This window comes from Pleurodeles waltl, chromosome 7, assembly GCF_031143425.1.
Source record: "Pleurodeles waltl isolate 20211129_DDA chromosome 7, aPleWal1.hap1.20221129, whole genome shotgun sequence".
Taxonomy (NCBI): domain Eukaryota; kingdom Metazoa; phylum Chordata; class Amphibia; order Caudata; family Salamandridae; genus Pleurodeles; species Pleurodeles waltl.
The window spans coordinates 1346192593-1346336771 of record NC_090446.1 but is presented as its reverse complement, the minus strand read 5'-3'; the positions used below and the strand labels follow the sequence as shown (position 1 = coordinate 1346336771).

Sequence of the window (144179 nt, the reverse complement as noted above, 5' to 3'; positions counted from 1 at the left end):
ATTAGAGGTATATAATGAAGCATTCCAGCAGGGTATGCTTCCATTGACTCTGTGGGAGTCTATAATAATCACGCTCCTCAAACCGGACAAAACCCTCAATAAAAGAAACTCATTCCAGCCCCTGTCTCTGATAAATGAGGACAGTAACATTTTGAATAAGTTGCTGGCTAACCACCTATTGCCATTAATGCCTGCCTTGACCTGCCTAGATCATTCAGGTTTTATTCCGGGCAGTTCTACAGCAGATAACCTTTGCTCCCTTTTTGCCATCACACATCAGTTGGACCCCAAATTACCAGTGGTAGTGACTTTTCTGGTCTCCGCTAAAGCATTCAACACTGTCGAATGGCCGTTTCTCACTGCAGTGTTAACCAGAATGGGTCTGGGCAGATCATTCGTGAAGTGGGTTCAACTTGTTTATACAGCTCCATTGGGCAAGGTGCGCTTGAGTCTTATTGCGACTGCATGAGGAACGCTTCTTTTGCCCTCCCTATCAAGCCTATGGCTTGTGCATTGTGGGAATTTCATCACAAGAGGGATAAACATGGGCTTCCATCATACCTTACTCTCCATTTATGCAGATGATGCAATGCTGGTGATTAAAGATCCAGAGACTAATTTAAGCCCCATTATCCAGGAGATAATAGATTATGGACACTGGTCTGCCTATGAATTAATTGGTCTAAATCAATAATGCTTTCTTTAACACCTGCTGCCACTAAACCCAATACTACATATCATCTGTAATGGCGAACCGAGCCGGTTAGGTACCTAGGCATTTTCTACCACACAGATATCCCCACTATCAAAAAGGCAAACTGTGGGACGTATATGTATGTTCTGCATACATGCGTTGACAAGAGGATAACCCTCCCACTGTCGTTAGTGGGTTGAGTAGCCATAATAAAAATGGTAATTCTTCTTAAGCTATTTTACCTTTTCCACAGTATCCCAGTGCCCCTCAATAAAGCCTTTTTTGCCCGGCTTAGCCCTCTCATGATCAGGTTGGTGTGGTCGGGCAGACAACCTTGCATCAGTTGGAATACTCTACAATTACCATATAACAAAGGTGGGATAGCAGCCCCCAATTTTGAAATGTACTATTTAGTGGCACAAATACAATATATTCATCATTGGTTCCATAATAGCAAACATGTGCCCCACGTGGTCATAGAAAAGGGTTTGATGAACCCCACCCCTTTGCCAGTGGTCCCATTTACCCAGCTTTCTAGACCTACTCAAGAAATTCACACGGTATACTGCACCATCTGGACATGGCATAGACTTGCAACTTTATGCAATACCCCCTTAATCTACTCCAAACATGTGCCAATTGGGCATTATCATGAGTTGCTTTAGACACAGCTCCTGAGGTTTTACCATTATTGCAGAAAAAACACATCCTTACACTGGGTGGCTTATCAGGACTATGTGGGTGACTGTCCAGCCAATATTAGTGACATGCTTACTGACGGTATATCGGTGGATGAAGCCAGATGCTTGTTTACTACATTTCCAGAGAAACCTCAGGAATGGTCGACTTTGTCCATACTCTTAACTAATCCACAGCCTTCCAACCTTATATCCTGGTTATACACAGCAGCACTAGACTGCTGGTTCCCTGGCCTCAGCAGCATACACCAGGCAAGGGAGGGCGACTTAGGGCAGAACATCACAGATGGGCAGTGGGGATTCTGCTGTAAACAAACAGAAGAGGTATCCTCCAATGGCAGGTACAAACTGATACATTACAAATATTTGCACAAAGCATACATCACCCCAATGAACCTTGCCCTAGTGTGATGTTGTTACCGGATGCTCACACTGCAGTGCATCTGAGGTGACTTTCCTTCACTTGACATGGGCATGCACTGCAATAGCCGCATTCTGGTCTAAAGTCGAGCCTGCATTGTCAGACATGATTGATCACGCCTATCACCTCACCCCCATGGTAATGTTGCTGGGCTATGTCAAGGAGGTCCTGAGAACGTACCGCAAACTTATTACCTTAGCTTGATTGCTGGGGAAACAACGGGTGGCGATGATGTGGGGTGGCGGTCCAACGCCAAGGTTTGAGGATTGGCTTTGCGACATGACATTATGTGAGGATTGGTCAGGGATATATGCAGAAACGATGCAGTTAACAGCCTGCCCACAAGATTTTTGGGAACCGTTATCATTGTACTTGTTACAACTGCATGCTGATTGAAAGGTAATGTGTAAAGACAAGATAATGAAAAAGGGAAACAATGTGTTTTGTGTTTTTTGGACAATTAAATATTGTATTGTATTGTATTGTATTGTAAGTGTATTTATATAGTGTGTACTACGCTACAGATTCCCTATAGTGAGGGAGGCTCAATATACCACACTGGGGTTGTTGGATGGAGGTGGGTGACCAAGACCTGTTTATCCTAGGGTTGAGACATGCCTCATATTATAAGGTAACATGCTACATTGACAGAAGGGAGATCATAGTGCAACCTTTGAAATTATAACAGTGCATTCAATGGCTGTGTTATGTGACATGCATATTGCAATGTTTTCTCGGCCCAGATATTGTAATGCTACAGTACTGTCTGGTACAACACTGGGTTATATTGATTTGCCCACTTTTCTGTTAAAGTTTGTAAAAGGATAAAAATGAATAAATAAAAAGAAGTTAAAAATATATATACTTGAAGATGAGAGCTTCACACTCAGGGAAAAAGGAAGATAACCCAAAATCAGAGGAGTCAATCCTAACCAAGTCTGAATGTTTGTAAGAGGGGCATAAATAGATCTCATATCCTGGACCTCCCGGTATATGAGACAGGGGACTGCCCTCAAAAGCATGACAAGATCTGCAGATACTGGGTTGAGTATTATACAAATGAAAGCTATGGCTGATTAAATCCTGCACTGCTCCTTAATATCATGATAATTGAGTATACTGAATTGGTCGATGTGGTTGACGGGGTTAAGAATATGCTTTAATGTTTCCCCGTGCCTTTGAATTTTCAGTTTTATTGTCAAGTATACTGTACGGTGATCGTCTGCTGATGAGATTAGGCATCTGGTTGTGGTGTATATGTTTGCTTTCTTAATAAAAAGTTCAGCAAATAAATTTATAAAAAAATAGTTTGCAACCTAATTACTGAACTACAAATTAGCTATAATGGTTTTGTGTCTGTTCCTCTAATATAAGAATTTCCACATGAATTGTATTGCATCAGTAAATAATGTGGCCTTCATTCTCAAAGTATCACTTTATTTTACATAGACACAACCCTCAAAAACATGAATTAATGAATCTGATTCAATGTGCAGTATTTATCTGTATCTAAGCACACACTTACGTCTATTTATGAAAGTAGATGGTAGAGCTGTAGTATCGCATTAAATGACACGATTATTCCTCATGTAGCACTTCTTTGCCAAGAAGTATAAGGACATTAAGTATGACAAGTTTTTTGCAACAGGATATTCTGACTCAGACTTACTGTAATAAGGTGGAGCAATCATCACACCATTGTTCTCTCCACACATGTACGATCACATATAACATGTGTGGCAGAGGGATGTGGGGTATCCCAGAGATGTTACTGTGAGATAACTCAAGGTATGGGTACTCTTTCATGTTTTCAAATTTTCCAAGACTTCACCTTCAGATTCCTTTATAAACCTTCTTGTTTTTTCACCAAATTCTTTATAAAAATTATCTTTAAAATGCACTGTTTGTCCCTCTTTTTTCAAACATTTCTTGGGGAGACCCCCCCTTATTTCTGTTGTTCCCACTCACTTAATCAAACTTGCTCCCAAAGTTTATGTTGCACAAATCTGAAATGTAACAAGCCGCCACTGACAAAGCTCTTACTCATACATTGAGTTTATCACTGTCATTTTCCTACACTGTTTTAAAAAGGCCCATTTCTGGTTCATATTCAAAAATCCACCAAAGAGAACTTCTAACCCTCTGAAAAAATCTCTTTAAATACTCTCAATGTTTGACCAGTGACCCTTCATCAACAGTCTTTAAAATTAAACACTTGGGCAGAGGCCGCCGCCTGCCAAACTCTTTGGGTCGGAAAACCGCCACTCCAGTTTTCCACCGCAAGCCCTATTATGAGTTTTCCGCTGGGCCAGTGGGTGGAAATAGTATTTACACCCGTTGGCCCAGCGGAAAACTCACCACAACATTGACGCCGGATCGTAATTGAGCTGGTGGCAATGTTGTGGTGCGATGGGTGCGACAGCACCCGTTGCGCTTTTCACTGCCAGTAATTCGGGCAGTGAAAAGCTGACGGGCTGTCCATGTGGGCCCCTGCACTGCCTATGCCAAGTGCAGGGACAGTGCAGGGGCCCACATGGAGCCCCCGAATCCCATCTCCGCCAGCATTTGCATGGTGGTGGGATCGTCATGCAAAAGCCGGCAGAGAGGGGACTTGTAATCCCCAGGGCAGCGCTGCCTGCAGCGCTGCCCTAGTAGATTAAGACCGCCTGCACCACCAGGCTGTCGAATGGGTGCAACCTGTCGGTGCAGGCAGTCGGACCGTGGCGGCTCTGTCAGGGTCGTAATGTGGAGGCCGGACTGCTGCTTTAGCAGCGGTCTGACCTCCACCGCAAGTCTCGTAATGAGGGGGCTTGGTTTGAATACTGAAAAAAGTTTAGCCGGAAACAAGAATGGGATCCTGCCGGTAGTGTTTCACCAGGGCCCCACAAAAACCTTCTGGCAACCTGTTGTGGGTATAGATGTGAGTTAAATGTGGATATAAGTTGATGTTATCACATCTCTAAACTATCAACAACTGAACAGCAGAATGTCCTAAGACACTCCCATTCACAACAAAAGATATAGAATGCAATCTCCCATTAGAAGATAGGTAAGAGTCAAAGACAGTAAAATGGGAAGTGGATGTGTGTCATATTAATGTAGAGTTACACGTGCACATGCTACACGCGCCTTGTATGCACTCTGTATTCTACATTCTGTTCTAGAGCTGTAGATGTTTGTATGTTGGGCAGTTGAAACCACTTACTGTTAATGAGTGGACGCTGCCATCAGCTCTACTGTAATAAAGATAATACTTAACTTGAAGACTCGTGTCATTGATGAAGACCTGCTACAATTTGGCGACAGGGGTTCTTACCTTTAGCAGCGGTATTTCCACCTTAGAGAAGGTTTCAGCAGCAGCTGCTTGCAGATATCCGCATTATTGAACCTGTTGGTTCAGTTATATTCGGTTGCGGATACTTGATCAACAATGTTTAGGAGAGCAGGCGGCATGGGATTCCTATGGTAACTTTATTTAACTCACTATTATGCAAGCGAGAGAAGCCCTCGAGCCTTCGCTCGAGTCGTTCTGCACAGAGCATCATGGTATTTGAGCTTCACGCTCGAGAGCACATCTACGTCATATTGGAGACATTGTTTTCACCGCTGACAGCTGTAGCCATATTGGGAAGGCTCCTTATCTTTTTTTTCACTACGCTGCATACGCACATCATTAGCAACAGTGATGCGTACACCTGGCAATTCAAATTCAGTGCTCCTGACACTGTTGGCACACATTCTCAGCAACGGTAATGCGCACACCAGGCGTTTATAATTCAGTGCTGTTTTGGCATACAGTTATGCGTACATGACCTACTCTACTGTGGTGTGCACACCTTACACTTAAAACCCTCTGCCAATTAAAGGACTTGTATTCTTCCATTATTAACAGGTTAACGGTAATGCGCACACCTCAGTACATTGCATGTGTGCACATCAGTTTCACACACCTCTCATCTTTATTAAAAAATTAATGGTGACGAGCACACCTTTCAACATTACAGTGGTGCACATCCAGCTGCAAGGTCTGAGGGCAAATAACTACTGTGAAAGTGTTATATCTATTTTATCTTTTCAATAACTGTGCATCATTTTGGAAACAGTATAGTCATCTTTCTTTACACTTTTCAGTGAAGTGCATTCTTTGATTGACTTTAATACTTAGCACATGTGGCTGTCATGAGTGCACATATTTCTTTTTTTTCACCACACTCACAGGCATGTTGGCCTGCTGGTGGAGAACCATGCATGAAAAGGCAGGATTGGAAATCATATTTTCTAAACTTCTTACGCACTATTGGTGTAGAACGAAAAATGGCTCAAGAAAAAAAAGATGCATTTTGATTCATTCGGTGGGACCTATGGGTTTTATGGTTTTTGAACAATTACCGCAAACTCCAGGTGGTGTTGATGTCAATATATTTGAAAAAGCTATTGAATCTTTTGAAGTATTTCACACCCAATCTTTGTATTGGTATAGTCAGATATAAGTTTAACCAAAGGAAACAAGAGGCAAATGAGAGTGTGGACGAGTATGTAGCTGTATTACGTAAACTGTCTTTGGACTGTAGATTTGAAGTATCACGAGAGCAATTCATTTGTGATCAAGTTGTCATGCATACTAAGGATCCTTCAATACATGAAAGACAGTGGGTTAATGGCGATGCTGATTTGCTAGGCTGTTTGGCACTGGTGAGAAAAGGAGAAATGTCTAACCGTAGTGTGAAAGCTGCGAAAGGGTAAGCTAGTAATGCACATGATGAAGTGATAAGTAAAGTTACAAATAAAGCCAAAGGCAATGTATTTGATAGAAACAAGTTTACTCAGAAGAAGAAAAAAAGGCATCTAGAGAAACTTTAAAATGTTACTGTTGTGACAGTGAGTTACACCTAGTGTGCAGCAAGTCTTGCCCAGCTATTAAGGGTGAGCGTACCTTGTGTGGTAAGATGGGCCATTTTGCCAAAGTTTGCAAAACAAAAAAGAAGTTAAAAGTAAAGTGTCTTGAAGATTAAGGGAATTCTGATGAGAAGGAGCAAGCTAATAGAATATTTAACACAAATGATATAAATAATAGCACTGACAAATAGAGAAAGAACCCACATGTGTTTAATGAAGACTGGGGGAGTGAAAGTCCAAATGTATGCAGACTCAGAGTGTAAGGAAGGAAAGGTTTATAGAACACATTGGGGAGAAGTGTTTTTCTATTGATATTAGACCAGAATGGTTCTCTGGTGAGAGTATTGATGTGCTGGGTTACAGATCTTTACTATTTAGGTTTAAATATAGGTAATGTTAAGGAAAATTGTACATTGCAAGAAGAGGAGCATCTGTATTGGGGTGGCATGACCAAGATAATCCTAACATGATAGTGAATACTAATAGTATTGAATCAGTGATGATTGTGGATGTTGGTGAGACCATTGGAAATAAGAGTTTTAGAGAAATTTCCCAATGTATTTTTAGGCCCAATTACACGTTTTGAACATTATATTATACTCAAGGATTATGCTCAACTAAAAGTTCATAAGGTCAAAACTATTCCAATTTTGTTAAGGGGCGAGGTGCAAAACAAACTACATGCACTCCTAAAAGCTGATATTATTGAAGAAGTGAAAGCGTCAGAGTGGATTTCAACTGTGATAATTGCCAGGAGCAACAAAGGAAAGATTAGATTATGCATAGAATTGCATTACCTTAACAACAATATTATTGTAGACAAATTTCCTTTGCCTAATATCTCTGAGGTGATAGCTTTAATTGATGTGGCTAAATGGTTTACATCACTTGATGTATCTGCTGCATACCATCAGATATCATTACATGAAAAAAGTAAAAAATTGATTGTTTTCATAACCCCTATGGGATGCTAGCAATATAAAAGAATGCCTTTTGGGCTAGCGACCACCGCTGTTGTTTTTCAGAGATTAATTACTCAATTGTTTGGCACAATGAAAAATGTAAGATGCTTTCAAGAAGATATTCTGATTTACGGTAAAGCTAAACAGCAGCACAATATCATTAAATCAAATGTCCTAGAAATCTTAAATGAAAGAAACTTGACAATGGAAGGGAAGTTTCTAAATGCAAATTCACTATGCATTCTGTAACATAGTTGGGACTTGTGTCAAGAGAGGAGGGTATTTCTCCTAAACCTGACTTAGTGGAAGGCATTAGCAATGCCTACAGCCAGTACCTACAAACAAGGAAGATTTAAGATCACTCTTTAGTCTTGTAGGATATTACTCAGTTTATTGAGAATTTCTGTAGTAGGATTTACAATTCGAGGCAACTATTTCTGATACTTTTCAAACACTCACCCCCAGTCACAGATCTGGGTTAGATCCATTGTTCTTTTGCTCACCATGCCACCCCAGTTTGGACCCAGCCATATGCAAATCAGTCTTTACCCTGCTCCCCATGAGAACAGTCCAGACTGAACTGCCAGGCCAGCTCCTCCCTGGACCGGAAACAATCATCCTAGGACCAGTTTAGGGGTGGTGATCAAACTAACAATGGTTAAACCCAGATCTGTGACTGGGGGTGAATGTTTGCATTGTTCAGCATTCCGTCCATTATCTGTTCTTTTCACTTATTCCATGTCCACATGTTAATTCCACCTAATGTCTAACAAAGAATTTGAAGTCTGGCTGAAATCTGACATCTACTTTTGCTTCATAGGAAGATCAAGGTCATACCAAGGAGGTCTGCTTTCCTCCCTGGAAAACATGTTTAACTTAACACACAGATCTCTTTGAATATACAGATTACTATTTCCCTGATCCCATGATTTGGTTACTGCCCATTTTTAGGTCTTGCCTACTAGGCAATGCATGTGCTGTCTGTTGCAAAACATATTGATGGCTCACAGTGGCCTCAGAGCCCGCCCTTTGCTTACCATTGGCTGGTTTCATTGTCACTTCCATTTGCTTGTTTCTTATTCATTAGTGTGTAGGCTTTCCTTCCTCTTCTTGTGTTTGTTACTCCCCTGGTAAATGGATGCATTACTGTGTCCTTTCACTGCTCCCTTTTACAGATACTACTTTTTACTTTTTGTTTAAGTACTCTACAAGAGTGCATGTGTTCTCCAGCTGTGTGTTTTGTGTACTTCTCCTCTCCATTGTGATCGCTTGTGTTGCTCTTTCACTGTCCATATGCTTCTCCACCACCCTCCTCTGTGATTGCCTCTGGTGCTTATCCCCTACATTGCTTTTTCACCTGTCTGCTTCTCCCCCAGCTCCATGTTGCTCTTTCTCCTCTGTTTGCTCCCTACTATGTCTGTCTCTCTCCATTTGCTACCCCTCACCCACACACTCCATGTTCCTTCCCTCCACCATACATGTTGCTTCTCCCCAACCTGCAACCCTGTCCTGTTTTCCATGCCCTCCTCTTGCTGCCCCAGGCTCCAGTGATCCTACCCACTCCTACCTCCCTTCGGTGTTTCCTCCACCCAACTGCGCTACTTTTATTTCTTTTTATTTACCAACCCAACTCGGTTCGTCAAACAGAAAGGAAAAAAAAGCATTTGCGTCATTTTGTAGGTGCTTGCATGCTTGGTGCACGTGTCTATATTTAATTCAACCTGTGTCATACCAGGCTTTTTTTCTTTTTTAAAAGCCATACTGCACTGCATCTGGATGTTGTACAGCATGCCTACAACTACTGGCAAAGCTAGTAGGTCTCAAAGGCCGAACCTATTAGATTTGCCTATGGTGATCTGTATGTCTACCCTATCCAGTGATTTATCTCTTTATGCGTTCCTAGGATCCTCCATTCGATGTGTACTGCTTGACTGAAGCACTTAACTTAACTATGAAATAAAGGTTGTTATTCTTGTGAGGCCCACATTTTTGTTCCGAGAAATACTATGTCTTAATCTGGAAATTTGAATCTGTTTTTATTTATTGCCACCATATTTTTTATGATTATCTTTAATTTCCAATAAATATTCCTTCACATCATAGCTGAATTTGTGTAATCATAATCACACACCTTTTGTTCCCAGACTGTAGTGTAAAAAGATGGCTGACAGAAGTTGCTCTGTTAATATGAAGCGAAACTGAACTCTCACTCCCCAAAAGACCATCCAACAAAAGTAAAACAAACCCTGGCAATGTCAAAAGGTTTGTCTTTAATGTGCTTCACCCTGCACTCACAAAAGCATGCAGGGTACTCTGCACTCATGTAAATACATCTCTCACCTTGCTCCTATACAGACACACAGCTCACCCTCTAATCACACTGGCACACTCCTCACCCTGTACTCACAGACCACGTACCCTGCACTCTTAGACCATACACACAAATCATTTGGTCATTGTTTACCTTGTGCTCACCTTAGAGCCATCTAGCTCCTTATATAGCTCTCACCCTGCACCCACACATCACTCACACACCACTGTACTCACACCCCCTTCACACACACACCACTAACACACCAGTGGCGTAACGAAACTTGAGGAGGTTTTCTGAAAGTACCAGGAGGGGGGTCCCTCCTCCCCTGGACCCAGTCAGGGGCCTGCCGCCCATGCAGTGTACTGTGGTGAGGAGGCCCCCTGAAGCTCAGCTGTACCCCTGTACCACGGGGACCTTTGTTACACCAGTGTAACACTCCACTCCTCCTGACTCACACACAACTCACCCTGCACATTCACACATTGGTCACTCTGAACTCAGACACCTATCACCCTGAACTCAGACATCTCTCACCTTGCACCACTCACCCTGCATTGACATTGCTCACCCAAAACCTATGCATTGCACTGTGCACACAGAAACCACTCACACTGCAGTCAAGACACCACTCACCCGCACCTAGCACACTGCTTATCGTGCATTCAAGACACCACACACCTTTCACCCTACACCCACACACCTTGCAATCTGCACACACACACACACCTCTCACCATGCACTCACATGGCTCACTCAGCACGTACACTACTCATACCATGCTGACCGTTGATCCTGCATTTGCACATCTCTCACCCTGCACACTCACACACAGCTCAATTTACATACTCACCACTTACTCTGCACAAACACCATTAACCCCACTCATCCTGCGCTCACACACCAGGGATATACCTCTTAAGCAGCACTCACTCAAGCTCACTCTGCAATCACCCACCGTTTGCTCTGCTCTCAACCACTGCTCACACTCTACTCAACTACTGCTCATCCTGCACTTACAAACCACTCACTATGCACTCACATCCCTCTCACCAGCAGCCAAGGTGCATTAAAAAAGTATGGGAACTGTGATGCTGTATGCAATGGGTCAGGGGCAATGAGTGTGGGGGCAGGGTCAAAGGTGTGGCTATCAAAACACAATCCTCAGGTAGCTACATATCTAAGAATTCATGGATTAAATGAATAAAAAAGTTTTTAATCAGTGGTAAGCATACTATTGTGTATTATGAAAGCTCTATTAGTTAATGCACTGAGAGGTTTGTGTGTAACTAGAGAGCCACAGAATTAAATCTTGGTAGGTGCACTGAAGAATTGTGGTCTTTGTGTTGTTAGTGCTACAAGGGCCCAGCCTGTGTCAGGAGGCACTAGGAACATGTAAGTCAATATGTTAATCTTGCATTACACACAGTACAGGACAGACTGCTACCAAATGTTCAAAAAGGTTTCAGATAAAACAGTGCTTCCAAAATATAGGTTTTAGTAATACCGAAACTGTAGGAAATGACCTATTTTTATTTAACTGCCCTGAAAAGCACACATTGCACAGCTCAGCTAGTAACTCCCTTGCACTACCAGTCGAAAAGAATAAACCTTTGTCATCACAAAGCTTCATGTGATTCGATCAATTAAACCAGTACCTGTTCCCAAGCCACCTTTATGTTTGCAGAGTAACCAGTTGGGGGCATTTGCATTTCTTTCAGCAAGGAGGTACCCTGGCAAGAAGGCCTGTTTATTGTTAAGTTGCATGCCCTTCCCTCGGTCTCACAGCACAGAAGACTCCCTGAATGAAACTTAGGCTGAAGCATTTGCATGATCAGAGTTTGCCACCCGGGCGGTTGCCTTTTAATAAGAAGTAGGGGGACGGTTTTTCATAAATTAAAAAAGTAGGAGCACATCATGCCCCTCCGATCCTGCACACTTCGACCACTGCCTCTCACCCTCCTTTCAGGCAGCCAACATTACAGATACCACTCTTCTTCCAGACACATACCACTCATTCATGCATGCACACCATTCAGCCTGCAAACACACACACATCTCGCCCCACACACTCATGCACTACACACCCGGCACATTCACACAATGCTGATCCTGCATACCAATCACCCTGTGCTCTGACACTACTCACCCTGTATGTGCATGCATTGCTGACTCTTCACAATCGCTCTGCACCAACATTGCACAGCCTTCACACTCAGGCACTGCTCACTCTGCACACTGACACCACTCGTACTGCACTCACAAACCTATCACCCTGCTCTGACACTGCTCAACATGCGCTGACACTGCTGATGCTGCACTCACACATCTGTCACTGTCATACGCTGACCGCTCACCCTGCACTTACATGCCTCTCACCCAGCAAACGCATGCACCATTCACCCTGCATATTCACCCTGAATCCTCACTCACCGCTCATCATGCACACTCACACACTCTTCACCATACACGCACCGCTCATCCTGCATTCAGGGATCTCTCATTCTACACAACCACCTTACACTGACATTGCTCACCCAGCACTTATGTACTGCTCCTTCTGCAAAGACAGTGCCCACACTGTACTCACATCGCTTACTCTGCACTCACACACCTCTCACCACATACTCATGCACCTCACACATTGCTCTCTTCCACTGCTCACTATCCGTTCAAAGACCAATCACTCTACTCTCATAGACCACTCACTCTGAACTCATACACCATTCATGCACCTGTCACCCAGCACTCACTTACTTCTCACCCTGCAATCATCCATCATTCACCCTACACTCACAAATCACTGACCATGCACGTACACAGCTCTCATCCTTCTCTCACTCTAAACTAACTCCCCACAAGCTACACTCAAACACCACATCTTGCACTCACACACGCCACTCTCCCTGCACACAGAAACACACTCACCGTGTGCATTCACACTGCTCACCATACACAGACACAGATCAACCTGCAAACACACGGTCACAGCTGATCCTGCACGCTCATACACAGCTCACTGTCTAACACACTGCTCACCCTACACACTGCTCATCTTTCCAAACTCACACACAGCTCACTCTCGAACACACAGCTCACCCTACACACTGCTCATCCCTCCACACTCACACACTACTCATCGATCGCCAGGAAGTGAAACAGCTCTCACTCATCACACTCACCCTGTACTGCCATCACTCATCCTTCACTCAGAAACAGCTAATTCAGTGCATAGAAACCGCTTATGGTGCACTCACACACTTCTCACCTTGCAGTCACACTGCTGACACTGCACTCAATGTGGTCACATACTGCTCACCCTGCACTTGCACAGCACTAAACATCACTTTGTACACTCTCAAACCTCTCACCCTGCTTACAGATGCACCACTCACCCTGCATATTCACACATCATACACCACTCACCTTGCACACTCACATAGCACTCACCTTGCATATTCACCACTCAATCTGCACACTCACATGTCACTCACCTTGCAGGAAGAAACATTTACAATGCAAACACCGGATATCCTGCACACTCACACTGCACTCAGACATTGCTCACCTCTCACCTTGCACAGACTGTGCTCACACTCTCATGCACTGCTCACGCACCCTCATCTTGAAGTCACACCTCTTACTCTGAATTCACACACGTGCCCCCTTGTCCACTGCTCACCCTGCACCCATCCACAGGTCACCCTGCACTCGTCCACAGGCCACACTGCACTCATCCACAGCTCACCCGGCACTCATACATCACTCACACGGCTCTCAGACATCACTCACACGGCTCTCAGACATCACTCACACGAAACTCACGAGTGCGAAAGTATTTTGTTTTTAATAATTATCACAGCATGTTACACTTCAAGCAAAGTAGTATATCACACGTAAAGCCAGCATCCAAACAAATGCAATTTTTATGGGAATAAGAAAGAAAAGACACCATTCTCTCAAGGACCGCCATGTCAAGGTTTGTAAAAATGTATATAGAATAGTGTAGCCCCGGGCATTCCATACACACAACTGCACAATTATGTTGTTGATGGAAAGGAAAATGGGGAAGGGTTGGGACTGTAAGACAAAAACACACTGATCGTGGCTGTGCTTCTCCCACCTGTGCTGCGGCCAGAGGAGAACAAGCGCCATAATTATCATATAGTCCAGGGTGCACTGTTCAATGGCATGGCAGTGGAATGTGTGCGAGCTACAGGGCAAGCTCCACCCTGTGCCTGTTAGCGAGGCCTTCTCCGGCGGCTCCTGCAGCTTGATGAAACAAAGTTCTCAGGTGCTTGGAGGGTTAGCAGTCCCTCCGTGGAAGGTCACAGCTTCTGCCAAATCAAAAGCTGTACTCAAGTGAAGCCACATTCCCTCTATATACTGCACATGTAACCTCATTTTTCATAACATCAGGTCCACAGCTGAGCTATGCAGCAAGACCTAAAAGGTTTCACTAGGAGTACATGGCACCCCATGAGGTGCGGGACCCCAACAACGAAGTAGCACCCCGAGGAAATACTGTTATATGTAACAGCACAAGTAAACACTAGGTGCAGTTAGAGAATGCAATTTAAATTTCCTTACCTTAGTTATGTTAATGAGAAAGAGGTAATAAGTAAAACAATATACAAGTAAAGGACATTGTTCAAGAGGTTCTAATGTTATGGTGAAAAACACAGTAATCGCCATAAGTAAAACTGGGGCAAAAAATAGCAATGCTGGTTAATGTAGAAAGCATTAGTTGAAAAGTTCGTATATGCAAATCTTGGGGGTAGAGGCCTAAGGCAGGCTGGTTACTGAGGGCCTGCCTTCAGCTTGGTGGAAGGATTAGGGCTGGTGAATGAAGACCCTTCTGATGTATGAGACTGAAACATTTCCAGTGGGTCATGTAAGGTGAATGCGCCCATGCAGTGAATGCTAGAGGGATTCACGTGGCTTGATGTTTGATTGAGACAAAACCACAGGTACGTTAGTTAAAGCCATGAAGGTCGAAATGAATGTATTGGTCTTGGGTATGACTTTAGCCAACATTTCGTTAACCCTTTCTGGCTTAGGGCATCAAGCAGAAATAGTTCAGATGGCTGCAGGCTGAGCAAGTCCAACCCCAATGCAATGCCAGATGAGGTGAGGTTGCACTCAAGTGCATCAAGACTGAAGTACAAGGAACCAGGCTTTGCTGTAACAGGAGTGCCCACTAGGCGCTGGGGTCTCCACCGGGAGTAGATCGAGAATTTCATGACGGTCTCAGGTTCAATGTGGAAGCTTTTGCAGGCTCAAAGATTTTAAAAAGTGTAAATCCAGTTTTAAAACAAGTAATTTACCTTGTAGTTTTTCCGTGCTGGTTCCACTGAACCTACTCTGATTCGAAGAGATTCATGTTTGGGTGCAGGGGGTCTGCTCCTCCAATAAGGAATTCTTCCTGTAGAACAGACAAGGAGATTTGCACCTTCTTCCGTTTCAGTTTGGTTCTCAAGTTTTAGCGAGTCAAGCGTGGGTTTTTAAGAAGGGATCTAGAGTGTTATTAGTAGGCAATTGTAAGACAGGTTCTAGAAACTGCTCCCACTATGCAGTTTCTTTTCTGGGAGAGCAGCTTCTGGCACGAGATTCTTCCTAGAACCTGAGCAAGAGTAAAACCAACATGGCTGTGGACAGCCTAGTGGAGCTCTACTCTGCTCTTCAACTCCACCTGTCACTAAACGATTCGCCCAGTTTAATATGCGTAGTAGGAAACTAGGTCAATGGTTGTAATGAAAGCATTAGTTCAAGAAGGACTGATTCCTAAGTCATTGGTATCAATCATAGTAGGTAAATTATACAATAATGTAATTAATGCCAAGGTTCTCAACTAGCCAAATAATATTTGTTTTAATTAACAACAATGTCAAATGAACGAGGCATAAGCTGCTCATTGCCACAGTGATCACACAGTGCATTTATTTCAAGTGAATATTAGTATGTTTATGCACAAAGCAAACAACTTTGGTTAAAATAGAAAGTCTGGATGCACAAATATGAAAACTATGAAACACTGTGTTGTCCCTCCTATATTGGGACAAAAATCCAGTCTGCTTGCCGTGGAGTCAATGCACTATTTAGTCTCATGAGATCCAAAATTACCCAGAAGTCATGGAAGACCATAAAATAGAAAATAGACACTGCAAGACTTTACCTCCGAAACCAGTCCTGGTCAACCTTTTAATGAGTATTGCGTTGAACATGGTGTCGAAGGCGGCACAAATACCAAGTAGGCTCAACGATCCATCAGCATTTGCAACTCGTTGTGCACTGTGGCAGGTACAAATTCAGTTCCATGTGCTGCTCCAAATCCTGCCTGGGTCGAATCTAGTAAATCTGTGGACCTAATGAAAGAAATGATTTGATAATTTAGTATTCGCTCAGCAAAGGTTGACACAAAGGGTAGTAACGAAAGTGGTCAATATTGGCAGAGACAGCGTAGTCAGCCAAAGGCTCTTTGAGCAGTGCTGGCCCAATGGTTTGTCTACAAGCAGAAGGTGCTACAGCTTCTGAGGAGAATTGGTTAATGATGCTGACGATAGCACGAGTAATGGTGTTTACGGCAAAGTGAAAGCATCTGGCCAGGAAGGGATCAGTAACGGAGTCTGACTAAATCAAGAAAGCCAGCTTTACAACAAACTTTGAAGTAAATGGAGTAAATTCCATCAAGTAGCAGTCATATTAATTTGAAGAAGAAGGAACCTGAGCAGTAGACTCACTTTTAAGATCTAGGTAACATGAGTTTTGGATAGTAGCACTTTTTTCCCTGTGACGAAGGAGGCTAAATTACAACATAATGCAAGTGAAGAAACAACAGCAAGGCTACAACTTACAGGCATCGAAAATTCGTTGACAATTATGAAAATGTCAAATATATAACAACAATATCAAAATACTAAGCCTGATAGTGGGACTTACTAAGCTACTCAAAAAACATTAGATCAGTTTCAGAGCTAGGTAAACCACAATATTCATAAAGATTTAACAACTGATCTAAAAGTTCAGAAAATACTGAAAAACACTCCAGGAATTCACCCAAAATAAACTATGAAAACAGGAGTCTAATTATAATTACAAATCTTCAAGAAACACGGTGCACCACTCAGAGTACCCTAAATATAGCTTGATGTCTTTGGTTCTGAACTATTTGTAGTACATAGAAGCGTTGCACTTTGTTCACAACCACATACATGTCTGTGATATACCAAATGTGCCTGCTGCCGTTGGCTACACAGCACATTTACTATATGTGTGGGGTACACACATTGTGTACATCGTGCATCAATGCACTGCATGTGCCACTCACTAAATCCAAAAACAGCCCTCGCCGATCAGCTGAGGTGCATGAGCATGCCAGACACAACCTGTTGCTGTGTACCCTATGTACTACTCTGAAAGAACAAACACGGCATGTAGCCTTAAGTCTTGACTGAGTTTGCTCTATGAGTATGGACTGTGTGTAATATTTAAAAACTCCAAATGTATCCACCAGTGTGCATCTGTGTTCGAAATTTGCGAGAAACACAGACTACATGGCATGTAACAACAAAAATGAGGACTCTACATTTTAGACTTTGGAACCTTTTTGTGCACGTGTCTGGTACATTAAGGGATAGCATGTGGCTTTGCTGAGGTACTCAGAGGTTGATGGTTGCCTTGCATGCTAGGGATGCCCCCAAACACGTACATATTATGGGTATGTTCTAAGATGAAATCTCGACCACAGAAATATCGTGGTACAAAAATATCACTGACACATTATTAACTACCAAAATATCGACTTTACATACATACTAAACGAAGTACAAGAATACTGACTACAAAAATAACAATAACACTACATTGCTAAGTAAATGTAATAAACATTATTGTATTTTTTCTAAAAATATATATTTTTAAAAAGTAATACATTTAAAACAATAAACACATAAACATATGAAACACAATTTAATTTTCATCAAAACTGCTTCAAAATACATGTAACTTTTAAATCCATTTTTAATTAACATAAAAATATAAACATATTCAAATATCAATTAAATCAAATGTATTATACAAATGAAGATAATTGTAAATTACATCACAATAATATGATTAAACCATATACCACAGTACACTTTTCAAAACACTTGAAAACATATTTCATATTTATTAAATGATTACAATTATTTTTTAAATATGAAACAAAACGTTATCTTTTAACTACTAAACCACATACTTAAAATGAGGAAATAATTTAAAAAAAAATACAAAAATAGAATAAACAAACTAATTTAAACATTTTTACTTATAAAAGAAATACTGTCAAACTATATTGAAGATGAGTGGAGATGGCTGAAAGGATGCTGGACTTCGTGAGGTGGGGCCAACGATACCTGATATGTTTAAACATCCATCTCAGGTGAAATGTCCAGGTCCACCATCATCTGGAAAGGAGGTGGCCCTAGAGACCCCAGAGGCTCCAACTCCGGTGTATAGCATGGCTAGGAGTGATGATGACATGGAGCAGATGGTCGGAGCCAGTCAGCCCCGGATTCGGTGGGACCCACGGTCAGAGACGGTGATTCCCCTGAGGTCAGTTTCGTGGCTCATGACATACACAGCGGAGTGGACGGCCTTGGGGGATAGCTGTGGTTTGATTCTTCCTACTACTAGGGGTATATTGCAGGAAGACAAACAGGGGGAAAGTACTGCATCTGTGGTTGCTAACGATCCTACACCTACAGCTAACCGGGAAGATGATGGTGTTGAACAGTCGACCACTTTGTGGGAAGTAAGGTTGAGACCTCTGACTAAAAAGGGGATTAAAAGTGGAGAAGCAGGGCAAGTGGAGACGGTGTTTTTTTCTTTTTTTTTTTCTTTATCCGATCAGTCAAGAGACACAGATGACTATACATCATTGTCAGAAACAGACTCTGACGGGAGCTATGCTGTTTCCACAGTTGGCTCAAACTTGTCAACTTGTAAAAAAAGCATTCAAAGGAGGCTAGCTCTAGGAAAGCAGGTAAGAGGGGAGGTAAAAAATGGAGCAGAGGCATAGGGGGAATGTTATGGGATTATACAGCAACCCAACAGATATATCCAAACATCGACAATCTCCCAGCAAGCCCTGCGGTTGGCGCGTTCCAGCAAACGCAGAGCCCCCTTCACTAGATTTAATTTATTGTACAATGATAAAACACCATGAACAGTCGCAAAGTGACAGCAGGAAAGCTAGGATCGCTAACGAGCAACTTCAAGCTTCTGTTAGGAGGGTGGCAAAGACCTGTTTGGAAATCGGGGAGTGTATAACCACAATTGAGATTCACACCAATGCTCTTGAAGTAGAAGTTGCCGCAGTGGTAAAACGGAAAGACATGCGGGAGTCACAGATTTCTGATATTCAGTGGAAATCGTCAACGTCATAATAATCTGCGGATTTGGGGCATTAAAGGAGTGGAAGGTCAGGACACAAGGACATATATGGTGAAATTATTCGAGAGCGCCTTTCCTGAGTTAGAGGGGTGGAACTGTGACAAAGAGATACAGAGAGCACATCGGGTTCCACTCTATAGAAAGAAACAAGAGTAAGGAAATATTGACAGCCAGAGGTATACCAGGGCTATAATTGTATATTTCAGCAATTATTTATCAGGGACGGTATCAGGGGAAAAAACCTAACGTTTTTTGGGCTTTGCAGACTCTAGTAATGAACCATGGACTAGTGGATGCTTGGCAGCAATGTAAGGCCTCAGATCCAGGATTTACTTTTTTTTTCCTTCCACCACAAGAAGTTAGCGAGACTAAACTACTTTTTTGTGTCTAGGTTTTTGCGGGAGGGTTTATCGATTGAGAAGTACCCAAGAATTATGTCGGACCACAGCCCTTTGGTCATGGGAATTCGACTGGGGCAGGTGGCACGACAAGCCAGGACTTGGCCATTTGACAGGGGCTTAATAGTAGATCAACTATATATTCAATACATGAGGGGGTGGATTCCAGAGTTTTTGGGGGATAATCATGGGACTGCCCCCAGACATATAGTGTGGGATGCTTTCAAAGCAGGCGTCAGAGGACAGACCCTCAGTTTTTTGTGAGGAAGGAGAGAAAACGCTCTCAATGGTTGGAGATAGCACAAGCAGAGTTGATTTCACCTGAGCAACAGATAGTGGAGGAGGTTAGAAACAATCTATAGGTGACAGGATTTTATTAAACAAAACCGCGGTGGTAAAGGCCAGAATTGCCAAATTGTATGTGGAAACGGTAGCAGCTAAATTGTAGGTACACCAGCAGGAATGTTATGAGTACAGCGAAAGAGTTGGTAAATTATTGGCCCTGAAGGTAAGGCAAAAGACAACTTATGGTTCCATTAGTGCACTCAAGGATACAGAGGGACACCTAGTAAGTGGCAATATAGAAGTTTTAAGGTTGTTTAGAGAGTTCTGTCAGAACTTAAATCCACAGGAGAACAATCCCCTAGAAGACAAGATAGATCAATATTTGGCCAATGCCTCGGTGGGGCTGCTGAATGAAGATGATAAACATAACCTAGAGACCCCACTGACTCTTGAGGAAGTAACAGCAGTGGTTAGCTCTTTGTCAAGCGGTAAGGCCGCAGGTCCAGATAAGATTCCCTTAGAATATTTTAAGGTATTCTTTTGCAAATTGAGGGAGGAGCTCCTTACTTTATTTACAAACGTGCAAACAGGACTTCAAACACCACCATAAAGGTTGACTGCGAACATGGTAGTCTTTCTTAAGAAAGAAAAAGATCTGTGGTTACCTAGCTCATATCACCCCATTTATCTTGTTAATAGCGATGCAAAACTATATGCTAAAGTGTTTGCCACTAGACTGAGCTCAGTGATTGACAAAGTAGTTTCTCCATGGCAACACTGCTTTATTCCGGGTAGCTGCACAGATGAGCATATTATGGCATTCCTATGGCATTGATTTTGTTGGATGCGGAGAAGGCCTTTGACCGGGTGAACTGGATGTATCTGTGGGCTACGCTCCATAGAGCTAATATAGGCCCAGGCTTTATTAGGGCTATTAAGAGTCTTTATCGGAACCCCATAGCGAAATTGCAAATAGCAGGATTGGAGTTTGAGCCAGGGGTGTCCCTGCTTACCGTTGCTTTTTGCATTGTACATTGACCCGCGTATTAGAATGCTGTTAAACACCAGGGCAATCAAACCACTGGAAATGGTAGGAGGTTACACCAAGATATTTGCTTATGCCGATGACATTGCGGTCACAACATCTGACCCAGCGACTGCAATAACAAAGATAGAACAAGAAACAACAAGATTTGGGAAGGTCTCTGGTTATTTACTGAATAATTCTAAATGCCACATAATGACTAATGAATGGATAAACATTGATGATGAGCGTAAGATGGCACAAGTTAAGTATTTGGGAGTCAGACTGTCAGCCAATTTGGACACTATAGTAGAGAATAACCTTGCTCCAGTATTAGCCTACACTAAAAAAGAACTGTGGTGGATGAACACCTTACATCTTTCAATAGTAGGGCGGCGTAATGTGATTAAAATGATTTTCTTACCTAAGGTACTGTACTTTTATAGGACTATTCCACTGGAATTTGTCGAAAACTGGTTTAAGCAGATAGAAAAGCTGACTAGTAGCTTTATATGGTCCATTTCTAAAACACGCCGAGCTTTTAGGTACCTAGTATTACTGAGAGAAAGGGGGGATTGGGCATTCCCCAGCTTCAGGCTATATTATTTGGCTGCAGTCTTGCAATATAGTCAGATATTATGTATACCTGACTATCCTGGTGAATTGGTGAAGGATGCCCTTCCATCTATCTATACAATAATATGGGGCAATATGGCAGGTGCTGCCTTTTTAAGAATAGTTGAGCATAGCTATTTTAAAAGGGTAAAATTCAAGCCTATCAAGGCTGCATTCAAAGCCTGGTTGCAAGTTAAGCGCAGGGCCGGTATTGGAATGGTTAGTTATTATACAACACTTTGGAATACCCTGATCCTCCGTGGGATTTTTAAGGATAATTATTGTTTAAAATGGATTCATTGTGGAGTTCGCAAGCTGGGGGATCTCTTTAGTGGGGGTGGCCAAATAAATTTTTTCAATGAATTGAAAGAGGAATTTTCCTTGGATAGCAAGGATTTTTTAAAGATTTTTGCAGATTAGAGATTTTTTGCTATCTGTTTCCAAGGATATTTCTTGTGGTGAGAAGATTAGATTAATGGAATTACTGGGGATTGGGGACAGCTGCACGATTAGGAATCTCTATCCACAACTGCTACATTTTATGCAAGATGATCTGGCGAATCAAGCCGGAAACTGGGAACAGCAGATAGGGGCCAGTGAAGCTACTTTTCTAGCTTCTCTGGACATGGCTCAGGGTGTGTTATTGTCAGCTGGACCACAAACGCAGCATTATAAGATACTATTTAATTTATACGATATGCCCGCCAAGTAAGCTAGCTGGGGAAGGACAGAAGGCATCACCTGTCCACGTTGTAATAGTCTAAATGCCGATTTATGTCACATGTTTCATAGTTGTAAAAAGTTGTCAACATTCATCAAGGTCATTATGAAATTCTTGGAAAATGTATTGCGTCAGGAAGTAGGTTTAGCACCTCAAATGGTAATGCTCTGGATTGATGAAGGGGTTTGTAATGGCCAATGGCAGCAGTTTTTCTTTTTGGCTATGTTGGCTCTGCATGGTTGTATTGCATCAGACTGGTTGAGACCTGACCCCTCATCCTATAATCAATGGCTGGCTCGGTTTCTTTCCATATATCACTTAGAAATGTTTTGAATGCTGTTAAAGGCAGAGCTAGTAGGGAAAGGGGAGTGAGAATATGGGCTCCGTTTTTATCATGGCTCCAGAATATTTAAAGGATAGTTTGCAATATGTGATCAATTTGATTTATGTTATTTGCATGATGGTATTTTTTCTGTAAAATCATGTAGCTTCAGCACATTGTAGATATGTATGACTTTGTTTAGGTCACCACTGTGCGCCAATAAAATGAAAAATATATTTAAAAAAAAGATAGAATTAGTACAAATATTGTAACCTAACTCTAATTTAAAACCGTAACAATTAATTGAATAAAAACAGGTCAAATGCACAGCTCTAACTCCACTCTAACAAGCTTTAGGCAAATTGCAAACATTGAGAGGATGGATTAGATTTATGACTGTATGTTGAGGAAGCGCTACGTGAGGGGGCAGGTGACTTTTCTACCTCCAGGCTAAGAAACATTGGGTAGTGCGTAGATTAGGGGTGCAGATTTACTATTCTGAATCCAGTCGAACAAACTCTGGGGGAAGTGCATATATGTTGAGAGGAATAGGGTTAAATTACTAACTCTAAATAATGTCTATTAAACACTGGGGAAAATGTATTTGTTGAGGGTGAGCGGGTCCGAGTTACTATCCTAATTCCATTCCAACAAATGTAACAAACATTGGAGAAAGTACATACATTGAGGCATCCAAGTTACTATACTGCAGTGTAACAAACAATGGGAAAAGTATATATATTTTGGTGGGGAGATTTACAACACGCATATAATATAGGTACTGAATAAAACATATTTAATGTACATATAAAATGTTTGGAAACCCTACACATCATTACAATAACTTAACATTGGAAAAAATAAAAATGTAACAAAATTGTTAAAGAGATTAAAATTATAACATGTTTAAGTAAAAATGTTCCCTTAAACTCCCACGTAAAACACACAAACTAAAAATAAAAACCTTAATTTTAAAAATGAGACATTTTACAATGTGGTACTAATATATTATTGTTTTTACAGAAACTACCCACCTATTCCCCCATTATACTCACAACACATTAAAAATAATGGCTAAAATGTGTTTTCAAAATTAGGACAATATATTTTTTAATGTTATTATTAATCATAACAATTAATAATCTACAGCTAAGATTGCATAACTAATACATATATTGATGTATATATATGGAATATATATAAATAATTTAAAAAGTATCCACCAAATCCCCAAGCAGATACTGCAACCCGTGAAATTAAATACATAATACATAGTTTAAAAAAATGTAAACAAATAAAAACAATACACACCCAATCCCCCAACAAATCACACAACACAGTGGATTATGACCCACTAATACAAAAACTTGAGGAAGCCAGAATAGAGGGCACAGCTTTCGCTTGGATCACATGGTACCTACACAATAGAACAAATGTTATGCATACTCCTCATTTCTCTTCTAAACCATACAGCATTCAAGCAGGAGTCCCTCAAGGCTAAATCATCTCACCCACACTTTTCAACCTCTATGTGAAATCATTAACACATCTGATCAACAGCTTTAACTTCACCTGCAATAACTACGCAGATGACATGCAGATTCTTTTGAAATGGGAAAACCCAAAGGACATTGGGACATCAAAAATGTTAAATTGCCTCTGGGCCGTTGACTAATGGTTGACATGCAGCTATCTCAAATTGAGTGCCTCCAAAACAAATACCTGCAGTGACTGGAAAACCTATTACCTTCTGTGCGCCTGGCATACTGATCTAGAAACACTATCAAAAATATCTAAGGAGGTAAGCAACCTCAGAATTACCATGGACGCCACGCTGTCAATGAAAGCACATGCAGACAACATAGCTAAATCAAGCTTTTTCACAATGAAAACACTGAAACACATCTTCCAGCACCTAGGATTTCCTCCCAAGGTTCAAACTACCATCTCTCTTGTCCTATCAAAACTGGATTACACTAATGGTCTGTATCACTGCTCACCTTTGTCAAATATGAAAAGATTACAGAGGATTCACAATGCTGCCCCTAGATTACATGCAATGCCACAAGTACACATCTCCAATGCCTTGAAGGTCCTACACTGGTTCCCAGGTGCCAGACTTTCAACGCCACGTAAAATTTTCAACTCAGTTACTTTTTTGATAAATTACATTTATATTTTTATGAAAAGTGGAGACTTGACAAAAACATAAAACCACTGAGATAGGTATCCAAATAACAGCAAGACAAGATCAGGTAACAGCCTTGTATCCAAGCTAACCCCACCCTAGCCTTTCTTCAAAGCCATGAGTATGTTAGTTCTTTAGCAGCCATTGAAGACTGGCTGGTTCAATTCACCACTTTTACCAATAGGTGTGGCTTTCCATCACAGATCACTGGATTATGGATGTAATTCAAGAAGGATATCACAGAGACTTGTTCCGTGCCTTCTCCTTCATGGCCCATCATTCTTCAGCTTCCATAGTGTCAGCCAAGCTGCAATCTCTCATCACCAACATGTCTACTCTACAAAGGCACACCATCATGTAGCACATTACTCTTTTAATTTGGTTATTTTTAAAATGAAAAATAGTGTTTTTATGAAAATGAAAGACTTCCCGAGAACATAAATCCTGCAAGATAACAGCACGAACCAAAGACACAAAATGCCTGGCGTATATGTTCCAATTTTATGGTTATTACATGCACGACTATGTGGACTCCAAGTACACAATCCGCATGTCAGATCCTCACACTGTATACATCATTCTGTGTCACAGGCAGCTACTATAGCTCAATCAGAGTGTAGCATCATCAAAGCATGAGACAAGGTTTCTGCCATAGCATTCCACTTGATCCTGGACTTCCTTTGGCATTTTATTTTAGCTCAATCATAGACCACTGTTCTGTTAAGAACTGTTTGTTCAAGTATGATAATCAGCGTGCAACATTCATGGTTATTTTGCTCCACCAACACTTCCAAATCAAGTAACGTCTTAACTTTTTACCTTGAAGCAAGCCAAGTGAACATATTTGGAAAACAAAAATAAATATAGACAACCAATGCTACCTTATTTCTTTTCGGGGACTTCAAGGATTTCTCCTACCTCCGCTAATGTTCACCGGGCACATGAAAGCTTTTAGAGATCTACTGAGCATTCTTGATATTGACTATCATTAGTACAGCAATGACATGCTTTTTTACCTCAGAATAAATTCGCACAAAAATATATTTTCTTGCAAATTACCTTGACAAAATAAAATAACACAACACAGGCATAGTCAAAAGCAGTACAAACCTGAATTTATGCTGCTCTCGCCATCAGGTGAGAAATTTTCATTATATGGCTGGCTCACATGTCACAGGCCTCTACGAATCTTAACTAGTGTGGTCAAAAAACACAACTCTTTAGCCTCTATGCTTAATAGTGGCCTACACCTAGATGGCCATATCAAAAACATTGTAAAAATGAGCTCAATATCAATTAAGGATGATAAAGAAAATGAAACATTTTATACGCAAAAATGACTTAAAGCTAGACATCCAGGCACTGGTTCTAAACAGAATTACTTATGGAAATACACTCCTACTTGTATTTTATTGCACCCTTTCTACACCAACTTTTCTTCCACTAGCTGTGGTCTTCAAGGTCCTTATAGCCTGTAGGAAATTGGTTTAGGTATGGTTCTGCTTGGCTGCAGGAACAGTGTTGATAGTAGTGTCATGTAAATAGTGCTGTGTATTCGCGTCATGTGTGATGCTGAGGGAGGGTGTGTTTAGGTATGGTTCTGCTTGGTTGCAGGAACAGTGTTGATAGTAGTGTTATCTAAACATTGTTGAGTATTCGTGTCATGTGTGATGCTCAGAGAGGGTGCTCCAGTGTGTTGCAACATCCTGTGATCAGTATGCAACTGAGGCTGAACGCAAAACAGCATAAGGATAGATGTGCTAGTGACATATAAACTCCTGGTTTAGCATGTCTCCTTATGTCCATGGCATCAGATGCAAAAATCCATGTCTCCCCTACTCCAGATTAGCAACACTCAAAAATGTTGCCTGCCACTACACCATAAGTGACTGGAACCAGCTGAAGGAGGCATAGCATGTCAGTGCTAAAGAAACTCCAGTGGCTTCCTCTACTAGTTTGACCTACAAGGCTGTCCATTTCACACTTCCAAATATCTCACAAAAAAATACAGCTCTCTAGTAGCACATGCACTTCCGGAAGCAAAAATGGACCCAAAAAACAAACCAATAGGACCCTCATGAAAAGGTTTGGCTGAACCTTTGTGTTCAGATTTGAAAGAAATCTTGGGTTGGTCATATTTGGTTGCATCTTTGGGGCTTGATGCATGCTAGCATTATGGCGTCTCCACTAAGATTGCATTCATGTTTGGTATCTGACCATCATTTTGCATTCAATATGGGTTCCATCTACATTCGTGTTTCCAGTGCCCCACCTTGTTACAATAATGGCACGGAACAGTCCTTTTCAACGTGGCTAGGTCCATCACTAAATTTGGATCAACAGGCATTCCTTGTATTCTACCCTGTGTGACAACATTCCCATTCTGCATAATGTGACCACTGCCTTAATACCCAGCTCCATGCATCCATGCACCAATAACAGACCCTGAATTTAAGACACAAGGGCCATTTCGAAATCCTTTACCCAGCCATCCTAAATTGTAGTGACATGAATTCATCCTCAATTTTCTGCTACCTCACCTCTAAATCATCACTGCAGTACTTTGCACATTGCAGGATCTGCTTGAGGTGCATTGACTGCAAACAGATTAAATTCTGCTGATTATGAGAGCTAATCCCCAGGCACAAACCAAGACCAAACTGAGACACAAAATTACTAAGATTTTCTCTTCCTGAATAAAACTTGCATGAGCCACTAGTAATAGGCATGTACAGACTCTTTAAATTCTTGAGTAACCCTAGATATTTTCAAACAGTTGGTGTCTTTCTTAGGAACCTTAGTTTTCAAAAAGGCAACCACCTGGATATACTTTTCCATGACAAGAAGAGAAGACACATGATTGTGAGCATTTCTCTGCGGCTCATCATTCAGCCACTGTACTGCTACCCTGCACTCTGCCAACAGGTTACAGAGGGCAACAATATCAAATAAAGCATTCAAATCGTTCCAAACTGCCTTGATATCTTCACAAACCTCTCAACTTGGGTGTACCATAAGTCAGGATTTTCTCTCGGTTGTGGACAATGATTTGTAAATGTGAAAAGATTACCATAGTTCCAAGGTACATGCACATATATACCTCCATGCGCCCCTCTCAATGGGTAAGCTTTGACTCCCATATCACTTTTACTATTTTTTCCATCTAGCTCTCTTGTATAGTCTTTCTTTTTCCTATCCTTTCAAGATCACTGGTCCTTGCTCCTTTAAATGTCACTCCACTTCTAAATGCTACCAACGAACTCCTTTACATGTAATTTTTTACCCGGTTCCACTTATTCTTGAAATTCTTCTTCCCGTTCTGACACTTAGACATATGAACCCCAAACTCTGTAGCTAACCCCTCCAATTTCTTATGTGTTTCACAAGCACAACAAGCATCTTCCTTACTCAAGAACAATAGTTTCTCCTCGTTGTGCCCATCTATGAATCCCAACTCAAAATTTCCTTTGATAAGTTCCATGAATTCTACCTTTAATTTAAAATCATCCAGTCCCCAGGAAGGAGCCCCCTTCTCCAGGGATTGTGACTGAATTTTCTTCAACCTCTATTACAGGTACACTCACAATGGGAGTTCCTCCTGTTCAGGGTTGTGCTTCCAAATCTAGATACCTAGCATTCCAGAGGCCGTTGTGACTTCAGACAAATCTGGGGCAATAACTATAACAGTACTACTTGAGGTTACAAATAACAGATCTGGAGCGAGAAGAGGTAAGCCTCACACAGGGCGACTCTGATCAATGATCAATGGGTGCACTCGCAACCCTGTGCATGGGCTGTGGATTTCCTCCAGCCTAGGAAACAGTATTATACGGAGGTGGTTGGGAAGTCAACGAATCATCCAAACAGTCATCACATGAGTGACATTCACTAGCCTCACCTCCCTTTTTTAATTTCTTTCTTTCTGCTTTTCCCCTTATTATTGCAGGGTACATACCTATGTCCCCAATCATGCTTTCCCTCCATTCCATCTGTTTTGCATCCCACTTCATCTCCGTCCAACTAAGGACTATATTATTTGCTCGGGTCTGATACTTCCCTTTTTCCTTCGCACCTGCACCATGCTCCCATTCAATCAAAGCCTCATATTGAGCAGGTCTTGACGGCGGCTTTATTTCATGCAACACTCGCCTCAAGTACTCAATTACTCTCAAATTAAAGGTGCCATGAGTGGAAAACTGCCAGGACCCTTCATTCGCTGTGATCTTGTTTCATTGGCTGACCCAGATACATGTGTGTAACCTAACCTTGGTTGTCCTGTAATATGAGGGTGTGCCCTTTGAAGGGTCCTTCTCACCCTCATGAACAGTTATTCTTACATCATCTTCAAACAAAGCTCTTAATTTCTTAAAAACTATAATCTTTACTCTGCATGCAGTGCAACACAAAATCAGTAAACTTCAATTGAAATAACCAGCAACCCTCAGCAAATCACAATATATAAATATTCCACAACACCAACATCCAATCCTAGCATGCCACCACTGAACCAACCACTCACAGTGCGGCATCCAGTGATGTAACAACCAATCACAGCGCTCACAATTATCAACTGTCCAATGTAGTGTGGCACCATATGACAACTCACAGCACCTCACAGTAGCTCTCACTCCATAGCAATCAGCTTCGCGTGAAAAGCTTTTAAAAATCAAAAACAAAGCAATAACTCTTGTCTGTTACGCTAAAGAAAAATCCAAAGTAAAAAATAACCCAGCTCCAGGCACTATCACACTCACAAAGATGATTCTCGACCAGCAGAAAATCACCCTTGCTAGTGTAGTCTTTTACCATTCACAAAGGATCAACCGAACAACAATCTGAATTAGTACTCTCTCACAATATAAGTTTAATATGTCCCTATATTGATGCGGCCGTAGCGCTTCATGGTGTGACACATCAGCCTTAACAGAAAAGTCAAATCCTTAATATAACTAAATATTTATCTCGGAATCTTGGATTACGATGAATCTGATAAGCAAATTTTAACTCTTTGCAGCAAGCACATTCATCTTTATAAGCACAAGTGATATACACAAAATAGCATTTCATTTCTCAACTTCAGCACAGAGCCCTTTAGGAACCAATTTGACACCATAACACAAAACACACTACCTCATCAAAAACACAAATGCCACAACACTTGACAATGCACAATCAAAGACACATCCCCCTAAGATACTTCAACTGCTTCAGGAATTCAGGAAGTACTCCAACCAGACCAAGGAAGCTCGGGAATGCGAATGGGGTCGAGCAGCATCTAACAGTCTCTGGGGCAAATTTTGACTCCCTTCGCCTCAGTGGAAACCATCCTCTGCTGCCAGATTTTGTTGCGGTGTTTTGCACCATGCAAATTTCTGATGTAAACTCAAGCTGCGCTCAAGTGGATGAACTTTTAGTTCCAGATTAAGCCTTGACACAACCAATCAATTTATTTACTTAACACGAGACACATTTGGCCCCACAAAAACAATACAGAACATTGGATCTGCAAACATTGAGTGTTTATTAAAGGATTAGAAAAGTTACTAACTCAAATCATCAAATTTGTCATAAATAAATAATCAATATGTTAATGCATTAATCCATATAATCCAAAACAGTTCAAAATAATAAATATAAAGACAGACTATTTGAAAGTTGTCATTAAGTAAATCAGAACAGGCTCAATTTCACACGAAGGGAAATTCCGTACATAGCTGAACTAGGAGAGTCAGGAAAGTGCGGAGAAGTCAGGCAGAAGGTGTCAGCATGTAAAGCTGCTAAAGGCAAAATCAAATAAATCAAATAAAGATTCAGTCAAGCAAGTGGGAAAGGAATTTGCCCAGCAGTCAAACTCTTTCAGGCAAGAAAAGAAGACATCAGCTCTAAAAGGACCAAGGAAACCATTTCCTAACTAACTCTATAGTTCATTCGTTTAAATCTTCTTCTAGTTGAAAAATGTTTCACCTCCACACCATTTCCATGAGGGGAACCAATCAGGATCGAGCATATTGTGATAAAGTAACTCCAGTTCTTACCATAACTATGATACAATGGAGCCTTTGCTGCACGGTCTTCAACTTGATTTCTACAGCGAGATGATACTACTCGGTCATGATGTTCTCATTCCCAGGTACTCGCACATTATTACACTCTCCAGGGAGCACACAAAGCTAAACATTCACATGGAAACTAAAACAACAGATACATTCAATTAACGGTGGCTGGTACAGCTTGCCTCCTGTAATAAGAAAGAGGAAAACATAGGACGAGCAGAAAACACAGCAGCTAAGCATTTGCCATTTTAAATTGAGACCTGCACTAGCTGTGGTTAACTTATCACGACTCTCACCCAGTGAGTATGTTGGCATGTTGCTGATTGATGCAACGGTACGTGCAAAGCATTTAGTTTAAAAAAATCCCATCACTGGTGAACAGTGCCCCTCCCCTGACTCACCTGAATCACCCACAGCTACTCTGCTTCACACTGGTGTCAAGTTGTTGGTGACAGACAGAAGGGTGTGGGGCAGGAGGCGAGAAGAAGATGGGAGGGCGAGTAGGGAAGAGGTTGGATGATTGTTAAACACGGGTTCCTGTATTAATTATCTTAATGCAAGCACCTTGATGAGCCCACCTGAAACTAGGCTCCCTGGGCGTGGGACTACCTCGCCTGTGCCAAAGGCCTGCTTGGGCGACTCTGGCCTAATTTACATCAGGGAAAAGTTATTATGTACAACCTCCCAGGGCTCTTTGTCCAAACTTATAGTCACTCTCAAAATCAAACACCAGAACAAGGAAACAGACGTGTTTATGAGATGTAATACACAGGGCCAGAGAATGATATATTCTCTAACGCAAGAATTCTTGCTTGTATTGGCTCTTTTTTACAGAATCAGTGAAATATTTGAGTGGTAATGTGTTTCTGGCTTGAAATATGACCGGTCTCGATGCGGTCCCCGCCTGAGCATTCTGGAATAACTGGCCGTCAGAAATCTGCAAAGGCTGCCACATTCACACAATTCAGAACCAAGCAAACCCCTGCCCTTTGGAACCCATTTTGCTAAGGGACAGCCTATCCACGGCACTACAGTACTCCCCAGAACATGAGCAACGTGAGCAGAATAGACAACATCGTCCCATAAGGCGTCAGGACTCCATGCCATGCTAGAAGTGTGTTTATTACCCCGTGTAATCATTGCCTCCTGCCTTCCACTGAGCACTGTATCCCCATCCGATGGGGGAGGATTCTCTTCATGTAATCACTAGACACCCTTTTTCAGCCTTGCTACTATGCTCTAGCACCTAAAAGCAATCCCGTGTTGCACTGTGTGCTTTACAAAGCACTCTGTCCTCAGCACATGCCTGTTTATCGGGGTTTCACTTTTTAGCTGCGTCCAGGGATACAGATGCATTCGTCCTCCCCCCCCAGAGTCAAGGTTTGTTCCCCTGAACGGGCCTTGGGCGACACTCGCAATCAAGCGGAATTGGCCGCTAGGGGTCATTGCTGCGTGTCTGTTTAGGAATCATTGCTGGCATCACTGACCATCTCAGTGTTTTTAAGACCACAGAGACGTATGGAATGGGTATACCTGATATGCCCAGTGCAGCATGGAGCTATACTCCAGTGCCTGGAATTCCAATGCATTGCAGTCACATCCCAGGCAGTGTGTGGAGCAGGCATCATTCCAAAAGAGTACAACACTGTCTATGTGAGCTCTCTTCTGTGGAAAAGGGTTCCATGTTACTCTATGCTATACTGTGTCTTTATATCTAAAAACTTTAAAAAATGGAAAGTAAGTCTTCTTTTAATTGGTGCAGACTGACAGCGTGAGGCTTTGGATAAAAAAGGAGAAGAATTCCGAGTGAAGTTGCAGTGGATGCACCCGCGCTTGTGCTGCAATGCCAATAGTTTCCAATGAGTGCACAGTATTGCGAATTGATGCTCACAGACCTCAAGCCGTGCAGGCACCAAAGTGCAAGTGGACACCTTTTGGCTAAACAAATTTGTAAAATGCTGATTTGTTTACATCTTAATTTTTCACAGAATCAAACATAAAGTGGATGCAATGCATATAGAAATGTTACCAAATAAGTACCATGTAACAAAGAAAACGTTATATTATGCTGTGTTATGTTATGCAATGTTATGTTGATAGTTAATGCATTGTGCTTACCAAAGGGTATATTGGGGCTTAACACTGAGCATCTATACGGGGGATGAAAACGCCAACTGAATGCAATTTCAAGACAATCAATCAATGCAAAGTTAATAAAGCTTTCCTAAAATGTAGAAGATTTGAAACGGACTAGTAGACCCTGGAAGTGAATTCCTCAAATGAGCAAAGGTCTGTTGGAGTGGTAGGTATGCGTTATTCATAAGAAGAGAAGAGGATCAGGGACACTGAGCAACAGATTCTGAACAGCTGTGCCTACCACAAATGGGTTGGCTTCTGGGACTATGCAAGCTTGGTCTACATTCTGACATTTAATAGCATGGTCCGCTGGCTTCTAAGCAAATTTATGCGCTTTTTTTTTACAAATTTAGCATTGAATGCGACTATACCTTCCTTTATGTGGGAACTCAGAAAACCACGGAGAGTGATGTATTTCCTTCAGTTGCCCACTGGGAGGGAAAGTTGGGAAATCCCAAACTTAAAATGTTATTTCTAGGCATCTTTGGAAAGGCGACTTGCCATGCTTATACAAGACATCTCTGAGATTCCTTTATTTGTAAACGTTTACCAAAATGCACAATATCTGTTTTTTTAATTCCATAATTCTAACCCATATCACAATCTAGACATTTTAAGTATAAGAGCCTATTAGAGTTTTGTCACGTCAGATGTGACATCTGTAGACAATTCAATATTCCACTGATTTATCCTGTTGTATAATAGCATAATATATCCTGACATCTTTAAAGAACCAAAGGATTTTCCCTCACTTAACTTCAATCTACAATTTCTATATCAGATACATAACTAGAGGATCTGTAACTCTATTAGCAAATTCAAAAATGAGCTCTGCTTACTTTGTTGCCTTTTTATTTTTTAGATATCCACTACTGCAAGACTACTTTAGCTTCAAGAAATCGGAACTGAACCAGCAGTTCAGGCCCAAAATTCCAACAATTTTCAATTTTGCGTAAAGTCCCTCAATCAAAAAATATGTGGGTGTATCAGTTCTTTTCTAGCTATGTGGGGGACCAGTTATTAGTGTGGGCTAGTAAATGGTCTGATTGGTTAGTTATTGATGTCAACCAAGACTTATTTATAGATTCACTTAGGTGGTTACATCGCGTTATAGCAATGTCTATTAACATCACTACTGGAGTGTTTTCAGTTTGTATTAGGCTTTGGGGAAGATTCTAAAGTGTAATCTAAACTTTGGGCTAAAGGTCGTGGTCAACGTTGTCAGTCATTGATGGCTGACCATGTCTACCTACTTACCTCTTGCACTATTCCTAGGCCTTTTTAGAGGAGGCAGTGTTTAGAAGAATGTTAATTGCTTTGGGCACCCAGTTTAGAAATCCAACTAATTGTGTTGTGGATCACTTCTGAGCTTCAGGATAATTTATTCTTTCTTGCCATTTTGTTAGATCATATACTGATTGTGGTATTAATCAATGGGTTCATGAAGTGGTGGCCATTTTCTAATTTGAAGAGAGTATGTACCAATCCTGTCAAACGTGTCCATTTAATTTGGTTTGGAGGACATAGTAAAGATGAATTTTCCAACAGCTAATTACATACCAAGATGAGTGAATTGTTAGAAAGGCATTTTCAGAAGGACTGAATATACCTGTAATCATTTTTATCTCAGCACAGAACAGAAGTAAGGGGATAAAAACTGCTCTAATTGAGGGAAGACTGGGCTAGTTTTGTATGATATTTTATATAATGTATTTTTCTAATTGTCTAGAATGCACAATAAAAAATAGGGGGAAATAAGCACTTACAGAACGGAATGGACTGTTTGGATTTAAGACCCTCATGAATCAGGCAAAAGATCTTATGTTTAAGATGATTCCTAACTCAGAGTCAAAGCAAGAGACCAATTCCCTTGAACACAATGCCATTTGCTTTACCCTAAAGCAGTGGTTTCCAACCTGTGGTTAGGGGACCAGTGGGGGTCCGCAAAGTTTCCTCAGGGGGTCCGCGACAGCTTAGAAAATTAAATAATATTAACAGATTAGGTACCCAGCTTTCAGTAATGACTCAGTGGGGGGGTCCCCAGAATCCAATAAAAGTTCAGTGGGGGTCCTCGAGCTCCAGTAATGATGAAGTGGGGGTACACAGAAGTCAAAAGTTTGGGAACCACTACCCTAAAGAGAACTCTTGTAATTGCATCCTGAATGCGTTAACCAAGAAAAAATTGCTTTGTTAGAGCACAGACTTAGATGAAGGCATTTACAATCATTACTTGGGACTGAGAGTAAACCTAGACAAAAATAGTTCGATCATCACCAATACTTATGTCAAGATTTTTCACAGCTGACTTGAACGTCCAGTTAAAAATGTTTCTCGTCAAATGCAAAATTCAGAGATAGGTGGCAGTATTTTACATTAGAACACTGGAATGTTCAAAACTTAATTACAAACAATGGAGTGGCTGTGGACTAATAATGTCTGTTATATACAGGCCCTTCACTCCAACATTCCAATGTTTGTCTTTCTATTTATCCCTTTTCAATGTAAAACACTCTTCCCCCTCTGGGTGAAATGTTCAAATAGCATTATAGCCCTTCTGCCTCAGGTATGAAACTTTGCTAAAATTCCTCATCCTTGTAATAGGCCCTCCTCTGCAGATCAGACCTACAACTGGAGTTCGGGGCCTTTAACAACTATCAGCAGTGAGCTATAATGCTTAATTGAATACCACTGTATTTGCATCTATTAAAACTCTTTACTAAATTGATGACCAAGAGACAGGCTTGAAAACAGTCTATGTTTGCATCAGGTCATTCGCAGGAGGATGAGGCTATCATTGGCATCCCTATGTAATGAATTTCCAAAAGATCTGGCCAGCGAGCCGGGGTGGACACGGAAGCACATAAATATATTAAAGAGAAGAGTATGAAACTCTGGAGAGCCCTGCAGGCTAAGGCTGTCTTGATGGATTCAAATGGACAATGGCCAAGGACTGAACCTGGTTACTTAAAAATGACACAGCCAAGACTGGTGCATGATCTAGACTTCTCCTATGTTCTTGTGATGCTAGAAGGAGCTGCTGATTAACATTAGCAGTGCACCTAACAAAACCAAAGGGATTCAGGCAATTAACCCTCTGATAGTTTATCAAAGACAGAAAGAAAACTGGCAGTATAGCTCACATTAATAAATGGGGAAACATAACTCCAAAGCAAATGAGAAGATGCTAAGAGCATCTCAGATTTACCCATGCCATCTTTTCCCACAGTCACAAATGTATTCATTAAAGTTCAAGTGTGTCTTTGAAATATTACCGAAAAAAGTTTAAAAAATGATTGGTGGAAGGCATCATGATTCTCAGACACTGGTAATTACCCGGGCCACCTTCCAGTCCATCAGCGTTTGCCCATTATGCCACTTCCGAAAGAGACCAGCAATGTATAAATCAGGCTTAGTCCTGTTCCATTGTAACTGTAGTTGTATCTGTTTCTTTTTGTTTTGCTATTTCTCTCTGTCACTGATTCTATGTGTAGGTCTGCGTCTTTCTCGGGCGTTCTCTCGCTTGCTGTCATGCTGTTTCTCTTTATTTTTAATTACTTTTATTTTTAAGTCTTTGTATTTCTTTCTCTCTCTTAACACTGTTTTTCAAGCTCTTCCTACTCCCCTTTTCATTCTTATATTCTCTCGGCGTGTTTTTTCCTTCTCTGTCACTCTATATTCCCTCTCCGATTCATTTGTCCTTCTTAATCTCTCTCTGTTTCACTTTTATTTCACAGTGTACCTCTTCATATTATTCTCTGTATCGGTTTCTTTCCATGTCTTGAAACTCGGCGTCCTTCTCTTCGTTTCTTTTTCGGTCTCTCGTTCTCTCTTTCTAGCTATCAATATATTCTCCTCCGCTCGCTTCCTCCCTTCAGCGGAGCCTCCAATACTTACCCCTTTCCTTTCATGCCCCCCCACCATCCGCACCCCGCCTGCCCACGCCCCGCATCTCGCCCTTCTTCCCATGCATCAATCTGTACTCTCCTAACAACCAGAATAAACTCCCTTGCACCTCCCGGCCTCGGGCTCTCGACGCACCCTATAAACAGGACCGGGCATCACCTCAGCCAATGGGGGCGGAGCAGGAGGCGTGAGGGCGGGGCCCGGCGACCCTGGGTTGGTCTCCACCCTCAGCTCAGGGGGTGGTCACGGGTACAAAGCATGGCCTGACCCTCCCCGGCCCTTCATTCCGTCGCTGCCCCACCAGACCCAGCGCCCAGGTAAGAGCCTGCTTTCACCAGGGGCTAGGGGGGATGTCTCGCGCTCACGGAATGTAGGGGGGTCCCCGACTCCTGCACTTCATTGTATCCTGAGGAGTGGAGAAAAGAGAAACCGAGAGAGGGAGTTGGGGTACCTGCGAACGCCCTTCGAATACTTGTGTTTGCATTTCACTTACCTCATTACTTGTCTATGTTGTCGGGTACCCCGTTCTTGCCGTAGAGTCAACACTTTCAAAGCAGTCGCACGACCACTGGGAGGCCGCACCTGTATAGGTATAGCAGAGACTGAGGTACCACACACCTGTATATTTATAACACAGGCGGAGGTATGCCCCACCTGTATATTTGTAGCTCATGATGAGGTACCTCACACCTGCATATTTAAAGCACAGACTGAGGTATTCCACACCTGTAAGCATAGCAGAGATTGTAGGAGAGCATCACTCATCTGTACAGCAATAATACCAAAGCAGCAGCCAGAATATCCTCACTTTGAACCCTCCCTTTAAAGGCACCGAGAGGGCAAAGCCCGCGTCACTAAACCACCTAGGGAGAGCTCTCTTCACTCTCAGTTGGCCCATCAGTCCGTCCTTTCTCCTGTACATCACTCCTTCCCCCATCCATCCACGCATCCATCCATCTTTTCACCCTTCCATCCATGCATCCTCCCAGACCATCCACTATTCCAGCCTTGTATCCTTTCAGTCTTCCAGCCATTCACCCTTCCATTTTTATCCTTCCTTTATTGTCATCCTTCCTTCTACCCTCCGTCCGTTTCACTCTGCCTCACCCTTGCTTCCCCCAACCCACGTCTCTCCTTCAATTGCCATCTGCTTCCTTCCGTTTCACATTTCCTTTCCCTGCCCTATCTTACAGACCCATTTTTATTTTTTCATCTCTCATTATTTATTCTTTTTACTTTTCCCTCTCATGCTCACGATGTTTGTCTCTCTTGCTCTGCCCTCTTTGCCCCTTTCATCATTTCCACAATAATAATAATAATAATTCAGCAGTTTATAAAATGCTTAGTAACTTCTGAAGAAGTATCCAAGCGCTAAATATAGCTCCAAAACAGATCCAAGCAACTAGCCACGGTCAGCCCAGTCAAATCAATCTTAATAGCCAAGTTTTTACGTTTTTAAGAAATGAGTGCTCAGTACAATTCGTCTAATTCATTCACTGCACGGAGCCGCGCGCGCCCCTACCTCGTGACAGTTTTATCCGTGGGCTGCAGCCACACAAGGACCAGAAAGTGACAATAATGTTTTAGAGTCTCAGTGGCAGCCCCCGCTGGAGATGCCACACGGGGGGCAGGGTGGTTCAAGACACCAATGGAGCTCACACCCGTGTAATAAGAGCGCTGTCTGAGGTGGGCGCACCTCCGTAGTAACACTGGAGGCTGAGGGGCGACAATCGCAGAATGCTTGTAATACATAGAGATGAAAGTAAAAGCTGAACTGTGTGGTACAGGCTGGAGGGGATAACACCCCTCTAACAACGGTACACTTTGAGCGAGCCCGCACCTAATTAATAATACCAGGGGCACCCCTTTATAGCAACAGTGCGGGCCGACGAAGGACACAGGACACCCCTAAAGCAAGAGTACAGCCTGAGGGAGTACAGACTTCTAGTAACAGTAGAATCTGAGTAATAACAGTATAGACTCGGGTTACATGTGTACAGGGCCGGCTTTAGCACAGGTGGTGCCCGGTGCGACAACCTTTTTTGGCGCCCTCCCTCATGGCCCCCTCCTCTGATTCCCGCACTACTACCCGGCAAAAGAGCCGCTCTCACGTACATTTCATTTGTTTTAAAGCGGTGGTAAAGACTGGATTTACTCATCCACTCAGCTGTCCACCTAAAATACAGATCTGTTGTTTGCAGCAGGTGTATTAACCCTCTCTTTCTGTCAGGAACATTACCCAGAAGAGTTACCTTGACATTTTTATTGTTGCCTGACAGCTGGACCTACATGGAACTTTGCTTCAGGTGCTTTCACATTGTAAGTTATTGCTAAACACAGCGCCCCTTCCCATGATATCAGCGCTCCCCTACAGGCTAGCGCCCAGTGCAGCCGCACCAGTCGCTCCCCTCTTAAGCCAGCCCTGCATGTGTACAGTAATAGTGCATAATGAGAGCGGCGACAGCTCGATAGTTACGGTGCAGACCGAGGGAGGCCACATCCAGATAGTGATAACACGCATTTGGGGAGGTTGCATGCCTACAGATGCAGTGTGAGGTGAGACCCCTAGGGCAATGGTGCAAAGTGAAGGACTCGTGGGTCTGACAGCAGTTAGTGAACCGCGTCCACAGCCGCAGGCCCCAGACTCGCCAACTTCCATTGCAGTCTCCGCCCGCGAGTGAACTCAACCTTAGATCCAGGCGGAAGGTAGTGAAGGGAGGGGAGGACGGGATGTTCAGTCCATTGTTGGCCCTAACTGTCCTCACCCTCGCCTGTCCTAATAAAAACCAGCCCGGAGACAAGGGGGCTGCAGAGGGTGGGTGAACAATGCTCTCATCTGAGCCTGGGCTTTGGGGGCCTAGAAATAGGACTGAATTTCACAAATAGCTGTTCGTTTCCGGGAGGTGCAGGGTGGGTGAGGAGCACAAAGGCAAGGTAAACCCCAGCGAGGTGTCAAGTACCCAAGGAGGACCCTGCCATCCACTGGGGCCCCCACCCTCCCTGTCAGACGGGCAGTGGCGCGCGAGGGCCCTGCGACAATCCCAGCAGGGGTACTCTGAAATGCTGCGGAGCTGGACCACGGTCAGCGGGGCAGATGGCTCTGGACCGACGCTCCCCCCTCCAGGGACACCGGCCTGCTGGTAATATCCACATGGCACCACATGCAGGTGCGCCCCCGACAAGGATGGTTGGTGGACAGCCTGTGGTAAAACGCAGGCGGTAAAACCAGAGCTCGTTTGACATACATCGTTCCTAGTGTCGCGTTCTATGACGCAGGGTGTGTTACTTCTATCTGGGGAGACATACTTTACTCACCCCTGAAGGATGAAGGGGTGACACTGCCCTTGCAGGATTGGCATTTTTAATTCACAAAGTATAAGCAGACGACCTCCGCTGCAACAGGCTAAACCCGCCGAGCTATCTCCTCGGCACTGGGATTCCGAATGAGAACACAATGCCCACGGTGAATGCGTGAGCGCCGGGGTAATCGCCTGCCCTCCTTGCACCTGCTGCAGTTGTCACTCCCAGGCATTGTTTGCACGCGCGCCTTCCCCAAATAGCAGTAACAAAGCTCGGGGATCATGTACGGTATTTGCGGTAGCAGAGGGGGCGCCACGCGCCAGGAGTGTGTATCCTAACGAGTAGGCCAGCAGGATTTTAACCAATCCCTTGCAAGCCTCAGACCGTCTTTGAAGTCCGAAATCAATGGCCGAGTACATATCTGTGGAGGATGACCGATGCCTGTCACTGGCGCCTGCAACAGATTGTCGCATTTGTGACGTACCATTTGTGACGTAATGCAAAACCCTCAGCATGAGTTACAGATTGCATAAACATGTTTATGACTAAAACGGATCGAACGTTAGGAAAATAAAGAATTATCCCGCAGCGAGCACTTTGCAAACGTTTGCTGGACACTTTTCAGCAACTGTATCCAGGGGCTGACCTTGATCCAAAGGGTGAAGATGTTCATTACACCATGGAGTGGTTTTTGTCTGTAAAACCAAACAAGCACTCACAAAGCCAATACATCTAGTTTTAAAGTGCCAATGTATCAGAATACACCTTTTGTAATTGTATTTGTATAGCGCTTACTACCCCCGATGAGGCGTCCAATACTTTTTTGACTAGTAGCACGTTACTCCGGAGCCCAAAAGGATTAGTGGTATGTTAGTATACGAAATATGAGTTAATTTGAGCGCTGGGCATGGGAGTCTGTTAGTTGGATTGAATAGAATGATGGAGGGATATAAGAGAGAAGAATCTGTAGAAAGGGATTTCGGAAATACACAAATGCTTCTATTTATCACATCAGTATAATGGAGATCATTTTTAACATGAGGGTCACTCAGGGTATGTGGTATATGGCATCAATGGCAAAATTCTAACACTGGAACACTGGATGTAATTTTTTTTCAGAAAGGAGCTATTATGGCGTATGAGGGACACACGTGACAAATTGCTGGCCCTGGCAGAGTGAATGCAATTTTTAACATATGAAGGCACCCACAGCCCTGTCAAAGCATATGACTTTTTAGCAAATTTATGTGAAGATTTTGCTTTTCAATGCACTACATGATCCTATGTTTCTTTTTTTTTTAAATCTCAAGAGAGTACTTTTTGGATGTAAAAAAGACTCTTAGGCATTCCAATGCGAATGCTTCAGGAAGACAGAACGATACACCAAACAGACAATAGCTTTAGGGGAGAAAGTAATACCTCTCTGAGTAACTCGCACATGAATTGCGTTTCAGTTGGTTTGCTAATGTACAGCTGCCCATTTGTGAAGGCTGCACTTTAAATGTTATGTGTTCAGTCTTTGAAGTGGGAAGTTGACAGTGTAGAGCCCCCAGTGTACCCTCTTCCCAAAATTGTTTCTTGTCTGTTCTTTATTTCACTTCCTTTACTTTTCTATTTTTTCTTTCACTCCATCTTTCTCTAGCTTTCTCTTTCATTTCTTTCCTCTTCCTCATTTTCTCTCACTCTTTCTCCATTTGTCTCCTTTCTTACTTTCTCTCATTCTCCTTTTTTCTTTCCTTTCTTCCTATCAAAATCACCAAGTTCTCCCTTCTCTGCTTCCTTCCATCTGTCCTCCATTCCGCTTTCGCTTTCTTTTATCATCTACACCATGGGTACTCACAAACTTTTTCTCGGGGCCAAAATTGCAGTATGGTTTGCGGCCGAGGGCCGCACTGAAGTGACAGCGGGGGGCGGGGCTTAGAGGGGGCGGGGCTTAGAGGGGGAACAACCACCCCACCCCCTTTTTCAAAACAATGCCCCTACCCAGTAACACACACAGCGCGCACACATACAGCGCCATCTGCTCTCACCCCTACCCCAGTAACACACACAGCGCGCACACATACAGCGCCATCTGCTCTCACCCCTACCCCAGTAACACACACAGCGCGCACACACACAGCGCCATCTGCTCTCACCCCTACCCCAGTAACACACACAGCGCCATCTGCTCTCACCCCTACCCCAGTAACACACACTGCGCCATCTGCACACAGCGCCATCTGCTCCCACCCCTACCCCAGTAACACACACAGCGCCATCTGCTCTCACCCCTACCCCAGTAACACACACTGCGCCATCTGCACACAGCGCCATCTGCTCCCACCCCTACCCCAGTAACACACACAGCGCCATCTGCACACAGCGCCATCTGCTCTCACCCCTACCCCAGTAACACACATAGCGCCATCTGCACACAGCGCCATCTGCTCTCACCCCTACCCCAGTAACACACACAGCGCGCACACACACAGCGCCATCTGCTCTCACCCCACCCCAGTAACACACACACACAGCGCACACACACAGCGCAATCTGCTCACACGCCTACCCCAGTAACACACACTACATTAAAAACAAATAAATAAATAACCAAAGAGCCTTACCTGACTCAAAGCACTGTAAAGATGCCACAAATCTGGAACAGCAGGCAGGCAGGCGGGCAGCAGACGTGGAGCCGGTGACAGCAAGCAGACGACCAAAGCCCCGTAAAAGTTAGCTGCAAGCGCTGACTTTTATGGGGCTTTGGCTTCCACGATCGTCAGGGCAACGCAATAAACAATGGCCGCCGTATGTAAACATAGAGGAGGGCCGCGGGAGCATGCTCCCGCGGCCCTCCTCTATGTTTACATACAGCGGCCATTGTTTATTGCGTTTGGTGTGCGTCTCGCGGGCCGCCAAGTTAGGTCCGTGGGGCCGCTGGCGGCCCGCGGGCCGTACTTTGAGTACCGTTGATCTACACTGTCATTTTTGTGTCTTTCTTTCTCAATGCTGTTTCCTCTTATTTCCTTTTCTTTGTTGTCATTTGTCTCAGCAGTGGTCTTTTTTTCTCATTATCTCCTTTCCTCCCCTTTTCTCTTTTTATGGGCGAGCACAAAGTGCTCCATCCATTCTGTAATCTCTCTTTGGTCTTTAAACCACACCCATGCCACGTCAGTCACTTACATTGGTTCGTGAGCTTGCCTTTTAAAATCCGCTTGCTTTCATTTGTGAAAGGCATGCATCCACCTACACAGCACCGGTAAAGTACCAAAAACATACAAGGCTCGATGTTTTCAGCCTGAAGTCCGGACTACTTTATCTGTTTATTTTACACGCAGCGCGATCGCCCTGCATTTTACATAGCGCGATCGCGCAGCATTTTTTTTTGCTTAACAACGCTAATAGCTCTAACTCGAACAATTGCGTGACCCGTTGCATTGAAAATGCTTGTTTCCATTTTCTCTTTCTATTTAAATTTTTCTGTATTGCCCTTTCTTTACTTTACTTTCTATTACTTTTTCTTTCTTCTCGCCTTTCTTCTTGTTTTCCCTTTCTCTTCTGTTGGCCACTCCTTTCTGTTTCTATCTTTTTGCCCCCTGTTTCTTTTTGCCTTTCACCCATCTTTCTTTTCATTCCTTTCCATTATTATGTTTAATTACTTTTTCCTTCGTTATTGGTTTTTAACCTTTTTGTTTCTCTTTCTTTCTATGCCTCTTCATTCTTCTCCCTGCTCTTCCTCCATGTCTTTTTTATTTCTTCTCATGCTGTCTTTTTCTCTTTTTTGCCTCCTACTTTCTTTCACTCTTTCTCTTTAGTTTACTGTTTATTTCATTCTCTTTCTTTTTCTCTGCCTCTTTATTTTTCCCCTGCAGTTTTCTTTCTTCCTTTTTTGTTCCTCTCTTTTTTCTCTGCCCTCTTTCATATTCTCCTTTTATTCTATTTCTCTTGCTCCATTCTTTATTTCGTTGTTCTTCCTTTCTTTGCCCATTCCATTCTGCTTTTCTTTTTTCCTATCTTTTTAAACAATCTCTTTTTGCATAAATTTGTGTATCATGATTACCTGACAAGTGAACCCTGTCAGGTTGACTTCAGTGGCATTTTGGTGGAGAGCTATGAAGTCTACGTGTGCCTTACAAAATGTATTATAACTATTGATCCTACTTAAAAGTGCAATGCATGTTAAAAAAGGAACTTGATGATTTTCCTGTTGTGGAAATCATGACCAGAGGACTATAGAACAACTAGCCAGACAGTGGACGTGTTTCGGATCTTAGTTCTCCAAATGAGGGCAGTGTCATCCTATGTATTGCATGACAATGAGACCCCAAGCTCCAAAAACCTACTAACCCTCAGAGACGATACATAAACAAAAGCAAAGGAACAAAAAGAGTTCTTTCGGAACCCCACAGATAAAACTTTTGTAATACAGCTTCTCTGCCATTAAATTAGACGGTGATATTGCGAGGGTGGAGTTTAAGTTACGTGGCCTTCATGTATCCATGTCGAATACTTCCGTCAGGGAGTACCTCCAGACGGATTTTAATAATCAGAAGTAGCTCTCATTATAGGGAGGGTTGGAGACCCTTGCTCCCTGGTATCATCAGGCTTGCACACTGCAAGCAATGATCTAAGCTGCAGAAAGCTGCTTGGGAGATGTTTGTCGCTGGGGTTAAAGATCCAAGACTTTAAGTTCACTCTTTGGCATCAGTAGGCCTTATCACTGGACTGAATGGACACAAAGTACCATTCACCTAATCTTGCTACTAAGAAAACCTTAAGATGGGAAATGGAAAGAAAGGCAAAATTAGACGAGCAGGATTTTTTTTTAATCTGGACAAAAGGGCTCAGAGAAAGAGCATCCAGAGAACTCAGCCTCTCCCACCTACACCTCTTCCAATAGATTCCAGTAGCCCTTTACACCAGTGGTTCGCGAAGCCTCCTCAGGGGCTCCACGACTGCTTAGAAAATTAAATAATATTAACAGATTAGGTCCCCATCTTTCAATAATGCCTCAGTGGGGGGTCCCCAGAATCCATAAAAAATTAGGTGGAGGTCCCGGGCTCCAGTAATGATAAAGCGGGGGTCCACAGAAGTCAGCAGGTTGTGAACCACTGTTCTACACCATCCCTTCCCCTGGCCTCCTCCCACAGAAATCAACCATTTAAAAAAAACTTCTGTATATTTCTATTTTTCATTGCTTGTATGCAAAGACCCGGAGGCATTAAGCTAAATAAATGGTTGTCATTTGATTTCAGCCTGATCAAGTGAAATTGCGATTGCACTGAACAGCATAAAAGGCTACACTCCTTCTACCGTCTAACAAAGATTTTGTGGTCTCTTTTAATTCTGTCTCATCACTTTGCCTGGTTCTGTCATTGCAGGTAACCTCCAGCAGCCGCATCATGTCTGACGAGGAAGTGGAATACGAGTAAGTGACAAACCCCTTAGTATGGTAATTGTCTTAAAGCTATGTGTGTGAGGGAAAGGCTGACCTTTACAGAGCAGCCCTGTGTTGCCTTGCCTGATGCAGGTCTAATGTGAAAAAGCAACCTGTGCACAGAGCAGGCAATGCATACCAGGCCTAGGCTCTGTGGGGTAAAATCGCAACGCTTGTATTGTCAACTATAGCAGTAATGTTCTTGTAGTTAGGTATTATCACTCCCTTGTCATCTGCTTTTACATGATTTCCCCATAATTCTTCAAAGCGTTATATAAGACTGAAAGAGGACTCTGAAGCAATATTCTGTCCTGACCCATATTACAAATAATTTAAAAAATAACTTGTTTATCTCTGTAGATCTTACTAGCACAGTTTTGCAATTTCTATGTGCTGTTACTACCAGGTCTTCTTCTTCTTCTTCTTCTTCTTCTTCTTCTTCAATACTTTATTTCAGTCAAAGACCTTACAGGCAGCAAAATGTAAAAAACATTACAGTGCTCATTCATCAGTTCTCGACAAAAGACATGTGATATAGATCATACGATGTCTGTTGTAAGTCGTGATCAAAATTCGTGGCAAAAAAGCTTTTTAAAAAGAAGAGTAAGAATAAATACATTCATAGATAAAAATAATGGTTTCCTAAAAGTAAAAGTACACAATATTAGACATGAAATTATAAGGGGAGCTGCTTCCTGGGATCGCTGGAGGGACTACCAGTCCATTCAAGGCAGAGGAGGAGCCCTGCTATGCCTAGCAGATGCGTGGCTGCCGCCACTCTTGAATCACTCTTTGTGTCCTGCAGTGTGAAAGCTGCTTCCTGGCTTCACTGGAGGGAATACCAGTCTCAGCATCTCCAACCGCAGAGGAGGAGCCCTGCTACGCCCAGCAGCTGAGTGGCCGCCAGTGCTATTAAAGCGCTCTTTGTGTCCTGTGACACAGGATGTGCACGAGCCGCACCTGGGTGAAGTCCAGGCCAAGGGCAGGCTGGTCTTGCACCCATCCTCAGCCGGAAGAGGCTGGACCACCCCCCAGTCTCATCTGTGGACTTTGGTCTGTGGCAGGTAATTTGTAGCTGTGGTCTTACCAAACATTGGAGACATTTTGCTCAACAATGAGTTAGTACCTGAACTATGAGGAAAGTGAAAGTTAAAAACAAGATGTGGCACAAAGGCACGCGAAACAACGTGATTACCGAAGGATATTGGATATAACATGTAAATAAGCTATATGTAGCTAACACGGCCTCCTCAGTTTGCTTGTGGAATCAAGGCTGCACACAAGAAATGCAACAATATCATGAGCTTGCTCCCACGGCCAGGGAAGTCTTGCTTCTTCGGCGAAACATCAGAGCAGCGGGCGCTCCAGTGCCCAACAGCATTCCTGCACAAGTGTATAAGGAGGATATCGAACTGTGGTCAACTATACTCTCGGCTTGGTATAGCATCTGTCTGCTGACTCAAGCGATCCCAAATAGTTGGAGGGGCTCTATTTTATATCTGATTTATAAGAGAGGGGACAGAGAGGATTCGGCTATTTCCACCACATTGCTCACCTTGATATTGAGGCTAAAGTTTCTGCTTCTGCCCTGTTAAAAGAACTGGAAAGCTGGGCAGAAACTAACAGCATAATTCCAATCCATCAAACAGGATTTAGGGCAAACTCTGAGACAACTGACAACATAGGGGCACTTTCTTATTTAATACAACAAGCCACTTGTAAAAAGACTCCCCCTTTATATGGTTTCTTTGTGGACTATTCCACGTCATTTGACTCAGTGCATAGAAACCACCTCTGGAAAAAGGCTGGGGCACACCTAGCAATTTGTTGAGGTCTATAGTATTACTTTATACAGCAACTTGGGTAAGAGTTAAGTTATCCACAACAGCATTAAGCAGGAAGATCTCTACGGATAATGGGCTGAAGCAAGGCTGCATTCTTTAATTTGTCTACAGTGGACATGGCCTCAGCCTTAAAAGGTGCCAATCTGACTCCCCCCCAAATCGGGAATCGTAAAATTACTTTGATCCCATATGCAGACAATATCATCCTGTGAGACCATTCTAGAATAGGCCTCCAAAAAGCACTATCCGCTCTCTGTGATTACAATGAGGCAAACAAGATGAGGGTGATTGTTTCAAAGACTACAGTAGTAACATTTGGGAGGGCGTCAATAACACTAAGCAACTCCTGGACTATGGGACCCCTAATGATCACTGGGGCTAAATCATATAACTACTTAGGGGTGTGGCTCGCAGTGAACGAGAGCTCTCAAGTTAACCTCTGCCATCGTAAAAACAAAGGCTGAATTGATAACCACAAGAGTATGCCAGCTATGTAATTTGATAAAAAGTTATTCCTCAATCCCCATTCGACGTGTGCTTGGAGGCACTCTTTTGCCAGCACTCAATTATGGCCATGAAACTTTTCGATGGCAGCTTATTAAATCAGTGGGCCAATTTCAACTTAAAACTTACAAGAGAGTCTTTAAATTGCCTCAGTACATCTGAGGTTGCCTAATAAGATTAGACTTTGGGCTAGAAGCCCAGAAGTGGGCTCATATGGACACCTTCTTAAAATACTACTACAGTGTTGCTGAATAGTGATTGAGAATAAGTAAAAATACCCTGCGATAACCTATATTACTTCATTTTCATCGACTTCATAATATATTTTGTAGAGATGTTCAAAATAATTAAACTTCAATTCCTTGTATTTGCTGAAATTAAAGAACATGTTGGTGTTCTATATTTGCTGCTTCTGCAAATTTTGTGAAATTGTTTTCTCAATCAGAATTTGCATCCTTTTGTCAAAAGATTTTGGAGAAAGGTGAAGATTTTCCTTAACCAGAACTTAGCACTGCATTTTTAATAATGATGCACCATTTTAATTACAAACACAACTGGTTTAAAATATGTAAGTATCTTTCCTTATGTTTTAATGAAATGTTGCACCCTTTTTTCCCAAAACAATGATAATAACATCAAGGCAAACTGTGGTCTTCATTCTCCTAAAACATTTTAACATTGTTCAAAAGGTGGGACTCTTTGCTATATCATATTGCAAGATCATATTTCATTTTTTCAACAATCTTCAGTTTCAGATAGAACATTTTTGCCAGTGGAGTGATTAGCATAATTATACATACATTTGCATATTACCAAAGAGTACAATTTTTCAGCAAGTGGAATTTTGCTTGCAGACATCACATAATACACAACACTAATTTGCATTTACTTAGCTATTGCAAGAATATTCATTGAGGTCTTCTCCAATAAGCAGAAGTTAACTACTATCTGATGGACTAGTTAAAAGAGGCAAAGGCAAAATAAAACTTAAACCTGGATGTGTCACTCAGGAAGATGTCTGCTTATATAAAGGATACATCTGATGGTCTGAGTCAGACCTAGTAAACCCAAGCAAATAGGGACGGAAACGTGGGAACAGTTAGATTTAAGCACTGCAAAAAACAGACACGCTGAAATTATTACATTATATATCGGTAACTAATGCACACAATATAATCTATCAAATAAATTAATTCTTGAATTTCATGGTCTTTATTCAGACCACATGAAACAGTTTGCACCTTAATAATCCACAGTGTCTCAAATTGTTTGATCATGAGTCGAAGCATTTTTTTGCTGCTGTATTTAAAAAGTGCACATGATCAAAATTCAAAAGCCAAGGAGGTAAAAATCATAGTTGAATTCAACAAAATGTTTTGCTAAAGGGGAACTTGTATTCTGCTGTCTCATGCTTTACAAATATTGAAGAGTTCTCTTCTTCAAGTGCCTTATGTGCTACCAAATCACGATGAAATATAAGTATGTATATTTGCTAATGGGAATATCTGCAGAGGAAGTGAAAGTGATAACAGAATCACAATTCACCAACATGCAGTTTATACACAACCCTACATAAAGGTCACCTCCAGACATTTAACACCTGGAGCCTTGACTGCACCTTATCTCATCCAGACACGAATGATGAAGGTCCTACCTGAAGCTCAAATGCACCAAGATAAGATTCTTGCTATTTGCCAGTAACAACAGGTAAAATATAGCATAAACCTGGCTCAGTGGCATGATCCTTGATGACTGAGAACCCCAATATTTGAGTAACTTGGATTGACCTTGGATGCCAGTCTAACCCTCAAGGAACACATTATCAACACAAACATACTGTCGGGTACAAACTCTCTCTTCTAAAGAAAGTGAAAGAGTTTCTTCTAGCCCGTGACTTCAGAACTGCAACTCCAGCCCTCGTACTCTCAAATCTGGATGGTCGGAAGGGCCTACTCCATGGCCTACCAGACTCCATAGTGGCCCCCTTTAAGGTCACTCCATGCGCCACAGCAGTTCTCATCAAGTCCACCCTCATCCTGATGCAACTTCTTTGGCTTCCTATGCCAGCCCACACCCTCGTAAGTCAGTTCCACCATTTACAGTGTTATCAGAATAAATATTCCTGCCTATCTTAAAGACAAGTTCACTATCTCTGGTAGCTCTCAGCGCCCTCCCAGCAAGGATACCATCAGACTGGTGTCTAAGTAGTGTGAAAAAGAAAAGAAATGACAGGCCTTTTTATTGGCGAACACAAAGTGCTCCGTCCATTCTGTAATCTCTCTTTGGGCTTGAAAACACACCCATGCCACGTCATTCACTTACATTGGTTCGTGGGCTTGCCTTTTAAAATCCGCTTTCTTTCTTTTGTGAAAGGCATGCATACGTCATGCCTTTTCTGGTGTTTAGCCCACCTACACAGCACCGGTAAAGTACCAAAAACATACGAGGGTCGATGTTTCCAGCCTGGAGTCCAGACTACTTTATCTGTTTATTTTCCACGCAGCATGATCGCGCTGCATTTTACATAGCGCGATCGCGCTGCTTTTTTTTTTGCTTTACAAAGCTAATAGCTCTAACTCGAACAAATGCGAGACCCGTTGCATTGAAAATGCTTGTTCTTCTATGCACTCAGGATATGGAATTACATCTCTGCATCTATCAGGACTGCCCCAACGCTCCTCAAATCTAGAAAAGAGTTGGAGACACACCTCTTTGAAGCACACTACAACATAATGCAGTAACAGTACACTTCTGGTGCAGAATCCAGCGTATTCTCCTAACACTTGTTGACTCCTTACATTACCTTGACCCTGTACAGTACTTAGTTGCTGTTTGCCTAGGTTCACATTGTAAGAAATTGGAATATAATATGGGATGGGTGACTCTCCATTTCAAGGAACAATCACAACCTTTATCAGGGTGAACCTTCAAAGTCACTAAATTAGCCTGAGCTGAAACCCCTTGGTACAGATGGTACAGAGCAGGCAGGGTTATATTTCAGCAAATGTGCAAAGTATTTATGCAGTACCAAAACAGTAATACATTTGAAATGCAACGCAATAAAAAAAACTGAAACCGAATTAGAAAAAGAGAGTAAACATTAATAAACAAAATGCCACAATAATGAAAAAATCCAATAAAGGGGACCAGAGATACACATTGTTAAACATTTGAGTAGGAATAACACCAAAGCACACAAATTGCCAGTGATTGTCAATAGTCGCGGTAGACAGGGACCTAGACGCAATTAGACACTGACCACCATGGATCATGGGTCGGATACAACAACCAGGTACATCCAGTCCAAAGCATTTACCTTTTAACTTTTGTCCTTTAAGTCCCAATCCACCACAAAAAGTATGATTCTAAAGCCCCCCCTCTCAGGGGAGGCACTGAGAGATCACCAGGTATCAAGAAGAGCCCAAGTTGTAGGGTCGAGTCCAGGTCAAGTTGCTACTGGTCAGCTGGGCAGTTGCAGGATAAGGTTGCTTGCAGTTTGTCGTGTCACTGTAGCTTTAGCAAGAAGTCCGCCTTATGACCCTTGGAGTCCATTACTTTGTTCTGGGTAAAGAGAGAGCAGGTTCAGTCTTTCTGTGCTCCTCTGAAGTCACAGACAGCAGGTTCAGTCCTCGTCTGTTTTTCCGCAGGTCCAGCAGTGATCTGAAGTGCATGCCTGAAGATGCTACATTAATGGCTAGCGTAAGCTAGTGGGTGGGAATGATTTATGTGAACACACTAACCAAAGGGGGTAAAGTTCCTGGGGCCAACCCTAGCTACTTCGGGCATTTTTAAGATGGTAAGTCTTCAGCTACACTAAACTTGGGCCCAGAGGGATGGGGTGTGTTTAGGGAGTGTACTACCATAATCCTGGTGTCCTCTTACATCTAACAGTAAAATCTAGTTTGGGGCAGTCACTGTACCCACAATAAACCCAGAGAAGGAAGTCTGAAAGGACAAAGTCAATGTTCTTCAACAACCGGACAGTGGAAGCACAATAATTATTTTGGCATCCTGTTCCTTTCCTTTCAAGTGTGCCCTAAATGCGATATGTAAAACTCAGAGATAAAAGTCTGTCAGGGCAAAGCAGGGGACCTTCAGCAATCAGACAGTAGATAAGCAAAACATATATTTGTATCCCGTTTTCTATCTTTGAAGCACATCCCAACTGTTATATGTATAGCAGGAGCATGGTTTGACACTGCAGGAGGATGTGACTCTGCAGTGTCAAAAAGGATGTCCACAGCCCCCACCCTGCATATTTTGTGAGCCTGTAGTTTGCTCCTGGAAGGCATTTCAAACCCATTCAGATGCTAATTACTGGCTAGGAGAAGCTGAAGAGCAAATGCAAATGTGGCTCCAGGAACTTTAGGCAGGGAAAAGGTAACTTTCTAAAAGTAAATTTTTTCTTAATATTTATTAGAAATCTGACTTCGCCATTAAGGTGGATTTTTTTATAACTATTAAGTAGCAGTTTAATTATGTTCGTAGCTGTATCCTAGCCAAAGATAGCATTATTGAATGTAATAGTTCATCCAAGTGTTTCTTGGAATAGCTAGCATTGCTACAGTGAAAATAGCTTTTGGAGGGCAGTCACTGTAAACACTTACTTAACAATAAATGTTTGCATGACGGCAAATATTTGCATGTGGCAAATATTATGCACACTGCTTTATGGGCTATAAAGCCTACATAGGGGTGACTTATTATTATTTAAAAGGAAACATTTTAACCGTCAAAAGTGTTCATTTTGACAAGTCTAACTGCAGTTTTAACACAGCCACAGTCTGGCTACATGGGTAGGTCTGAAGAAATGTTTGCATTGTAGTGGATGGCACACCAGGTGTGGTGGTCCATTGGTGGCATTTAACTTCCTAGTCCTGAGAACAATTTGTACCATATACTAGGGACTTCTAGGTAAGTAAAATATATCAGGTAGGACTATGTCAATTCGACCATGTTTAAAGGAGGAGCACAGGCATTTAGTACCGGGTGGCTGAAGTAAAGTGTACAGAGCTCTAAAACCAGCAAAAGGTGAAAAGAGGGTTGACCACTTAGAAAGGGCAGATTTTCTATAAGGAGCCTTCACTGGATCCAATATTTCTGCTAGCAGAGTAGTGGCTACATTTCTGCTTGGGATGGTAACCCCCAAATCATAGAAAATCGTGTATACACATCACTGTGTAATTTAAATGTCATTTTCTTAGCAATTGGCAGCCATCCTAGAGAATCTAGCACAGCAGATGTGGAGGCATGGCATGGCAGACTTAGCATCAACTTGCCTGCACCATTTTGCATGTGCTGGAGCCTAGGAAGAAGTCCAGTGGGAGAACCCAAAAATAGAGCATTGTAGTCGACACAAAATGGTCACCTTAACTACTGCCAGATGCCAGAGGATGGGAGCAGTGGCAACATTTTGTGCAGCACACAGAGCAGGAAAAAACAGGTGTCAGAGTATTACCATATTTGGAAAGGGCTAGATTTGCATCTGACGTGAAGCAAAGGTTCCACCTTGGATGCACTGGGAGAATTAATACAAGATGAAGTCATTTTCCAGAGGAAAATGACTAACAATCGTATTGTTTGTCAACTACAACACCTCGGTTTTCTCTGTTAAATTTCAGGTCTTTTTGTCTTAACCAGGAGGTTACTGCCAACATACCGAGATGGAAAGTATCATGAAGGGCCCCATCCGTACTGTCCATAGGGATAACCAGCTGGTTCTTGACTTTGTCATTCATGCAGTTAATTCAAAATGACAGAATAAGATAAGGTCAGCAAGATAGAATGAGAGACTGTCTGACATGCTACAGACAGGTCTAATAACACCAGAGCCATAGGCTAACCTCTTTTTGCCAGCATTCTTAGGTCATCAAGGACTGACACCAATGATGCTTCTGTGCTTTGCACCGGACAAAACCCAGACTGGATGTCATCTAATCACAGATGTTGCTCCAAACAACCTGAGATTAGTCTATTCAGATACTTCTCCAAATTTTTATCAGAAAAGGTTCCAGTGGGCTTAGCCGAAAGTCGGAAAACACAGAGGGATTGGCGTTAGACTTTTTCAACACAGGGACAACTGGTGCCCTTTCCCACTCATTTGCACCACAGCATGCCTTGAAGAACTGTTACACACATCCAAAAGTAGCTTAGCTAATTCCAAAGAAGCCTATTTACTAATCCTAGGAGGAATATGGACCAGGAGAGAATCAGAAGTGACAGAACTGAGAATTTACTTGAATAACTCAGCTGAAAGCATCTCCAAGTGACCCAAACATGGAGGAACATTATCAATGCCTTGTCAATCAGAGCAGATGCCTCAGCCACTGCCCAAACCTCAGATGTAGTGGGCACCAAGAAAGGAATATCAATTGCATTCCCTGCTTCAGGTGTAATAGGAAATGCAGAGTGTGCCAGGGTGTTGTAGTTACCTACAATTTTATCCTCAACCAAATTTGATAACCTATCGCAGAGCAATTCAGAATACTCAATTGACTGTGAGAAGCATGTGGGTGTGGATAAGGAACTACTGTAGAAAAATGTCTGGTAGAATTCTGAGCAGCCAAGATGTTATTGGTGAGAAAATCAGCTTTAGCTGAGAGCATCAGTCTCCTATAATACCTTAGAGCAGTCTTCAACTCAATTTTAACTGCCTAAGAGTAGTCCAAGCACCGGGCCCCTATATGTTCCCTTCAGCCACACGTAGCTTCTTTTAGAGAAGTGGTATTCCAAGGGGTGGAAGGCTTAGATCGCTTATGAGGAACTTTTTTCAAAGAAAGGGGAATGTCCAGTGCTCAGTTGACCCACTATGATCATCTGTCACTGAGCCAGTGCTCTAGTGATTGAACGAAGGAAATCTATTAGTTCATGCAAAGAAAGTTTAGGCAAGGGATGAACGAACTGGGAAGCATTCAGCCAAAGTGGACTAGGGAAATTTTCCTGCTCTCAATGATCTTAACATTGATCAAATAATGATCAGACCAGGCCTGAGGATCAATATCCAGACAACCTATTCTGTCAGTGGGGGTAAAAATCAAATCCATCATGTGGCTACTTAATGAGTAGACCCTGTTACCAGTTGAAACCGTTCAAGTGGGGCCAAGGAATTGATGAGCTGAGTAGCCTGAGTATTAGTGTTTAGTTCTGCCCATAGATTAGAGTTCCCCAATCTATAAATGGCGAGTGAGACAGAAGCAGTGACATAGAAAATCTACCAGAACCTCCATAAACTCACCTAACAGCCCGGCGGACAGTAGCATACCAGACCACTAATTAGGGCAGAAGGAGAGGAGATAGAAAAACGTATCAGCTCCACCAAGGAGAATACATCCAAACTAAACTCTAAGACAATAAGATTGACTCTAAAAATAATAGCCACACCATTACCAAAAGGCATGGGCAATGTAAAACTTTGTATCCTGACAGACATAGCCCTGCTACATCAGATGCAGACAAATCAGTAACCAAGGCTGGCCTGGGAACTCAAAGCAGCCAAGGCAAATGTTGTTAATCCATCGGCATACTTTGCGTAGCAAGCAAATGCAATGACAGATCCTGACCACTACCTTGGGGACTCGGTGGGGGGTGGGGTCTCTCCCTCCCAAGAAAGTTTCGGAAAAAATGGTGCATTCTACAGCATGTTTAATTGGATATGAAATTGTATTAGCTTTTAAAGCATAGGAAATGATGACCTTACAGTGCACCAGGATTCAACAATCTTTGTTGGGGCCCTTCAGTGATTACCTCACTATCATCCTCCAACAGTGCCCATCAAATCTCCATAGACCCCTCTCACATGTATTTCATTTGTTTAATAGTGCCCCATACATGTTTAAGGTGTTGGAGCACTTTACATCACACAGACATAGAGACAATGAATAATACGTGTGCAAATAGGTGTATGGGAAATGCTACATATGACAAAGGGGACTACGAGGTGTGCCACTAACATGTCATCCATAACTGTAGGATTTTTTTAAGAGTGCTTGGCCTGGAAAAGCCCAGACTCAGGATTCAAAACGTAACACGGTGGTTAGGGTTGGCTTCACTAATAAGAATTTATTTCCATCCATGCAAAAGCTTTTTTAGCAACATTAGGATCATGAAAGAATGGGGTAAAACATAACTTTCTGACCTGTACCATGCAGTTTGCATGCAGCTCTTTGATGGTAGTGCATAGCTCACTGTGCTAGATTATGATTGTAAGTTATGAACTGCACAGTAACCAAAGGAAATGTGTGACAAAAGCAGTAACCCACTGAGCCATGCACATAAAATACAGTTCTGTGCTCTCCATTGTACGTGTTCTTTGTAGCAGGCACATTACCCTAGATCAGTGGTTCCCAACCTGTGGTTCGGGGACCGCTGGGGGTCCGCGAAGCATCCTCAGGGGGTCCGTGACTGCTTAGACAATTAAATAAGATTAACAGATTAGGTCCCTAGCTTTCAGTACTGACTCAGTGGGGGTGTCCCCGGATTCCAATAATGATTCAGTGGTGGCCCCCAGGATCCACTAATAATAAAGTGGGGATCCACAGAAGTTAAAAGGTTGGGAACCACTGCCCTAGATGACCCAAAACTCCCAGTAGACAAATCTTCCATCTCTCTCCAGCAGGAAGATTAATCACCACAGATATGTTGTCACTTTTATTGTTCTGGAAACTGCTGGATCTAAAAGGAATTCTGCAGCGGTTGCGGTGAAACCCAAACCATATTTCAAAACGCAGGGAAGCTAGAAAGTAAGGTGGGTGCTGAGTGGATTATGCTGGACTGCTGATTTTGTTACTGGGGGGCGATAATGCGGCATTGCTGCAAACACCCACCCTGAACCAAACCACCCCACCCTTCAAGTCGCCCCTTGGAAACGCCGAATGGCAAGTACAGTCATTGTGGCCTTGTCAGTAACCCAAGTTTCTGTTAAAAATAGAATGTCAAGTACACCTGGGCTTAAAATACCAAAAACACCAATTGCATGCTTCATTGCATGTCGAGCATTATTAAAAAGCACATATTAAAGTGCCCTCCACTAAAACAGGAAGATCTGGCTCCAGAAGAGCAACCACATCCAGGCCAGCAACGCTTTCCCATAACTGCATGCCTCGTCTCCTGATAAGCTTGACCGTGCTGATGTAACAATAGCCCCTACAGCCCCCACGGTGCGGGGGAGCCCTCAGCTCAGGAAACTGTGCATGGGCAGCAGGCCCCTGTCTGAGAGCTCCTGACTGGGTCACGGTGGGGGGACCCTCAATGTACTTTTCAGAGAGGCCCCCTCAAATGTCTTTGCACCACTGCTTCCCCAATCACCATGCCAGCAGGAGAAGGCAGTAGGCCAGGCCATGCCAATATTAATTAACTCAACAGTTGCTTAGCAATAGCTGTTAGTAGGGTCCATATATGAAGAGGTCAGAGTGCAGATGGGCACGGATGGGGTTGTCTTTGGCGAGCCTCCGACAGAGCCACCAAGCAGGCTTTAATAAGTAGGGACCATCATGTCAGTACATAAGCAAGCAGCCAACAACAAGACTCCAACCCAAAATGGCATCCTAGTTGGCCCAATACGGAAGGAGAAAAATGGCAGAGTCAGGCTCGGAGTCAGTCCGCTCGAATGAAGTTGCCTATAGTTGAAATAACACACTCAGCAACACAAACCACCCAATCCCCAGAGAAACAGCGATTCAGCAGACTAAAGAAGCGCAAGAAGGGTCAGCGTGCCACAACCTCTCCTTGTAACACCGTGCAAACACAAACTGAATGCTGCTCCACCAATTCCTATCGCACACGTTTAATATCCCTGAGGGATAATCCCTACCTATGCAGAGCATACAATTAAAAACAGCACAATTCAGGCTTTGATGTATAATATAAAGGGAGACTAAATAAAAGTTCAAATTAAAGTAAAACAGTGTGAGATATATATAATGTGTTTGTTGTGCTCAATCCATTTTGCCATGACTTTCATTGCTTAACCATGTGGGGGGTTCGAGAAATTGGTTGAATTCCGGTGTGTCCCATAAATAACGAAAATGGAATATCAGGGCATAAGAATATTGAGGACAAAACATTAAACTCCATATACGTGTGCCTTGAAGATATATATGTGTCTTGAAGATACGTACATGTGGAGTTTATGACTAGTAAACTCTATATGCATTTACCTTTCTGTATTTTGGTCTTCGATGTTCTGTCCATCATATTCTTGTGTTGCGATATCAATACCCCAATATTCAATAGCACAATCTTGAACTTCAATGTGCACACGATCAGATGAATGTGTGTGTGTGTGTTGTGTGTGCCTTCACGAAGTAGCCGTTTCAGTGGCGAATGAGTGCGTTGCAAAGTTTTCTCTATATCATTGTACATTGTGTTTTTGAATTTGTAGTTGACTATTGATTGCAATATATTGTATACAGCAGTGGTTATGCCTGTATGTGTTGCTAGTTTACAGTGCAAGGAGTGTGGACGTGCTGTTTGTGGGTGTATTCAGAGAGGTGCGTTCATTGGTTGACCCTTAGAATGAAATCACGAGAGGTCGAGGTGTTTTTGTCACCCATATTTTTACTTCGCCAACAAGTGAAATTGTGATTTTTGGAATTACAATATGGATAACTGCTGTCTACAGTTCAGCACAATAGTCCTCTGCAGCCACTAAGATGCCCAGTCCTTTATACTCTTAGAGTTTCTCATTGTCATTATGTATTGTGTTTTTACCCAGTAGCATCAACTATTTTCTAAAAGCATGATGCTTGGTACACTTTAGATGTACTTATTCATAAAGCTTTAGTACTTTTCTGAATGCAGATATAAGGGGGTTGTGCCCAGTACTGCCACAGAGTACAGTAATCTATCTTTATAGGTATGGTTCAGAGAAGGGTGTATTGACTTTGACCCTATATGTACTGAAGAGGCTGGAAGCAGCGCCCCAGTGGATCCTAGGGAAGATTCCTAATAGTGCTAAGCTCAGCAATGGAGAAGGGACACTGTAGCTGGGGCAGCAGAAGGTGCCTCGTCATGTGGATGCCTCATCATGTTGGTGCTAGACCTTGCCAACTGGTCATGAAGTATCTCTGTGTTTTCTCTGTTATATTGCAATAAATACATTTTTGCCTTCTGAATCATTTATAATTCTTATTAACAATTTTTTTTATCTCTCTTCATTTGTCTCTTTCGCCTTGTGTTGGACTTCCTTCTTCATGCCAAATACAATATCCACCTCTCATCTCCCTACCTTGTCTTCATCGTTTTACGCATTATTTGTGTTTCCTCATTTCGCGACTTTCTTCATTATCTGTCGGTCACTTAATCTATCTTCCCATCCGGGCCTCAACGTGACATCATCACTTGCAGAGAGCAGCAGGAGGGTAAGTCTCTTGTGCACGTCCTCTTTATTTATAAGTTTGTTTCTCCCACAAGTAATAATCAATCTAGCATTTGTGCAAAAATAATATTAAATCTTGTTTTTTCCCTGAAAGGCTTTAGCACTACTTGTGCATTTAGTGGAAGGATTTAGAGGTGTGATGCATAAACTGCATTGTTTCTGTGTGTGTGTTGTGTGGGTGTGTATTGCTACTATGGGTTGCTGTTGAAGAAAGGTAAGCTGTGTAGCTGTGTAATGAGGACTGAGCTGTGACTTAATGGTGATAGGAACGAAAGAAAAGTAGATGGGTCTGTCAGTCCTGTGTCGCTGATCAGCGGTGGCCGCCTTAAATGTCAAGGAGGTGGCATGGGGGGAGAGGGCGATAGGGACAAGGGAAAACAATTACAAAAACACCAGCACAGGCTCCCCAGCAATCCCGGTGTTGCTTTCATGCTAAAGCTTGCATGAAAGCAGCATCAGGATTGGTCTCAGCTGCTCGGACTCCTGCCAGACACAGCCCTGAGGTCTGTGCAGTTTCTCCAGCCTGGCTGTTAAATACAGGCAGGCTGGAGAAACCTAAGTGCGCATGAGACAGCCGGGCAAACACACATGCGCACTTAGGTGCACTCTCTCCTCCTTCGCTTTCTCACCTCCCATGGCCAAGCCCCGCCCCTCCCTTCACATGCTGGCAGAGCCAGGAGATACAAAATAAAACGATAGTGTAACTATTGTTTCATTTTTCATCACCTGGCTCTTGGCCGGGGGGGGCGACACTCCTCCGCCATTGCGGAGGACCCACCCTTGTCACTGATGCTGGTGCAGTTTTGCAACATTTGCACCAATCAGCTATACTTGTAGTAGATTAAAATGTAGCTTTTATACTTCTTTGTCATTGCACATCTTGTTAAGCCATTGGTTCATGTGTGAAAATGACAGTGCAAAATTGCACACATGGAGCCATATCGTGAACGTGTTCTGCGCCCTAGCAAAGCAAAAAACAATTTGTTGATGAGAAAGGTGGGTGCTAACTATAACTACCTACTGGCTATCGCCGTTTGACAAATCTTCACAAAACTTTCTGAAAAGAGTGTGCTCATGGGTCTTGTAGTTCACGGAAAGTTTCGGGGTGATCCATCAAGCAGGGGCCGAAAAAAACAGGTGGTCAAAAAAGTGTGCATCTCATTTTAATTCCGATAGGGATTTTGAACATGACTACAGCCCAAACCGCTGGACGGAATTATACCAAATTTGGTAGAAAGGTAGATTGTGGTTGGTAAATCATGCTTTTTTTATTTGGTGTAAATCCGTTCAGTAATTTTAGAGATAATGAAGGAAAAACAAATTTTTATATCTAGAGGCGCAAACACTTCGCAAATCCTCCCGATCTCGTTCAGAGATCTGATTGGCTGCCAACACTTCAACTAGGAAGTGATGGCAGCTATTTTGTGACTCAACTTCTGCAGAGTCTCAAACAAATGTAAAAAAAAAAAAAACAGCTGGTAGGGTACTTTTACCCTAACCCCCTAGCCTTGGTGCAGGGGCTCCTCTGAGACTCCACCAGGGCAAAAAAGCATTTTTTTTTACATTTACAGTGAAATTCATAAATATTTGTGAATTTTGCCATCAAGTTAAAAAAAATGCTTTTAATTTTGCCCCGGTGGGCCATGTCCCTGCATATTTTAATTATTAAAGAGGGGGCACTTGAGACTCCCCTCATAGGGCTGTTGAAAGCCCCGGTTAGCATCACCTCCCCAGGACTATGTTGTAAATGTATGCCTAGGGGGCCACGCAGACCCCTCGGGCCCCTAGAACCACAACATCCCCAGGGCTATTTATTAAAATTGATTTTGAGGGGGCTGCTTGGACTCCCATGGGCCCCGGGAACCACCCCTTCCCTGTGGCTACAGCTTATAAATGTGCGGGGGGCTGTGCAGACCCCATCCGTGGTCCACTAATCATCCTAACTTCGTGCACATGGCCAAGGCAAAGCAAGTTTGTTTTCTTCGCATTTCCACTATGAACAGTTATCTGTAATACTTAATGGAGTTTGCACCCTTGCTTTTTTTTAGCACAATTTCTCATGTAATGTGAGAAGTGGGTTCTATCTTGTCAATTGCTGCTGAGACCAGAGATTGTGTTCTAAACTTTTAAAAACTACAAGTATGTAAACTTGCCTAGAAGACCCGTCCGTTTAACCCTGCTCCATATACATTAGTGATATGCAACGTCTTCCTCCCCATTTTCCCTGGAAGATGGAGAACTTAGTAAAAGGACCTCGAGCGCGTTTTCCGTCAATTTCGGCGAAGCTTTTTTGATGCATAGCAGTATGATCACATCCCAACCAAACACAGAAGAACTTCATGAGTGCTGTGGGGTGACGTTGGGTGGTTATGGAGGGCATAGAGGGTAAAGTAATTAAAATTACTTTTAATTAAAAAACCATAGAAATTCCTGAAAAACCAAAGATTGCAGGGGCGTTATATTTAGGCTCACATTTTAAACGTACAAAACCATAGAAATTCACCTCTTATAGTCAGAGTTATTTCAAGTAACTAGAACTCATGGCCTCGCCCTGCACTGCTAATTACCCCAGATATTACAGCACTGATGTCATCTTTTATAACATCATTGATAATATCACTGCAACATTTGCTGTAAAATTATTCATAAAAAACTATAATGGCAGGGGCGTAAGTTAGAGTTACCTTAGGGCACGAGTTATAGTTAATTGAAATAACTCTAACTATAACCAGTGAATTTATGGTTTTGGAATGTTTATATATATATATATATATATATATATATATATATATATACAACGTGTAGTACTACAAGAGTATATTATTACAAAATTGTTCTGCATCAAGCCCTGATTGTCACATATGCAAAAACGTCTGTGAAGCAAGTTATTTCTCACAGCAAAACTAATTACTACAGTGCTGAATTCATCAATGGTCCCACAACAGGCAATTGGTTTGGGATATACTGTTTTGCAACATGGTGTCCCTCTTTTTCTATCTTTACTTCATTTTATTTTCAAACAGAAGTTATTTAACCAGTGTGTAACACTTTGTCTAAGTTCCTAGTTCCTTGTAGCACTATACCTTCTAGGCCAGGGCTGTATCCACGTTCTTTTTATTTGAGGATTACCAGATACCATATCACGAGTTTCATTTAGAGTTGAGTTATGTAAATGTAACTTATATGGAGATCCTGAAAATCTGTCATTGATTCGCCTTCAAGTTTAAGGTCTCAGTGAAAAACCACTGAAACGTCATAAATGACAGTTTATACAACATAACTTGCAGTTTAAAATACCAATTAGCCGTAATTAATGTGCCAGTTACACAATTTCACTTACTCGAAGAAATGTCATTACTCATTGCTTTGGACACACTAGACACCATATGTATTTGCTTTTGAAAATAAATGTGGCCTAATACAGCATAGTATTTAGCTCAAGTGCACTAGTACAAATTTACACATTCATTACTAGAGTGCAAAGATGCTATTATCACACTAGAGCCTAAATAACTTGAAAAAACACCACTTAACAACAAACTGATTACATTCTAGAATCCCTTTATAGAAGAAAACAACCAGGGCCGTGCTCACTAAGCCTAGATATTGTGATTTTATATCACCATACTTATTAACCAATTGGGTTCTGGTTAAACACTGCTTATAACTACTTCATAAGAAAACATTTTAATAGCATAACCCATACATGCCAAGTCCAATATGCCATTCATTACCAATGAAGGAAGGAGAATCACGAGCTGCTCAAGGGTTTGCCTCTCATGAATCATGACCCTCCCCATATTAAACAATGGTACTGCGCATCGTCCTATATACTATACATGTATGTATATATATATATATATATATATGTATATATATATATATATATTATAACACACATACAACTAAAAGTTAAAGTGGCCCTCGAATTAGGAATTGTAATAATATGTTAGTTTATAATAACTAGAACTTTAGGAATCCACTGAAAAAACAAAGGTTAAAGATATGTTATAGTAAGGTGAAAATGCCAGTTAAAACATACCATTTTAAACTAACAAAACCAATGAAACTTTAAAAACGATGACATCACTTTAACCGTTGTATTTTTTCAGTGAATTCATCTGTTTTTTTTAACATCAAGTAAGATGTGCATCGCCATCCGTGGCATGGGATTGTTGCCCAAACCCCATTGGGGGCCCAACTCCCTTGTCAGTGTCCAATCCCCGGCCGCAGATGGCAGTGTTGGGTTGGATACAGGACCTGGTCTGTGACTAGGCCCTGTACCCAACCGCCTGCAGGCACCCAAACGATTGCGTCTGGGCATGGCCACAACGTCGTGTAACAATAGAAACAGTAGACTTTGCCAGAGGCTCAAAACACTAAAATATAAAATTGTCTGGACTATTGGATTTATGAAGGGGTCAGCACATCATCATAAACAAAGCAGACCTATTGGCTTTGTCAGAAATCACCAATAGCTGTAATTAAATGTATATTTCATAAATTAACACATACAAATGTGTAATAGTTATTGTCTCACTTTATGTCTAATAAAGCAATTAAAACAAAAACCATGGTTGAGGCTTTTAAAAAAAATTGTAGGCCACAAAGTGCAGCCGTAGAACCAATCCCAAAATATTCCTGCATCCCAGCTGAAGAGCATAAAGCTCCAGCTTGGAGTGCTTAAAAAAAATATGGTACACTTTCCTGGGGTCATGCATTCAATGACCGACAAGGCTTACTGTGTTTTCATAATGTTGCTGGGGGTCTGCTGCATTCCTTGAAGCTCCCCATAACATAAGCAAATGGTTGATGGAAAAAATATGAAAAGAATATATATATTTTAAAAATCCCTCACAGGACATTATGGGGCGCTCCTTGCAGGAGCAGTGAATATTGAATGAGCATCTCCTGCTGCTCATTTAATATTCTTTTTTTGCTTCCTTTTTGTGGGAGTCCTGGTGCCCATATAGGGCACCCACAACATAATGTTTGTTAGAGGTGGTGAATGGGAAGCCCCAAGGCCTTAGTGGCCCTTGCTCACTCTCAGCCATCACCCGTGGTGGTCCCAGCAGAAGGCGCCATTGCAAGTTTTCCGAGGGTACCCAATACTCCCCTGGGGCACCCAGACATGTTTTCTTTTAAATTGGGAGGAAGCCCCAAGCCCCTTGTGGCCCCTGGAGGCTCCCCAGCCAGCACCTAAAGTGGGTGCCAGCAGGAGCTGGCTATATTTTGAAAGTGGGTGCCCAAGTGTCCACCCATATATAAGTCACATTTGCAGCTCACTGATATGCCCACCTGCCACAGGGGATGTTTCACATTACCCATCTCCTCACTGCAAAATGGGTATAATTAGTGCCTGCAGTTGCAACCACAGACTAGTACTGGAGAACTGATGTGTCCTCCCCCCCCCACTAACATAATAGTAAATTGTTTTTCAAACAACAGTTCATACAACCAACTTCTGCTGTCTGCTGCCTCTAGGCACTGTAAATAACAGGTGCCACAATCACTGAAGGGAAAATGACTGAGTTGAAGACTTTGCTCTAATTTGAACTTGTAACCTACTGATCACAGAAAGGGGCATGGGCGAATATTAACTCGCTGAGCAATCTTGCCAGTTTACAACATAACTTGTGAACAAACACACTATAACCAACTGACAAGCACAACAGCGCAACACAAACATGAATACTCCAATTGGAATTGAAAGAAATATGTCACACTTAATTAGGATAAGAAGACCACAACCCATGATCAACCATGCCAATATTACTGCAATTTGAGGTGAGGTGGGGCCTACCTGATAATCCACCACTCCAAAGCCGGGGGAGTGGTGGAAGATTGTTATGTTTATTTAACTGGCTATTATACCCCACCCTCCAAAAGCTGCACAGGCTTGCACACTTATGGTGTTAGCTACCACTCCACCTTTGTATGGGTTACGAGTACTCCAAGAAGAGCAACGCTGGTACTGGTACTCACCACCATATGGCCGGCAAGGGTACAACAGGGAATGTACTTTTAGACCAAGCCTCAGTCCCCCTTCGTTCATACATACTCTGTGAGGGGTGGGCGATGGGTCAAGGGGGAGCACCAGGCGCACAACCGATGAGGATCACCTTTGTTAAACCCTACTTACTGTAAATGTGGCATACATAGACAACAATCTAATAAAACTAACGATTCAATGGGCAAGTTGTTAAGCATCTGGATAAAAAATATTGTATCGATATAGATATTAGGTAAACAGAGTATATGTGTCCCACATATAGTTTAAGTAATTAGTTATGGTGCAGAATTATCTGTGGATAATTTTGCTTATCCAATATATTGAATTCTATCAAATTAATCTTAGATTTAATTGAAAATCCACCTACAGCGTTGAAAGCAGAGGCTGCTGATAAATTAGATAAGTACAACGAGCGTAACACACTTATTCACATTCAACAGTAGATTCAGACCGACACCTCTGTGACTGTTCTCTTAACACTCAGAAAAATGAAATTGTCCTTTCCATTGACCAGAGTTATGAACTACCTGTGTTTCTAGCCGCTACAAAGAACAATAAAACATGGAAATGGTGGGTCAAAAATTGTCCACAGAAGCTTTGGCATCAGATCTTCTCTGTTTAGGTCAAATATACTCAAGCTACATATTGAATATTCTCCATATGATGATATATGTTTTTTATCCTGATGAACATTTGCCTAGCGAATCATCACCCGAAAAACTCAACATATTCTTTTATGATTCTGTAAATGTGAGCTGTATGTACTCCTCATGGGTGTTCAAAGGTGGTTATCCAAAGCACATGCAGCATGCCTCAATGTGAACATGCATTAGCTACTCCCAGGAAAATAGACCCGCAAGCCCAGAGAAACAAGGATCTACACCGACAGTCTCACTTGGCCACACTCCCTGCATCCTCTCAGTGGCACCTATGTTTTGAGAAACCACCAGATTTCATTATCCTACCTGCAAGCGCCGACCTCTCCAGCTTCTCCTGCTTACTTCTCTAACCTTGGCTTTGTTTTCTGTGGCAGAAGAAGAAGAGGAGGCAGAAGAAGAAGGTGTGTTAGTGGCTACCATTTAACTCATTTGCATGGCATGGGACAGCTTGATAATCAAGTGCAGAAGGGACTTGCTCTAAGTGTGTCTGCTCTGTATCCCCGTTTGAGTATTGTGTTTTTACAATAGTACCAAGTGTTTTTATGTGGGGGCTGTGCGATCCACTGTGTGCTGCATGGTGCATTTTGTGTGTTCTGTTGCGTACACCAAGTATTTCTTGTGTGCATGCTGAGTGTTCTTTTCTGTGTACTGTAAGTTCTCATTTAAAAAAATATTTTATATTATAATTTTCCATGCACAAGAGGAGCATCATTAAATACATCTACAATCATATTAAAAACAAAATTGCACAATCAATCACAAATTCATTCATTTCAGAAATACATTATCATCGGGTATAGAGTAATCATATAGAAAGGCCAGGGAACCAATGTTACAAAACTAGTAGATATGCCACACAGGCATCAGAGGACTAGACCCACCAAAGTTCGTTCCAGAGCATGGATAAGATAACTCTCTAGAAATAGCGCAAGTGTTGTAACTCTATACGAGGTCCTCCTCCTGCCCACCTCTGCAAGGAGCCCTAATCTGTTTCTCTCTTTTCCTACCATATTTGTCTTTCTGTTGGTATGAACTACTTTCCAAATTGCATATCAAGAGCAGCCATGCTAGCCACTGATGAAACCAGATTGAGCCATGCTGCGGCTATTCAAACACGGGCTACAGCCATGGCAATAAAGACAAAAAACTGCCCAACCTACCCCCTGCATTGTTTTGTGAACATCCAGCAACATCAATTCTGAGGTTAAAGTCACATTCAGGTGGAGTGCTACCCTCAAGAGTCTAGTTATTTCTTGTTTACGTAAATCCAGTGCTGGGCAAGTGGAAAACATGTGCTTCAGATCTGCTTCCTCTCTTTGACACCACGGGCAACAGATGCCTACACTTCTCACCTATTTAGCAATGTGTGCTGGAGTGTGGTACAAATGAAAGATTGCATTGTAATATTGCAGCTGCAGTCCTGCGGATAAAAGGAGGGTTTGCCTAAGCTCGGGTGATTCATAGAAGCAACAATCTGTAGTACCTAATCTCCTTTTCCATTTCTCCATGCGCCTCTCAAGATCAAAAGGTACTAGGCCCTCCAAAAAGTCAACTATTTGACTATCTTTTTATCCCGGGGTTATTGCGAATAAGCTTTCTGTGTTTGTTTGGAAGCCAATTGCTCCCCCCACATTTTTTAAAGGAAATCACGGACCTGGAAATATTTTAAAAAATCCCTCCTGTCTACTCTATAATCCAACTGTACTTCCCTGAATGAGAGAAGTTTATTTCTAACAAAAAATCCCCCAATTTCTCAATCCCACAAGCCTTTCACCTCAGACAGCAGGGATCATGAGATATCGTGGGAAGAGGCAGTGACTTCCAGATAGGGGTATAGAAGCTGTATCTCCCTATGCTGATCTTTTTTCTAATAATCACCTGGATCTTCAAAGTTGCCTGAAGTGTCTTAACTTTGACTTTTTTTTGTATTGCTTTTAAAAATCCACACTTAGTGTCACCCCCTATTAATAATTCATATATTTGAGGGATACCGTTCCACGACCGGTAATCTCTCTGATTGCCTCCAATAAGAGATTTCTTATACTGTAGGGCAGAAACCATCTGATAAATTCTAAAATTGGCGACAGCCTATCCTCCCATTGCCCTAGGCAACATCAAGAACCTGATGGCCCTTCTAGCCTTGGCATAGGACCAGATAAAGCTGCTGGCCATATCCTCCCTTTTCTTAAACCACTTATTCTCGAATTCGAGTGAAATTGCCCTAAAGACATACAGGACCTTAGGAAGAGATAACATCTTAATAACATTATAGCCCCCATGGTTGAAAGATTAAAAAAACGTATCCATCTCCCTCAAGTCCCTTCTCGCCTTATCAATTACTGGGGCTAGATTTAATTCCACAATCTGGTTTATGTTAGATGTAACGTTCACCCCCAGATAAACTTCCTGATCCACAATGCAGACATCTTCTAGTTGTATCTCATTGTTAGTGATCAATTTGGACTTATTATGGTTTAAGGAGTAGCCAAAGAACATCCTGAATTTTAAAGCTTTATTTTTAACTTCCTTTGACTCTTCTGGGCATGGTGTCACAATTGGATATCACCCACATATGCTAAGACTTTAGTGTTATACCCCTGAGTCCTGATTGGTCTGATAAAAAGATCAGATTCTATTTTCCTTATCAAGGGGTCTATATAGAGAGCAAACAATAAAGGTGAACAGTGTCTCATGCCCCTTATGATTCGGATGGGATAAGATTGCCCCCCATGATTTGAAGCCTGGCTGTAGCATTTTTATAAACTGCCTGAATGGCTCTGTTGAACCCAGGCCCGATTTTGTTCCATTTCAAAACTGCCCACAAATAATCCCATGCAACCCCGTCAAGAGCCTTTTTGGCATCTAACAAGAGCAGGGCCATAGGATCTTCTGCTACTGATACTTTGTCAAAAAGTACTATGACTCAGTGTATATGGTCAGTGGTTCCTCTCCCCTTTCCTTGTTTTCAGTCTATCATTCAGGCCGCAAACATTGATAGTGGCAATACGCAGCCTAGTTATATGTGCCATTTAGCCAATCCGTACTCTGGTCTATGTAAAGACAGACTTGCATCTCCTTCTTTTCTGAAAACATAGCCATAGACATAGGCATATAACAGACCAAAGGACCTTCAAAATCCATTTAAACTGCTCTGCTCCTCTTGTGTTATAAACCCCACTCCCACTCTGAAACCCTCCTCTAGACCCCCTGCCACTCCCTGGCCACTCACTCCCCCACACCTCCCCCCTCTCAGTCCTACCATTAGCAGGAATGAGACCAACCTTGGCTTGATTGATGGCTCCCATACACACCCTCCCCTCCAGCTTGTTTATACACGATCTGTTATCCTCACCATCACAGAGACAGTCAGAGCGAACTGCCCACATACAACTAAATTAGTCCAATACCTGATTTTGTGTCTCTTGCTAATTTAAGTCAACCCAAATATTGTCAGAAAGAATAATATGGAATATAGCTGTGTGATGTGAGTGAGACAAAAAGGACAAAAAAAAGACAGAGCGAAGAAAAGAGACCAGCAACTAGTGGCCAACAGAAACAGAAGAGAAAGAAGACTAGAATAGATCATTCCTGCTGTGCCTTTGCCATTCAGGCTGATCCGACCACTTGTCAAGATACTATTTGGCTTTAATTTCTCAGGTAAACATTCAAATTTTGTCTTTAAAGATGATCTTAAGGTGGGCAGGATTTACCAGGTATGCTTAAGCACCTTTCACCTGACAAGGCTTAATTAGCTGTCTCAGTCTCCCCCTTCTTTCTACAGTAATATGGCAAACCTCTGGTCTTGCAATAAAAAATTGTGTCCCTCAGAACTTCATCTGGCATCCTGCTGCGCCTTTCCAAAGACGACTTGCCTAAGCAGAAAGTTGCCAAAATACACAATGATGGCCCTAGCCCTGACAGCTCCTTTTCCTTGTGATTGACTTTGTCTTTTCAGCATAAGAGGAAAGCGATGGGCTCTCTGAACCTCCTGATCCCAGTTCCAAGATGATAAATCAGGAAAGTCCCCTTGAACAGATTAACCACAAATGCCCTTATGTCTTTGCCTTCTGCACCTTCTTCAAAGCCTAAAATCCGCAAATTATTCCATGCATGTTCCCAAAGTCCTCGAGTTTGCTTGATGTGTCTATCAAACAAGGCAATTAATAGAGAACACCATAACACACCAATAGCTGATGTAGTAGCTGAAGTCAATGATGGGAAATGGTTATCAAAAATCTATTTGAACTCAGGGTACCACCAATTGCTGCAAGCTCCCGAATCACAACATAATGCCACATTCTCAAGATATGTGGCATTAAGAAGATACAGAAGGCATATAAAGCTCCAGAGAAGTATTTTAGAACTGTCTTCATGAAATACGTTCAAGCCTAAAGGTATCACAAATCTTGGTGACAGTGCATTATCTTCAATGAACACACTGTACATCTCAGAGAATAAGCCTTGCTACTGCACAACTAAACAATGTGATTTCCTGAGATCAGATATCACATTTTATGGCTATCATTTTACAGTGATCGCTTCAAATCCATTAATAGTTGGAGACAGCAAAATCCTCTTACCTCACATACGGAATCTGAGTTCAGAATCTTCCTATGCTCATCAAGTATTCTGGGCATTTCATTAAAGATTTAGGAGTTAGGCAGGAAGGGGGAAGCTTTGGAAATCAAAGGATCTTCCAGCCCGCAATGCTCACAGCGCCCCGCCTCATTTAGAGATGATTATTTTATTGGTTGTATGTCACGATATGTCAGTCAAACTATTGACTTACAGACTTATAGTGACCATAATATCTATCCACTTTGAAACCCTGTAGCACAAAGGGTTACAAAGTGGCGCAGTGCATGCATTGTATTACTCTGTAAATTTGGTGCAACGATTTTGGCCTCGTTGGGCCACAGCGTAAAAGAAAATGACACTAATGTGGCGCAAGGAGGCACTAGGGGCTTTTAAATCAGCCCCTAAATTCCCCAACTAAGCGACATTAACTGACTTACTGCAGGAACTACAAATAAGAACACAACCTGGAAGTGTACACAAACCACGAGCAAGCCTTTAACCAAATCAAAGATGCCCTCTCTGGGTCAACCAACATTATTTGGAGAAATCTTGTAGTTGATGCTAGCCGCACTGTGATTAGAGTGGTGTTTTTTCCTGAAACAATTAAATAACTAATAACTGTTCGCCAGCCAGTGCCTTGCGTGTCGGAAGAGGCCATTCACAATGGCTATACCTACTCTTGGGATTTATTGCTACTCGTCACACCACTTTTGGAGGGGTGCACTGATCTAATAGCGTCTTTCAGAAATCCACTCGCTCTAGTAGTCGTGCTAGTTGACTATGGAATACATTTTAAAAAATATTTTTGTGCTTCTCTTCTGTCAATGGACTTTAGTTTCTCTTTCTAGTGACTCTTAAGCTTTCACTTTTAAGCCAGCAGTTTTCCAACTCTCGTTTTTTTGTCCATTTGAAAGCAACATTTTTAAAATGTGTGTGCTTTTTGCAACCCATCATGGGGCTGGCATATTCCATTAAGGCATCTCTTTTACCTTTCGAGAGATTTTCCAGTGTTGCTCTCTGCTTGCTTGGTTCAACTCGAAAATGTTGCTCTCAGCTTGTTTCAGATTTAAAATTATTACCGGAGGCTAATGTAACTCATCTGCTTTTTTTCTCATAGTGCAGCACCCCACACTGCTGCCTTTTCTAAGTTCTCTAACTACCGGGTGTTATTAGCCAATTTAAAAGCACTTAATTTAGTGACATTCAGAGGGATGGAAGGCTAACTTTCCCTTGCCCAGATACTAATTCTTTTATTTTCCCCTATACTTTACCATGCGGAGGTCTGCAGATGATAAATTATAGTGAAAAATAAAAAATGTTTAACTCGAAAATAAATAGTACAAATATTTTTATGTTAAATATTAACATAAATGCATTTTATATAACAAAAAGCATAGCGCTATTAAACATTATGAACGAAAACTTTGAATAATGGAAATTAATTAAATTAAATTAAAAATATTTTTCTTAGATTAAAAAAAACTTTCCACCTAAAAAAAAAATGTGAATTAATAATTAATAAAAGTGATGTATAGAAATAATTAAAACTAATTTATTAGAAGGCCCGAAGTGTTTTCTTGTATGTTGTGCACTAACATTTCTTGTGTAAGTATTGGATTGGTATTTATTTGTGTGATTGCCATGTAGCGAGTGTTTTTGTGTGCTTGTCAAGCATGCTTGTATTGGTATCAGCACTGTGAGCAACATTACCAAATATTGTCCTGCAAGTATATAATACTGCTCTGCATGTACTTTTTCTCATTCATGTACCTAGTATTTTAATACATGTTTTCAGTGCTATTACCAGCTGCTAACTGGCCTTTCCTCATTTTGTGCCTTCGGCTTAAGCCCACAATAGTGGACGAGGCCACAGTGGTTAATGAGCGCTGCAGTGGGCATTATATGCCATTAGTCTCGGGATATTCTGCTTGTTAAACGCTCCTTCACCTACCACAGGCTCAAGCCGCAGGGACGAAGGCTTCCAGTAATATCTGACAGTGGACTATAATGTGTGCTCCAATATTTGTATGTAGTTACCAAGGATTCTAATGTATACATCAAATCTGGGACGCTGTAAATGTAGTCAGGGTGAGGGCTGTCTTAGAGGAAGTAAAAGGCAAACATTCAAAACGACTAATCGCTTGCATTGGTCATATTAAAACACATTCTGCAAATTAGCCCATCCATCAATACAACTATATATGCTACTGAAAACCCACCCATATTCATGCAGCCGCATTCATACCACCCAACACCACCCAGCGTTACTCTTGCAGCCACCCCTGCGCATCGTGTGGGAGTTGCAGTTAAATGTCACTGTGATACTAATTCCTTATTTCAATTCTTTCCTTATGGATTCTTCTGGTTTGGTTGAGCAGAGCATGAAGAGGAAGGTAAGGCTCATTGAATTTGGTGGTACTGAGACCCTCGCTAACATGATTTCCACTGGTGCAAAGCCCTGGCTTAGAGTTATTTCCCAAGTGTCCTAGTGTCCTTAGAGCGGAGCTGGAAACCAGATTTTAGAAGAAGAAACCAAGAATAGAAGAGGAAAGTGGACTATGTTATTTGATGGAACTCTTGAGAGGAGAGGGAACATTTACTAAGAGAGGACTTTTATTAGCAGAGGAGATTAGTATGAAATGGAACTCCAAATAGGAAAAAGAACTGGAAATAGGAGATGAACCTTACTAGGACAGCTTACTAGAAAGGGACATTTTGACTAATACAGGAGACCCTAATATTAGAGGGAACTCTGACTGGAAGACAGCCCTCAAACTATGAGTAGAAATTCTAAGAGAGGGAACTCCGACTGGATTAAGGAACTGAATCTCTGAAACATAGTATAACTTTCGTAACATTTTGAACTATTTAAAAGTCCTGAAGAGCTGTTAGAACTTTGAATAAGATTTTCCTAGGCTTTTAAATGTTGTGAATAACTTCCATAGCGTTATACAACAAGTCTAACTTTTTTAAAGATCATGGAAGTTGTTTAACTTTTTAATCGGCAGTGATAACTTCTATAAACCTGCCAAATATAGTTTTTATTACTTTTTCATAAGCTACTTGTTTTCTAAGCAACGAAAACATATATTTAAAACTCATAGATTACTTTTTGATCATTTTACATTTATTATTTAAAATATCGGATTCTTCAGAAATACTAAAAAATCGCAGAACTTTTAAATAAATTGTGCATGCTTTGTCAAGAAACGTCAGTTTTACAATAACCAATTATGTAGGTAAAACTCATACACATGCTTTATCTTTAAAGCAAATAAGCACATCTCAATAAACGTTATTTGGGTTTTTTCAAAAAGTTGGGATTCATTGTAAAAAGTTATAAAAACATTTTCAGAAGTTTGATAAAGTTGGGATTGTTTTATTTCAAAATTAAAATCCGGCAACAGGAAGCATATTTTCCTTGCAAAATTATTCACTCTCTCTATCATTGGAATAGTAAAAGTATGCTCTGTTTGCCTTTGCACAAAAGCTGTGTCCACTTCTAGTTCTTAAGGTGAGTTCTTCACTCCCACTTACATCTTTGATTCTTTGGGATTTGGCCATCTTTGACTCTAGGCCAAAATGTCGCAGCACAGGCCAGCCTAACTATATGCTTGTCCCCTTGACCTGGAAGTGTTCTAATGCTTCTTCCTTTCTCTCTTTGGCGTGTCCTCCTCACAACCCTTACCTCCTCCACCCCTACTTACCTTTGTGCTGTGCAGTAACCGAGGAGCCTGAGCCCGAGGATGTGGCAGGTATTAATAGTGTGCTTTTATTTAATTTCTTTCCATGTATCATTTGTGAAATTGGCTTTTTTTGGGCTTTGGGTACCTGTGAGTGACATGGAGAGGAGCTATGAAGGGTCAAGCAGCTCTTTTTATGCAGGAGATACTCACCACATCATTGGATCAGGGTGGGTGTTAACTGAGAAGGGATTACCTAACACAAATTTGATTATAGGACTTTTTTTTAACAGTGACATCTTATTTTAGCACAACTTGACAACGGATGGTGCAATCTACACTGCTGATTTCAGGTTTATGGGAACATTTGTTATTTAGGTCTTCAAGACTGCAATTCCTTGTCAGTGAAGGATATAAAAATTATTACCCTAGTTTAGAGCCAGGAAAATCTTCCAGTTTCTGGAAGAAATGCTAAATGCAGTGGCAAATTTACTCGTAGAATTTCCTCCTCTATACTGATGGGTCTGTGTAGAAATTCACTTTGCAGATTCTCCCATGGATTCCACTTTCCAGAAACGGGTATTTTGCATCACTTCCTGGCTCTAAATCACAAACTACGTTACTTACTATATCCCATTACAGCAGACGTCCCTGAAGCCAGAATTATTAACCGCTCTCCTACACACCTCTTATAAACTCCACACGACATGTGCTTTACCTTGAGGCGCATCCATGGTGAGAATTCATGACCCTGCCTGATCCACTCTGCTTATCCCAAGCTTCACAGTCAAAAGGTCCATGGAGAGAGGTTTGCATTTCACATGTGAAGCCTATGAAAAATGACTAGTTCCTGTAGCCATCCTGTACTGTACATATTTATTGTGATGTATGACCAGAATCTCTCTTTCCCTCTGTCGGTGTTTCTGTTGTTTTTTTCTGTCGTAGTAGGAGCCTCTGTATTTCTATTTCAGATCTACTGGACTCAATCACTCCAAATATTTATATCAATCATACATTTTTAGGATTGCTATTTTCCATTTGGTAAAACAAATGCCAGTTTGTGTGTCTGTTTGCTTACATTTGTACCTGTATGCGTTTCATTTAATGTCCTGTCCAGATGAATTGGTGAAAAAAAATTGGTGGCTGTCGCTTAGGTATCTTTTTCCTAAGCGACAGCCACTGGGGTTGACGAATACCGGGGTTGCGAAATACCAAGGCTGCCTGGTCTTGATTTCCAGCTCATGTCTGTTTCTTCCACCACTCTCCACTTCCTGTCTCTATAGCCCACTCTTACAGGTCCTTTTTTTAATCTTTGTTTTCTCCCTTTATTGCTGCTTTATTGTCTTTCTTTTTCTACTCCTTTACCCACTTTTTACCTCTTGCTCTGATGATGAAAAACAGTAACAATTCACAAAAATTAATGTCGGTGCCCACCCCAGAAGCTAGCCGCACAAATTAAGTACTGGTCTCATCTATTTGTTCATCGCCTTCCAGTGGTCCTGTTTAGTACATGTAGATTGACTCTTTGTCTCCTGTATCCATCTGTGTCTCGCTCTCTCCGTATCCCTCTGGGTATCCAACTCTATTGATCTGTCTTTCTATATACCTGTCTCTACCTGTACCTGATGTGTATGTCACAGCCTGCCTCTCCATCCGTTGCTGTGTATCTGTCATTTAAGTATCTGTCCTCACTTGTCTCCTGTACATGTCTCTGTACCTAAATGTCTCATTATCTTTCTTGTGAGTCTCTGACTGTGCGCCTGTGTGTACATAAGTCTGTTTATTTGTCTCTGCATGTAGTAGTCGTTTGTCTTCCTCGTCTTTGCTTTGTAACATCATTTTCCCATCTCTGTTGCCATCTGTATGTCTGTGTATATCGCCGTCCTGTCTGTCTGTCTGTCTGAAAATTCGAAACTATTTGTTAAAAAGGACATTCACTCCTGTAGAATCTCTTGGCGCTACTGCCTGTAGTTTTAAGTATAGCAGGTTATCTAGAAAACAGGTATTCTTGTTGAATAACCAGATTTCAGAGCTGCCTCTAAATTCGCTCTACATGTCTCCCAACCTAGCTCTTTCTATAGCGCTCATGGGTGCATGGATCTCTTTATCTTCTTGCGCTATGACCATCATACCCCTGTCCACATTTACCATCATCAGTTAGGCTTCGATTAGGAATCTGCCAGTAACACGATAGTAAACGCGGTGGCAGTCTGCGCATTACCCGAATCATTACAACTGAATTTAAAAGATTAACATATAGCAACATTTTGGTTATAGTTAGGTCAGAGTTGGTTGCTACTGGGTAGGAAAGGCATATTTTCTTAAATAGGTTGGCACCATTTGACAAATCTGCATGAAACTTTCCAAAATAAAAGTTTATAAACTTTGGCTCTTTCTTGAAATGGTTTGCACTGAGCAGGGACCACGAAAAGGGAGGTCCAAAAGGGAGATTTTTAAATCTAATTTCCATAGGAAACTTTGCTCTCCAATACAAAAAATACAGCTGAAGAGAATCGTACCAAATTTGGCAAAAATTACAAAACTTAGAAAGAGTGGTACTTGTAAATTGGTGCGAATCTGTTCAGTGCTGTTTTTGAGAAATTAACAAATAAAGAGAGGCTCCGGTTGGGCGTGAAGTGGTGAACCCCGCAGGAAACGTTAGAGATATCTAGACGGTTGGTGCCTTGGTGCAGTATTGTTGGACCAAAATTCCAAAAAATCCCCAGCCTGGGAGTTTTTTTCCCAAATGCCATTTTGGTTTCACAGTTACAGTACCGGACCCGCGGTGCCGAAACAATCTGACTGGCTGCTAAAAACATTGGGGGGAAATGTTACAGCCTCTATTACAGGACAGGACTCAGGGACTTCGTCTCCGAGTCCTAAAAAATATATGAAAGGGGTCCATAAGTGGGAGAGTGAGCATACTCTGCCCATCGTTCCACGTGGTGGGGGATTCACAGGGACCCAGACTGCTCCCCGGGGCTCAGGTACAAGGCAGGCCAGGCCCTGCAACCAACCCTCGCTGACTACAGCCGTCGGCCATGCGCAGAGAGAGTATGGTGCTCCCTGGGAAAGTTGAGGTCAGGTTACCCGAAGTGGCTGCGTATTTTCTCATCTTAGTTTGAATATGATAAAACACACACATTCACTGGAAAAAATAAAGGTTAAAGTGACTTTATAGACAGGTATGATAATACGATTTTGGCTTATGTTAGAAAACACCCAGGAATTCATTGGTTAGCTGTTAAAATGAGATAAAAACTAAGCTTAAAAATCCAGAAACCACTGAGATTTGTCAGTTACAGTTTAGTGAACTAACTATAACTTGCGACTCTATCGTGAACTGCTTATGACCTCACATATTACATAATTTGTGGCATGTTAAATTACATATGTGATGACATAAGGGAGGACATCTCAAATGTCATTATTGATGAAATCATAAGGGGACAGGCTGGGTAAACCATGACCCCCTAGGGCCATGTGGTTGAGGTTAACATGTCAACTTTGAAAATAAAAAAAGAATGATTATTTTGGAGCATTGGTACTGTGGTACAAGCATCCTGTATAACGGCACCCAGCATGGCATCCTATTGTGGTACTGTATTACCAGCACCCCAATACCATAAAACAATTAAAAAAATTATGAGGACCAAGTCATAGACCATGTGGCCAATCACCATTGTACAGACTGTAGGCCATGCACACTGTAGGTAGGCCATCTGCAGAAGGTTGGGTTCAAGGCCAGCCTGCCACTGCACACTGCACACTGCTGAAGGTGCAGTGGAGGTTTGGGTGCGCACCGTCAGTTGGGTGCATGCTGTGGGTTGGGCACAGGGCCTAGCTTCGGCCAGCACATTAATCCACTTTAATTAACTTTGAGCATGATGATTCTCCCACTCTTTTTTGTCCTATAATGCTAGCTATTATTGGTATAAAGCTACAGAGATAGTTTCGACTTGAACAGATGGTGTCTGGGACCAGCAGGGCAGGATGTAGCCTTGCTGCGAGGGATCTCTCCATTACGTTGGCACAGTTCTTGGAAATATTATGTGAAATCTGTCATCAAAGGCTCCTGTCTGAGGGGAATGTTACTGATGAAGTGTGGTTTCCAGGGTACTTCAGGTCCTTGCCACTCTTTCTGACTCCAACCCAGAACTACTGGCCTATTACAAAATCATGAGAACCTCCAATAAGCTGGTACCCACAAAAATCTGTTGCAGCTGAAAGACAGACTTTTCCCAAACCCTACAAGCCATTCAAGACACAGTCCTGTTGACATGCTCCTTTATTTCCCTATAGACCCACCTAGTTCTGAGTTTGACCCAACGATTGCTTCTTTTTCATACACATTAACATGTTATCTTTTGGCATGCACTAGGGCAGAGATTTTATGCTATTCATCCTATCCAGTACAGTGCTTTCTAAAATGAATTGCTTGAGTGCCAAGTCCTTGGAACTCTGATTTTGCACTATGTATTGCTATCAATTTCTTCCCCGGTTTTACACCCAGCAGGCTCTGCAGTCAGTACATACTTAACTCTTACCTCTCTCTGTATCTGCCTGCTCCACACTCACACACTCTTGCTCTCTCTTTCTTTTGCTTGGCTGTAACTTTGTCCTGCTGATGCTGCCGCTAACAAAGAAGAGCCAGAAGAGCCGGTGGAAGAAGGTAAAGAAAACACTCAAGAAAGGGACATGGATCCAGAAGGAGATCAGCAACTGGTTGTTTAGATAGCCTATTGGGTTATTGTGCCAGCACTAGGCTGGATCAATATAACCTGATATGATAAAGTATAGGCTGAATATGGTGCATGCAACAGAATAGAGATGGGTCACCGAGTTACAAGCTTTTACTTGGTGGCTCATCACTTGGCTATGATGGGCTACAGCAGAAAAAATTAAATTGTCCACACATTTAGTAGAATGTGCCATCAACTGATGTAAAGTGCACCAAACATTTAAATACTAGCAGAGCTTCCATTATGTCCTTTGCTGAAAGAACAGGTCATCTATTGGATTCAGGTGATTGTACAAATAATAGGCCTTCTCCTTTTGCTATTATGCTATTAGACATACTTAAGGTTTTGTGACTGTCCATCATTTAGACAAGATTAAGATTTTTGGGTAGCATGTAAAGAATTAGTGGTTTCCCATTACTTGACCAAAATTGGGGTGGGCTACAAGCAAGCTTGGTCATTATTTGCACAGATAGAAAATTGATCTAAAGTGTTAGTTTGGTGAAGATATATGAGAATGACCATAGGTTTTATGACAGGTGTTTGCGATTGGGGTCTGGCAGAGATCTAACAAGAATTATGGAAGTATTTGTAATTTTCAATCATTTGGCGCATAGCATTGAGTTTAAGAATGGTGCACGGTTAAATTATCACCCATCAATAGGTCAGAATGGTGATAGGCTAGAAAAATTACACAAGCATCTAAAGGCATCATTTACTAGACCAAAACATACGAAGTAGCACCTTTAAAACACATCTTTGGTGTGAGTATTATGGAAGGAAATTGAGGTTTGTGGCACTTAGGCGGATATTTTAACCAAGTGGCTATTTTCGGGCAATAAAAATTAACAATATAAACTTCCTTGGCAAATTACATTTTCACCGGATAATTGCAAAGCTTTTTTGTGTATACATAGCTTTGGTCTAGGTCCTGTACACTGTATATGGCAGGACACTCACCGTTTTCGTGTGCTCCGTGTATATGGGGCCACCATCAATGCTCTTGCACACAACATATATATATATATATATGTGTGTGTGTATATATATCTATATATATATATCTATCTATCATCCATATATATATGTGTGTGTGTGTGTATATATCTATATCTATCTATCTATCTATCTATCTATCATCCATATATATATATATATTTATATATAAATATATATATGTTCAATATATATTGCCTTATTGGTTCCTGTACCCTTATCATACACTTTCCTTCATTGACATAGACTGCTCTTATGTGCACTGTGCAGGACATGACAGTAACGCCCCTCTTGCACGATGTGTACGTGCCCTAAAATTCCACTAACCTTTCTGCTGTTCTTGGGCACACTCAGACGTGAACAGTTTTGCACAAATATTTCTACTGCTAGTTACAGGCCATTACTCCAACTATCAGACTTTCATTTCTTGCTTTTACTTTTTGACAAAATGTTCTTATTACCTTTATTAGGTTACTTTCCACATGCGGTTTTAGTTACACCACAGCTCACAAATTCACCAGTTTATACAATACTTAACCATCTCTCTTTCCCTTTTCCAGGTAATAGTCCACCCACAAATTTGTACCTTTCCCTAGAACCTCTGCAGAGACATTGAAGTCTATAATTCTTGCATTTGTTTTTAAGGTCAAGAAGAATATTTTCACTAAAAAATAACATATCTTATTATACTTTTTACTTATGGTGTGACCATGATTGTTTTTCAGTTGTGTGCAACTTTTTCATTTCTAGGTCCTGCCTTCTTTCTTTGACCAGGTTTTTATTGCAGTTTTCTTCTCTTTCTTGACGACGGTTTTGTTATCGCCAGAGGACTTTTACTTCCTCCAGTGATTTTCCAAACATTTTTTCTCACATTAGGGTCGTATAGTCAGATTTCACCCTACCCAGTTGTGTTTGCATGTCTGTCAGTATTCATTATATACCTTTCATTTCTTGGCCCTGAAGAGTTAGGTGGAGCATCTCTGTCTCTGTGTGGCCTATGCAACTGGAGGCGGGGAAGGAGAAGACCTCAAAGGTTTTAGGGTGATGTGAGAATGGGAATGTGCTGACCATGTACTAATTTGACTCTCGTTATCATTGCCCCTCTCTCCTCCTTTCTGCTACGACTACTTGACTGGACGGCACAACAGCGCACCAAGGTGAGTGAGTTTATTGTGGCATTGGTATTAAAGAAAGTGCTGGTGGGTGATCAGTCCTTGAGTCCTTGAATTTAACACATCTTAGCAAATCAGATCGAAAGGCATAGGTTGGGATGAGTGTATGTTTCTTTTAATAACACTGTCGTACAAACACATAATAAAGAAAATGGAAGAATTAAGAGGAGGGTGTGGATTCTCAGTAAAATGCATTGTCTGAACAGGGTGAGCACTCCCCTAATAGGGTCTGGCTGGGGAGGGGGTTGGACTCCTTCAAAAATCCGTGGGGCCAGGTGTAGATCTTTCCAATGGAGAGTCCCCAAATGACCACCTGAGCTAGGGCATATAGGGCCATATGTACAAACACTTTTTCCCATAGACACAGAATGGGTAAAAACCTTTACTACATCTGGCCCATAGTTCCTAAAACCGCTTTGGATATCAGGATAAGTTATCTGCAGAAAGACTGGACAAAGGAAGAGAAGTTAACAGCTGTAAGGGGCAGGGCACCAACGTTAGTGACAGGAAATGGAGCTTGGCCAACATGGTTTGACATCATTTAAGAGAAGCCATTGGATTCCCATGCTAGTGCGGCATGCAATACTGGCCAAAGACAGGCTTCATAGGCTAACCCACTATCCCCACACTATGTGCCCGCATGACACCAAAAATGGCAGATTTCCTCTATTCCACTACAAACTGAAGTGGGCTGCACCTTGCCTGAAACAGATACGGCTGGGCGTTGTGTAAACAAAATGTCAGAAACCAGAAGCTAAACTCTTTGGAGGGAGACACAGTGATTCTGCTCAGGCAGTTGGCTGACATTGTACATGTTTTCCGTAAGCATGGTTCTGTATTAGGGCTTCTATTGCGAGGCTTTTGCCTCCCTAATCAAGAGGCTATATTGATGCCTCCTTCTCAAAAGCAGAACCATGCTTGATGTTAGCAGGGGATGTAATACTCGCGCACACTGGTGGAGTCTTCGGAGGCTGCCTAAAATTGCCTAGACTCCTATAATCAGCTTTAGTCGATAGGTTCACCCTAGCCAATCACTTCTGTGTAACCTACGTGATAGAAATGTGTTTTAGGAAGTTGTTGGACAGATTTCATTGTCTCCTCCTGATTGTTTCTTCCTGCATGCTACCTATGACTGACAGTCCCATTAGGAGAACAGAGTGGCTCCTTATTTTTTTTAAATCCGCATTCCCCTCCAGGATGTCTCCCTACAGATCTGTAACCGGAGCCACTCTTCCCTTCAAAGAATAGCTCCAAATCTCTGTCGCACCAAGGCCTTTTGGTCCAGTATCATAGAGCAAAAATAGCTTTTGTGTGTAATCATAGGACAGTTTCACTACGATATACCTCACTTAAAACTTTAAGTTTTGATTCTTAGGGGAGAGAAGGTGGGAGGGGCTTCACCAGCCACTCCAACTAATTTTCTTCCCAACCATTTCATCAGCGGGACCCAATACTTATAACTTCTGTTTGGTACGTCCCTTGCATCCAAGCTCGCATCATAGATGAGAGACCTTTTACAGTCTGCAAAAAGTCAGTGAAAAACTGCTTAGCCACCTTCTACATATCTCCCTTCGGGGTTACAGAATCTTCTAAGAAATCAGTTTAGCACTGTCTGGCAGGATTCTGAAAATAATGAGGGAAAGGCTTACTCCAGCTTTATGGAGAGGATCTCACTCCCTGCGCTACACACCTTGCCAAAAGTAGTTGATGCCTGGGCACTCCACAAACATACGTAGGTCATTAGCACCTTCAAGACCACACTTCTTGCTGCTAGCCATGCCAGCTGACTTCAACCTTGATACATTTGCCCGAGTCCACAAAATGCTGTGGATGGAAAACAGGTGGTTTCTCCTTAAATAGACAGGCTTAACTGTGCTGTGCAAAAGATTTGTAGATACTTGCCAGATGTCTCTTAGCTGGATTTCCGGCAAGTATTCTCCCCACTGCTCCTCTGGCAATGAAAAGTCTCCATCTATTAGGTTCACCCACAGCCAATACCAACTTTTAACCTCCTTCTTCTTCGGGACAGCCTGGTATATTAGCTCTTCTAACTCATTCGAGTTTCCCACCTTACTACCTACACTCTGCACCCAGGTCCGAACTTGGAAATATTTATAGTTGGATACTCTCCTGCCTGCTACTGCCTGCAGCTCCTCCCAAGATATCAGTACCACAAGATCTGATGTCTCTAGCATGACGCTCAACAGGCAATGTTAGTTAGGGAAGACAATTGAGCCATTAAGGAAACTGGGAGCTACAGCCCAGCTGAAATTCCCAGCAACTCTGAGTCATGTACAAGAATAAAATGCACAGTTTCAGAGATTGCAGGGGGTGGATGATTGTATTAGAGAATTGCAGACATGCAACGGAGAGCAGTAGAGGAGGGCGATGAGGGTGTTCTCTGTAGCAGTTCGTTCCAGTTCAGCATTTCCCTTCTATCCTTAGACTTGGGAATTAGTAGTTGTTTTTCTTGTATTTTCTTTTTCTTTTCTATGCTAGATCTTGGTAACCCTGGTTTCGTAATAGTTTGCTTCAAGCTGACATCAGGGTTTTTCTTTTAAGATTTTCAATGTTAATGGTAGTAGTGGTTGCATTGGATGGCAGGGTTCCAAAGGCATTATGACATGAGGAAGACTTGGAGGGTTCTCCCAGGGTTTAGGGGTGGAAAGGGGCAGGGTAAGGTTAGGGGTGAGGTGATGAGCACAGGGTGGTGAGCATAAGGGGATTTTTTTTAAAAAAAAGTCCTAAGAAACTTACAGTGGTTATAGTCTGTCTGTAGTTGAGTTCTGTTATTTCCACACAGAAGAGTCAGCCACGAGGTGTGAGCCAGTATAATTAGGGTGACTCTTCCTTTAAAAATTCTGTCCTGGAATATTAATGGGCGTTGGGTTAAAAGCAGACAATTTCAGCTGTTGCAATATCTAAGAGATTCTCTGCTCGTTAGTGATCGGCCTAATGGAAACGCATCTGACTAGAAGAGTGTCTGGATATTTTTAGGCCTTTAAAAGGGGTTCAGCAAGTGGTATGCAAAAGTCAAATTGTGGGAGCAAAAGGGGTTACGATTGTCCTTAAAAAAACATCCAAAATGTTTAATTGGGGAAAGTGTTGTAGAGAAGTTGGGGAGGTGGGCAATTTTGAAATTGCCTGGTACAATCATGTTTAAACCCTCTTAGGCTATTATGGGCTGAATGTGGATAACACTGATCCCCTGAATGAGATGTTTCAGCATGTGCTGCAATTTTCTGATTCTAATAGTTGATCAGGGGATTTTAATGTGGTGTTGAATTATGATCTGGGCAGATATCGGGTAGAAAGTTGAGAGCAAATGAGAAGATGAGGTCCTGGATAACATGCATGATGAAACAGCTGGGGTTATGTGATGTGTGGACAGAAAGGGTGGGACCGTTGCAAGGGTACACATTTAGCAATAAAAATATATAGATCACTCAAGGATTGACTACTTTTTGGTGGATCAGAGGCAAAGGAGGTCAGTCCTAGATGTGTGCCATGTGAAAGCCCATCTTTCCCATCATTCGGCTGTACTCTTGGATATTAATTTAGGTGTGAAGATAGAGCAGCGCAGCGCAGGTAGACACTAGATTGCAGGTTTCTATTGGACGAGAATGTGATCAATGATCTTAGATCAGACAAAGAGGAGTTTTTTCGCATTAATTTGAAACATGCACCCATGTGACTGGTGTGGGACTCTTTCAAAGCCTTGTCAGAGGTAGACTAATTAGGTCGGTCTCTTTAAGAGAAAGCTCTACAGGGATGAGATTAGTAATTTGGTGCGGGAGGTGGAGGAGAATCTGTCACAATAGGGGTTGGTTTGGAGGAGTCAGAGCAACAGAGAGGGTTGTAACGAACAGCTAGGCATAAGTTGACAGCAGTGGTGACAGAAAGGGCCAGGAAGCGATGTGAGGCAGATAAATTAGCCTATTTTGAGTATGAGGAAAATTGTGGGAAACTTCCGCCCTGGAAAACAACATCATAGCTGACCAGGAATTCCATAGACGAAATAGGCAGTAGGGAACTGGGGCCATCTTGAGTAATAGTAAAGATATTGAGGATACTTTTTGGGATTTCCTCGAGGATTTATACTCAGAGGATCTGGAGGTCACTGATGAGATGGTGAGGACTTGGGTAAAGGACGCAAACCTGGGGGCATAAGCGAAGAGCAGAAAGTGTTGCTTAATGGTTATATTGAACATTCTGAAGGAGAGCAGGCAATCAAGGCCAATGTGGTAAAGCTCCTGGGCCTGATGACCTGTCCTTGGAAGTTTACAAGGCCCTGGGTGACAATATAATTCAGATTTTGACTAAACTGTTTGGAGGGATCTTGGAATCTGATGCCCCGTTACCCCCTGGAATGAAGCTACCGTTACCTTAGTTTTGAAACCGGGAAAAGTTCCAAGGTGTTGCGATTCATTTAGGCCAGTGTCACTATTAAACTGCGATTATAAGATTTTTACAAAAGTTATGGCTTATCGCCTGGGTAGTGTGATTGGGGGGCTCCTTCATGAGGACCAGAAGGGCTTCCTGAAGGGTAGGTCAATGTATGAGCTAAGGCAAAGTTTAATTAGTTCAACAGATTTAGCGGTAGTATGCAGGGCTCTGTGACTGTTATGCTAGGCGCAACTAAGGCATTTGACAGAGCTAAATGGAGGTATTTACATACCTTGTGTAAGATCTTTAACTTAGGAGAGAATTTCTGCCAGTTTTTGCAAAACATATATTAGAACCAACAAGCTAAAGTCCCGGTGAATGGCTATTTGACCTCACTTTCAAAATAGCAAGGGGAACCAGGCAGGGGTGTTCATTATCACCGCTGTCATTCAATTTATATATCAAACCTCTAAAATAAGAAAAGAGAAAGGTATAGCGACGTTTAAGTGCATTGGATGTCAAAGGAAGGTGCATTATATGTGGAAGATTTCATGGTGTATATACGTCTGACTTAAGTGGTACGTTACCAACTTTAGAGAGATTGACGACTGAGTTCAGAAAAGTGGCAGGGTATCTAGTAAATCATGCTAAGATGGAAGTTATGGTTAGGAGTATGCCGAGGGAGCGCTGCTAATCAAAAAATAAATGAGGTATTTGGGGGTGTTGATTACTCCGGCTATAAATAAGCTCCCAGAAGTAAATTTTGATAAGGTGATAAGTAATTCCTATAGGTTGATGAATAGCTGGGGTCACCTGCCTCTCACCATCTTAAGAAGAGTTAATCTGGTTAAAATGTGTATCGTGCCAAAATGTACTTTTGTGTTCAATGCAGTGCCTTTGATTTTCAGGAGTAAATGGTTTGATAAGTTGCAAGGGAAGATAAGCAGTTTTATCTGGGCATCAAAAGGGGCACGTATCGCCTAGAAGAAATTGAGGAGGAAAGGGGACCAAGGAGGGGGGGGGCTGACACAGTATTATTCGTGAACATTTCTATTGAGAAACAGTAAGTTTCTGTTGAGTAGCCCGGGAAATTTAGGATTGAGGGCTATGTATGGAACTATGTTAAAGAAAGTTCAAGGTGCTGACTTCGGTTTTATGTATACATTTGCCGATCCTAAGGTTTTTTTTTTAAGTGTGAGGCTTAAGCTCTTACATGACCTGGCAGAACTCTGGTTTCAAATCAGGAAGGCCACCAATCTTCCATAATATAGCAAGCATGCCCCTATTTGGGTCTCCCCATGATCCCTGGACAGTGCTTAATTTGTGCTTGTTGTTTCCGGTGCTGGCCACCGGCACTTATTTTTGAGGGCCGGCGCTTATTCTTCTGTGTCAAGCATTTGCTGCGAGCAAAAGACACATATGAGAAAGACGGAGGAAGAGAAAAACGAGAAAGCGTCACAAAGGTAGAAAGCAGAAAGCTGCAAAAGTGAACTGAAGGGGCTGGGAGTAGCTTTATATGAATTGAAGAGGCCCGAGATGGCTTCAGGATTGCGTTGCCTCGGTTTCGGTGTTCCCACATTCAATTGCAGCAGCCGCGGGTTTAACAGGAGGGCTTTGAGCACCGGCACATTTTTATTTACAAATTAAGCACTGTCCCTGGAATGGGTTACATATATTTTAGTTATTCCTTTGAGGGAAGCGGGTTTTCGGTGGGGGGAGCAAACCTGTCGCAGTGGTTCTTGTAATCTATTCTCTTTCTTTTCTCCCTTGCCCCTGAGAAGAGGAGGAACGCCCTAGACCAAAGTAAGTGGTTTAAGTTTTCTTTTGTTAGCAGGCTTAACACCAATTTAAATACTAACTTAAACCATACAAAACTATTTAAAAAGAAGACATATGCAATAACTTTATGATATCGTGCAAAGGTATACATTGCAAGGAATACAACACATAAAAAGCAATAAATATATATAAAATATATGTTACTATTTGTGCTTCATTAACTGAGCTCTAGTAATACGATATGACAGTAACACCGTTTCACTGCTCTGTTAAACTGAGTCTGAAGGCTTTGCTAACTAGTGTTATTACATAATTGGTCCTGACTGTATCGACTTTTAAAGGATGGAACGTTGAATAGTTCCGCGCGGTCTCCTGCAGGAGGAGCATTAACCCACTCAGTTATGGCACCAGTGTAACGCGCTTCCGCTCTAGGCTGATGAAACATGCCTCAGATCCGCGATGTAAGCTTCACATTTGGTTTGTGGCTGCTGTGAAATGATTTCTACCTCTGACATGGTCTGTTCGCTCTCTCCTCAGGCCTTTACTCGCACAGCTGGCTCCTCCGAAGATCCCAGAGGGGGAGAGGGTAGACTTTGATGTGAGTAGCACGGAGCTGACATCTGGGGGTCATACCACCACATCTGTAGTGTGAAAATATCATTGTTAACGCTGTATTGTTGGGGTTTTATTTCATACCAGCATGACAACAGTGCAGAAAAAATATAGGACCTCCACTCTTGCTGCCTCGTAGTTTCAGAATAAACATTCTCAGTTTGGCGTAAGTGGTGAGTAAATGGACCTGCGCGTTAGTCAACACAGAGGCCCAATTTGCCTGTGCCTGTGTACGTTCCTAAGCATTTTAGGAGGGATTGTAATAAAAGGTAGGGCTTGGATGAAAAGGATGGGGAAGGAGTTACTAGGTGAGGAAACTGGCGGCGTCCATAGTCTTTAAATGCTGGAGTAATACTTTCTACATTCTTAGGGCCCGATTCACAAAGGGCCTTATGACTCAAAGACTCAAGAGTCTCCGCACTTGTGGCAAAATCTCCGGACTGCAGTGCTCAGTGTGGAGACTCCGTCCAGAGTGTGGAGGTTCCACCAGGAGTGCGGGGACTCCGCACTCATAACTTCCCGAGCCGTAAGTCCCTTTGTGACTCAGACCCTCTGTGTCCAATTGTGGCTGCTGCACAAATGCAGGGACCAGAAAGGGCTGGGGTCCTCAAACCACTCTGTAAAGTGTGTGGGGGTATATTTCAGAATAGATACAGACTTTGGGCCAGAATGGGCGAGAAGGGGCTTAGGCCATGGACGTGGCTTTATCCAGAAGGACTTCCATCAGAAAAGACAGGATATCTGCCAGAAAATGATGGCCACCTTTCACTTATAAGTTTAAGCAATGATATTTCTTTACACTAATGACACTACGAGTTTTCCCTATGATGAAGTGCTGAAAAATAAAATAAATACTAGCAGAACCCGTCCCTTGATGACTGGATCTGCTCCTTTGTCAGGGACTGGACACTGAGGTCTGTTGAGGTCCCTTCTTGGCTGCCAGAGTAAGGGGCAATTCCATCCAGTAGCCATGGTGCTGCCCTGCACAGAATAATAATGAGAGGAGTCAAATATCTCCTTGAAATGGTTCTAATCAGCAGCAAAAAAACACAAACGCAGTGGCGGCCGGCGGCTTTAGGAGGGAGTGGGGCGGGCGAGAAGCACACAGACACACACACACTAATTCTTTCACACACACACACACATCCATTAACAACACTCATAACATTCAAATATGCACGCACGCACCAGACATTCATTTTAAAAGTTCACACACACTCATTCTTTCACACACACACACACACACACATCCATTAACAACACTCATAACATTCAAACATGCACGCACGCACCAGACATTCATTTTAAAAGTTCACACACACTCATTCTTTCACACACACACGCACGCACATCCATGAGCAACACTCATACCATTCAAACATGCACACACGCACCAAACATTCATTTTAAAACATCACAAACACTAATTCTTTCACACATGCACGCACATCCATTAACACTCAACATTCAAACATGCTTGTATGCACCATTCATTTGAAAACATCACACACACACACACACACACACTTACCTTCAGCCTCGAGGTCCCAGGAGGGTTGAGATTGCTGCCTTCCCTCATTGGCTGACCTTAGGTCAGCCAATGAGTCTTCCCTGAGTCAGTGAGACTGCTGAACCCACCCCACTCTGTGACGAAGTGTCACTGATTGACACTCGCCCTGGGCGCTTCAGGGCATAAACCTGAAGCGCCTAGGGCGAGTGTCAATGGGTGACGCTTTCCTCGTCACCCAGGGGAGGGCCTCGAGGCACCTTTGCAGAGCCAAGGAGGTCACGCCTATAGGAGCTGTGACCTCCTCAGCCCAGCAAAGTTCAGCTCAGGCAGCCAGGAGTCTGCGCAAATCGTGCATGTCTGCCCCTGGCTGCCTGACCTGAACATGAAGAGTGTCTGTCAGGCTGACCTTTGCTCAGCCTGACAGACACTCTTCATGAAGGGCAAATGGTGGGGGGGCGTGGCCCCTCCGCCCCAAAGGACGGGCCGCACCTGCACAAACGGTACAAATTGCCTTGGCAATCTTGTAGATCTTGATTAAAAATAAAGATTAACACTCAATTGATTAGCAAGGCTGTAACTTCTCTTTTGCATCATGGAGGAGAAAAGAGCTGGGCCAAATCTCCAGAAAGCCAATCTAGTGGAAGTTTCAAATGCTAAAAGCAAAAAATCAGGAACAAAAATAGTAGCAAGAAGGCAAAAACACGATGAAAAATAAGGAATCAAATGCCTTGTTACGCATCTTTCACTTAGAAGTACATCCTCACATATTTCAAACAGGAAGTGACATCACAGGAAAAGACTACTCAATTTTGGGTTGGGAATCTCAGTAGCATCTTACAGACAGACTAGTATCTTGGAAATGGCAGTTTATAAGGCTTAGACATGCTCCTTTCCTGAAACTCCAGGTATTAGTTTGGCACACAAGTAAGAAGCCCAAGTTTGACATCCTTTGCCCAGCATTGAATTCTGCAGTTCTGCCTCTGCCCTTTATGTTTGACACACCAGGCAGCTTGAGGAATACCACTCTCTGTGACCGACAGCTCAATGATGCCAAAGCAGTGCAAGAGCAGGGGCACTAAACTACATGCTGAGCACGGCATCCAGCAATATGCGATCCAAGTGGGAGACGCACTCCTTTCTCTCTTAAACACATGTGGGCACTCCTTTAAGCACAGATGGAATGCTCTCCTGTACAAAGAGGCAAGAATTAATTTTCTGTCTCACATGTAGTCATGGCCAAAGACTCTGCCCTAACATTAGTCATTTTAGGGATGCTTGTGCTTCTCAGCATTCCTGTAATTTTGTGGCATAGTTATTGTGTGGCTGAGATTTAGTGCAAAACCTGGGTAGATGTGGGCAGGTGTTTTCTATAAGGTATGCACACAGAAAACATCTCTGAATGGGGTACGTCGTTATCTCTATCGCACCTGTGGCACATTTATGTGATTCTGTATTGAAGCAATCCCACCTCATTAGCCACTGCTCTTCAAATAAAGACAGTTTGAAATTCTTGTAGTTACAGGAAATACTCCTGAAAAGTGTGCTTATAACAGGGTATTAGAATACACTATAGTGCAACATAATGTACAGTAAAGTATGTAATATTGTATAGCAGAGTTCCAGACACACTCCTTTTAGCCTATATAGAGTGACCACCAATGATCTGATTAAACGTGATGCATAAATTCTACGTGTGAACTGGCTTGTAGGGATATTGTGAGATATCCTGACAAGCCGATTCCTTTGACAGACTGGAAGGCCGGGGCACAACCAGTCATACTAAAGGCAAAGGCCTCTTCCTCAACATACAGGCCTTCCCGAAGCAATGGCCTATGAGGAAAATCTCCCTTCTCAATAGGCCAGTCTGCTTCTGGGACGTTTGGATCTTGATCTATGATAGGGGGGCCACTCGGGTCTATTTAGCAGGACACCACATTTCCAATCTGGTTTTTATTTCAGAAATCAATATGTTCTAGTAGTTGCACTCTTGGTTTACTTCAAGTGGACACATTAGACTAAATAATCAATACTTTGTTACAGAAAGTACCGGAATGGAAAAGTGATGTCCTACTGACATGCAGGTATCTCAAACCTTATCTGTGAAAGGAACACATTATTGTTAATTGGCATTGGTAGCACACACTCTGCCATATATGGCATCCGAGGGTGGTGTTTTTGAAACAGTTTTGACATTTCCATCACAGACATTAATCCAATTTTATTTGTAGAGATATTTGGTAAGTAGTAAATGAGCGTTTAGTCCTGTTGAGTGGCTCTTTCAAAACTGATGTGTTGAAATCTTGATGTGGTGAGGCAAAGAGCCGTCCCAGAAACCATAGAAATATCTTCTTGGCTAATCTACATGCCCTTTGAATGGTAAATGTAACCCTGTGGTAGTGTGCAGAAAACTGGGTGAGCTCAAAGATTGAGTTGTGGGTGGCAGGTAATTCCTTTTACATATAAGGTAGTGCTGCATCTGTGCCCCATTGATAATTATTTTCCCTCAAACCAGGACATCCACAGAAAGCGCATGGAAAAGGACCTGCTGGAGCTCCAGACCTTGATAGATGTCCACTTCGAGCAGCGCAAGAAAGAGGAAGAGGAGCTGATTGGACTGATGGAGAGGATTGTAAGTCTGAAGGGTCATGATCTGTCCACACTTGAGAACTCCTCCCAGGTTCCTGTATTTCCACCTTTTCCAAACAACCTGTTCCCTGTTAACTTGGAATTATTTTGTCTCAACACTATTTTAGCTCCCTGCATTCACTGCTATTTTCGTACATGTATTATTTTTTTTTATAATGTTACTCCTGAGTCGCACCCCAGCTTGGTTATATTTCTCAACATCTCTCCTAGGATAATGCTTCAAGTGAACAATGTGTTGTGTTTATTCACTCTGTATAAAAACTATTCTATTGTACTGAATCCCTTTCTCCCTGTTTGCAACAATGTCAACGTATTTGCCAACAATGTCAACATATTTACATTTTGTCCTTTTTCCTTGGAGGACTTAACTTTTCAGTGATTCTGGATTTCTTCCCTATTATCCAAACATTTAGGGCCTCATGTACTAAGGGCTTTAATATTTGAAATCCCACTGATTCAGTGAATCAGATGGTTTGCAAATGATAAAACCCTTTTTGAAATGTACTGAGCCCACTTAACAATTCAGAAATGTTTTCCAAATCGTTTAGTGGGTTTAGAAAACCATGAAGAAGCATTATTTGGACGGGCCATGTTAAAGGCGTCCTTCCAAATACCAATCCCTAATGGTATGTATTAATGTTTTGTGACCAAAATGCGGTCACAAAACATTATTATTTTACCAACAATTCAAAGAAGGTGGTAACCCATTTGCAAACAGGAAGGGGTTCTCAAGGCACCCCTTGCCTTTTATGAGTGCTTAGCAAATCTTTTTTTATTAGGAATAGGCAGTGCTCAATGAGACCACTGCTTGTTTGTAAAAAAAATGCTTGCAAACGTTCTTATTTTTTTAAATGCATCCTAAGAGCTGTAATTACAAAAAGATTGCTTTTTTTGAAAAGCAATCACAGACATGACAGTCTGATGAGACCAGAAGGCCGCTATCCCTGTGATTGTTGCCAACTGTAATGGGTCACAATTAGCGAACACCTCATGTATTTTAAGAAGGTAAATCAGATTGCCACAGACTACGAAAATTGAAAATCAACAAATGAATACATTGGCCTGTTTGCAAAATCAGAATTGATTAAGGAAATGTTAGTGTGCAATTGGCACCAGTTTTACTGAATTTATTCTTAATACATATGGCCCTTGGTCTCTGTAACTGAACACAACACTCCAAATTTGGCCTTTCGACCGGGACACAGTACTCTAGAATTGGTCTCCAGAACTGGACCGATCACTAACAGATGTTGCTTTCAAAACTGTATGGAATACCCTTAGTGTGGCCTTCAAAACCGAACACAATGCAACACAGGTAACCTTCAGTGCATGACACAGTACTCCATATGTATATTAAAAATTGCATGCTCTTTGGACCTTGATACACCATTCCAGATGAACCCTCCCCCTCTTGGCTGGTATGTTTAAAACCTCACATTCCAAGCAGTAACTTTCTTCAATGTTTTGGCACTTATTTCATTTAGCCTAATTGAACAGTCATTATCTGTATACAGATCACTTCTGCAGATTTCCACTCTCTTCCACACGCTGTGACAGATGTGCATCTTCTGAAAATGAGGACACTTGTCAAATCCTCCAGATGATCACATTTAAATGACCGGAGGAACTGTGGTCTAAGAACCAGTATTGGCTCAATTCATTGAGTGCAATTTCACCTATAAATCAAATCACTTTCATAGAGTAACCTATGCATTGAATTATGACTCACCGGTATCATCTCACCAACTTTATAATCAAAGAGGACCATGTAAACCATGATGGGGTAGTAGGAGGTGTTCTCCTGTTGAACTGTAGTTCTAGAATCACTGGTAGGTATGCTGAAGGTAGTACTAAAAGTAGTAGTGAACGCAATAGCAGTTGCAGTAGCAAATGTAGTATCAGAAGTTGTGTTACTAGGTGTAGCCCTAGGAGAAGTGGTGGATTACATTTTTTTCAATTAGCTTTCAACAATGTTTCTGTTTTTTTATGCAAAGAAAACTACAATTAGCAGTGCGACCAGCCAGAGTAGCACCAGTAATTATATTAGTAGTATTTGAAATGGCCCTCTGTTCAAGTCCCACAAACATTTTCTCTTCCTCCTCCTACTTTTTTTGCTGGATTTTTGCTTGTTGGCTTTAGGACTCTGTGCACTTTACCACTGCTAACCAGTGCTAAGGTGCATGTGATCACTCCCCAAACATGGATTGATTGGTAAATACCTGATTGACACATTTAATTTACATCTAAGTCCCTTGTAGAGTGGTATACCATATACCCAGGGCCTGTAAATTAAATGATACCGGTAGGCCTGCAGCACGTATTGTCCCACCTACTTAAGTAGCACCTTAAACCTGTCCCATTGAAGCCTGAAGGCACTGTCCCACTGCCATGCAGACTTGACATTTAAAATCTTTTGCCAAGCCTTACACTCTCCTTTTATTACATATAAGGCACGCCTAAGGTAGGCCCTCGGTAGCCCACAGGGCAGGGTGCTGTGTAATTAAAAGGTAGAACATATACTTTTTAGTTTTAAATTTCCTAGTAGTGAAAAACTCCTAAATTAATAATCTCCCTACTGAGAGGCCTACCCCTCCCATAGGGTAACATTGGGGATTCCCACCCAGATGTGGTAGATATGACATATTTGGTACCTAGGAATGTGCAATGATAAACCCTCTTTAATGGTAAAGTCAGATTTATTATTACAAGTTTGAAAATGCCACTTTTAAAAAGTTGGCATTTTCCTGCCCTTAGCCCTCTCTGCCTGTAACCTGCCTTAGGTAACATGACTGGGTGAACTGACAGTTGGGACTTCGTGATTTCACCACAGACCGTCACACAATAGAGGAATTAGCAGAGACTGGATGTGCCATTAACTGACTTTATGGGGTGGTGGAGCTAAGCACAGCCCCACTTGCAACTGAATAGGCTGGGCTCTGCCACAACACAATAGATTTAACGACACTGTCAGTGCAGCCAGGTAGGATCCAGGACAGGGGAGGCAGGAAATTCCTGGAATTTCAGAGAACCCTTCTGGAAACATCTGCCAACTTCTAGGAGCAGGACAGCAGGGTCTAAAAAGAGGCCTCTCAGACCTGTTCCTCAGTTAACTACTGGACCTGTGGAAGGACTCTCAGAGGACTGCCTCCTGTTGTGACCTGCTGTGCACTCTGCTACACTGCTGCTGTACCTGGAAGGACTGTTTTCCTACCTGGAGCCTGCCTGGGAACTTTAGAGACCAGCCCTGCTGCAGAGCCCTCCATCACCCCCTACACCCAGGACTCCAGAAGTGACCCCAAGGGCTAGTTCAACCGATCTCCTGTTGTGGGCAACATAGACATAACAGGCTCCCACCATCTTACACCTGCATCTGAACCTGAACCCAGTATAAGGGAGTACTGCACCCCCAAGAGGTCTTCCTCCACTCCTGCACCCTTGGTTTTGGTGGTAAAGGTACCCAGGTGGCCATTTTCTAAACCAGAGGACTTGCTATTTTGGACCGTAATCTTTAAAAATTCCGAAATCTGGTTCTAGTAATTGGATATTCATTTTTATTAAAAGTATCTCTATTTTTCTAAATTGGTTTGGGATTATTATTGTGTTGGGTTTTCACTGTGTTGCTGTTTGTGTGCTGCATAAATACTTAACACATTGCCTCTAAGTTTAGCCTGAAGTCTTTTTGTGCCAAGCTACTCAGGGTAAAGAACAGGTTAGATCTGTTACTTTATTTTAGGTCACCTTGCATGGGATTGTGGCTGTTGCTTGACCTAGGGCTAGGCTCACAACCCAGACAAACAACGGTCCAATTTCTCACAAGTAGTATCAGTATACATTGAAGAACTAGATGAAGCACTAATGGTGGAGTGAACATAGTGCTTACACACTACCTATAGCACTAGCCGTACCTGTAGTAGCAGTACCAGTAGTAGGATTAGTGATTGTGATACCAGTTTTAGTAATAACAATAGGAGCAGTTATACTTGTTGTTATAGTAATAATATCAGTATCAGCAGTAGTGTGTAATTCACTACTTCTAGAACAAGGACCTTGGTTAGTGGCACATGCAGTGGTAGTAGTAAATAGTCCACCTCCCAGCTCAGAACCCAGCATCCCCCATGCAGGTTTACTCTCTGATTGTATCACTGTCTCTGGCCCTGTTTCCTGCCCTACTGCCTTTGGAATGGTTTTATGCTAAACAAATATCACATAAATATATCATTTTTCTAGTACCAGTACTATTAATAGGGCCATTTGTATTATTTGGTGATCTACTACTAGCAGCGGTATCAGTAGTTTTGATGGCAGTATGAATGGCAGTACTGCTAACACCATGGGTAAGTGTTATCAGTAAAAGTAGCAGAAGTATTACTTGTAGTACCAGAAGAAGCACTAAGGACTGCACTGATAGCATTGTTGATGGAGGACTAATTTAAGGTGAGAAAATATTACCTATAAATCTTAACATTTAATAAAATGCTATAAAATAACATAGATCCCAGAACTGCTTTTCGTGGCACTACACTTGTGTAGCACCTCAAACATGATAAGGATTGATACTCATGCCCTTATTAGAAGTGTGGCGGTCTTAATACCGCCACACTCGTGGTGGCGGTTGAACTGCCTCCATAGTGGCAATCCGACCGCCACATTACAACCGCAGTGGAGAAGCCACAGTCCGACCGCAGGCACTGCCAGGTTGCCACCAGTCAACAGCCTGGCGGTCGTAATCTGCCAGGGCAGAGTGAGTCCCCTTTCCGCCAGCCTTTACATTGCAGTCGGACTGCCATGCAAAGGCCGGCGGGAACAGGGCATCAGGGATCCCATGGGGGCTGCACTGCCCATGCACCTGGCATGGGCAGTGCAGGGGCCCACATGGACAGCCCCGTCACGCTTTTCACTGCCCAAATTAGGGGCAATGAAAAGCACGATGGGTGCTGTCACACCCAACGCACCGCAACATTGACGCCAGCTCAAATACGAGCCAGGCCATTGTTGTGGTTATTTCCCACTGGGCCGGCGGGAAACTCTTAATAGGGCCCACGGAGGGATGGCCGCATAGGCGGTCATCCCAACGCGGGACTTTGTCAGGCGGCAGAATGAGCCCCTCAGTGCCTAATTGTAGAGGCATACTTTATACAGTGCACCCCTAATGCAGTTTTAGGCACGTGTGGGTAATGATGCTCTCCACTTCTCTTGTCAGGAGCACCGACGGGCTGAGAGGGCAGAGCAGCAGCGCTTCCGAACAGAGAAGGAGCGTGAGAGGCAGACGCGGCTGGCGGTGAGTACATCATGTTCAGGGAGCTTTCTGCCTTGTTGCTAGCATAGCCCACAAACTGAATTCTGGGGTGGAAGGGTGTTCTCAATTTGGGTATCCAAGTTCGAATGTAGGAAATATGTCTGCATAACATCAAGCAATTTCTCACAATCACATACTTCTCTTCTTAACTTATAGGAGGAAAAAATGAGGAAAGAAGAAGAGGAGGCCAAGAAACGGGCTGACGACGATGCCAAGAAAAAGAAAGTTCTCTCCAACATGGGGGCTCACTTCGGTGGCTACCTTGTTAAGGTGAGGTTTGTCTAGGTTAGCTACACTGGGCTCATAAAAGGGAATTGGAGTCGGTAGATGTATAGGTGCCATAGCTATAGGTAGGATTCTCCTTTTTAGGTTCATTATTTTTGTCTTCGTGCTTACAGGTTGCAGTGAAAGTGTTCCTTGGAGTGAGGTGGCAATATGCCTGGCCTTAGCTTATTCCTTCTATGTAACTAAAACTAAGTTGTATTTAGCACTGTGATGAAGAGTTGCTATGCACTGTAGCAGAACATATATATTTTTTAATTTATTTGCAATTATCTATAGCGCAAACAAGCCCCAGTTGTGTGACAGAGTGCTCTAAATAAGACCAGTTCTGACACATAAGGACAGTTATGTTACATAAGCACTTGAGAAACAATGCATTACATTTCTTACAGGCAAATTTCAAGAGAACATTTACATTCGGCTACGAATAGAAATCACAGACACATAGATTGTGTCTTTTGTAGGCTGTAATTACCTGTCACCGTAGAGCCGGTGCCAGTCCTGACCAGTTTCCCCTCCTACACAAGAAGTTGAAAGTAAGGTAATATCAGCATAGATCCAGTGGAGTGATGCCCCAGGTCCTGGCTGATCTAGGCCAACTCATTTACAAACAATGTTTCTGTAGTTCAGGATTATGACATTCTTGCTAAATGGAGGTACAATTTTGATAGCAGTAGATGGCCAAGAAGCCATCTTTGCTTCGAAATGGTTGTCTGCATTACTTTTGTACTGTTGCACACTGATGGATCTGGCATTACAAAGACTGCAGATACGAGTACTATTCATAACTGGCATGTGTCAGTATGTGTCATTGAGCTGTGAGGATTTTTCCCACCATGATGCTTTAGGGGCATGGTGAGTTCTCCAACCTGCCAACTGACCTAATGTAGGCATGACGTAAGTTAAGTTGACGTAAGTTATGCAGGGGTGACTGTGATCTTAAATCTCTTTTTCTAACCGGCAACTGTTGTGTCTGTGTGCTTTCTGTCATTTCTGGGGTCTTAGTGGACCACATTATTGCACTTTTGTCCTTTTCTTATGCTTGGTCCTAGGATTGGGTGGGCTAATGCTAATTCCAGCGGCCTTTTCTGTTTCACTGGATAGATCTGTCATATCTAATATCTATCAGAGGGTCCAGATCATAGCCACTGTTCTTGGTGTGGTTGTCTGTCCTCACGTTTAAGATTAAAGGGCAAATGTAGTGAGTTCTGTCTCTCCCTTTTCTATTTCAGTTGGAACAATGCTCCCATTCCTATTTCCATTGCCCCTCTGTGTTTTCATTTACAGCTGGCGCCTGCAAAGAACACTCTTTATCTCCATGCTTTTATTTCCTGGAACTTTGTCACTGCAGACTCCCAGACATTTGCAAAGACTGACCCTGATGCGTGGCCTTTAATAGCTAAAATAAAATAATAACAGAAATATTAAAAAGCAATACCTTCCTGGCTCTAAATTGGTGATGTGGTGGGCTTGCTAGGAGAGTAATATTCTATGTTGTCTTGTAGGCTGAACAGAAGAGGGGAAAGAGGCAAACGGGTAGAGAGATGAAGAGGAAAATCCTGGCTGAAAGACTCAAGCCACTGAATGTGGAACATCAGAGTGAGAACACCCTGAGGTAAGCAGGCCAAGAAGTATAGTGGAAAGCAAAACCATTCCATAGATGGTTCTGGACCAAATTGAATTGAAGGGCATTTATAGAAGGCATTCTATGCTGAAGCATCTTTAGATGCTGAACATCAGGCTGTGGGCACACAGACGGTAATGGTGTTCAGTGTTGCTAATGTAGCAGGTGGTATTCTGTTCAGGACTGATATTTCAAAAGTTGATATAGTGCCTGTACTGGTATTTTAGCGACTACTGCTTTGCATTTTACAATTGGGGAATGTATAGGAACTTACCCTGTATTCTTGCTCTCCCTTGTCACTTTTCTTTTTAAAACTGTCATACCTGTGGGTGCACTACCTATGCTGGAGTCCCTAAACCTACATGCCCTACCATATACTAGGGACTTATAGGCAGCCAATTATAATTATACTAATTTGCATTATTCATTTTACACAAAGCACTGGCCCTGGGACTGGTTGGCAGTACCCAGGGCACAGCCAAGAGTCAGTAACCACTAATATCTGTCCAAAAAGTTTGGGGGTGACCAGGGCAAAAAGGAGGCTTTTCATACACTAACAACCTATACCTCTGTACTGGACTGACCACTTTGCCATCCCTATTTCCCTGCTCATCATACCAACAAATCAAGGACAACACAAGAGAGAAAACTAAACCTTCACATGCTGTAAAGACTTCTCCTAGACAACCTAATGACTGAACTTACCTCTCACCCCTTACAGAATGTCCTCCTTGCCCTGCCCACCGATTCCTTAATACCTAAAGATGCAGAATATTTAATTGTCACAATTATATGCTCCAGAGTCAATAACTCAGGAGAACCCATGGGGGTGTTGCCCTATAGTCACACATGCCCCAAGGGACTGGAGCTGTAAATTTACTGTGGTGTCCCCTCTGCCAATTTTAGGATAGCAATTCTGAAACAGAGACTTTATTTCCTGATGAAGACCACTGACCCTTTAGGAATATGTAAGACAGCGGAAAACATGTTGATGACTGTATAGGATAATAGGGTAATTAGTGACCCTGGTATATCATTCATTTATGTTTTTAATCCTATTAGGACATCCAACATTAATTTAGGATGCTTCTAGATAGTTTTTGCTGATTATTCCATTCATTTCTAGTTGGACTGTGTGAAGTATGTATTCCACAATATTTTTTACAGTGGTAGAACCCACCTTGGACTCTAGTCATACCACATTTCTATGTGGGTGAGGCCTTGCAATTCCCAAAGATTACGTTGTTTGAGCATGGAGGAGATCGTATAGAACAGGATCTTTTTGTGTGTGTTTGGATATAATAGGAAGAGGAAGGTCCTAGTTTATCACCTCTCACCCCTAAAGTGTGTATGATATTCAGAATTGTGGCCAGTCACCAATGGGAAAGTGCATATGTCTCAGTGGAAAAGTGAATCAGTGCGAAATATATACAAAGGGGTCAGCAAATCCAATTGGTACACACAGACTTCAAATCAATCCCTGGTATAAAGTTTGATTATAAGTTAGTAATAAAAGTCAGTTACGGAACATAAACTGTAAATGTTTTGAGCTCATGAGTCAGGAACTAGTCGAGGTTACTAACAGGACAGGTGATAAAATGTTGCACAAATGCTGATGCATAGTGCCAAATGCATGGACGACTAAAATGAAGCATCAATCGGGATTAAACGTTCACCATACATTGTGTTGAGGGAAAATAATGACACCAATTATACTCAAAGCAGGATATTCAGGTTATCATCTGGTGCGCGAGAGGCAATTTTCAATACAACATAGTCATTTGATGTATTGCATGTCCCAGTCAGATATTAGATTCTCGGATGGAAGAGATATTAGATTCTCAGAGTGATGAGATATCAGATTCTCAAAGTGATGGTATGTCAGAGTCTCACAGTGATGAGATATTAGATTATCGGAGTGATGCCAAGTCTGAACTCAGACTTCTAGAGTTATGAGACAGTCTGAGGTCAGGTTCCTGAGTAAAATATACAGTGCCATCACCACAGTCAGTATAACATCACAGCCTGATTTGAACCCACAACACAACAAGATGTCCGGTTGTGATATTACTTCTGGAACCAAGCATCACATTGTGTCATCACTCCAGGAAACCAATGTCAGACTATAACATAATCCTAGGGAAACTGAACATGCTCTGACATCATTCCACAAAATTGTACAGAAGGGACTGCAATGCATATGAGTACTACAGAGTTGGTCTTTTATTACAGCTCCCGCGGGTAAATGTTGTTGGAGAGTTAAGATGGATGGTACACAGGAACCTCAATATGTAATCAATATTCAGACTAAATGGGTGCGAGGAGTAAAGCAAATTACCTCTGTCTTTAAACAGGGAAACAGCAAAGGAGCTCTCAGACTGGATAGAGCAACTCGAGTCGGAGAAGTTTGACTTGATGGAGAAACTGAAAACACAGAAGTATGAAGTAAGTGGTTAACTGTGATTTAGTTGAGAAAGAAGGGGATACATTTTTACCACAAGCCAGCATCCTATTGATACAACTACGGACTTCCAGCACACACTCACTTGTACACCTGTACACCAGTCTCTGCAAACATAAAATACAGAATATAATCTAAGCCTTAACCACAAGTGTAAGGTGATAATAGACCTAGCTCAGTGTAAATGGGGACCAGTCGGGCTATTGCTCCATAAATAGCCACCTTTGGCTACATACCCCACAACCTATGCACACTAAGTAGGAATAGGGGGGAACAAATGGTCAAAGGAAAATACCCCCTATATCTGATCACTTAGAGCACAAAAGATTCCTTGATCTGTGCTTTCTCTACTCTACTACATGAAGTATTCCCATCAATGTCACCGGTGGCGTAGATTCAGGTGCGAGCTACAGGCTACAATAGGGAGCTCCAGGAGTGTTTGGGTTGCCAGGTAGAAATAAGGGTGCCCTATAAAATGTGAAGAGTCTACGATGATGTAAGGGCTCATACTGCAGAGGAGTGCCCTCACACAGTAAAGGAGCTTAACATTTAATTTCCTTATATCTACCTGGCATCCTAAACCCCCATCCCCCGGAGCTCCCTACTCAAGGTTGTAGCTCGCACCAGAACATACATGACCAGTGCCAGAAAGGTGATGTGGAGATGATGGGTGAGGGCCTACTGTTGATAGAAATACCAAAAACACTTCCTATAGTAGAGAAGGTTCACATTAAGGAATATTTTGTGCACTACATACATGCTCGACTATACATTGATTTTGAGGGGAACTTTCACATAGTCTTAATCAGTAGGCAAACATAAAGTGCATATTATATTTCTTCTGCACAGTTGTCTATATGAAAATGAAGAAACTTTGAAACATGAAGCCATTACCAAGAAACCATTATGACTATCTTTTTAAGTCAGGCGTACAGACAGATTTAAGTACCTCACCAGGACCGTGTTTTCCAAAAATATCATCATAAAACACAAAACTGTATACATTCATACAGGGGCTTGGGATCAGCCGTCTTCCACACTGGTCTGTTCAAACATCATGCACATTTTGCTACCACCCATCATAGCATACTGCATGGTGTAATGGCTCAACCCACTTCATCCATTGGCTGTCTTGCACTGTGAGTGACAGCATTTACCCTGATCACATGTGCAGAGCCGCTTGAAAAGAAGTTCCAGATCTGGTGTGCACAAGCTGCTGGGCTACCTTTTTATTTTTATATTTTGAAAACTTTGCCAAATTTCTTTTGCGTATTGATTATATTTGCAAATAAATTAACTAAAAAATGATTTTTTTTTTTTTAACCTTGCATGCTTGCCAAGCATAGACCCATGGATATGCCTGCTCACCTCATTAAGCACATACATATAGTCTGTGGCAGGCATCCCTCCAACTCCCCAAAAACTTGTTTGCTGTTGTTTTAGAAATGATTTTGAGATTATGGCCTTCTTGGATAAGAGTATGATATTTTGACTTTCAGCCACAACAGACAGAGGAACCTGATGTTGATAAAAGGGGATAATTGCAAAAACGATGCATGTTTGTTGCCATTTTATGTTTGTGAACTGTTGACATATAAAATGTGTATTGTTATGTGATAATATCTGCGGGATGTGAGTAAGGTTGAGCCCTGCTGTCATTTTTTTCTTGACAATACAGATAGATTAAACTCAAATACTGTGGGTGAAAACACTAACTTTATCTGTAATGCTCACAAATAAGCTTAACATAAACCTGGGCTTTGAGTTTTCATATAAGAATTGTGAGAATTTCAGCACTCTGTGTGCCTTGGAAAAGTGGGGATTATGTAGAAAGTTGTATAAAGGAGCACGAAGAACAGGACTGAGGTGGTCATTTTGAGTTTGTCAGGCAGCGGAGGCCGCCCACCAAACTCAACCTGACGGCTAGTGCCGCCAGGACACCGCCGGCCCTCTTGAAAGTTCACCTCATGGTTGGCGGGTGAAAACAGTGTTTCCGCCCGCCGGCCCTGCGGTAAAAAGGGGCCTTAACATTGTTGCCGGCTCGGAATCGAGCTGGCACCAATGTGGGGGTGCAGCGGGTGCAGCAGCACCCGTCGCACATTTCACTGCCCGTAATTTGGGCAGTGAAATGCGTGACGGGGCTGTGCATGGGGGACCCTGCACTGCCCATACCAAGTGCATGGGCAGTGCAGGGGCCCCCACAGGGCCCCTGGCATCCCCATTCCGCCAGCTTTTCCACAGCGGTGTAAACAGTCATGGAAAGGCTGGTGGAATGGGACTTGTAATCCAGAGGGCAAGGCTGCTTGCAGCACTGCCCTGGCGGATCACAACCGCTGGGACCGCCAGGCTGCAGAATGACTGCACCCTGGTGGTGTCGGCGGTTTGACCGCAGCAGCGAAGCCTTGGTCACAATGTGGCGAATCGGACCGCCACTACTGTGGCGGTCCGACAGCCACCCTGAGTCTGGCGGTCTGCTAGACTCGGAATGACCCCCTCAGTCTTGTAGGGAACTCCTATGGGTATGTGAAATGTACAAGTTTGTGGTCATACACATCCAGACATATAAACTCTTAATGTGATTGCATCTGGTTTTGTTTCTCTAGATCAACGTTCTTTACAACAGAATCAGCCACGCTCAGAAATTGTAAGTAGACAGAAAATCAATTGGGGTTGTACCTGTTGTCACAATGCCTGTATGTTGGAAAATACAGAACAGTGCCACTGTGGGCATTACCTTTCAAATCTCTTGGGTAGACCTTCATGAAGTTCAGTGGATGCTGGGTTGTATGCACACAAAGTAGCCTTTCCTCCCCAGGAAAACCCACAGAAGAAGCTGCTTTCATAGCCAAATAATCCCTGTGGATTGCCAAAATCACTATGGGCGTCATTATGACCCCGCCAGGATTGTGTTGGTGGTCGGACTGCCACCAATGCGACGGTCCGACCTCCATAATACGACCGCAGCAGTAGCGCCGCGGTTGGACCCCCAGCACCACCAGATTACGACTTAACATCGGTCTGGGGGTCCTAATCTGCCAGGACAGCACTGCCCTGGGGATTGCGACCCCTTCTCCGCCAATGGTTTCATGGCTGTAGCAGCGGCAGGAAACGGCTGGCAGAGACAGGGTGCAGGGGACCCCCTTTAGCCAGCCCTGTCTCAATGTTCACTGTCTGCTTTTCAGACAGTGAACTTTGCGACGGGTGCTGGTGCACCCAATACACTACAGCATTGCCGCTGGCTCTATTACGAGCCGGAGACAATGCTGTAGGCCATTTCCTGCTGGGCCAGTGAAAGGAAACTGAATTTCTCCCCACTGACCCAGCGGAAAACTCGTAATGGCCCTGGTGGCAACCTACCTGTCGGAACTTTGGCAGATGGGCTTTTCTGCCTGCAGAAGTCGTAATCAGGGCCTATGAGTATTTTATGGAAAATCAATCTGTTAATGAGTTCAGGGGGATTTTGGGCGGTCTCTAGAAGAAACAAAGTGACTCTCCTGCTACCCGTACCTAACAAAGGGCCAGATGTACCATCAAGGCCTTTTGCGATTCGGAAATAGCGATTTTTAAGAAATCGCTATTTCCGACTCGCAAAGTGCCATGTATCACATTTGCGAATCGGTAATAGCGATTTCTTAAAAATCACAAATGCTATTACTGAATTGCAAATTGCGATACCGGCCCCATTTGAACCTATGGCCCTGTTGGCCCATATCTGCGAATTTTTTGCATTTCCAAAATTGCGATTTCTGAATCAGAAATCGCAATTTTGGAAATGCAAAACCCCAGGGTGCTGGGGGCCTAAGGCCCCCTCTGCTGCACCCAAAATTGTTTTATGGGACATGTAAGGTGCACACATGCCAAAAGGGCATGTGTGCTTTACATGTACAATTTAAAAATGCATTTTAAATGTATTTTTAAATTTTGCACATGGTTACCACCAAGTTCAACTTGGTGGTAATTAGCGATTCCTAAATGCCCAAGTCGCATTTAGGAATTGCTTCATACATGTGCTAAGGAATCGCAAATAAGGAATCCTTATTTGCGATTTCTAATTTAGAGAGTCGCAATTTGCGACTCTGTAAACAGGGTCGCAATTTTAAGGAATCGCTATTTTAGCGATTCCTTAAAATTGCGTTCAGAATGTATTTCAAACATTCTGAAATGGCATTTTGCATTCGCAAACGGGCATTCACACCGTTTGCGAATGCAAAATGCTTTCATACATCTGGCCCAATATGATTTGAAATTACTTCTGTTTTACTCCACATCTATGTTTTTAGTAGTTTATAACAGTTTTACGAATCTATATATATGCTCTTCCAAGCACTAGTGAAATCATAAACATGAACATGGTCCAAACAGGTACACACACACACACACACACACACACAAACACACACACACAGTAGCAAAGCAAGGATGCCACGACCATGGTGCAGGAAAGGAAATTGGCTCCTTTGGCTGCTGATGGTGTAGTAAAATACAGCAATTGTCAGGGTTCAATGAGCACTTTAGGGCTCTGGGCCTCAATGCACTGCACTTGATGCACCAATGGTAGCTTCGCCCCTGTACGCACATGAAATCTTATAATGAGAGGATCTATATAATCAATGCTAAATTTAGTAGGCAGTTCTCCACTAATTGTAGTTCTCTGTACATTACATAAAATCGCCTTCATAGAGGAAGCCCAACCCATCCTACCTGCCAACATTCTGATTTGCAATTATGGAATAAAGTCTGAGGTCCTTGTTACAGGTTCTGTGACAATTATCGATCTGTGTGCAAACAGTAGTTTGCACAGGGATTGGAACTGCATTCTGTCAGGTCAAACCTGCGAAATGATTCAGACGAAAAAGTCAGGGAGAACACAACCACGGACGTTATGCTGGATTCGTTGTGTTAAATACAACTTCTGCATGGAATGCTTCATTTCCAAGTTGAAAACTTAGAACAAAAGTTATTTACCACAACCAGTAAATATCTCGCCCTGAGTTAATGGTATATATCAAGGGCTAGATGTATCAAGCTCCCGGTTTGCATTTCTTAAATAGGGAATTTTAAGAAAACGCTATTTGAGAAATGCAAAATGAGATGTATGAAAACTGCGATTTGGTAACAGCGATTTCTCCAAAATCGCGATCACTATTAGCGAATCGCAATTAGGGAAGGGGACTCCAGTCATCCCTATGGGCCTGTAGGTGTGAATGGTTTTGCATTTCCGAATTTGCGAATTCCTGTTAGAAATTTACAAATTAGGTAATGCAAATCCCAGGGTGCTGGGGGCCTAAGGCCCCCTTTGATGCACCCCAAAAAAATATTTGTGGACAGGTAAAGCGCACACATGCCCCTACATGTTATTTTTAAAAATGCATTTTTAATGCATTTTTAAAAATTGCACATGCTTACCATCAGACTTAAATTTGTGGTAATTGCATTTCCTAAATGCCAAATTCACATCTAGGAAATGCATGATACATGTGCACTGTAATCGCAAATAGGTATTCCCTATTTGTGATTTCCTATTTAGGGAATCGCAATTTGCGATTCCCTAAATGGAGTTGCAATTTCAGGGAATCGCTATTTTAACGATTCCTTGTAATTGCACTGCAAATGCCTTTCATACATTCTGAGAGGCATTTTTGCATTCGCAAACAGTGGAATTTTGCGATTCGCACCGTTTGCGAATACAAAAAGCTTTGATACATCTAGCCCCAAGTGCAGTAAATAACCCTTTTCCACATAATGAGGTCGTTATTTTGAATACAGACAAGTGTTGTAGTCGAGCAACCTCTGATATTTGAGACGATACAACATAATCATCCTTTCCCTGCTTAAGGACTCTTGGCAACGCACTGAACACAATCTCTTGAAAAGTATTTGAGGCTGCTCTTGATATAATAAAGATTCCGCATGAAGTATTACATAAAAAGCATTCAGAGCTATTGTCCAACCTGGGTCTTTATGCACCCCCTCATGTGGACATTAATCTTTTGACATGCTTTTGACAACAGGGAGTTTATTCTCCACCTCCTCTGATTAGAATTCTTGCCAAAACACAGACTGAATATGAAATTGAGGGGTGTATGCGCATGCTGGATGTTTGGCACCCTCTGCAGGCCAACTGGTGTCTGGTCATGTTCAGCTTTGTCATCTGCACAGTGTAATGAGCCTTTACATTTTGCCCTAGTTTTGGGGGTACAGGTACCGATTATACAGATGCAGCATAAACAAAATTGGTAAGAATAAACAATTGTCTAATTCTTTCAAGAGCCATTCGACTTTCTCTATTACCCACGTTTGCATTTCAGTGTCTTCTGAGAAGTATGGCTTACGGGTACTTCCAAATAACACAGCATAAAAAGTAATTTACATATTCCATAAGGTCTTGTTTTATGGCCAACATGGTGTAATGGCATGTTAAGCATACTACTCTATCCCATCTCTTGCAACTACACCCCAACTTACTTTTAGGCCCACATAAACTGTGAAAAATCATAGGTGGAATAGGGATTTAGAGGCTGAAAACGTCACCTTTGCAGTGGAGAACCTTCTGGTCTGATCCTTCGCCCCCCTCATGACATTCTGTGTGAACTTAGGCCAAGAGGTCCGGGTCCATATGCTGCAATTCTTTTGTCGCTTGTTGGGACCAATCAAAACTTATGACAACATACCACCTGCACACCTTATCAAGTTGGTTCTAAGCAATGCGCTGCAAAGGTTGGTTGAAGTAGGCATAATCATTTAACCACTGGTCTTTTTTTATTTACAGCAAAAAAGGAGCAGGGAAGGGCCGCGTTGGAGGCCGCTGGAAGTAAGAAGTCGAAAAGAGAGATGGAGCAGCTGTTCCACTAGCAAAGGATGGACCTTTCAGACCAAGCTGGCAGTATATCCTCTCTGGAAGACGAACCTACACCTGCCTGCTGGTCCCTATCTAGACGATAAGAGCATTTTTTTCAGAGGGGCTGCTCTATGTCCCCTGGTCTGTTTGTGCTGCGAGAGTGTGTAATGAAAATACCCCCCCAGAGAGACACTTGTCTACATAGACCAACACAGGAGATGTGCCCCATGGTCTGTGTCTCTAAAAAGCTAGTGGGGCTGTGGCAGAGTTGCTCACGTGTCAAGCATAGAGTGACATGTGACTGGCAGTGCCCCGGCGCTAGCAGCCTTTCAGAAGCACTGTCATAAAATCTCCCTGCTATTCAGAAAGGTCATACATTTTGGTTCTCGTCCCCCACTCACCCTTTCACATTCCCCTTTTCACATCAATGTTTTTGTTTTCATCTCCAGACTGTACTCCACTCATTAACAATTAAAATATTGCAGAAAAAGAAGGTCTTATCTATTGCATTTATTTCATAATTAGTAGATATACCCAGTCAAGATGTTATAAAGTCTGTGTCACATCCCTGCATATACATATGAACATCTATTCATTGTGGCACAGGTCACGAATGGAAATGCACCAATTTACCGTCAGTCAGATATGAGGGCAGGAAATGTCATTCCTTTATGTCTACGACACACCTTTTTTCACTTTCTTTTACACAGGTCAGTAGAAATGGGAATCTTGAGAATCCTTCCATGGAACTTTACATATCAAGCTAGAACAATGACAGAAATACACATCGAGATACCAATGCTGTTAGGAGACGGAATGCTGGTTAAGAGTGTACACAACCAGTAATGGGTAGTGACTTTGAATGCACAATCAGAAATAGATTGACAACTCTGAGGTTTAACTCGTAAACTGCTGGGGCTTTTACTGCTCCAGTGCTGAGCCCTTTTTATGTTTGTTTGGGGGGCTTCAGACTTAAGCCTGCAGTACTTTTTTTCCACAAAAGATATTCACACTAAATGTGTGTGCTTTTATTGCCCAAAAACCTTGTTTTTTTTTAAGTGCTATTCAGGAAAGCATATTTTTGTTTCTAAAAAAGACATCAGTATAAGGTTTGCTGCACTAACATCACCATCTTCCAGCTTTCAGAAACGAGCAGAGTTGTAACAAACGTGTTTTACCACACTTTTTGCATTTTTCTGAGTGGTAGTTCATTTTTTCTATGTTTTATGTTTTCAGCTTACTCACTGCTTGTGGTGGTAACAAATGTAAAACACATGGGTGAACCGGAGAGCTATACTTTTCTGAAAGTTACTCAAAACGCCTAATTCATCCAGGGGTGTTGTTTGTGTAACTCGCTCATGCTTTTCCCAAAGAAGCTAATAGCTAAAATAAAAAATAATGCAAAAAATAGAACTAGCTGGCAATGTTTTCTCCTGTACTTTTTGCCCCAATGGTCGATTTATAAACATAATATAGAACTACGCCCATCACACTCTCCTGGGCACAGGGATGTATGGTGTTTGTTGGTTGTTCTAAAACATACAATACCCAGAGCCAACATCTGTGTTGCAGGCTGTACTTATTTTCTATTGCATACCAACTGTGCTTCAACTCATGTTGTTTAAGCTAACAAATGTAAAAACGATATTAAGAAAACTTATATGTAGGAAGCTGGCCTGGTGTGTGGTGGGTACCTATGGTACTTACACCTTATACCAGGTCCAGGAATCCCCTCTTAGTGAAGTGTAGGCCGTATCTAGAAGCCAGGCTCTCTAGAGGTAGCTGTGGATGAGCAGCCAAGGCTTATCTAGGAGACATACAAAGCTCATGCAATACCACTGTAGTCACACAGCACTTACACAAATGAAAGAAAACACTCAGTTGTACAAAAATAATGGTACTTTATTTTTGGCACAAATCACCACAAAATACTAGACAGGTGACCCACCCTTAGGAGGTAAGTAGTACACTAAATATATACACTAGCAATCAGAAATAGGCATAGAAAAAAGAAGAAAACAGTACAAATAGTTATAACCAATAGTGACCATAGGGGGAGCAAAAACCACATACTAAAAAAAATGGAATGCGAACAAGGTACCCCCACCTCGGTAAGTAAACTGTGAAGAGGGGATCTGGGGGTATTAGAAAACCACAAAAGTAAGTAACACAGTACCCCCAGCAACCAGGAATGCAGAAACATAACACTGGATTTTCCCCAAACCACCCAAAATGAGGAAAAGAAGCAAAAGAAGACACCCAGGGAAGACTGCAAGAAAACCAGCGGTGGTTTCCTGAAGAAAGAAGACCTGTGGAGAGAGGGGACTAAGTCCAAGAGTCACAGTGGAGTCCAGGAGGAGTAGAAGGTACTACCCAACCAGCTGTGGATGCAGGAGTTGGTCGATGGTACTGAAGAACAGGTCCACAAAGGCATGGAAGCAGTCGCCAACTGGATGAGAAACAGCTGCCTGCAACTTAACGCAAACAAGACAAAAGTACTCATCATGGGCCCTCAACCCAATGTATGGAACGCCTCCAGGTGGCCACCCACCCTCGGAAACCCGCCCACCCCCACCAGCCAAGCCCACAACCTCGGAATCATCCTGGACTCCAACCTCAGCATGAACCAGCAAATCAACTCAGTCACCGCCACCTGCTTCCGCACCCTCCGCCTCCTACGCAAGTCCTTCAAGTGGATCCCCCTCGAACATAGAAAGACCATCACACATGCCCTGATCACTATACGCTACTGCCCCCCCTCAGTGCCTTGAGACCCTGACGGGTGAGTAGTTACCCTTTACAAGCACGGATTGAGGTCAGCACTGCAGCGCTGAAGCCGGAGAAGAGTTCCTGATGGATGCAGAAGATGTCCCACGCCGGAAGGAAGATTGCAGACGGTTGACGGTGCAGGATTTTCTTCATCATGCCTTGGCAAAGGCAAACTCGAGGTTAGTGGAAAAGAGGTGCTGCCTGGGACCAGCAAGGCCCAGGAGGACTCAACAAAGGAGGGGGAGTCACAGAGGACCCTCAGGGTCACAGAAAGTCCACAAGTGCAGAGGCAGAACCCACAGGAGTCCCCCAGGAAGGGGACACAAGAGTCGCAGAAGAAGCACACGCAGCTTTACAAAGGTGGATCCCACGCCGTGGGAGAGCCACGCAGGAGGCTGTGCTTTGCAGAATGGAGTGCTGGGGGTTGGAGCTACACGTCACCTGAATATCCTGTGGAGGAGATGCAAATAAGCCTTGGCAGCTGCAAGAGACGCGGTGCACAGGGGTACTGTCCTGTGTGGGAAGGCAAAGGCTTACCTCCACCAAAGTTGGACAGCTGGCCGAGATGACCAAGAGGACTACCCTGGACCACCACCCATGATGCAGGATCCACGCAGCTCAGCAGGAGAGGGGATCTATGCAGCCAGTTGTGCTTGTCGTCGGTGCCTGCGGTTGCAGGGGAGCGACTCCATCACTCCAAGGGAGATTCCTTCTTTTTCTTGTGCAGGCTTAAGAGTTGCAGTCTTCTGAGGATGCACGGCGAGGAAATTGTTGCAAAGCTGGCAGGAACTCTGGATACAATGTTGCAGAAGAGTCTTCCTCATGGATCTGCAGCCGTGGAGGGTCCAGTCACGGATCCGGAGGCCAGAAGTCAAAGGAGAGGTTGCAGAGGAGTCCTGCTGGAATATTGCAAGCCGAATCTGAGGACCATCCCCAGAGGAAGACCCTATGTAGCCCAAAGAGGGGGTTTGGTCACCTAACCAGGTAACTGCCTATCAGAAGGTGCCTCTGACATCACCTGCCTGACCACTCAGATGCTCCCAGAGTTCCCTGCCCACCCTGGAATCAAGATGGCAGAAACCAGGGACCCAATGGAGGAGCTCTGGGCACAACTCCTGTGGTGGTGATGGACAGGGGAGTGGTCACTCCCCTTTCCATTGTCCAGTTTTGCGTTAGGGCAGGGACTGGGGGACCCTGAACCGGTGTGGACTGGTTTATGCACGGAGGGCACCAAACGTGCCCTTCAAAGCAAAACCAGTGGCTGGGGGAGGCTGCCCCTCCCAAGCCAGTCAACCTATTTTCAAAGAGAGAGGGTGTTACCTCCCTCTCCCCAAGGAAATCCGTTGTTCTGCCTTTCTGGGATTGATCAGATCAAGCAGCAGGAGGGCAGAAACCTGTCTGAGGGGTGGCAGCAGCTAGGCTGTCTGGAAAACCCTGTAAGACTGGTGCTAGCAATGCTGGGAATCCTCTAAGGAGCCCCCAGAGTGCATGGAATAATACTTACAATACTTTCAACAGTATTGGGGTATGGTTCCAATCTATTTGATACCAAACATGCCCAGGTTTGGAGTTACCATTATGTAGCTGGACAAAGGTAGTGACCTAAGTCCAGTACACGCATAAAATAGCACTCACGAAGTCCAGCAAAATGGGGCTGGAGTTTGTGGGTGAACCTTTGCTAGTGCAGGGGTGCCCTCACACAGGTCCCTGCACCCTGCCCTCTGGGTTGAGAGGGCCTACTATAGGGGTGACTTACAGTGACCTGGTGCAGTGACCTGTAGTGACAACGGGTGCGTGCACCCGGTTCACGCAGACTGCAACGGCAGGCCTGCAGAACCCTATGCATGGGCTCCCTATGGGTGGCAGAATAACTACTGCAGCCCACAGAGATCCTCTGGAACCCCAATGCCCTGGATACCTAGGTACCATATACTAAGGACTTAAATGGGCATACCAATATGCAAATTGTGGAAATACAAAGTTATCAGCAACCACATTTAGATGCTGGGAGGTTGACAGAAGGGGGGTAAATCCCGAATCTGGGCTGGAGGGACATGGAGAGGCATCTGAAAGATTGTGTTGCCCTATTTGGGTAGGGCTGTGACCTCATGCCAGGGTAAGCCGCCCCACCCCTTTTTTAATTGCTCCATAGTGATCAGCCGGCTTTCTGTCCCACCTGAGGTGAGGGAGCAGGGGACAGATTGGAGATAAACCTTCCCAATTTGCCTTTTACTAGTCCTTTTTGAGGGGGGACACGACCTGTTGCGGGAAGCTGTAGCTCTCTAAATACCATTCTTTTACTGGAACTCTGCCTCTTCTGACAGCAAAACAGCAGAAAGGTGTTGTGGGCAAGATACATTTTTAAAACTTGGGTGGTGGGGCACTTGCCGAAGCCTTGCGGGGCACTCCCCCTACCTGCAGGCCTGTGGAGATCCCAAAGTAGGTGTCCGCTAGTTACAGGTTCATTTAAAGAAGGAAATAGTCCCCTTTTGTGAGAAAACAGGGCTGATTGCAGAGGCCCCCTAACTTTTTGCCCCCATTTTCCACTTTTTGCTGGTGTTTTCCTGACTCTGATGGTGCCCTGGGTACTGCTAACCAGTCCCAGGGCCTGTGCTCTGTGTAAAATCAATATGCAAATTAGGCTAATTATAATTGGCTAAGTTAACCTACCTATAAGTCCCTAGTATATGGTAAGGCATGTAGGTTTAGGGACCACAGCATAGGTAGTGCACCCATAGGTGCACTGCTGAGGTGCCCAGTGTCATTTTAAAGGCAGGCCTGCCTTGCTGGCTGCTTTTAAATTAAAGTTATATGCAAATTCGACTTTGGAATTAAAAGTAGTTCCAACGTCTTAAACTACCTTATTTTTACATATAAGTCACCCCTAAGGTGTGCCCTATGTGCCCCTAGGGCTGGGTGCCATGTAACTATAAGCAGGGACTTTATAAAAGTAGATTTATAAACCCTAGTGAGGTAAAAACAGCCAAATTTGTTTTTCCCTCATTGAAGTAAATGGCCTTCATAGGCTAGAATGGGGAGACTTTATTTTAAATTTTAACGTCTCCTTAAATGTTGCATACCAAGAATTTGGTATCAAATTAATTGTTGTAATAAATCCCACAACTTCCAGTTGTTGGATTTAATATAACTTGTTCAGGTAAAAAGTTTTAGACTTTACCTAAAAAGTTGACCAATTTAAGCCCTGCATTGTTTTTGCTCCTGTGCTCTGATTGGCCAGCCTGCAGCAGCTTAGCCAAGCTGCCTTGATGAGGTGTGAAGTGGCCTGGCTTCACACAAAGGAATGTGCCTGTGGGAGAGAATCTCCCCTCAGCAGATGGTGAGGCAGGAAGGGGGAGGGCTGCCAAACTGGTCTTCAAAGGCAGAGAAGGACATTTGGAGCAACCAGCAACACCCCCACATCCTGCAACCCCAGACAACTAGGTGCCCCCTTGATTAGATTAGGAGAGGGCAGGAGAGGGGTGTGTTTATGATTTTTAGCCACACCAGTGGGTGGGCTCAGCCAGATGTAACCTCCAAAAATCAGATTCAGCCATGTTGGATTTTTAGAGAATGTTGCCTTCTGGGATGGATTTTTGCCACACTTCCCAGGAAGTGGTCATCACAGGGGGACGACCCTGTACCTGATTGGAGAACCAGGAACCCCCTGCTTTTCACCCAGGAGCAAGGATAAAACTGGCAGACCTGCACCCACACCTCAGTTCCCTACCACATCCAACAAGGAAGAACAACAGAAGAAGAAGGACTGCCCTGCTGGACCCCTGGCCTGCACCTGGAACCTGCACTCAGAAGGACTGCACCAGCTGCACACTTGGGCTTCACCACAAGAAGGACTTTGCCTGGCTTCAACTGGTTCAAGGAGGGACTCCCTGTTTGCTACAGGTGAAAAATTGCTATCCAGAGTCCCCTGCACCAACTCCTGAAGAAAGCGACCAGCTGACTACTGTCCAGTGGCCAAAAAGGAGTTTGCGCCAGGTGCATTCTGGGAGTTGTAGTCCGCACCCCCCAAGGACCATCTCAGAACTTCTGGACCCTTGGGGTGAGCTGTGGACCCCAAAAGAACCTTAAAAGGACATCTTGGAGAAGCCCCAGAAGTTTGGAGAAGTTTGGACAACTTTTTGAAAAAAAGCTCCATAGAGGGACCGACCCGCCGCGGCAACTCTAGCCGGCTTGCCTCAACCGCGACCCGGCCTGATTTGCTGGTTCGTCCCGGTAAAGAAAAATTTCAGAAAAAGAGACTAAGTCCAAAGGTAAAAAGTTGACCGGGACCTCCCAGCCATCGTATCCGAGAAGGGCTCCATGGACGTCGGATCAAGATCCAGGTTTACCCCGGTCGAAGGATTTTCACCTCGAAAAAACGACTAAGTCCGAAGGTAAAAATCTCCACCGAGGATTCCAGCATCGCGTATCCGGAGAAGGGCTCCAGGAGGTCAGATAGGACTGGCAGGTTCGTCCCGCTGAAGAGAATCTTCAAAATAAAGACTAAGGGGGTTATTCCAACTTTGGAGGAAGTGGTAATCCGTCCCAAAAGTGACGGTAAAGTGACGGATATACCACCAGCCGTATTACGAGTCCATTATATCCTATGGAACTCGTAATACGGCTGGTGGTAAATCCGTCACATTTGGGACGGATTACCACCTCCTCCAAAGTTGGAATAACCCCCTAAGTGTGAAGGTAAACTTTTAACCGAGGCCTCCCGCGACCTGTAGCCGAGCAGGGCTCCATCGCGGTCGGCCTGAAACTTTGACTTTGCCCCGGTCGAGGTGCAACCAGATGACCCGATTGGCGCTTTTTGTTTCTAAGTGCTAGAAAAATAATAATTCTTTAAAAATTCATATCTCCGGTTCCCTTTATCCGATTTTATTCGTTTTTGTGTCATTTTAAAGATAAAAATATAAAGTATTTTTATAAATTGGTTTTGGATTTTTAAACTGTTTCCTGTGTTTTATTTAATTACTGTTTTGTGATATTTTAATGCTTTACACACTGTCTCCTAAGTTAAGCCTTGACGCTCGTTGCCAAGCTACCAAGGGTTGAGCTGGGGTTAATTTACTGAGACCTAACTGGACCTAAGTGGAGGTTAGTGGCTTGTTGCTAGGTGTAGGTACCTACCTGCCCTTACCAATAACCCATTTTCCAACATTTTTGGTGGCAGCGGTGGGATCCTGTACTTGTGTTCAGTATCACGTTACAGTTTTAAGTAAAACAAATTAAAAATCCTTTAAATTGTCCTATTGCAAAAATTGTTTTTATTTTTAATTTGGATTAATTTCAATTATTGAATTTTTGTGATTTTTCTAAATTCTTGTTTCCAATTTTTGCAAAAAGTTTTTGTTGACACAAAACCAGGGAACCATGGAGCTTGATCTGGCTAGCCTACCCACACTGACAGTAGTCCAGCTTAGGGGGTTGTGTACTGAAAGAGGGTTGCCTGCAACCACCGACCTCAGGAAGCAAGTCCTGATCAAATCCCTGACAGCATGGGCTGAGGCCCAAGAGGTAGACCCAGGGGAAGCTCCAGAGGAGGGAGAAACAGGGGTGGATGCTAGCTCTAACCACTCAGGGGAGGGAGGGCATCTGAGCCTAAGTGAGGATGAGGAAGACCGGTCCTCAGTACATACAGTCACTAGGGGCAGACCCAAAGCTAGTGGTGGGAAGGGGGTCCCTTCAGGAGGAGAGAACCCATCCATCAGGGAAAGAGAGCTGGAGGCCCAGCTAGCATACATAGCTTTGGAAGCAGACAAGCTGGCCCTAGAAAAGAAAAAGTGGGCAAAGAAAGAGAAAAGAGATGGTGGCAGCGACAGAGAAGTTGAGGTGTCCATGGGTGGGGGAGTTTGCCCCAGATTACCCAAGGGGGTGGTTCCTGCTTATGTGAAGGGGGATGATATAGACAAGTGGTTGGAGGCCTTTGAGAGGGCACTCCAAATGAGAAGGGTTAGGCCTCAATACTGGGGTTCCCTTTTGTGGGAGTTGGTCCCCAACTCAGGGAGGGATAGGCTTCTGACCTTAAGGGGGGAGGAGGCAGATTCGTACCCTAGTATGAAGAGATGCTTAACCAAGAAGTTTGGTCTAACCCCAGAGCAGTTTAGAATGAAGTTCAGGGACACCCAGAAGGTCAGTACCCAGTCTTGGGTTGACTTTGTAGACACCTCACTAAAGGCACTAGAGGGCTGGATTATTGGTAACAAAGTAAATACTTATGAGGGGTTATACAATCTGATCATGAGAGAGCACATCTTGACCAATTGTACCCAAGAAAGGTTACACCAGCATCTAGTGGACTCTAAGCAGACCAACCCTAGAGAGCTAGGGGAGGCAGCTGATGAGTGGTTGAGAACCAGGGTGGTTGTCAAGTCCCAGGGGGGAGACTCCAAGAAGGGGGGGGCAGGTCCCCAAAAACCTAAGGAGGGAGGTGGTAAGCCCACCACAGAGACTCCCTCTGTACCCCAGAACCCTAAGAAGGAGGAGAGTAAATCCCACTCCCACTCTGACAAGCAGAGACAGGGAGACCCAGGGTTAAAAAAGCTCTTGGACAGTAGGGCTTGCTTTGACTGTCAGCAGACAGGTCACTTCAGAGGAGATGCAGCCTGTCCAAAGAAGGTGGTTAGCACTGGGCTGTCTAGTGTAGCCATGGAGGAGGACTCCTCAGATGATGAAGTCCTCCTAGCATTGAGCTGGGAGACAGGACCACCCCATTCAGGTGAATGGGATCCCTACCACTGGCCTGAGAGACACCTGTGCCCGTCCCACTATAGTGAGTGACCGGTTAGTGACCCCAGACATGTATGTCACAGGAGAGACAAGGAAAGTCAGGATAGCCACAGGGGAGGTCACCTCCAAATCTGTAGCCATAGTGCCACTAGAGAGGGAGGGTATCCTTGACTGGTTTAGGGTGGTAGTCAGTGCTGACCTCCCCCTAGATTGTATCCTGGGCAATGACCTCCCAGAGGTGAGTCTGGTCCCAGGTGGAGCGGTCGCCCAGGGCTCCCCCCCAACCCAAAGTCCTGGGGAGTCAGTCCCTACAGTTAGGAGACTGGGGTCCCCAAGAAAAGGAAAGAAGAAAAGGAAGGGTAGGCCACTCTTAAAGAGAGTTCCAGGGAGCCAAAGGCCTTCTGCCCCAGTAGGGGGGGAGCCCAGATTTGGCACTGGTGAGGCCTCCCCTGACCCCAAGGAAGTCCTGAGTAGTCAGGCAGCTGTCCAGATGCAGGGTGTTGCCCCTGCACTGACAGAAGGCAGAGTGGAAGGAGGGTGTCTGCCACAGGAGGTGGTAGCCCCCCACTCTAGACAGCAAGAGGGGTGCCAGGACCCCAAAGCTGCCCCTAAAGCAGCTCAGCCACCTGTCAGTGGAGAGCTTAGGGTGTGGTTCTGGGTACTGACAGCTGTCAGTAGCCTCTGCTGGGTGCTAGCCTTCCTGGCAGCACTGTACTTGGCCTGGGAGGTAGACCCCAGGGCCAATAGCAAAGTAGGCCCCCTGACCCTGTTGGTCATGGTGGGGTTGCTCAAGTGTTGGGTGACCTCTTTGGGTAAGCTAGGAGTTGCCCTAGCAAAGTTATGAGTAGGGGAGGTGGGCACCTCACTACCCAAGTTGGCAGAGAGAGAGGAGGAAGACTCCCCTAGAGGTAAGTTTCAGTTTGAGATGGGTCCTTTCACTGTTGGGATGGCTTCACTACCCAGAGGGAGTGACCATGACAGGAGGATGTAAGGCAGAGTAGGCCCTGCAAAGGGACAGCCAGTTTTCTTCACTGTCTTCCTCGCCTAACAAGCCAGGAAGACTCTCCCAGGGTTGGGCTGAGTCTCCTGGGCGTGTGGGCTGGGGGGGGGGCTTGTGTGAGAAAACAGGGCTGATTGCAGAGGCCCCCTAACTTTTTGCCCCCATTTTCCACTTTTTGCTGGTGTTTTCCTGACTCTGATTGTGCCCTGGGTACTGCTAACCAGTCCCAGGGCCTGTGCTCTGTGTAAAATCAATATGCAAATCAGGCTAATTATAATTGGCTAAGTTAACCTACCTATAAGTCCCTAGTATATGGTAGGGCATGTAGGTTTAGGGACCACAGCATAGGTAGTGCACCCATAGGTGCACTGCTGAGGTGCCCAGTGTCATTTTAAAGGCAGGCCTGCCTTGCTGGCTGCTTTTAAATTAAAGTTATATGCAAATTCGACTTTGGAATTAAAAGTAGTTCCAAAGTCTTAAACTACCTTATTTTTACATATAAGTCACCCCTAAGGTGTGCCCTATGTGCCCCTAGGGCTGGGTGCCATGTAACTATAAGCAGGGACTTTATAAAAGTAGATTTATAAACCCTAGTGAGGTAAAAACAGCCAAATTCGTTTTTCCCTCATTGAAGTAAATGGCCTTCATAGGCTAGAATGGGGAGACTTTATTTTAAATTTTAAAGTCTCCTTAAATGTTGCATACCAAGAACTTGGTGTCAAATGAATTGTTGTAATAAATCCCACAACTTCCAGTTGGGATTTAATATAACTTGTTCAGGTAAAAAGTTTTAGACTTTACCTAAAAAGTTGCCAATTTCAGCCCTGCATTGTTTTTGCTCCTGTGCTCTGATTGGCCAGCCTGCAGCAGCTTAGCCAAGCTGCCTTGATGAGGTGTGAAGTGGCCTGGCTTCACACAAAGGAATGTGCCTGTGGGAGAGAATCTCCCCTCAGCAGATGGTGAGGCAGGAAGGGGGAGGGCTGCCAAACTGGTCTTCAAAGGCAGAGAAGGACATTTGGAGCAACCAGCAACACCCCCACATCCTGCAACCCCAGACAACTAGGTGCCCCCTTGATTAGATTAGGAGAGGGGTGTGTTTATGATTTTTAGCCACACCAGTGGGTGGGCTCAGCCAGATGTAACCTCCAAAAATCAGATTCAGCCATGTTGGATTTTTAGAGAATGCTGCCTTCTGGGATGGATTTTTGCCACACTTCCCAGGAAGTGGTCATCACAGCGGGACGACCCTGTACCTGATTGGAGAACCAGGACCCCCCTGCTTTTCACCCAGGAGCAAGGATAAAACTGGCAGACCTGCACCCACACCTCAGTTCCCTACCACATCCAACAAGGAAGAACAACAGAAGAAGAAGGACTGCCTTGCTGGACCCCTGGCCTGCACCTGGAACCTGCACTCAGGACTGCACCAGCTGCACACTAGGGCTTCACCACAAGAAGGACTTTGCCTGGCTTCAACTGGTTCAAGGAGGGACTCCCTGTTTGCTACAGGTGAAAAATTGCTATCCAGAGTCCCCTGCACCAACTCCTGACGAAAGCGGCCAGCTGACTACTGTCCAGTGGCCAAAAAGGAGTTTGCGCCAGGTGCATTCTGGGAGTTGTAGTCCGCACCCCCCAAGGACCATCTCAGAACTTCTGGACCCTTGGGGTGAGCTGTGGACCCCAAAAGAACATTAAAAGGACATCTGGGAGAAGCCCCAGAAGTTTGGAGAAGTTTGGACAACTTTTTATAAAAAAGCTCCATAGAGGGACCGACCCGCCCCGGCAACTCTAGCCGGCTTGCCTCAACCGCAACCCGGCCTGATTTACTGGTTCGTCCCGGTAAAGAAAAATCTCCGAAAAAGAGACTAAGTCCAAAGGTAAAAAGTTGACCGGGACCTCCCAGCCATCGTATCCGAGAAGGGCTCCATGGACGTCGGATCAAGATCCAGGTTTAACCCGGTCGAAGGATTTGCACCTCGAAAAAACGACTAAGTCCGAAGGTAAAAATCTCCACCAAGGATTCCAGCATCGCGTATCCGGAGAAGGGCTCCAGGAGGTCGGATAGGACTGGCAGGTTCGTCCCGCTGAAGAAAATCTTCAAAATAAAGACTAAGGGCCTGATTCTAACTTTGGAGGACGGTGTTAAACCGTCCCAAAAGTGGCGGATATACCACCTACCGTATTACGAGTCCATTATATCCTATGGAACTCGTAATACGGTAGGTGGTATATCCGCCACTTTTGGGACGGTTTAACACCGTCCTCCAAAGTTAGAATCAGGCCCTAAGTGTGAAGGTAAACTTTTAACCGAGGCCTCCCGCGACCTGTAGCCAAGCAGGGCTCCATCGCGGTCGGCCTGAAACTTTGACTTTGCCCCGGTCGAGGTGCAACCAGATGACCCGATTGGCGCTTTTTGTTTCTAAGTGCTAGAAAAATAATAATTCTTTAAAAATTCATATCTCCGGTTCCCTTTATCCGATTTTATTCGTTTTTGTGTCATTTTAAAGATAAAAATATAAAGTATTTTTATAAATTGGTTTTGGATTTTTAAACTGTTTCCTGTGTTTTATTTAATTACTGTTTTGTGATATTTGAATGCTTTACACACTGTCTCCTAAGTTAAGCCTTGACGCTCGTTGCCAAGCTACCAAGGGTTGAGCTGGGGTTAATTTACTGAGACCTAACTGGAGGTTAGTGGCTTGTTGCTAGGTGTAGGTACCTACCTGCCCTTACCAATAACCCATTTTCCAACACCTTTACATCGGTACTCAGGGGCCAGAGTTATGCCTGTCAAGAAAGGATGCCCTCTCCTTTTTCTTTTTAAAAAATACCCCTGCTATCTGGTGGGCTGTGTCAATCTGCCTCCAATGTGCAAATAGGTCATAAAGCCTCTAAGCTGCCCCCAGGTGGGCAAAATGACCGTTAGGCCATTTATAGGTGCGAGCAAAGCCCAATGCCTCAGGGGCCGCCTCCAACAATTTTTTATATTTTTAAATAATAGTCCCTGTGTCTAGTGGCTTTTTCTTCCTTGAGAGGCCTGACTGGGGATCTTCCAAAGGTGCAAAAAGTTAAAAGTGAATAATAGCGCCTTATAGTGCAATCTGCTTTCACTTTGTTTACTGTGACAACAGAACACTGTCCATTACAGTCAACAAAAATGAAATATAACTGGCACACAAAAAAAGCTTTTCCCTTGCCTTCTGACTTTGTTTTAAAAAAATAAAAACCTTCTGGTGGAACAACCGGAAGGATGTTCTCAAACAATGCACTTGTAATAAGGTAGATGGGATATCTGTCACATTTGTGACAGAGTACCCATCTGCCAAACTCTTAATTAGGCCTTAAGTAAAGCAGCTCAGCCACCAGTTCAAAGTGTGGGAAAAACCTTATACAGATTATAATGCAAAAGAGCATTGTGATAATCCAAATTTGATTTGAATAAAGCACAGTTCACTCTAATGGGAATTTAGTATATAACTTCATCAGGTGAGAAAAGCCTCTTATAATAGATTGCAAGGAGATACCCCTCTAAAACAAGCAATCCAACCAGAGAACCAAAAAGCCACTAATGAAATAAAGATGTAAGAACATGAGGGTGACAGCCTCCACAATGGTATAAACATACACAGGATGTGGTCGATACAATAGATGAAAGGTTTACTGCTACCAAGTTAGACTTTGTGAAAGAGGAAGGTAATAATAACACAACCAATCAACCCATTACTTACACACAGGAATAGGAAATGTTTATATAAGTGGCTATGACAGTTTGTGTACAGAGAAGTAGAGGGTGAGAGAAGATTATTATCTCATCTGGTCACAGACTTTGGGCCCGATGTATGATGCAATTTTGCAGTTGAAAAGGCGAATTTTGCCTTTTGCGACTGCAAATGGCCTTCCCTAATGTACCATCCCTATTTTGTGAGCCGGCATGCAAATACCAACTCGCAAAATAGGGACTGACTTGCAATTAGGAAGGGGCATTCCAAGGGCATCCCTTCCTAATCGCGAGTCGCAGTGGCATGTATGATTGTTTTGCAACTGCAAAATCACAGTTACCACCAATTTCAAATTGGTGGTGAACTATTCGCAAACGGGAAGGGATCCCTATGGGCCCCCTTCATCTTTATGAATAGAATCCAAAATATTTTTTCAGAGCAGGTAGTGGACCCATGGACTACTGCCTACTCTGAAAAAGTGAAACAAATTTTTTTTTTTTAATGCATCCTGTTTTCCTTTAAGGAAAATGGGCTGTATTTTTTATTTTATTTTTTAAACTGCTTTATTTAATAAAGCAGTCACTGACATGGTGTTCTGCTGTCCCCAGCAAGCCACTATCCCTGTGAGTGCGGCCATTCCCAATGGGGTCATAAATTGTGACCTTCTTCATGAATATTGATGAGGTAGGTTATTTGCGACCCCATTTGGAATTGCAAACAGTGTGGTTGACACTGTTTTACATTTGGTTTTGCCAATCGCAATTTTCACCTCGCAAATTATGAATTGCAAAACACACGTTCGTACATCTGGCCCTAACTGAGAAGCAAAATTTGTGAACTGGACAGCAGTTTGGTAAGAAGGGTGCTTTTAGTTACTCTACAAAGTACCAACATGAAGTGAAAATTTAGTGTTAAAAAAGATAGACAAGGCCTAAATGTTTTGAAGAGGCCTGTTCCTCCAACTTCAAAAACAGGGCAGAAACTTCCCAATGTTCCATTGGGTGGAAAGGATGTGGGTAAGACAGACAACCTAGTGGGAGAACAGGCCTGGTGCCTGGGGAGGAGGCTACTTCACTGGGAGACTTGCCAGAGTTGGCAGGACCCAAGGGGGCAGAAGGTCCCTTCTGAGAGGATTGAGCCAAGACCTGCAACAGTTAGCTGTCAAGCAGGAACAAGGGGATCCCAGTGGTACACATAAGGTATACTGGGAGGACAGGCTACTGTATAGTGAGGCAAGGGACCCCAAACCAGGGGCACTCAGGAGACTAGTGGTCCCCCAACAATGTATAGAGTTCCTCTTTAGCCTGGTCCATGACAATTTTGCTGGACATCTGGGGCAGACCGAGACCTGGGAAAGGTTTGTGGTAAATTATTTCTATGGGCCCCAGATGGCTTGACAACGTGAGGGTTTGTTTTGCTTCTGAGTCAGCTGCCAATCCAGTGGCAACACTGGAGGCAAGCCAAAGGCTCCCTGATACCTCTTCCTGTGGGGGGACTCCATTTGAGAAGGTAGAGGTTGACACTGTTGGTGCCCTAGACCCTTAGATAACCTCTGGGAACAGATTTATATTGGTAGTAGTGGACATTGCTACCAGATACCCAGAAGCCATTCCCCTTTGAACAATCACTGCTCCTTTGCTAGCTAGAGCCCTCCTTTGAATTTTCACCAGGTTTGGGTTCCCTAAGAAAGTCATATCAGATAGAGACACTAAGTTTCTGTCAGAACTATCTGAAAGCAATGTGGGATGAGTGTGGTGAGACTTATACTTTCATCACCCCCACCAACCCCAAGGAAATGGTCTCAAAGGAAGATTGAACAAGACCATAACAGGCATGATCATAGGTTTACCTGTAAAACCCCTATGCCGGTTGTAGTCTACAGGGAGGTTCCACAAACAGAGCAGGCTTTATACCCTTTGAGCTACTTTTTGGGCACCCTGTAAGGGGCCCCATAGGCTTGGTGAGAGTGGGTTGGGAAAGACCCCTCAAGGAACCCAAACAAGACATAGGCCCTCATTCTGACCCTGGCGGTCGGCGGAGAGACGGCGGTCGGACCGCGAACAGACCGGCGGTATTAAAAATGGCATTCTGACCGCGGCGGTCCCCGCCGCGACCGACCGCCACTTCTCCACTCCGACCGCCGCGGCGGTCATGACCGCGGGGCTGGAGTTTGCGCACTCCGGCCCGGCGGTCGTCCCAAGACCGCCAAGGGTATTATGACCCTGCCTACCGCCGCGGTTTCTTGCGGGCGGGAACCGCCGTGCGAACCATGGCGGTAAGCACTATCGGGGCCAGGGAATTCCTTCCCTGGCACTGATAGGGGTCTCCCCCACCCCCCACTACCCACCCGAGCCCTCCCCCCACACCCTCCACCCCCCTGCCACCCCCCAGAGGTGGTACGAACCCCCTCCCCACCCCCACCCCGACATGCACATACATGCACCCCGACATGCACACACCCCCAACATGCACATATACACACCCCCTACACACACATACACAACGGGGACACATACCCGCACACATACATGCCGACATGCACACCCGCCGAACTAAACACATTGCCCATAGGCACAGCAGCACTCCCCGCCCGCATGCACGCACTCACACACCCCCTCTACACACTCACACGCACACCCCCATGCACGGACACATCACACAACACCCCCCCACCTCCTCCCCTCACGGACGATCAACTTACCTTGTGCGTTGGTCCTCCGGGAGGTGACAGGAGCCATGGGGAGGTGACCGCCAACAGAAGACCGCCAACAGAAGACCGCCACACAGAAATGTGGGTCGTAATTCTGTGGGCGGTGTTCTGCTGGCGTGGCGGTGGAGGTTGACCAGTCTCCACTTTCCCGCCGACCGCCAGTGTGGCTGCTGGCGGTTTTCCGGCGGAACGCTCCCAGCGGTCAAAATGCGCACAGCGGCATACCGCCGCGGTCGGCGGTCTTCACCGCGGCGGTAACTCGGCGGTCTTGCGAAAAGACCGCCAAGGTCAGAATGAGGGCCATAGCATACTATGTACTTGGCCTTTGTTCCAGGATAGCGGAGTACATGAAAAAGACAAAAAAGGGTCAGCCAGCCAGGAGATTGTGAAGCACTGGTTTGACCAAAAGTCTTCAATTGTGAGTTACCAGCCAAGAGAGCAGGTATGGGTCTTAGAGCCTGTAGCACCCTGAGCGCTTCAGGGCAAGTTGACTAGGCCATATGCTATCTTGGAGAAAAAGTGGGAGGTCGTCTAGGAACCCCAAGGATCCCTCATAGGGTCATCCATGTCACCATGGTCAAGATGCATCATGACACAGCAGACATCACAATGCTCCTGGTTACAGAGGGTGGGGAAAAATAAGAATGTGAGCCTCTCCTTGCACTACTGCCAACAAATAACCACTATGGTACAATTGAAGGAGTAGTTCTCTCCTTCATCCTCACAGACCAGCGACAAAGGGACTACTATCAGTTGCTGAAGCAGTTTGCTGGGTTGTTCTCAGTGACACTAGGTCTGTCAACTTGGTATACCCATGATGTGGACACTGGTGACAGCTTGCCTGTCAAGAGTAAAATGTATAGATTGTCGGACCATGTCAAGGCTAGTATGAAGACTGAGGTTGCCAAGATGCTAGAGTTGGGTATGACAAAGCACCCTAATAGTCCATGTGCCAGTCCAGTACCACTGGTGCCCAAAAAGAATCTCAGAGGAGAGAAGTCTGAAATGAGATTATTTGTGTACTACAGAGATCAAAATGCAGTCACTAAGACTGTTGCACACCCCATAGCAAGAGCTGATGACCACATTTATATGTTAGGTGCTGCAAAATATATGAGTATCTTTGACTTGACTTGACGTTATTGGCAGATAGCCCTCACACCAGGATCCAAGGAGAGGTCTGCCTTTTTTACACCTGAAGGCCACTTTCAGTTCAAAATGATGCCCTTTGGGTTGAAAAATGCACTTGCCACCTTACAGAGGCTGGTGATCAGAGTACTTTCAGGTTTGAAACGTTTCAGTGGAGCATATGTGGATGATATTGCTGTATTCAGTTCCACCTGAGAGGATCACCTGGTTCACCACAAGGAAGTGTGTTAGGCCCCACAACAGGCAGACCTGACGATTAAGGTAAGTAATTGTCAGATAGAGCAAGGCTCTGTTGTGTACTTGGGCCACCAAGTGAGTGGAGGCCATGTACATCCCCTCCAGCCCAAAATCCAGATAATTCTGGCCTGGAAACATTTGAAGACTCAGACCCAAGTCATACCCTTTCTTGCCCCGGCTGGGTATTACAGGAGGTATGTTAAGGGTTTAGGTACCATAGTGGCACCACTAACAGAACTCAGCTCCAAGAAGCAACCCAGAAAAATTATCTGTACCGAGCAGTGTAAAAAATCTTTGGACACCATCAAGGAAGTTCAGTGCTCAGCACCTGTTCTGAAGGCCCTGATTTTAGTAAGGAGTTCATTGTCCAGACAGATGCCTCTGAACATGGGATTGGTGCAGTGTTGTCATAAGTGAATGATTTTCAGCCAGGATCAACCAGTTGCCTTCATCAGCATGTTACTCCTCCCCAGAGAACAACGTTGGAGTGCTACCGAAATTCAAGGCTTTGTGGTGGTCTGGTCCTTGAAGAAGCTGAGACCCTACCTGTTTGTGACTCAGTTCGGAGTTTAATCCAATCACAGACTTCTCACGTTGCTGATGCAGATGAGAGGAGAGAACTCTCCTGGCGATGCCCAGGTGGTGGGGGGCCGGCCAACCGTGTGGTTAATGTATGCAGATGATATAGTAGTGTACGACCTTACCCCAAAAGGCCTAAACCGTCGCTTGGCCGCCTTAAAAACCTATTCAGAGAAGCACTTCCTGAGAATTAATACAGAAAGGGTGGTTTGCTTCTCCGGGAAGAAAAACAGAAGGAAAGTCTCTTATCCTTGGGTTTTGGGTCAACATAAGTTGGAACAGCAAGGCTCATACCAGTTTATGGGTAAGATCTTTTCGGCTTCAACAAAGGATCAAGACCACATTTGTCATAATACCAATAAGGCTATTTCACTTGCTCAAGGCCTGTCGGCTTTTTATAAAGCAAATGGTAAACGTCACTTCTTACACTTACTATCTGCCTACCAGGTCAAGAGTCCAGCGACTCTCTTATACGCAATTGAATGTATTGATATAACCAAATGGGATTTCCTTGACAAGACAGAAAGCCACATTCTGAGAAGCATGGTTTCCTGTAATCATGAAGTCTCAGAGGCAACATTACGTCTTGAATTTGGCATTAAGAATATCTTTGTGCAAGGCCTTGCGGCACTGATAAGAAGGGCGCATAACCTCATGCATAGCGAGGAATTCATATTGAGAAACCTAGCCTAAAGTGAGATCTTTAACAACCTGAGAGAAAAGTCTGGGTTCTTTAGAAATTATATCAAAGCTATTCGGCTCTTAGAGCTAGACATGGACCTCTGTCCTTCAATTTCTTATGTTTTGTTAAAAAAAACTTTGAGGGAAGCAACATGGTCCAAAGGCTTCCTGCTGGAACTGGATGCGTGCCGCCAAAGAAGACATCTAGAGAATTTAACTAACTCTGTAACTATGAAAATGGTGCAACCCTATCTGACCTGGAATCTACACCATGCGGTGAGGCAATTGTGTATCCTGCTTAGACTTAATAGAATGCCCCTGAGAGTTCTTACTTCTAGGTGAGATGACTCTACTAACATTTGTGATCTGTGTCAAGGTGGGATACAGACTCTTTGACATGTTCTGTTTGTCTGTCCTGCTTTAGACGCACCAAGGAAACTATGGTTGAAAAAAATATCAGTTCTCAAAGTGAGGCCTTAGATTTATGTTATACCTTCCGCATGAAAGATTTTGTTACAGGATTTCTTAATTTTTTTCAATAATTCTTGCAGTTATTTTAAATCCTTGTGTTTTAAACTGCGTACTATTTTACTATGTATTTATATGCCCCGTAGTAATGTGTGCCATTTTATGTTGAGCTAACATTATTTTTATTTTGTATCACTACTCATGTGGATCTCCTAGGTGTTCCAAATCATGATAATAAAATATTGATTGATTGATTGAGGAGAGAACCCCAAACTGTTGGGGTGTTTTTTTTTCCCTACAGGGCATGGACTTTACAGTGAAGCTCCGACCTGGGACTGACCATGCCAATGCATATGGCTTTTCCAGGATCCTCCACTTAGATTATGAATATTACCAGGATAAGGGTTACTTGCTTGTCACCTTTCTTCAGGAGAGGGAGCCATTTAAGGAAATGTATCTTTTTAAATGGTCACTCTCATATTTTTGAACAGATGCTGCTGGTTCTTTGACTGTGAGTGCACTGCAGCAGGCTAACCAGACATTAGTGTCAGTGCCCGGACCCTTAGACATGTCTGTTTGATTGACTTATACCCAATTGGTACAAGCTAACTTACTTCTAAGTAGCGAGTATATGGTACCAGGGTACCCAAGGCTTGTAAGTTAAACTGGCCCCACAGGGACTGCAGCACTTATTGTGCCACCCTGAGTGGGACAAGGCCAACCATGGCCCCCAGTCTGCCATTGTAGACTGGAAGGGCAGATCAAATCTGCTAGCTCCACTTTCCTATGTTCTCAATGGCAATGCCCAAACTCCCTTTTAAAAATGTTTAAGTCACTCTTACGGCATGCATATTGAGTCCTAAGCTATGGTGCAGTATATTAGGAAAGTGGAACATGTGTTTAACATGCTCTAGCTATAAAAACCCAACATTGTTGTTTTACTGAGAAAGAGACTGGTAGCTCCATTAGAGAGTACACAGTTAACATGCTGATCCCCTGTGCTAACTTTTGAATGGGACTACCAACAATGGTACATCAAGGTATCAAATACCTTGTTACATTAGGCCTGACTTGATTCCCAACTCAAAATTAATGTAACTTGTTGCCATAGCCATAATGCAACTTTTAGAAAGTTGTCACTTTGTTGCTCTGTTTTCCAGTAGTCATTTGTTGAGGCTATCCAAGATACAGCCTTCTACAAACATTCATAGGACTCCGAGGACAGGTAATAATAGAGACCTGCACTGGAGGAGATGTTACCTCCTCTTGGCAGGGAGCCACGTGGGAGCTTCAAAGGGGAGGCTGCCTTCGTAGGGCACATTAGAGAGGGGCTGCTTTTTTGTTTGGTTAGACTGGTTGGCACCGGGGACAGAGCGGGGGAAACACTGATCAAACCAGTTTTTCCATGGGCGTGTAGCTCTAATGCAGGCTACCAAGCTCCACATGCCAAGTGAGGGGTCCCGACTTCATGGGAGTGGGCACAATAGAGCACTCTGAGATAGCTAGATGCCACTCTTCACAGGACATTTACATCAGGCAGGAGGAAACTTAGTAGTCCATTGGCTAGTGACTGCGACTTCCCCCAAGGTCATTTTCTGGGCCTCAAATGAGCACCCATGGCACCCGGGACTCAAGTCTCACCTGACTGGAAGAAGAGGACCGAAGAAGAACTGCCCTGCTGACCCTGGAACTGTCAAAGAAGAGGCTGCACCGAAGTTGGACTGCACCTGCTGCTCCTTGGGCTAGTGAAGGAAAGGACTTGCTGCCAGGTGTTTCCTGCTTCTGGAGAAGTCATTCCCAAGCCAGCTAGAAGTAGAGACTCCAAGAGTTAGTCAGCTGACTTCCTGTTTGCAGCATAGGGGCACAAAAGTTGAAGAAGCTTCCTGGGGCGAGTTGGTAGCCCCGATCACCGGATCGCCACTCCTTAATGCCATGTAGCCCTAGAGACCAGGATCTGATGCTCCTGAAACTGCTGTGCCAGGCGACTGGTAGCCCAGCGGGGACTAGACATCTGCCGACCTAGAGAGGACTTGGAGAAACGTTGACCTCTGTGGTCAGAATCAACTCATCAGGATTGTGGACCGAGGAGTAGCCTCAGGAGGACCCTCGCTGACTGCACAACATCTTCAGCACCCTTGAGCAACTTCAGCACCCTATAATCATTGCATTAGGACCACCCCATGAAGTCAATGGTAAGGAGCCACTGACGTTGGAGCTGCAGACTGATTTCCTTGAGTATGTAACTGTTTTATTGTACCTTGCTGGCCTGGCTCCCTGCCAGAGTTGGTCGCCCAAAGTCACTCTAAGTAACCACATACCAACCTGTAGATGTTTTTCTTGAAATTTGTTCAATTTTTCAATACTTTAATGCAGTTAGGTGAAAAGTCCTGATTTATTGTTTCTTGTTATATCAGTCTCTGGAACCCTCCAGTGGCTCTTTTTCCTTTTAGTGTCCACACATTTATAAAAAAAATGAAAATATTCTTTATTTTTATAAATTAGTGTTGGATTTTTTGAGTGTTGAGTTTCTTTCTGCAATTGTGTTGGTGTTGATTAACTGCTTTACACGTGCTTCTTTATGTAAGCTCGACTACTCAGAGCCACAGCTACTCAAGCTTGAGTAACGGTTTAACAAACCAAACCTTACTGGTTCTAAAGAGGTTGGTAGTGTATTACACAGTGAGATCTCACAACCACACCATATAATACACCCAACTTCCTCACACAAGGAAGTACTGTGAGCTAGACCAAGGGCTGAATGGACAGGTGGCTGCTGGGAATATGGCTGTATGTAGGTTAAACAGATTTCACAGGCTCAGACTTCTATATTGAAATTTTTTACACCATCTCTATTTTACTTCAGCAATTCTGAGTACCTTTGCTCCATTATATGATGCCTTTTGTAGATGGTGCACAGAAACGTCCTCCATTTGGCCTGGCAGTGCCCAGCAGGTATTCACTGCTATACACGAAATTACTTCTTCTATACTGCTGCCTTGCCCACTTATGACTCTGCTGGGATATGTGTCAGATGTTCTTAAGTCCCATAGGATATTTGTGGCCATATATTTCTTGCTGGCAAAGAGAACGGTAGCTGTGTATTTGTTCTGTGGCTTCCCACTGTTTCTTGAAGACTGGCTGTATGACCTTATATATTGTAAGAAATCGGTTACTTACCTGTAACTCCAGTTCTCCAGCATTGGTTTGTTTCATAGATTTGCATGGTTAAATACTTCTCCGCCATCAGGCTTGGAATCTCCAGGAATTTTAAATATTAACAAACAGTATTAAAAGAGCCAGAGCTCTAAACAACAGTGTTTGTTTGGTAGCACATTTACTTCGTATGAAATTACCCTAATACCAGCCAGTGAGGTGAAAGTCCTCAGCACTTTACTCCCTTTGGAGGCCATCAAAGCTCAGATTTCATAACAGAAGTGTGAAGGATATACTAATTCAGATAGTAGGCCTCTGACAGGAGAGGAGGGTGGGTCACATGTGAATTTATGAAAATACCAACACTAGAGAACTGAACTTGCAGGTAAGTAGCTAATTTCTTCTCCAGCATTAGATCTTACACAGATTCACATGACAGAATCAGAATAGCGTGCAATCAAACACATTTTTAAATCAGAGATAAGTAGGCACACCTTTAATGAAAGGGATTCCGAAGAACTGCTTACACAACTGAAGAGTCTCTGCAGCATTCAAATCCAGACAGTAGTGTTTTGTGAATGTGGGTCTGTGTTTCCATGTAGTTGCATGCCTGGAATCCAGGGGACGTTATCCTGTACAGGGTGCTGCTGTAACTGAGGAACATCTGGTGGAGTCAGTCAGTCAGTAGATTGCTTACAGGGTACTTTTCCAAACATTTTTAAACATCTGCACACATCCAGTGAGTTTACTATTTTTCCTGCAGATGTTGAGAGAAATAAAGAACAAAGCACAACTGGCTCATCCAAGTTGAAGTCTAGCAGTACTGTTGGCATGAATTTAGAATACGTTTGCCTTGTATATTTGCAGGTACAGTAATTGTGAATGCCAGATGTCAGGGTCACAAGAAGATCTGATTTCTAGGAAAAATATTCTAGTTCTGGTCCAGGTATAGGGTCAAAAAAGGGCAACATCAGTTGGCCAAGCCATGTTTTCAGATCCAACATTTAACTGGGGGGCCTCGAACCGGTAGACAGATTCGGAATAGTCATTTTATGAACAATCTTTTGTTCGTTCCCACGGTCACAACATAGTTACAAGATCTGACTGAAGGGGCACTTGCGGAAGAAAGGAGACTGAAGGAGGTTACATTTGAAGAGGAAACTGCTAATGATATTGCTTAGTGGAGGAAAATGATAAACACACTCTCTAGAGGGTCGGAATCAGACAAATGCAGTGCTGGTGAGGAAACTGGGAGCTGCTGAAGGGTTATGTAAAATGATTGATGGTTAATAATGTATACTGGTTGGTCAGGCGGAGGGTAAATGTTATGCCCATAGAAGACCGTAACTGAGCTACATTTTCAAAAGGTTGTGGTCATTGCCTTTAACTTTCAAATATGGTCTGCTAGAGGATGCCTTGGCCTAAGCTTGTATACAGAATTGGCTCCACGACCTGTAGGTGAGCCCATGGCACGACAGATGACTTTGTCGTGTTCACTGTCATGACCAGTTAATGGAATAGGTTTATACAAGCTGTCTACACTTCCTGGGCAGAAGAGGTGTTCACCAACCAATCCTCCAGGGATACAAATACCTGGGGACATTGGTGTTGTAGAAAGGCCACCATTGGTTCTAGTCATTTTGTGAAAATCTGCCTAGAATTTACATTGCTGTGATACCACTGAAAATCTCAGAAATTGCCTGTGATTTTGGTGCATTGGAATATGAAAACAGGCATCCTCAAGTTCCAGACAGGTGAAATATCCTCCTTCCTGCAGCAAAAGGAGCACTTCCAGGAGAGTCACCGTTCAAAAGAACTGCTTCTTCAGAAACTTGATGAGTTCCCAAAGGTCTAGTCTTGGTTTCTAACTGCCTGGTTTCTTCATCACTAACGATACTCTGGATCATCATCATATACATCTACGTAAATTACCACTTCCTGGGAGAAGGATGCAGGAAAAGAAATCAGAACATACATTCATGCCACCTGCAATATTCGTAATTTTAAAAGCGATTTCCTGTGACTGAGAGGTGGATCTAAGTGGTCTTGAAGCTGCTTTACTGTGGTCTCTCATTATAACAGATGTACATGACGTTATCTGTGCATTGCAGGAAATCGAATTCCCTAAAATTGAAACTATAAATAGCCCAAGCGCATGGAATTGCTTTCCTTTCAACAGTAGAATAATGCTTCTCTGCTGGTCAAAATGTCCAAGACGCATGTACAGCTGTATTGATTCTCTTTGACTGTTACAAACTAAGATAGAACAGCCCACCAATTAAATGATACAATTTCAATTTTGGCATCTTTAAAAAGTCAGTTTCAGGTCTTCTCGCCAAATACACTTAGGGGGTCATTACAACCCTGGCGGTCGGTGTAATAGTGGCGGCAGTATCGCCAACAGGCTGGCGGTACATACCGCCACTATTATGACATTGGCGGTTTGGCCAAAGTCAAACCGCCAAGTTAACACACCGACTGCCAAGGCTCCAGCTCAGCAGCCGTCACTAGGCCACCCATGGCATTTTGACACCGCCCACCGGCATGGTTTCCATGGTTTCTGTACTGCCACGAAAACCATGGCGGTAGGCACTGTCAGTGCCAGGGAATTCCTTCCCTGGCACTGATAGGGATCTCCACTGCCTCCCTCCCCAGGGTCCTCCCCCATCCCTTCCTTCCACCTCCTGAGCCCCCGACATATACAAACATACATGCATGCATGCATACATTCATACACACTCACAGCAACACTCACTAACATACATCCAGGCACACACACAATCACACAACATGCACGTACACACCCACCCATTCATGCACACACACACCCACACAACACCCGTCACCCGCCTCTCCTGTCGGAGAACCCGACTTACCTGCTTGCAGGGGGGTCCTCCGGCAGGAGACGGGACGTGGCGCTGCTGCCAGCAGCAGCGTCTGCCAGCTCATGATACAGTCGGCAGCTTTCTGCTGGCGTGGCGCTGCTGCCGGCAGCAGCGCCACCTTACCGCGGTCTGCCACCATGACCGTAGCCGGAATTCCGCCAGCTTTCTGGCGGAATTCCGGCTATGGTCATAATTCAGTGGACAGTCGGTAGCCACGGCGACAGTATGTTGGTGGCCAACTGTAGGAAAGTACCATCTTGCCTGGCATGTTACCCCCATTTTTCACTGTATATATGTTGTTTTAGTTGTATGTGTCACTGGGACCCTGCCAGCCAGGGCCCCAGTGCTCATAAGTGTGCCCTGAATGTGTTACCTGGGTTATGACTAACTGTCTCACTGAGGTTCTGCTATCCAGAACCTCAGTGGTTATGCTCTCTCATTTCTTTCCAAATTGTCACTAACAGGCTAGTGACCAATTTCACCAATTCACATTGGCTTACTGGAACACCCTTATAATTCCCTAGTATATGGTACTGAGGTACCCAGGGTATTGGGGTTCCAGGAGATCCCTATGGGCTGCAGCATTTCTTTTGCCACCCATAGGGAGCTCTGACAATTCTTACACAGGCCTGCCACTGCAGCCTGAGTGAAATAATGTCCACGTTATTTCACAGCCATTTACCACTGCACTTAAGTAACTTATAAGTCACCTATATGTCTAACCTTTACCTGGTAAAGGTTAGGTGAAAAGTTACTTAGTGTGTGGGCACCCTGGCACTAGCCAAGGTGCCCCCACATTGTTCAGGGCAAATTCCCCGGACTTTGTGAGTGCGGGGACACCATTACACGCGTGCGTAGCGTGTGTAGCTTCACAATGGTAACTCCAAATATGGCCATGTAACATGTCTATGATCATGGAATTGCCCCCTCTATGCCATCCTGGCATAGTTGGCACAATCCCATGATCCCACGGGTCTGTAGCTCAGACCCTGGTACTGCCAAACTGCCTTTTCAGGGGTTTCACTGCAGCTGCTGCCAACCCCTCAGACAGGTTTCTGCCCTCCTTGGGTCCAGCCAGGCTTGGCCCAGGATGGCAGAACAAAGGATTTCCTCAGAGAGAGGGTGTTACACCCTCTCCCTTTGGAAAAAGGTGTTACGGCAGGGGAGGAGTAGCCTCCCCCAGCCTCTGGAAATGCTTTAATGGGCACAGATGGTGCCCATTTCTGCATAAGCCAGTCTACACCGGTTCAGGGACCCCTCAGCCCTGCTCTGGCGCGAAACTGGACAAAGGAAAGGGGAGTGACCACTCCCCTGACCTGCACCTCCCCTGGGAGGTGCCCAGAGCTCCTCCAGTGTGCTCCAGACCTCTGCCATCTTGGAAACAGAGGTGCTGCTGGCACACTGGACTGCTCTGAGTGGCCAGGGCCAGCAGGTGACATCAGAGACTCCTTCTGATAGGCTCCTTCAGGTGTTGCTAGCCTATCTTCTCTCCTAAGTAGCCAAACCCTCTTTTCTGGCTATTTAGGGTCTCTGCTTTGGGGAATTCCTTAGATAACGAATGCAAGAGCTCATCAGAGTTCCTCTGCATCTCTCTCTTCACCTTCTGCCAAGGAATCGACTGCTGACCGTGCTGGAAGTCTGCAAAACTGCAACAAAGTAGCGAAGACGACTACTGCAACTCTGTAACGCTGATCCTGCCGCCTTCTCGACTGTTTTCCTGGTGGTGCATGCTGTGGGGGTAGTCTGCCTCCTCTCTGCACTAGAAGCTCCGAAGAAATCTCCAGTGGGTCGACGGAATCTTCCCCCTGCTACCGCAGGCAACGAAGAACTGCATCACTGGTCTCCTGGGTCTCCTCTCAGCACGACGAGCGAGGTCCCTTGAATCCAGCAACTCTGTCCAAGTGACTCCTACAGTCCAGTGACTCTTCAATCCAAGTTTGGTGGAGGTAAGTCCTTGCCTCCCCACGCCAGACTGCATTGCTGGGAACCGCGACTTTTGCAGCTACTCTTGCCTCTGTGCACTTCCGGTGGAAATCCTTTGTGCACAGCCAAGCCTGGGTCCACGGCACTCTAACCTGCATTGCACGACTTCCTAAGTTGTCCTCCGGCGAAGTGGGACTCCTTTGTGCGACTTCGGGTGAGCACCATTTCACTCCTCTTCGTAGTGCCTGTTCTGGCACTTCTGCGGGTGCTGCCTGCTTCTGAGAGGGCTCCTTGTCTTGCTCGACGCCCCCTCTGTCCCCAGACGCAATTGGCGACATCCTGGTCCCTCCTGGGCCACAGCAGCATCCAAAAACGCTAACTGCACGACTTGCAGCTAGCAAGGCTTGTTGGCGGTTTTTCTTCAGGAAAACACTTCTGCACGACTCTCCACGGCGTGGGGGATCCATCCTCCAAAAGGGAAGTCTCTAGCCCTTGTCGTTCCTGCAGAATCCTCAGCTTCTACTGTCCAGTAGCAGCTTCTTTGCACCCACAGCTGGCATTTCCTGGGCATCTGCCCATCTCCGACTTGCTTGTGACTTTTGGACTTGGTCCCCTTGTTCCACAGGTACCCTCGACTGGAAATCCATTGTTGTTGCATTGCTGGTTTGTGTCTTTCCTGCAGAATTCCCCTATCACGACTTCTTTGTCCTTTGGGGGACTTTAGTGCACTTTGCATTCACTTTTCAGGGTCTTGGGGTGGGCTATTTTTCTAACCCTCACTGTTTTCGTACAGTCCCAGCGACCCTCTACAAGGTCACATAGGTTTGGGGTCCATTCGTGGTTCGCATTCCACTTTTAGAGTATATGGTTTGTGTTGCCCCTATCCCTATGTGTCCCCATTGCATCCTATTGTAACTATACATTGTTTGCACTGTTTTCTAATACTATACTGCATATTTTTGGTATTGTGTACATATATCTTGTGTATATTTGCTATCCTCATACTGAGGGTACTCACTGAGATACTTTTGGCATATTGTCATAAAAATAAAGTACCTTTATTTTTAGTATATCTGTGTATTGTGTTTTCTTGTGATATTGTGCATATGACACTTGTGGTACTGTAGGAGCTTCACTCGTCTCCTAGTTCAGCCTAAGCTGCTCTGCTAAGCTACCATTATCTATCAGCCTAAGCTGCTAGACACCCTATACACTAATAAGGGATACCTGGGCCTGGTGCAAGGTGTAAGTACCCCTTGGTACTCACTACAAGCCAGTCCAGCCTCCTACATTGGTTGTGCAGCGGTGGGATAAGTCCTTTGCAACTACTTACCACTTTTGTCATTGTACTTTTCATAAGAGAAAAATATACAAAACAAGTTCAGTGTATGTACACCTAACCAAAAAGTTTTGCATTTCCTCTTTTCACTCTTTTCTAAGTGCTGAAAAGTACCTCTCAACTTTCTAAAAGTTCTTAAAAGTTTAAAAAGTTTTTTTTTTTTTCCTGTTCTTTAAAAAGTTCTAAAAACTTTTTTCTCACTTTTTCTGTCACTTAAACACTTTCTAAAATGACTGGCACAGGCCAAACTGTTGATCTGTCCAAACTTGCTTATGATCACCTTAGCTGGAAAGGAGCAAGGAGTCTCTGCATAGAAAGAGGTTTAAGTGTAGGGAAGAATCCCTCCAGAGAACTGTTGGTTAACATGCTTATAGAACAGGATAAGGCCAGAGGTGCCCCTTCTGTTGAAAAAGTAGCTAATGGTTCCCAATCTGATCCAGGGACTCCCCTAGAAAAAGATTCAGGAAAGAAACTTCCTAGCCTGCCCATTACTAGACAGCCTAGCATAGTTGGTACTGAAGTAGAGTCACACCATACTGATAGTGTTGTCTCACATCATAGCAAGAGTATTCCTTCTCACCATAGTAGAAGTGATGTTTCTGTTAACCAAGCTGTTAGGATGCCTTTTGTAAGGGATGGGTCTCCTTCTGTTCATTCTCACCATACTTCTGTTTCAAGGCCTGTCCCTCCCACCCACCCTGATGACAGATTGTTAGAAAGGGAGCTCAATAGATTGAGAGTGGAACAAACCAGACTGAAGCTCAAGAAGCAACAGCTGGATTTGGATAGACAGTCCTTAGAAGTAGAGAAAGAAAGAAAGAAATTGGGTTTAGAAACCCATGGTGGCAGCAGCAGTATTCCCAATAGTCATCCTGCAAAAGAGCATTATTCTAGGAATCTGCACAAGATAGTTCCCCCTTATATGGAGGGGGATGACATTAACAAGTGGTTTGCTGCACTTGAGAGGGCCTGTGTTGTACAGGATGTCCCTCAAAGGCAGTGGGCTGCTATCCTATGGCTATCATTTAGTGGAAAGGGTAGGGATAGGCTCCTTACTGTGAAAGAAAGTGAAGCCAATGATTTCAAAGTTCTTAAGAATGCACTCCTGCATGGTTATGGCTTAACCACTGAACAGTACAGGATGAAGTTCAGAGACACCAAAAAGGAGTCTTCACAAGACTGGGTTGATTTTCTTGACCATTCAGTGAAGGCCTTGGAGGGGTGGTTACATGGCAGTAAAGTTACTGATTATGAAAGCCTGTATAACTTGATCCTGAGAGAGCATATTCTTAATAATTGTGTGTCTGATTTGTTGCACCAGTACCTGGTGGACTCTGATCTGACCTCCCCCCAAGAATTGGGACAGAAGGCAGACAAATGGGTCAGAACAAGGGTGAACAGAAAAGTTCATACAGGGGGTGACAAAGATGGCAACAAGAAGAAGGATGGTAAGTCTTCTGACAAGGGTGGGGACAAATCTAAAAATGAGTCTTCATCAGGCCCACAAAAACACTCTGGTGGGGGTGGTGGGCCCAAATCCTCTTCAAATCAAAACAAAGAAAAGAAACCATGGTGCTATTTATGTAAAATAAAAGGCCATTGGACAACAGATCCCAGTTGTCCAAAGAAAACCACCAAGCCTCCTACCACTACAACCCCTACTGCTACACCTAGTGTCCCTACTAATAGCAGTGGTGGTGGGAGCAAACCTACTAATAGCCAATCTAAGGGAGTAGCTGTGCTCACTTTTGGTAACTTAGTTGGGGTTGGTCTGATTAGGGAGACCACAGAGGCTGTGTTAGTCTCTGAGGGGGCTATTGATTTAGCCACCTTGGTTGCTTGGCCCCTTAACATGGATAAGTAAAAGCAACTACCCCTAATAAATGGTGTTGAGGTTCAGGCCTACCGGGACACTGGTGCCAGTGTTACAATGGTAATAGAGAAACTGTTCCACCCTGAACAACACCTACTTGGTCACCAGTACCAAGTAACCGATGCTCACAACAACACCCTTAGCCACCCCATGGCTGTTGTGAATCTCAACTGGGGGGGGGGGGAGGGGGTTACTGGCCCAAAGAAAGTTGTGGTTGCCTCAGATTTACCTGTAGACTGTCTATTAGGGAATGATTTAGAGACATCAGCTTGGGCAGAAGTGGAGTTGGAGGTTCATGCAGCAATGCTGGGCATTCCAGGGCATATTTTTGCTTTGACCAGGGCTCAGGCCAAAAAGCAAAAAGGACAGGGTGACTTGGATCCTGGAACAATGGACCAAGTGCTCCCTAAAGCTAGGGCTAGTAGAAGTAAAGCACTACCTACTATCCCTCCCTCTACAGTGGATTCTACTTCTGAGGAAGAAGAATTTCCACCCTGTGCAGAACCTACACCAGAGGAGCTGGAAGCAGACACTGCTGAGCTTTTGGGTGAAGGGGGGCCTGCCAGGGAGGAACTGAGTGTGGCACAGCAGACCTGTCCCACACTAGAGGGTCTAAGACAGCAAGCTGTCAAACAAGCAAATGGGGATGTCAGTGACTCTCACAGAGTTTACTGGGAGGACAATCTTCTCTACACTGAAGCAAGGGATCCAAAACCTGGAGCTGCCGGGAGATTGGTGATTCCTCAGGAGTATAGAAAGTTCCTCCTAACTCTTGCTCACGACATTCCCCTAGCTGGACATTTGGGGCAAATGAAAACTTGGGACAGGCTTGTTCCCTTGTTTCATTGGCCTAGAATGTCAGAGGACACAAAAGATTTGTGTAAGTCCTGTGAAACCTGTCAAGCCAGTGGCAAGACAGGTGGCACTCCAAAGGCACCCCTTATTCCACTGCCTGTGGTTGGGGTTCCCTTTGAAAGGGTAGGGGTTGACATAGTTGGCCCCCTTGACCCTCCTACTGCTTCAGGCAATAGGTTTATCTTGGTGGTAGTGGACCATGCCACCAGATATCCTGAAGCTATCCCTGTAAGGACCACTACAGCTCCTGCAGTGGCAAAGGCCCTCCTGGGAATCTTTTCCAGGGTGGGCTTCCCAAAAGAGGTAGTATCAGACAGGTGAAGCAATTTCATGTCTGCTTACTTGAAGGCCATGTGGAAGGAGTGTGGGGTGACATACAAGTTCACCACACCCTATCATCCACAAACAAATGGAATGGTAGAGAGATTTAACAAAACTCTCAAAGGCATGATTATGGGACTCACAGAAAAACTCCGCAGGAGATGGGATATCCTTTTACCATGCCTCCTTTTTGCTTACAGGGAGGTACCCCAGAAAGGAGTGGGCTTCAGCCCCTTTGAACTTCTTTTTGGTCACCCTGTGAGAGGTCCTCTAACACTTGTAAAGGAGGGTTGGGAACAACCTTTAAAAGCTCCTAAGCAAGACATAGTGGACTATGTACTTGGCTTAAGATCAATGATGGCTGAGTACATGAAAAAGGCCAGTAAAAACCTTCAGGCCAGCCAAGAGCTCCAAAAGCAATGGCATGACCAGAAGGCTGTTTTGGTTCAGTACCAACCAGGGCAGAAAGTGTGGGTCCTGGAGCCTGTGGCCCCAAGAGCACTCCAAGACAAATGGAGTGGACCCCACACAATTGTTGAGAAAAAGGGTGAAGTCACCTATTTAGTTGAATTAGGCACTGCCAGGAGTCCCCTTAGGGTGCTCCATGTCAACCGCCTGAAACCCTACTATGACAGGGCTGATCTCACCCTGCTCATGGCAACTGATGAGGGACAGGAAGAAGACAGTGATCCTCTTCCTGATCTCTTCTCTTCCACAGAGCAAGATGCTCTGGTGGAAGGTGTTGTATTAGGAGATTGTCTTACTGCTGAGCAGAAAGACCACTGCATACATCTCCTGGGTCAGTTTTCTGAACTCTTCTCTACTGTGCCAGGTACCACTTCTTGGTGTGAGCACATTATAGATACTGGAGACAGCTTGCCTGTCAAAAGTAAGATCTATAGGCAGCCTGACCATGTCAGAGACTGCATAAAGCAAGAGGTGCAGAAAATGTTAGAACTAGGAGTGGTTGAGCACTCTGAAAGTCCATGGGCTTCTCCTGTGGTACTTGTACCAAAACCTCATTCCAAAGATGGAAAGAAGGAAATGCAGTTTTATGTAGACTACAGAGGTCTCAACCAGGTAACCAAAACTGATGCTCACCCTATACCCAGGGCAGATGAGCTCATAGATACACTGGCATCTGCCAAGTATCTAAGCACTTTTGATTTGACTGCAGGGTATTGGCAGATCAAATTATCAGAAGATGCTAAAGCTAAAACTGCATTTTCAACCATTGGAGGCCATTACCAATTCACAGTAATGCCTTTTGGATTGAAAAATGCACCTGCCACTTTTCAGAGGTTGGTGAACACAGTCCTGCAAGGGCTGGAAGCTTTTAGTGCAGCATATTTGGACGATATAGCTGTCTTTAGCTCCAGCTGGGATGATCACCTGGTGCACCTATGGAAAGTTTTGGAGGCCCTGCAAAAGGCAGGCCTCACTATCAAGACTTCAAAGTGCCAGATAGGGCAGGGGAAGGTGGTTTATCTGGGACACCTGGTTGGGGGAGAACAGATTGCACCACTACAGTGGAAAATCCAAACAATTATTGATTGGGTTCCCCCTACTACTCAGACTCAGGTGAGAGCCTTTTTAGGCCTCACCGGGTACTATAGGAGGTTCATAAAGAACTATGGCTCCATTGCAGCCCCTCTTAATGACTTCACTTCAAAGAAAATGCCTAAAAAGGTATTATGGACAGCAAACTGTCAGAAAGCTTTTGAGGAGCTGAAGCAGGCCATGTGCTCTGCACCTGTCCTGAAAAGCCCTTGTTACTCTAAAAAATTCTATGTCCAAACTGATGCATCTGAATTAGGAGTAGGGGCAGTCCTATCACAACTTAATTCTGAGGGCCAGGATCAACCTGTTGCTTTTATTAGTAGGCGGTTGACCCCTAGAGAAAAGTGTTGGTCTGCCATTGAGAGGGAGGCAATTGCTGTGGTCTGGGCACTGAAGAAGTTGAGGCCATACCTGTTTGGCACTCACTTCATTGTTCAGACAGACCACAAACCTCTACTTTGGCTAAAACAAATGAAAGGTGAAAATCCTAAATTGTTGAGGTGGTCCATATCCCTACAGGGAATGGACTATGCAGATGGACTCTCCAGATATTTCCACTTAGACAATGAAGACCCATCAGGGAATGACTAGTCTTATTGTCCTTCGTTTGGGGGGGGTTGTGTAGGAAAGTACCATCTTGCCTGGCATGTTACCCCCATTTTTCACTGTATATATGTTGTTTTAGTTGTATGTGTCACTGGGACCCTGCCAGCCAGGGCCCCAGTGCTCATAAGTGTGCCCTGAATGTGTTACCTGTGTTATGACTAACTGTCTCACTGAGGCTCTGCTATCCAGAACCTCAGTGGTTATGCTCTCTCATTTCTTTCCAAATTGTCACAAACAGGCTAGTGACCAATTTCACCAATTCACATTGGCTTACTGGAACACCCTTATAATTCCCTAGTATATGGTACTGAGGTACCCAGGGTATTGGGGTTCCAGGAGATCCCTATGGGCTGCAGCATTTCTTTTGCCACCCATAGGGAGCTCTGACAATTCTTACACAGGCCTGCCACTGCAGCCTGAGTGAAATAACGTCCACGTTATTTCACAGCCATTTACCACTGCACTGAAGTAACTTATAAGTCACCTATATGTCTAACCTTTACCTGGTAAAGGTTAGGTGCAAAGTTACTTAGTGTGTGGGCACCCTGGCACTAGCCAAGGTGCCCCCACATTGTTCAGGGCAAATTCCCCGGACTTTGTGAGTGCGGGGACACCATTACACGTGTGCACTACACATAGGTCACTACCTATGTGTAGCTTCACAAAGGTAACTCCGAATATGGCCATGTAACATGTCTATGATCATGGAATTGCCCCCTCTATGCCATCCTGGCATAGTTGGCACAATCCCATGATCCAACGGGTCTGTAGCTCAGACCCTGGTACTGCCAAACTGCATTTTCAGGGGTTTCACTGCAGCTGCTGCTGCTGCCAACCCCTCAG

The 144179-nt window shown here is 43.5% G+C and overlaps 1 protein-coding gene across 4 annotated transcripts; it reads left to right on the top strand.

Annotated features, from left to right (window-relative positions):
* The first annotated feature begins 37279 nt into the window (after positions 1–37279).
* TNNT1 (troponin T1, slow skeletal type) lies at positions 37280–109270 on the top strand. 4 transcript variants are annotated; one of them, XM_069200744.1, is made up of 16 exons: positions 37280–37379; positions 45726–45772; positions 59473–59486; positions 66550–66576; positions 73132–73146; positions 74476–74508; positions 79085–79108; positions 87511–87532; positions 88046–88106; positions 92143–92259; positions 97477–97554; positions 97729–97842; positions 99360–99469; positions 101833–101923; positions 104543–104583; positions 108709–109270. In XM_069200744.1, the coding sequence occupies exons 2-16, from the start codon at positions 45747–45749 to the stop codon at positions 108752–108754; spliced, it is 819 nt and encodes a 272-aa protein (XP_069056845.1). In that variant the 5' UTR covers positions 37280–37379; positions 45726–45746; the 3' UTR covers positions 108755–109270. The 4 variants fall into 4 exon arrangements, with proteins under 4 accessions (XP_069056845.1, XP_069056844.1, XP_069056846.1 ...); XM_069200743.1 differs by having other exon boundaries at positions 79082–79108; XM_069200745.1 differs by lacking the exons at positions 73132–73146; positions 74476–74508; positions 79085–79108 and having other exon boundaries at positions 37281–37379.
* The last annotated feature ends 34909 nt before the right edge of the window (positions 109271–144179 follow it).

Coding starts and splice junctions, on each gene's coding strand:
- TNNT1 (XM_069200743.1), top strand. CDS start 45,747: ATGTCTGACGAGGAAGTGGAATACGA. Junction 99,470..101,832: donor CAGAGTGAGAACACCCTGAG/GTAAGCAGGCCA, acceptor GTCTTTAAACAG/GGAAACAGCAAAGGAGCTCT. Junction 104,584..108,708: donor ATCAGCCACGCTCAGAAATT/GTAAGTAGACAG, acceptor TTTTATTTACAG/CAAAAAAGGAGCAGGGAAGG.